The sequence below is a fragment of the Varroa destructor genome, unplaced genomic scaffold (genome assembly GCF_002443255.2).
Source record: "Varroa destructor unplaced genomic scaffold, Vdes_3.0 BEIS01000004.1, whole genome shotgun sequence".
In the NCBI taxonomy this organism is placed as follows: Eukaryota; Metazoa; Arthropoda; class Arachnida; order Mesostigmata; family Varroidae; genus Varroa; species Varroa destructor.
The window spans coordinates 798106-928921 of record NW_019211457.1 but is presented as its reverse complement, the minus strand read 5'-3'; the positions used below and the strand labels follow the sequence as shown (position 1 = coordinate 928921).

Sequence of the window (130816 nt, the reverse complement as noted above, 5' to 3'; positions counted from 1 at the left end):
TATTTACCGGCTTCAGCTTCCTGATGGTGAAAATTTATGCGACCGTAATCCCTAAATGTCTCATGGGGCGGCGCGAATTTTCAGCAAGTGTATAACTACGTATATGAATAGAATGTTTTCGTGACTGGGTGTACATAAGTGCTCTTTATGTCGGAGAGATTATGAAAGCGAGGAGGGTTCAAGGGAACAAAATCTGTGTTTTCCGAATAAAAACCGCGTGGTCTCTAAAAATGCTATTAGACGAAGGGTTAAACATTCAACACATGATTCTGAAGTTTTAAATTAAATTAAAAAATTAAACGTAGAAGCTGATTTATTTATGTGGCACCTGAAACAAAAATAGGTTCACACATAACACACGGTTTATACTGAAGGAGGATATATACATATATAGGGTGGGGCAAAGGACACATGATACTCGTAAGGGTTTTCATTTTACATCTGTTCAAGTAGCGGGTGAGTAATATGTAGTAGTAAACATAAGTGTTAAAAAACACGTAAAGTGTATTCTACTAAATGGTGGGCGCACGTTTTTTCGAACTGTCAGGGGATTTTTGTCCCATCACGTATGTATATCCAGCGGAGTAACTCCGAAACAGAAGACCAAAATACGGCTCTATTTATAAATCGTTCACCACCAATGCTTGCCTTTAAGTATGTCCATGCCTTAAATAACATGCGTAATGTGCGTATCCACAGATATTTCCTCAGGACTCTACACGGCTTCGTGGGCGTGCGTGTGTTTGTGTGTGTGTACGTAACTTAGCTGTTGTGTACCCTATATTCGATAAGTGGTCAGCTTTAGGACGGCATTGCAACTCTTAGTACAACACAGTTCTCTTATATACGTTATGCTTGTTGGACTTTTCATAACAACATGAGTATCTTGAAGAATATACCAGTCAAGGAAAAAAAGCGCTCAGAAACAAAATCAAAGGGCCACTACGGTTATAACAGAGTCCGTCCGAAATAGAGTACATAAAAGCCTTTTTTTCCATGTCGGGAAGCCTTTGTGTGGTTGCTTTTGCCTAAAGGACATGTGAGCGGCAGTGCGCGCACATGGATACGAATGAATGTAAGTGTCATCGATGAATGGCGCAAGTCTAGGCTGAAATAAGTGGCGCCTGTGCCAGTTGTGCATCTAGGAACCCACAATCACATTAAAAAAAAAACACAAATCAGATTTTTAATGGCCTGGAAAAATTACATCCAGTTGCAAGTATGCCATGTAAACAATGTTAGCCAAAATGATGATGGGATCCAGCGCAAAGCGTTCGCACAAAGGAACGCTTCTAACAGATAGAAGAAACGAGAACAATTCTGAGCCTTGTAAGGTTACAAGTGTTTGAATGTTCAATACGCAGTTATATGAGTTTCGTGATATCGCAGTTTATTCATGAAAAGCTTACAGTATGCTTCGAGGTATCGATATTCGATAGTTTAATTCAGCGTTTTTTGTCGAGCGTGTTTTTTACGAAATACCTTAAAATTTTCTTTTTCTTTTTCCTTGACTACTATGAAAAATAATAATGGAAACAACAAGCGGCTTATCATTTACAACCGCCCAGCTCATTACCTTCACCGTGCGATTCTATAAACAAACAATTACAGTACTATAAATAAATGAAACCAACGTGTCCATAAAATCCAATTGCATAACGACACCCGCCGCGTAACTGCCTTCTATGCAATCAGTTACAAGCCAGTCTTAAGCACGTTTGACCATCGTGCTACGGAAGCCGCTTCGAGATACGACATCTCACTAGATTTCTACTAAAACTTAAGCGTTACTATAATCCTTGCTAGCCCGATAACTGAAAAACAACAAACAAGTGTTATCATTGTCGCTGAACGAAACAAATGAAACAACTGTCTTTCTGACTCCCTGGTGAACGAAAAAGTTTTTAGGGCGTTCGCGCAGCGTCAGATCAAAGAGCAGCAGCTCGTAAGCTTTATAATCGTTGGCCGTAACATGCTCGAGGACCGACTCGGGATGGGTCTTGAGCTTTATACAATATTAAAAGACAACTAGCTAGAAATGCCGTGCTTTATATATTTACTAGACGATATTGCATATACCTGTATGTTATGATGCCATGATATGATGATGGCAATGAACGGAACATTTGTTTGTTTTGTCACCTGTGTACTCTGTCGTCGGGACAAAAATTACTCGCAGAATAAGAAAGAGATAGTAGAAGACATTTATTTAAAGCGAGTTTGACCAAATGTAACGATGAACTACGCTTCTATACACGCTGCTGTCAATACGAAGGTAAGATGTGGTGGAATGTACATAGATATATTATGGGAACGAAAAATTGGCCCATACGAAATCCAAATAATTAGTACGTTCTGTATAATATTATTGCCAGGTAGTAAGTTATTCTATTATAGTTGTATTTTTTTGCTATTTATTACAGCAGTCTCAGTATACAATCCTATATTAATTAATATTTTATTTCGATTTTTACTACTGAAGACGTAGTTAAGCTATTTTCGTTTTGCCAACATGGTATTATGTACAATATGATCATTAATTACCTTCATCGTCACTAAACAGGCAGTTTTTTAAGCATGCAAAATCACGACGTCATTTTTTGTAGAGACAAACAAATGGAAAAAACATGCAGAATTGTCACGATCATATGTCGTCGCCGAGGAATATAACTTGGATCATCATGGACTTCGATCACTGAATTATTCTTTGCATCTACGACGACAATAGTATATGATAAAGTTGACGAGCCATACAAATAATAACATGCTTTGTGGTAGTGACGTGTCACGTTTTTTAGACCATTTGGTATTGGTTCGTTGTTTTTGACGAGTGGGGAATGAGATACATTGTGAAGTTTCGCCCTCAATCATACGCTTTTGTGATTATATCGTACGTGTTTACAAATCTACATACGAGTCAAATGCGCGTCACAATAAAGAGATCCAATGGACAGAATGTGTACCGCTACAGGGTTCGTATACGATTATATATATATATATATATATATTTGAAACCGGAAGAGAAGTCGAAAAGTGACAAGATGGAAAAATCACTAGAGATGAAGGAAATCAAGAGAACCGAGGGATATGTAAAAGAGCGGTGAATGGTAACCACAAAGCGGATAAGTGGAACTGGCCTCGAAGAAATTGTTTGCTGAATATAATAAATGCGTATCTTTGCGTTATTATATTCAATATATATATATATATATATATATATATATATATATATATATATATGTATATATATTGGTCTTTATTGCAATCGTGTAGAGTAGAATATTGTTCCAAGGAAAATAGAACGTTTACAAAACTTTCTTTGGTGATTAATGATTAATAGTTTCTATTAAATTTGACCGATTTATTCCTATTTAATTTGGGCGCAAACTCAGCTGAGAAAAGGATACGGAGTCTTTAGTCATCTAAGGTGAGGTGGTACGTGCACAATGCGACATAGATGACTGCCCTGAAGTCTTTTTTTGAACACATACCATATCATCCTATGTATCATAATAAATTAGAAAATAATATATAATACATGCGAGAACGATATATGAAAAATATATTTTCAGTTTTCATCACCACTTTCCAAAGTGCAAATGAAACAAAAGTAGACATATCAGAATGTGATTTTTGTCTGTTTTTGAAGTTGCGCCGAACTTTCCCGACAATTCAGACCATGGCAGGCCATTGCTATAGGTAAGCGGATATGCACGTGGCCTATGTGCTGTGTTCCAGGGGTGCAGTCCATATAGTAGGCGATATCATCAATTTAGTTCGTTTGGTTGCAAATTTAGTTGTTGAATAATAATGGCAACTACTCTTATTGACGCGGTTTATTTTTTGAGCTATATTATGAATGCTTTGCTTTCTATTTCGTCTCCTAAAGAATTTTAGCTGATACCATTTCGATATTCTGAGCTATCGGTACCTGAGGGGGTGTAGCTCAGATGGTAGAGCGCTCGCTTAGCATGCGAGAGGTACGGGGATCGATACCCCGCACCTCCAATCACTTTTTCTACAACAATTTTCAATTGTTTATCAAAACTTTTTTTTTTTACATTCGTTGTACGAACATAAGCAGCAAACTGTGTATACTAACAGAGAAATTAATTGTATGCATAAACACGTTGCATAATAATGCCACAGGTTATATTAGAGGGTCGCATATGTATCGGGGTCAACAAAGAAGGCTTTGTGTGTAACGCCAAAAAAAACTCTGTATTTAAAATTAGATATGAATTTGGCCTGATTGTCTATAACGATCGTGCTGGGAATTCAAGTTGTGTCGCTTTTTATTAATATTAAATCGGTCATTATATATATATATATATATATATAAGGCTGTTACAAAATCATTGCCAGTATACTATGGAACATATGAAAGAACAAATAAACCCAACAGTTCTTATCAATTTGTCTGTCTTCAGTTTCTAATCAGCACACCTTAAATTTGCTACCTACGCAAATTCTTTGTCACAATCTTCATTCCTGCACCGATCTTCGCCCTATGTACTAGTTCTAATCTGGCTAGGGACATGCAAATTGTTATTACTTCACTGTTTTTGACAACGACGAGGAACTGTCGTGCTCTGATCACGTAGTGTGTAGCCGTGATCGTATAGTGGTTAGTACCTTGCGTTGTGGCCGCAATAACCCAGGTTCGAATCCTGGTCACGGCAGCTACTTTTTGATCCAGCCAATCTGGTTTCTATTTAAGGAATAGCATGCGTGCGCACAACGCCGGAACCCGTATTGATGTCTGCTATAACTGATCAGTGGTGAGTTGTCCTGCTGAAACGGCCTAGATAGATACTTACGCAGTTCGCTCGATTTTAACTGTTGCCACGCCATGATTCGACTGATGCAGACGCATAGCTAGCTCGAACAGTCACATGGCTTCATTGCGTTGCACAGGTGCACCGTGAATGCGGAATAGCATCAGCCGATGATACAGAGTAGGTGATAACAGGCACCTCACCATAAGAACGTTGTTGCGAACAGCATATTTGTTTAACGCACTTCGCGTTCTTTATTTTTCTCTCTACGTGACGGGTAAACAATTCACCATCGATACCATTCGTTAATATACCTGGTTAGGTAGTCGTTGTAACTATTAGGTACCATTAATTGGTAATACTAAAAGTACTATATATATACATGTATATAAAGACACAGGAACCAATCAACATCTTACTCTAAGCAGACCACAGAGGATCTACTATAAAATTGCTCTCATTAACTGTTTTTCCGTATGTGTCACGAGATAAATGCTACGTAAACAAACGCTTTTTTATGTGACATAACATTATGATTGTTGATCTGACTCCAACATCGGCAGCATTCGAGTCCAACTAACACATTTACGCATATTTAACTCTTGGCTATCAGTGAGCATCAGAGAGGCATTAATGGATATCTAAAGTTTATGGTAATAGTTACTTTATTTCATATAGAATATTTCATATAGAATACCCACCTGCCGGCTACTTTGCTAGATACCTACGTTAAGTCGGAGATATTGGAGCATCGGTTTTAACTAATTTAAGGTAAGGTTCTCTCTTAGAACAGAAAGCAAACTCTGAATTTCAAGGGAGAAATGCAAAAAAAAAAACAAAAAAAAAAAAAAAGAGTGATTTCTTTTCGTTAGCCGTTCGACTAAACACGCTAAGTAAGTGATAGTCCCGAGAGCGTTTATGTACAGGAAAAATCTTCATTAGCTACTTAGGAAATGACCATTTTGTAGTTTCAATGTTTATAACTTTAGAAACCAGCAATGCTCTTAATTTCTTCGTGTGATTGGGTTTGCCTACGAATGCTATTCTGGAGAGTAGTCATCTACTGTACGAACCTACTTATTCATAGAAATCTCACTGCAACGCGTTACAAAGGTCCATCTAAAGATTAATTAGCCATTTTGCCACATAGAACTAAATGTTTTGTGTCAAATCTATTCACACTTTGTCATTTCACTAAATGTAAGCTCCTACAGAGAAATCTATTACTAGATTATGTTCGAGCGTAAAAGCGAGAAGCTATACAATATTAACGAATAGACCTATGTTTTTCTTCTATTTCGATTATTAACAGTACGTTGTGGCGCTTACCAACGATGATTTTTTTAAGTACCTCTTGCGTTTTCGCAGCGATGCAAAATTACCAATTACTCATTATTCAGCTTTTGTCTGACACGCGTTTCACAATTGTAACACCGATGACTAGTCAGCGCACTAAATCTAGACCAAAGGCCAGGTTGTCGTAAGTTCTCCTAGGAACTGTTATGGATCGCCAGTTCAAACCCGCCATTCGACTATAGTAAACACAATATGTATAGCTCGTATCAGTTTATGCATCAGACCCTGACCGACAAGCGCACGTCTTCATTTGCCAATTTTAGAGGCCACTGCTGTTTGAGCATGTCAAGCAAGGATTATGCGTGTCATTTGCCGAGTCTTTCTACTGTGCTCAGTACAACAATTGAACAGTAAAGCCGCACCCTGTAATGGCCACTACGTTCAAATGAGACGATTTTAGCCGTCCTAATCTATCGTACTTGTAAGCTTATTAAGAACAAATGTTCGCTAAGTAATAAAACCGAACCTTGACTTTTTTCCTTATGCCGTTCTGGTATTGCGTCAGCGATCGCTGATTGATGCGTGTCAAATCTATATCCGTCCGATCTCGATTCAACAAAAAGCTTGCCTGCCAACTCAAACCAAACTTGAAGCGAAAATAGAAAGACTGATGGAATCAACGTGACTGGCACGGAGAATAATTTGCGAATTGCATGTCTTCATCACCATTTTCACTATCAGGAGGCGTGACCAATTCAAAAGGCTTTGCGGTCTTTCTTCATTTTTAAATAGCCACTTCCCGCACCAACCAGGCTAAACATGCTTCAATCTACGGACGAATTCTGCACAAATAGCGAACACTGGTAGTATACAAAGACAGCAGCATTAAAAGTCATATTCGTTACAAGAGAACTCAGAGGCCTCTGCATGTCGATCGGTGCTCCTGCTATTCACCAGATCCACAAACTCGGCTCGGGAAATATATCTTACTTGGCGGTATTTGTTCACTTGATTCTATCTAACGGAACCAGAACGAAAACTATCCAATGCTTTTTCCAGTACATTTTTATGTTCTACACAATTCTACAAAATGACACCTGAGAGAAAAAGGAAACGCAGTGCACAGTTCTGAGCAAACATCTGGCGGTCTACTTGCACCGTGTTCTTCCGATAGGGTTTTTTGTCCGTCACCCATATTTGGTCGTTCTGTTATTTTTGTGTGTAATTTAACAGTCCTGCTGCGGTTTATCATGCTGCCTGATTCCCGGATGGCCGTTTTTTGCCGCACGTTGTTTCAGAATCGCAGTAGCATGGCTAACTGCAGAACCAGAAGACATCGAGCAGTCTGATTCTTGAAGGCTCGTCTATTCTCGTCCGAATCGGTTCATCCCATCTCGGTAGCAGTCACAGAAACGGCGAGACCACTGCGCTAGCGATTGCCCCACGTCCAGTTAGAGTAGTAGTTGTAGTTATCACGGTAATTGCGGCTGAGCTCAGAAGTCTCTACCTTGCAGGTATGTATCGGTAAAGTTCCAGAGAAGAAAAGGCTTATGTTCATCTCTCCGTGCAACTATCGATCGAACCTTTCCGGCGTATCTCCTCCGTCCACAGGCCTTGTATAACGGCGTTTCTGTCCACCCTTTTTGGATCGTTTTTACCCGACTTCTGGAACTGGACGGTGACGATCAAACGACAACAAAAACAGCGTTAACGTGCCATAAAGGTGAGCTGGATCGTGAAGAGTTTAACTAGAAGAGCCTGGTACGCCTCTGGGTTTGTTCATTCCTTACCGGCAGCACGTTACATACAGCACTTGGAAGTTTCGAGTAAAATATACTGCAGCAACAAAAATATCAACTCTCGTCATGACAAACTCTCTTTGTCACCCGCCACCGCTGCGTTGGTGGCAGCCGATTTGGACATCGACGTTGGAATAGAATCACAAGTGCTGACGAGGTCAATGAGAGAATCCGCAACAACGCGATTCAATAGATCATTAGAATGAAAATGACAGCCAGCATAAGCAGTCAGAGGAGAATCGAAATTTAGTGATCGATGCGATACGAAAAGGGTTTGCACTTTGGAACCTGGAACACTACAGCTGAACAAGACTATGGGAATGGAGGTCGACTGACTGAGCTCTTTGGAGACGCTTGCGCGAATGAGACGGCGAACATCATCACCAGCGTCACCGGTGGCGGCATTCGAAGCAACGGCATTGCGGATCGCCTTGGCCGTCCCTTGTGTGCCTAATTGGCTAGGCTGTAATGTCCGAAACGTTGGTGCGGATCGTTACTGCGATGTCAACTGACCCCCTATCCGAGCAGAAACACTCGTGGATTGCCCCAAGGATTCCAATAGGGATTCATGGATATATGCATATCATGCCAGATCCAGATCAGCCAGTTTATAGATCGAGGGAAGCCTCTTTCAGATTGGTGTGATGGGCTTTATATACCGTTGCGAATAAGAACAAAAAGCTATGAAATACGTGTTAAAACAGCCAAAAGGAATGTATCTTGCAGGCCACAATTGTCGCTCCATTCCACTAGTGTTCTGTATAGTACTATTACGATGTGAATATTGCTTTTTATTTACTGCTGGGTGTCTATGGCAGAGAGTACGGAATCGGATCTTTGCGTTATATTATAGCATAAATTTGTTAGCTTGTATGATTAGTTATTATATATATTATATATTAGATAAATGCTTAGATATGTTAATAATTGTCTGGCATCAAGGAGAAAATTAATTAATCATTGAAGATGATACTATTACTACACTGGCTAGTGATTAATGACTGGCCCTCTAAGGGTTTACGATATCTACAGGCATCTGCATGTATCGTTTGCACGTATTGGCCGGGAGTTTATTAAAGGCAAATCTATAATACATTATTGGAATCTCTGTATGTTCTTTGTGGCTGTCATAGTATTCGAAAAAGGAGATTACGCTTGTCTAAGATATAATATAATAATCCCCATGGTGTGACGCCACAATCCTGTCGCAGCTTTTGTAGCCGTCTAAAGCAATGATTGACAATAGTGTCGTACGTAAAAGTCGAAACATTTATCCCTAGATGTGTTATTTTGCAACAGTTAGCCACCCTTGCATTATCCATATTTCAGGGGAAGAAAACTATTTCCACTGAGCTTAAAATCCACATGTGAGCTTTATTTCCTGCGTGCAATATACCATATTTAGGCACAAACAACTTAATACATGTCCTTATTGCACGTCTATATACGAACTCCTTGTTTCCTACGATCAAAGCCATCTCATTAGACTATGATATACGTAAAAATCAACACGTATCCAAAGCGCACATCTAATTTTGTCGTTTTAAAAGCAGCTGTAGCAACGTTCAACGATAGGTACACAAGCCCCTATTCGAAAACTTTTCTATTTTCCTGATCTATCTTGCTAAATATCTCGGTGTTGTCATTTTTTCCTATTAGCAGTTGTTTCAACTCCGTACTCCTGTCCTCCGTCCCAATAGGATCAAATAGCATTTGGTTATGATGCATTCCTGTTTTCCCTCTTATCTTTTATATCGTACATTTCGCCTGCTTCTAAACACCTAGTTCACCATTTCTCTGCGGTCAGTTCTGTGTCATTTTTCCAGTTGTGTTACATTATACATTATATTTCTGACCAAACATATTCGTATACGTACACAGCACAATGTTTTAGCCTGGCTATAGCAAACGGAAGGCCTTAACTCATCCATGAGTCATCTGCAAAGACATAAAAAGAAGGATAGATGGAGAGAAAAGCTTTGCGGGATGAAAAAGAGGTACCTTCACTCAGTCACTGCCCCTTACGTCTCGTATGATTGTAATCGTCGCGCGCGTTCGCCGTATCTTACCGGACGCGCAGCTCTGTTTCGGCACCAGCTAGCTAACCGATAATTTTTTACGGTGAACAATACCAGCTGCTGCCGATCTGACGGTGAGATAAGCGCTATGCCTTGATTTTCCGAAAAGATTATGGCAAAAGACTGATTCGAATTGGGCTACGGACGGCTAGAAAAGGGCCACTACGTGTTTTTCAGAGTTTGTCTATACCTGTGTTTTTCTTCTGGCTGCCGAGATGGTGCAGTGGTAACGTGGCAGTGAACCTCTATGTTGCCTATTAAACTTAAAGATATGTACGGTGGTTTAGGTTTGAAACCGGACGTAGACGCGCCTTGGTTCGTGTTGATAGGAGCTAAATCTGAAACAATACCTAATAGCATGAAATGTAAAACCCGAAAAATGCCTTTACCGTGATAGGCAGCTACAGTGCACAGCATGTCGTTGAGATAGAACGCAAGAGAGTACCAAGATATAGTCTATCATCCAGTTACGGATAAACTGTATAACAAACGAATTTCTATGTTAAGAATTTTACGTCTGGTACTGCCATTAAGCATTCCATCAGACCGACGGCTGGCTCCCAGCAAACGAACCTATACATTAGCAATATTAACCCCAACTGTCAATTTTTGAAAATTCATTGGCTATTTATCTCTGCCGTAAGCTTAAAAATAGATACAGCCAGTAACCTCATTGAGTCATTGATTTCCGCGTTGTTCTATATTAATTAACTGTGATGTCAGATCCTTACGGTGCAGTCTACTATAAGAAATGTTTGCGTGCGAAGGATTCTAGATTTGCTTATACTTAGCCGATTTTTCGTAGTGTACTAGTGCAGTGTAATATTGATATTTTTTACTATACGAGGATAATTAAGGTACAAACGCTAAGTGTTCTTCCAACCAATTATACAAAAAGTGGGCACAACATGACTTCCTCAAATACCGATTTTTTAATCGTACATAACACGTGCCCGTCTCCAGTTCGTACTACCTCTACGGGCGGAGTGTGCGAATGTGCCTTCAGGGGGTCGTGTTGTGGGTCATTAGGGTCTTATGTTATTATTTCCTGAGTTATTCATAGATATCAGTCTGTTGATTTATGGCACATAGACACGCATCCCCAAGATACATACGTAAAATCATGTGAGCTTGTTATTTGCTGCTAAGTTACGTTACAAATAACTTAGAATGAATCAACGAAGCGTGACGATAATGATGTGGGTAATGCCCTGGAAAATTCCGCAGAAAAATACCCGAGCTCATTGCGACGTTTACTTTTTACGCCTCTTTGACCACCTAAAGTTGAGTCCCTATGGATATCTGCGCGTCCAGTGAATATCCATATACAGTATAAATATTCATTGAACGGCGCACCGGCTAATGCCACCACACATTGATCCGATGCTCAGCTATTATTACTTTTGCGCATTTGTTTCCTACAGCCAATGACGAACAGACGACCCTAACCAATATATAGAAATGACTAGTCGCGTCAGCTTACACGAATCCTACCGCGGACCTACCGCGTAAGCGCTGTCGAACCTACGACGCGTGTGTTCTACCAACGGCGGTGGCGCCAGCTACTGTCGCTTTTACTTAAATCGATGCCGATTCTTCTGGTGGGTTCTATTGCTTTCTTCGTTTTGCGTTTCGGGTTCGAATTTGGTTCTGCGCGAAAGACCCTGACAAGTACCACTTGAGAAAGCTCCATATACCCGCAACAGATTGTTATTGGCTATTATTAAGCAGTGAGGCATTCCGGTCCAGAGTTATACACGCAGATACACATAAAGGTTATATATTTCTGCCTAGATGTCTTTGTCTATGTACATACAACATGCAATCACGTATGTTCACGAACCGCGCTGCTAGGCAAAGCCGCGTCTCAAACAGTTTTCCACATGCAGCGTGTCGGGGCGACCCCCTGGCGGCGGCGAACGACCACTGCAACAACAACAACAACAACGGCGACGACAAATAACCGAGAGCAAGCGCGGGACGCGCAACCCCCAATCTGCTACCCCATGTCCCGACGAACTCTAACGATTTAGTCCCCTCTTTCTTCGTGTTCAGGCTCTGCCATCGATATTCTAGCGCCCGCATGCTGCTGTTGGGATTATCGCTCCGTTGGCTGCTTTTCGTACATGGCCGCACTCCGCTGGCGGCGGGTTCGGCAGCATCGAGTAAGCGCGGCACCAACGAACCCTCTTCAAGCTGAAAATGTTCAACTGGGCGCTACCGGCAGCGATGGGGGTAGGGTTGACGGATGCCGCGTTTTTGAACTGGTAGCTCTTTTTGCTGATGCTCTTCAGGATTATTGCTTTAGGATTGCTGCCGACCGGCTACAGCATCAAGCCAGGTTTCCCGCGCCACAGGCCTGATAAACCGAAAAGGACCTCTAGCTGCTACGACGCGCTTCTGGCGTCCGCCGCCTGGTGCCTGTCGTCTCTAAGGCGGTGGTTAGTTGTGGCGTCGTCGGAAGAAGGACGCCGGCATCGTTCGACACGGCGGAAAACGGCCGATAATGGTGCTGCGCACGGTGTTCGTAGCGTCTGTGCTGCGCGTGGTGGTGTCCGTCGACCGATAACAGTAGCAGCAGCAGCAGCAGCAGCAGGCGAGTAGTCGACAAGCATCGAACCAACGCTGTGGTCGAATGCCGACAAGAAAATCATGTGATGACTGTATGATTGGACCCGTCATACTGTCGTCACCGCTAGCCTGCAATTCACTGGTTGGATCCATGAACGTTCGAAACCGCTAAACGGCAACCTCACCCTGACTCGGATCCGAGCAACCAAAAAGACCTAGCTGATTCACTAACTGGCTCACTTGAGCAAGGCCCGTGCGTGTCGGAGCCGCCTGCACAGTTCAAACCTCGGAAACCAGCCGGTTCGCAGGCTGTACACAGCGAATCTGCTTGTCGCTCCGCCGCACCGAGGCTTCGGCGGCCCGTGGCGCCGTAAACGCGACTAGCATTTTTAGGAACGGATCCAAAAACACAATTGCTAGATTCAAACGGAAAAGTTTCGGCGCGGCGGGACAACGACGCGAGGTGACGGAGAGGTTCGTTCAAGAACGCAACGAGGAAGGCAGGGGGTTTGGGGGGAGGGTATGGCTAACAACATCGACGAATATCTCTAACTCCGATCGGATCGGAGCTGCCGGAGCCTTGCTAGGTTGCGGCTGCTGCTGCCGCTGCTGGGGGTTCAGATCTTAGCCGTACTGGCGCCGGCTCGCAGTCGGTCGGTCGGTCGGTTACCACAGAAGCGAAGATATAGGAAGAAGAAAAAGAAAAGAGAAAGGACGATCCTTTGGTGCGGCCAGGTTTTCGGCCGAGAGTCGCGTCCACCGCCGTCCATCGGCGAACCCCGACCCAAAGAAATAAGTATAGAGAAACAGTGGTTGGAGCGGCGGCTGTAGCAATAGCAAAAGCGGCAGCAAAGATTCTGCCAGCAGCGGTAGACGAAGCTCCGACGAAACAGAACTCTCCCCCCAGCCAATGCTATGTTGCTGGTATAGCTGGTGGTGATCAGAGGGGTTCTCGCCAGCCCCTGGACCAGTCGCCCCGGGGGCAGAACCACCGCGGTCAGAAGAACAGCTAGAAAAAGTTTAGAGTGTAGTTGCTTCGGCATCAGTAGTAGACAACCAGCGCGCCGCGTCAAGTTTCCGAAATTTGTTTCGGCATGCCGACAAGAGTTAGCCATTTGAAGCGATGCTTAAACCGTTCGTAAAGTTCGAAGCTTGTAGCAGTGTGCCGTATTTACCGTGTAATTCCACCTGTGGCCGTTAAAGTACTAGCAGTCATCCTCTAGAAGTGACGCGGTTTTTCAGTGAAGTTGGTACACGTTAGCAGTAGCCACTACTTTCCGCGTCCGCCTGCAGTGGCCAGCTTATGAACTGATTGACAGTGCTACGGTTATTTTTCAACTGTGTTACGTGCATCGTTTGCGTGGCGTGCTTTTGTTCCACCATCGCGGCAATAGCCCGTTACCGAAGCGTCGAATGTTTACCTTCTCCTCTCTCGTCGTTACTGCCTGAATACCAGCGTGCTTCAATGACAAGCGCCTTTGATACAAAAAAGACAACCGTCATCGTTAACAAAAGGCAATCCCAGCCAGTAACATAACTTTTTAAGCTAGTTGTCAACAGTAAAAAGTGATGATTTCATAAACACATTCCCACCGAACGCGCTAAATGCCTTCTTAGCTCGTTGTACGCACAACGCTGCTCAGAGAAAATTCCGGTGGTAAACGCTGACGTATATATGTATGGCTTCGTTTTTGGGTGCCTCAAATTTGTGCATCTGTCCATCACCTCCATACTTGATGCTTACCTTTGACCGTCGCTTGTTAAGTAGAGCGAAGTTACTAAGTAAATCGGACTCACTAAGTGAGTCCGATTCAAGCGGCTGCTTAAACATCATCCGATCGCATCAAATGCCTCCTGTGAAAAACTAATGTTTACGCGAATGATTTTCTATTTTATAAATAAGCATAAGGATACAACCCATTTCGCAAAAATAAAGTATATTAATATGTAACTTAGTTATTTATGAAATACTTTCAAAATAATGTCTACGAAAGTCGAAATAGGGACATCAAAACAATATCTTGAAAGGACTTTCTGCAGGGTGGAATTGTTATAAGAAAAAAAAAATTACTATAATTCCTATTTCAAATAGGAGCAAATCATGTCTACCTGCTAATATGGCAAAGAATAATCTTGTTTGGGATAGATGTTAATGTCAATATAGATAGTGGCGTACGACGTTGCTGATTTTAGTAAACAGGATGCTGAACACAATGTAGACCACAGTCGTTGATTAGGGGAATCCACATAAATAAATGCCTAATCAGACATGTTTTTCCAGGCGACCGGTCCGCAAATCTGCTGAAGTTCAAAATGCGCCGACCATTTAATCAGCTCTGGAACTCAACAAGCTCTTCGAAACAGTTATTCACACAGATATTGTTCTAATAAACTTACAAAACAGTCTTGAATATATACCACTTAACTATTTTCATTTTGCATCATCGCTGCGTGATCCATATTACTGCCCACTATTACGTCACTATTTGAAATGAATTTTCCGGCACCCCAGTTTCCTAAACTAATCTCTTACCTTTCGTTCTCTTGCAGGTCGTTCTCGCAAATCAAAAAAATCAAAAATGTTGCTCAACACCGACGTCAACGACAATGATAACAACAACCAAATTACCCCGTGCGAAGCGGCTGGCCAGCAGCTTCACCGACCCCACGAATGCCCTCTGTGTCATAAAGGTTTTACCCGCTCCAATCATTTAGCAGATCACGTGCGCCGGCACACCGGCGAACGGCCCTATCCATGTTCTTACTGTCAGAAAAAGTTTGCTACGAAAAGTCACCGACGCGAACACGAACGAACTCACGTCGGGGGCAAACTTGAATGCCACCTGTGCCCTTCGAGATTCACCCGACGGCGCCAGGCTTTACAGCACCTGCGGGGCCATGGAATCGACACGGCCTTGCTTGAGACTAATATCAATATTTGGCCTATGCGGATGAATGGCACGATCCCGACCGATCAATTAAGCCCCGAATCTCCACCAACGCCGGAACCTGAACAGCCAAGCACGACAAGCTGCGTTTAGAGAAAGTTTACAATGGAACTTGTGAGATGAAGAACGTAGAAGTTTTGAAAAGTAACTGAAAGAAATCGACATTGGCCAAAGAGCGCACCATTGAAATGTTCGGAAAAATGTTGCTGTATGATGTATGTTTTTACGATATGATGTCTTGTTACCAAAAGGAGGAACTCAGGTTCATACGTTTTATTGCTACGGTTTACTGATAGTAACTTTACCATTAATCCATTTTCTGATGTTACAATCGTTTTATCACCGCAATACTCATTTTTTTTTTATGTCAAACATAACTTCCTACCTTTTACTATTTAAACTGAAAATAAGGGACAGATTTAGTAATTTTTAATTAATGTGCATGCCTTAGAAAATATTGCTCAAATGATGCCTTCAATGATGAATTTACACCATATTGCTCAAGCTTGGGTGTGATGAAGTAAGTGCCTTTTATCATGTGTGGCAAATGGCGTTAATCAAACGAAAAACTCATGCGGATGCCGGTGGGTGCTTACGCAACGAATCCGCCGTCGACATCTTGCTCACATAAAAGATAAGCCGTGCAAACTCTATATACATATATATATATATATATATATATATATATATATATATATATATATATATATATATATATCAACTATTTAGACGAAGCTAAGGAGGTATGATGACTTTTTGAGGCGGGTCATCTGTGTAGTTTCCCTTGTGCCGAATGCAGTGTCCGCGACCAAGGTTGCACATACCTAGAGTGAAACTGTTTTCCCTCCTCTGTTCGTACCCCTTTGAAGGAATCTGTTTGTATTGGCCTGATTTCCTTGTGTCTGTAAATATCGTTATCGCGATAGAGCTATCGTCAATACAAATGATGAGAAGCTATGCCGATTCATGAAAGCATGCAAGTGTGATACGTCCACGAAATCGTTATGAAATAACCCTATGACCTTATAATATCTCTATATGTTTGCTTTTATAGGTAAATTCCTAACGAAATCAGCTACTGGCTATCCATCAAAAGACAGGCTAACATATAGTTCCGTACTGTATATATATACACCCTACACACGTGATGGGAGAACAACGTAAGCCAAGTAGCCTTTTTGCTATATTACTATAGTATGTAACTGATAGATAACTTCATTCCACACCTTGTCTGCCACATGGCCTGAGGGATGCAAACTCAAATAGGCCTAAACGATCTCCTAGGTAGGTTCATGTTTGTTAGCTTGTCACCATTGCTAAATTGTCATTAATATTTTATTGTTTAGCTATGATATGCAAAAATACTACAAAGATGTACGATTATATTTAACATTATTATGAAAAAAGTATATAACGATTTTATTGTTGCTTTATCACACTCCGCGGGCCTATAGATCAGGCCTCTTCCTTATTACTGTTAAAGGTGCTAGTGACTATTCTATATATATATATATATATATATGGCAATACATGGCTCCGTCATATGGCACGCACGTCAATAATCACAACCTTATGTGAAATACGTCGTAATGTTAAATATAGTTACATTATAATATGACACACAATTGTGAAATTATAATCGAATTTACATACATTTGTAATTACTGAAAATGATTCATATTGTTGACAAGACGACAATATCGAAGTAATATTCCAGCTATGATAAGTTTCAACATCAAGATCCGCGTTAATTGAGCTTGCGAGAAGATAAAGGTTAGAATAGATCGCTACGTATCAGGGCTGCGTCCTGTAGTCAGTAGTTATCAGGGCTGAAATCTGATTATGTTCGATACGTCCATACTCACACACTGACCATTAGACATACGTAGGTCCGCTGCTGACGACACAGGTAGATATAATCATTTCATAACGATAACACTTCAAGTTACAACTGAGCGTCGTCCTCTTTAAACAAAGCGCGACGAACTTTAACGTGGGGATCGCTTAATTGCAATTGGCGTATACAAAACTTTTATTTTGACCAACAGTCCATCTAGCTTTTAAGGTTTAAAGGCTACTATAGACCTGACCCCAAAAAACAATGACAGCACAGTCATCATGACCGTTCTTCCCCATTTGCAATGTCAACGTGTTTGCTTCTCAACTAGAATTGAAACGAGCTGTGGGCGTACCTCATTTTAATTTTTCTCAAAGGACACATCGCGCCTCATCGAGTTCGATAGGCAGATGTTTGATTAGCTGCTTTTTTCTTAACCTAAACGGTTGATTTTGCCGGCCGCCAAGAGATGATTGTCTTTTTCTACCAGCACAAGCTATCTCGCGCTATGCTACTCAGACTGTACACTTCTCTGTAATAATTCCAGATACAACAATCTGTCAACGTTGCCCGACAACCGAAAACGATAGTATGAGTCGCCATTTACCTGTATTTATCTAGAAATATTAAACTGCAATACGGCAATCCTCTTACCGTCGGCAGAATCGCCCAACTACCATAGTCATTGAACCCGTTGCTAGCAGATTCAGATATGCTACACGATTAACGCGGTCAGCCTACGGTAATCACTACCTGTAGTGTTCTTATGGGGTTCACTTTGTGAATTCTTGTTTCCGCCCGGATGCCGCAGAACTGGGTAACCGTCCGACTACAGGTCCGAATTCGGATCGAAACTACGACTGGTTTAATAACTTTGTCTGCTAATAGATTTTTCTGTCGACAGCTGAGACTAATCTCCGGACACAATTTCATATGAATTTTTTTCCAAGCACGTCTTGTAGGCTTCAAATAGGCATCGAATACAGTGGAAAACTTATTTTCTTGGAACGAAATAAAGCTTCTCAAAGGGGGGTGGTTAAGGAAAAAGCGCATATATCAATATTAGTATACACTTGCCTGCGTCGATCGTTTTTTAGGCAACACTGATGCCGATGGTATTTAGTTTACTCCTGCAGCAGCATTGGGGTAAGGAAAGGTACGATTATACGGGCGTTCAGAATTTGTGTCCTTCCAGTGCAGGATGATTCGAGCTTGCGTCTGGATTCATTAAAATAGTTTGGACGCAGATCGGCTTCTAGGAGAAAGCCTATGCACGAGCTCTTGGCAATGCATCCTGTAAACATGTGCACTGTTGACCTACGCTACATTTCCCAACTAAATTTACAGACACAAAACAAAATCATTGGCACATCTTTGTGCTGGAAGTAAACAGCCATCAAAATCAATACTTAACTGCAGTAGAATTAAACGTAACACGCCAGAGATTAATTTCGCAGCCGTGTTCTTAACCATTTAGTAGATATTAAGTGCTTCGAGTTTCAGGTCCGGTTATCGTATGGTTAGGCACTGTTTCAAATGGCTAGCTTGTTTTAGCACGAAACGAATTTTTTTTTCTGGCGCTAGCTGTGTTTTTAGCCGCTCGGTACACAAACACGTACTACATAATCTAATCTGGCACAGTAGTGTCATCAGGATCAATGGTCTACAAGTTAGTTATCCAGGTTACACATTGCTGTTTCTCAACGTCCTTCATTAGCCAGTCGATGAGCGCAGAGCGCATGTGTAATGTGTAGAAATCCATATGGATTTACATTATGATAAACGTTATCTAGTCGGTCAGTTTTCATGTGACAGATTTCAGCATAGCAAAGAATTCCTTTCAGAGGATCGTCCATTTAAGTCACTACGGAACGCCAGATCGTTTATATGACCGTCCCTCCGTCAAGATTGACAGCTACACCCAATAGAATAATGTTACAACCGTTTTAAAATTGAAGGGCGTAGTTCGATTGACGTTCCACCAGCAGCACATCCACCCCTTCGGATTTTCTCATGAGAGTAACTCATGGGTGCAGGTCTGTCGACAAAGGTCAACTGTGAAGATCTCAGTTGTGAGTAAACAAAAAATGAATATGAGCCTATGAGTCAGACTTTCCCGTTGGAGTAATTGAGTTCATTCGATCGTTATTAAGACACCAACAAAGATGTGCGTTTAGATAATAAACTTAGTGAATAATTTCCAAATGAAACTTCTCTGTTCAAACATTTTCGCATCATTGCGTTCTGTTAATTGAAATACATCGTCTTAATCAGCGTCGTGCATTTACAATACAGTAATATCCGAAGCCTATGTTGCCCATTGGTGAAGCATGTATTCAAATGCAGAGATTGTGTTGTTGGCATAATTTCGAATCTCTAGAGAAAAGCGTTCGCAATATTTAACTGGTTTTTCGCGTGATAGTGGATCTAAGATCCGTCACGTGGGGCCAATGTCGCACTTAACCGAAATGGTGCTAGGCGTGTCTAGGTTTTTCATTACAATCTCGGTTTGGATAACTTTTCGCCAAAACGAATTATCATAAAACGGATCTCTATGTAAGATGGGAAACTTCGACGTGGATAGGTGATGGTCAAAAGTAAGAAATTAATTTCAAAAAACGTTCTTGAAAGCAACCGTTTGCTGCCCATCTCTAAAAATTTATTTATGCTCTATTATGAGTGTTTTTAAACGTAACATACTTCAATCAACACACAATATGTGCATAAGAAGACCAAGAATTGCACAAGAAAGCATAGTCTACCTTACCTAGGAATCAAAGGAGAGATCGTCAGTCGTTCTTATCCAAAAAATCCCTGTACCTTAGGAACGATTCAATTCAGCTTGCCAATTGTTCCCTACTTTATAGTTCAAGACATTCTAAGAAGTTTAATGTGAAGGATCGCTGCGGGCGCGGATTTAACATCGGAACATATACAATAGGGATGTTTCCGATCGTTAACTATGGGGGTCTAGTCGTTTTCCGTCTCTAAGACGGTTTATTTTAGCCAGTACGCAAACTGCTCCTTGTAGATAGTTGCATTGTCGCAGATAGTGCAAGCTGTTCATTCTTCTCGGGACCACGTACTAGCGTAGTGAGAGAACCTGGACATTTGTTAGACGCATTGCTTCTGTCACCTTGCCTATGGACCTGGTTGATGATGGCAGTCCGAAATAGACTAAAAACTACGCCGGCCTTAAGAAAGCATAGAAAAATCCTTATCCTAAAAGTACCTTAGAGGTTCCTTATCTCTTAGAGGTGAAAATGAGCAATTTCATCGGGCATTTCCTTCTCCCTTCTTCGATAAGTTTTCGTAAATGGCGCTCCACATTAGCAGGCAAAACGTTATGAAGAACGTATGCTTTTATCAACATTATTGATCATCGTTGTTTCGCTTGGTTTTCGCATATAATTAAGCCTTCGGGTGACGCTGAACGTGCCTTTAAATAGCAGATGAATTTCGGCGCTGAACGATGCAATTTTCTCTGGTTGTCCCAATACTAATCAACAAATTTCGAAGCTTGACAAACTGCCCGGTTGTCTATTCGGTTATCATTCACAGGAATAATATCGAGAACATTACGGCCTCTTGTCAGCTCGTTGACAGACAGCTGCAGTACCTTTTCATTAGCAAAGTTGAAGGACATCTCTTTTTTAAACGACTCATTTTTAGAAGTATTATTGCTGTTCTGGGTAGTGCACGCTGGCTCGTTCTAGATAACTTTATTTAAGAAAGTTTGGATTAAATAATCTGGGTTAAGATCCCGAGCCAGAACCACCGTTGAGTCAACTTGCACAAAAATTCGTAGGCCAGCAATGAACTTTAGCATTTTTCAGCGTCGAATTTTCTGCTTAGCCGTTAAGGCTGAAATAGAAGCAAATCACTTTCGCGTCGTTCTCCTGCTATTACTAGGTTCAGTGTTATCGTCTCAGGCTATGCGTTGATTCCAGCTTATGAAACAGGACCGACTTCTTTGTTGACCAAAATCAGAGCTCTTCAACCGATCTGTTAACTATGGTTCTTACGAAATTACCACTATTCAGTAATTTAGCAACTGATATACTACTTTTTTAGTCAAAGCTCGCTAAAACATGACACTAAAATCATCTCGATAGTCACGAACTTTGTGATGCAGTGAATGGCGTCAGGTTTTGCTAATGAATGGACATTTAATCAGTGGAACTTAAAATTGCATTTGTTGCCAAGTGTCGACTCGTTGTCAATAATGAAGTCATCCTCCATCGCTGCTGATAGACTCGTGGTTAACTAAACCTATATAGCGACTGTCAACAAGTATAGAGTATAATTCGTTTTGCACGTTCTCTGAAAGGAGAATCCTCACACTCACTCAGATCTGATGCAGGATTATGTTATTGCAGTAAACTTATATTCTAAATCTTCTTTTGTGAAGACCATTCACGGAATAGTATTACTCCGTATCCTCCTGAATTTTATTCAAATTAAACATGTTAGCCTCTTGTTGAAAGGCACCACGGATCGCCGCTGTAAATCCCTCCAACAATACATTAATGCTACATAATTAGTACAAATAAATTTACCTATTCTCTAGCCTATCCATCTTCTATATCGAATTCATACGTATTTAGTACGCACTTCCACACAGTAGCTTTTCTAAGTGGTTCCCTTTCAATCGAACGACTCAAGCTTTTTTGAACGCCTTTAATCAAAACGTTTATCCAGAACAACACTTTTAGTTTACCTCAAAGAACACAGCCATGTACTTGCGCTAGCTGTCACTTCCATTTGAAACTTGTTTACTTCTCTCTTTTCTCGTTTGGCTCCCTACATACATACCTTTTTGATACTGCCTAGACTAAAGGAATAACTCGAACCTATCTAGAATAAATACAATGTTTGCAGTAGCAGAACAGATCATCAATTAGTTATCTAAAAGTACGCATGCTGACACTTAGTCGACTTCGTACTCCGGGGCCTCCAGCTTACTCCTATGGCCTCTTCTTCCCAATTGGAGAGAGAATTCAATAAGGACATACACAGAGCTGCGAACACGCCGAAGATGACTAAGAGGTGCCTCTGAACAGCGCGTATACAAAGCAACTCCGAGTCCGTCACGGTGATGGTGCGCGACCCTGTGACGTTGTCCCGAGAGGCTACGTGCTCGTCCTTAACAAAGCCATCTAAAAACTGAACGTTCATCTGAAGGAGGACTGCTGCTAATCGCTCACTCTAGCGTTTCCTTCGGCTCAGGCGAAGAAGAGTGGAAAACGATAGGAGAGGTGCACCCGTATGCATTATCAGCTAAATAAAACGGCCCCGAAACGCCATGCAGTACAGAGAAATGGTGCTCGATCGGTTTGAGTACGTACGTATATATGTATGTGTGTATATAGTCATCTACCATGAAATACCGGTAAACGTGAGATTCTAAACTTTCGTAGAGGTCTAAGATGTAAAAGGTTTTCTCAAACCTGAAAACTGAATAAACCAATACTACTACAGTAGTACACGTATGTTTTTACGTTTTTCAAGAAATTTGTCCCAGTTATTTAGCTGCAATCGCCTTCTATCCCACTTTTGCCGACAGGCTAGCCCGGATCTCTGATATAGAAACCGTTCAACGTTTACAAATTAACCGTTGGTGACTAAAGGCCAGCTTTCTATTTGGCTTCGCCTTATTCGCTGCCGTCTCTATCTCTCTCTGAGGACTCAACTTCAGCATCATCGTAATCACCCTCATCAGGAGACCCGTCTGTTCTGAATCATCTTCGACATGCCTATTTTCGTCTCCTGTCCCGATCGTCATATGTTCACTTTTATCAAGCAGAGAAACCTCCCCTATACCGAAGGCACCGAATGCATTTATCTCAATCATCGACGATCGCCTCTCACAGACCAACAGTATCAACCGCCAAAGCCACAATCGAGCTTCCAGCCAGCACCGAAGCGTCATCTATTTATAACTTCAGTTAATGAAGATTCATTTATTTCACCACTACTTATGGCTATTATGGTCTTGCCAATGACAAGACGACTTCAAGATGAACTCCTCCTCCTCCCCCTCGCGCACGAGGTTCCTTGCAGTTACCCACACAACAATAACCGCCAAGCATAATTCTCCTCTATCCGCTCTTACCGCAGTTAGTATCTGCACGTAGATAGTGGTGGACGCCACGCGACTGGCTCACTGAGAAATTTACTGAACACATGAACTGATCTATAGTTGTTGTGTTAATAAGATACGACAGTCCGGCGGTTATGGTCGATCGACGTACTGCTGGTACTTTTACCAGCCATCAGGGTTCCATGGGCAAGAACGGAGCAGGCCTCGATCCAATGGCCGCTGCTGCTACTGCTGCCGCCACTGTTGAAACTGGCCGATAGAGCGGCCGAATCGCGCACACTTATGTCCTACAATGCGCGCTCATAGGCCGACGGACTCTGACAGACCAGCAAACGAACAATCAGCGAAGAGGATCAACATAGCCATCGGTAGCGGCGGCGGCAGCAGCAACAACATCCGCGCGTTCGTTGACGAGGGCCCCTCGGGGTCAACTCAACGAGTGAACATCGCTCCGTCTCTCCGTCGAAAAGAAAATCTCTACCTTGTTAAAACAGAACTAACCGGCTCGCTCACTTTGTGATTTCGATTCTCCATAGCTTTAGCACGGCGTCTTCTCCGTTTTTGTCATTTGTTGTTATTGTCACTGCTGCTGCAACTGCTCTCACGCTTCGTTTAGTCGAAGCGGCTTCGCCTCTACGACGAAACCGCGCGCGATTCAGAACAGCTCGCGGAACGTAGCATGCTCCACAAATCGAACAGAGAGACATACGGACTCAGGCTCACATATGTGTGTTTAGAGGTGTGGCCGAGGCAGACCCACACCGGCACCAGCCTGACCGATAGAATAGGGTCACAGAAATCAACCAGTCCCCAACGAACCCATGACGATTATATGTACTTCTACTACTGCGATGTCTAGGTACGACGCAGTGCTCGCACAAACAGCGGGCGTTACGTCAGCAACAACAACAGCAGAAGCCGGATGTCGCGCTCCTCATCATTCCGACTCTTCCCTGCTCTGCTTAATATTATTATTACCCTTGATGTACTCCACCCAGTAGAAGCATCGGCCACGGCCATTTACGGATGAGGCTTTTGTTGTTGATAATATTATTGATATCGATGGTGTTGTTTTTGTTGTCGTTGTTTCTGTAGCAGCAGCGGCTGTCACGGTTGACTCAATTGAGGCGCGTGACCGAAGTGTGGCGCTATTACGGGTTACTGGTTGATTTTTATTGAGGTCAGTTAAATGCTTCCTATTTTGCTGCACCACTAGTTACTGTATTTTGCCTACTCATACACCAATATACAAGTGGTCAAAGTCTGTGTACCGTAGAGCTCCTCTAGATTGCGACTAATGCGATAGTAAGTCATATCTTTAGCTAACCTTATGCCCCAGAAGAGGTCGACGAAAACGGGCTCGACAAGGCATAAGGGTACGATATGGCTGATGATCGCGCCGATAAGAGTACAGCAGCCGCCAATGACGAAAACATCCAGCCACCACGAAATGAGTAGATATGCTTATAGACTCCCAAGCAAATAGACATCGACCTTTTATTATAGATAAACTCTACATGAACCACCGCTACTGCTTTTTCCCTTTATCTCTAATTCGCTCTTTTTGTCTCGAGTGTTACCAGTAGCGAAGACCGGACAAATCAGCGATCCTGATTGCTGCCGCTTAGCCGGATGCAAACAGTGCTCTGAGTCGAGGCTGAATACGGGTGGCAGCGGCTGTGGTAGCGATTCACGGCCGAACCGAGTATCAACAACTCCCGCAAACGTAAAAAATATCAACCCTTGTGAATCGACGAACCCGATGGAAGTTACCAACCTCTCTCTGTGGCCTTCTCTCTGCCCCTCACCCCCCTGTACGCGCCCGTTTATGCTATTTATCTAAGTCGCTGATTCTTTCGTGGTGTTACTCGCTCTTATGGTGCTCACCGCGACCTCCACCGTGAGCAGCACTAGCGTCGGATGAATAGTCGAAGCTGCCCGGACAAGCAGTAACATCAGAATGGCCGAACAATATTGACCGTCATGCCATCGTCAGCGGCGTAACTGGCAATTGTGCTGGTAATGATGCTGACAGTTAGTTACTCAGCGGGAACCATGATCAGCATCGATTAGTGGCGGCTACACTGCCGAGCTTGTCCGTTGTTTCCCAGTGCTTTTATCAGTTTTTCGGTAAGAGATAAGCTGCAAGCATTGCGCGGTGCAGCAGGTGCAATATGTCGTTCTTATGGGAATAGACAGCCACTGGGTGCGGCCAGCGAAAACAGCCACAGCGTCGATTGGCAGTGACAACCATTTCGACTTTTTCCTACTGGTCTTCCTCGACACGCACGAAAAATGGAGTATAACAAAATGTTTCACCGTTAGTACCCACTCGTTACCGCTGGCTGTAGTAGCTTACTCCTCTTACTTATAGTTGCATTTGCCATTAATTTATATCTGTCACTAACCAGTATAGGAGGATACCCCAGACGGCGAATTCATCTCTCTCATATATGCGTTTTTTGGCCTGCACAAGCGGTAGAGTCGGTGCATCGACTCCATCCTCACGAGGCGTTCTTGCATTTCGTTTAGCCCCCTATTCTGTCGATAGATTTTCCGGGCCTCTTGACCAAGACTTGGCAACGTACAACATCCGTCGCTAGGCGAATTTGTATCCCGTCTGAGCGGCTATCGTCATTCTATCGACAAAATGTCGCTACGGACGTCGAAGAAGAATCTGACGCAACAAAATAAAAACCGAGTCGACTGAACACATAGCGTCGACACGTAACGCCCATGAACGGGAATTCGGTAGTGGCACGGTCCCGAGCTAGATCGAGAGCTGCTTTATACAGCGCAAAGCAATTCGCGCCCTGTTTCGGGATCATTCAACATTAACTTTGACGACGGCATCTCTTCGTCATCAAGTAAAAGACTCAAGAGTTCAGAAGCGTTTTATCGTGTCGATCATTATCGAGTCAGCTTCGAGCTTGTCTTCACCGAACCACCGCCCTCGTATTCATAGCGTTGTACGCTTGAGTATGAGCGATGTTAACCCTGCCGAATATGGTAATTCGTCTATGCGCAGAGTTGATCCTGTTGCCGAAACAACATCATACTAAAGAAAACGTTCAGCGTTCCAGTAGTACTAGTTATATACATGTACAATGAATGGTATAAGCTAACTTTACTCCTGTGCTCGACTCCAGTGGAACTGTTATTACAGACCTAATAGCAAAGACTAGTCTGCGATTGAGAGGGGTCGGTCTATCCAATATTGAATCGTCGGCCGGATATATGGCAGAGAGCGACCGCGCGACAGAGAGCTAGCAGAAACGCAGAAGGGGAAATGGGGACTCTTCTACAATTGCGACCTCTACGGCGACCGCCATTTCTACTATAACAGCAGCAGTAGCAGCAACAACAAGTACTAGACTTCTTTTTCCACTGCGTTCGATGTGTCTCCTATCTGTGTTTGTGTGCTTGGCTCGTGAGTAACTGTGGGTCCGTTCTGCGGCGGCGAGCGCCAGCCTGTCTGTGTATCTCTATGTGTGTATGTGTGTGTGTGTCTGTCACGCGTTCCCGAGTGCCTATACATAGACTGTATATGGTGAGCTTATTCAGTTTCGTCCCTCGATCGTTTCTGCTGTAGGGCGCTGTTCTGCTTCTACAACGTTGTTGCTACAGAGGAAAGAAGCTGCGGAGGTCGCGAAGCGCCGGCCACCACGATATCGCCAGTTGCCAACGCTCTTCTAGAGAAGGAAGAAGTCCCCCGTGAGCGCAAGCAAGCAGAGGAAGTCGACGAAAGAGACTCTATTGAACCCAGCCGAGGCCAGACCAGTTCAGTCCAGCCCAGCCCAAATCTAGAACCCGGGCTTCGAAACTAATCGACCTAGCTGTTCGGTCGAAGCGCAAGGCTGCTGCTCTGATGTTCTGCTGTTCAACGCTCTTTAGAGCAGCGGCGGTGGCGGCGCTTCGGCAGTGTTCAACCACAGCGCCAGCGGCAGAGTTCGGCCAGTTGCGCCGTGCCCGACGCACTCGGCATCGGCATTCGTTCGAAGCTTGTAGGTTTGGTTCGCCCAGTTACCCCGCAGTCTACCAAACAGCAACCAGATAGCGAAGCAGCTAAAGTTCGGTCCGCAGCGTTCTGCACTTTGTGCCGCTTCGTCATCATTGAGAAGCAAACTGCTCGCTATCTGTTACTGCGGACGCCGCCGCCGCCGCTGCTGTTGATGATCTGCGTCCGTCGACTCCTGATGTTAGTCGACGCTCAAGCTGTACTTCGTTCTCTTTTGCTTGCTTTGCTCTCGGTGGCTCGCCGCTAACGCCTCGCTATTCTCCTCGTTCTCTAGTTTCTCGTCTGTATTCGACATAGCTGGTTGGCGAGAAACTTCTCGGCCGCTTCGGTTCTGTGCGTTTGTCGGATAGGCGCGCAGGGGAGTTCTGTTTCGCGCAGAACGTTCACAGCAATAGCAGTGGCAGTATTAGCAGATGTCTGACGGCTAGCTGGCGACAGGCACACCCGATCCACCTCGACTCAGCTGCACATAGGAACTGTCGTTGGCGCCCTCTATCGTCCTCTCTCGCCTTCACTTTTACCCGATATGGCCTATCTGTCCCTTCGTAATGGTGTACATACATATATGTGCGCTGGTGCGTGCGTGCGTGCGTGCGTGCATGCGTGCGTGTGAGCGCCTTGCCAGTATCCCGATGTCTCTGTGTTTCTGCGCATCTCGAAGGATAATTTCAGCACTAAACCGTAGTGCTCGTACCAGTATTAGTGGTAGTAGTAACATTTGACCGTGGAACAATGCAGCAAGCAGTGCATGGGATCACGGGATAGCGGGCCGAGTCCCTCTGTCCAGTAGGGCCGTCAACCTAAGCTACCGCGACGAGACCAAAAGCAGCAGCAGAAGAGTGCCCTGCCGGCAAAACACGAATGGACCGCATTGCCGAACCCTCATCGTTCTTCACCATTGTGCGAGGTATAGCTATGATAGTCAAAAGGTTCTGCTATCTGTCCCTGTAGCTGGTCCCCCTCTCTCTCTCTGCGATTCAGTTCGACACTATACACACGATATGGCTGCTACCGTCTCCGATCGTATTCGAGAGAGCGCTTTTTGAATCGCGCGGTTCCCTTTCCCATCGCGGCAGCCGCCGACGCAGCCATGGCACGCTCTCTGTATTCGAACACGGCCGAAGCCGACAACGAGCCCGACACACCGCGACCATTACAAAAAGAGAGCGCGCTCGGCAAGACAACAACGAAGGCAGTAGCAGCAGCAGCAGCAGCAGCAGCAGCTGCCGCTGCCGCTGCCGCTGCTGCCGCCGCCGCCGTCGCCGCTACCGCCGCTGTCGCTGCCGCTGCGGCATCAGCGCCAGTACTACGCTGCATGGAAGCACGCAGTCACACAGAGGTTGGCCCTTTAGATCAGTCGTGCATCAGTGTAAGACGACTGGATCGAGGAAAGCAGTAACTCGCTTGTTCGTCTTTACTGCTGCTGATGTTCGAGCCGTCACAATTCTGCTTCGTCCCGTTGAGAAGGACACGGCCAAAACAAGACGACTAGTCGCAGCATGCCGCTTTCGCACGGCCAAATGGATGGACGGAGAGGCGGACGGACGAGATGGTCACACATCCAGATACATGCTGCTGCTGCTGCTGCCTTCGTTGTTTCTGTTATCGTCGCTTTTAGCGTAGCAGCAGCAGCATTAGGGGACCATAACTGTGCGCCCCTCGCCCGTTTCCTTCGTTTGAGAGACCGAAGCAGCAAAAATAACACCACTGCCACTACGCATTGCTGCTTCTGCTGCTGCTGCCGGTGTGATAGAGAAGGACTCAGCAAAGGCGTCTGGCACAAAGAGCGTTAAAGGTTTTTTTTGTCGCGGCGACAACGGCGCTACCACGATCGCCAGCAGAAACTGTGGCGCGCTCATTACAAACGTAAGAACAGCAGTAGCAGCAGCAGCAGCGACTTCGAATGAAAGCTGCTGTCGTAGCTTTTGCCGTCGCGCCATCGCCGCTGGCATTAACAGCGACGATGATAACGATAACGAGAGTCCGGTCCGGTCGAGTTGAAAGCGCCGCTGCTGTCGGCGCTACGTGCGGGAGAACGGAACATCGTCGTGATTCGTGGTGTCCGGCCATACCACTGCTCGACGCCAGATGAACCGAGAGACCGACGAATCGAGATTGACGGAGACGTCGCTATTTCTGCCGGCCTCTCCCGATACGCTGTGGCGACATTTGCGATTTATTACTACGAGGAAATGAACAATTCATTGCGCCGATGCTGCTGGAAAATCGTGTACATTGAACGAGGAAAAGGAAGAAGTGGACCATTGGATAAGGAGTCTATGGAGGGGCGTTCGGCACTCTAATACCAGGTGTAGTTTGACGACTCCGAGTGCGTGGGTGGCCGGCTGGTCTCCATAGGTCAGCGTGTGCAGATGGTCTTTCAGTATATGCGCGCCATTGTGTACTATGGTGTTGTTGTGCTGTTTTCGCTGCAGCCGTCGACATGTCGCCGTCGTCGTCGTCGTCGTCGTTGTTCTCTACAGTTTATGAGCAGTACCTGTGCTGTTATTAAGTCCGTTCTGCTGAGCGCAGTTTAGCGCGCACGGAGCCATTGATTCACCAGTTGTTATGTGTAAACAGTTGCTTGTACCATTATCGGCTGCAGAGTAGGTTCTGTGTGTGGCTGTGTGATAGCGTACGAATCTGTGTTTGGTATAGTTGGAGCACCGTCGTTGCCCCCCCCCCCCCCCCCCCCCCCCGCAGTGGACAACTCCACGAGGAACTCCACTGTTCACTCGTAATCCAGCTACGATTGGTGGACGCGAGTAGCAATCGTGAGTGCCGTCTATTTTTTTTTTTATTTTCGTCTCTGTTCTGAGTCTGTTGTAATGGTAACAGTTCGCCATGGCTCTTGCACGAGCTGTCGGCTGCTGATTGATCTGTTGCAATTCTAAGAAAAAATCGCCTTCAGGAACGAGCACATTTTTAACCATGGCGACTACTCTCGAAGGGGGAGCTGGATTCGAACGCGGCAAGGACAACGAATCACCGTAACAGCAGCAGCAGCAGCAGCAGCAACAGTATTGTCGACCCGCATGCACCATACCCGATTGACGTGGGATCAAGATAACTGCTAAAACGACTTTATCATTATTGTATAGTGGTTACCGGGCCATTGTTATTATCGCAATCGTGTAAAATAGTGCTCTCTTTCGTCTTCGGCAAATTTTGCCTAGCTCTTTTGTGTCAGCACTGCCATTGCTGCTATCGCCAACGTTCGCTTCGTTTGCGTCTTCGTGGTTCGATCGTTTACGCCCCATATAGTTTACCTGCTAACAGAGTTCGTTATTATCCTTGTTTTTACTATAGCTGTGCTTGAATATGTGCTAATTAGCGCTGATTCACGAATGAGGCCTCGGAACAAACGCCATGCGGCCTCGCCGGCGAAGGCGCCCTCCCCACAAAAAATTGTTTTGTGCAACATTATGTATAATATAAGAGTGATAGAACAAAGCCTAGGTGAACTGTAAACGCTTCCAGCAACAACAACGACGTGAACGCTAAAGGAGCAACCGTGAGTGGTGGTATATGTAATCATTGACGAACAGATAGACAAATGAAGCACGCGACAAATGAACCTGCGTCGAAAGGTTCCCCCCGTTGCTGTTGTAGTTCTTCCTTTGCTGCACCGACAGCATCAGGACGTTGATGACTCTCGTCCTTCGCTGGCGTAATTTTCTTATCGTGACGTCGACTCAGCGGCGTAGCGGCGATTTTGTCACTGACAACGCTCGAGCTGACTGCTAACGGTACCAATAGGAATTCCGCCCATGCCGCTGTTACTATGTCGCCATTTATACCGCTCTTTAAGCCAGTTGCTGCTGCTGCAGTTGATGCTACTCGGCAGAATCATGATTAGCAGCAGTTATAGCGCTGGCTAAAAATAACGGAACGGTACCCCCTCCATTACGTTGGAGCCGGTCCGCTGGGGTTGACGCTACAGTTGGTTCATGGGCTGATTAATTCCTGCATTTTTTTCGCCGGATTCTTAAAGTGATGGCCTTAGCTGAACAGTACAGCGGTGCCGCCAGCGAATAGGAAATGCCTACCAGTGCCGAACGTAAACTAATGAGAAGCAACGACAACGACAGGCAAGAGGAGAACGATTAACTCGGGAAAAAACGACAACGAACGGCGCCGTGAGAGGGCTGAAGGCGACGAACTCTTCACGAAGCCGCTGCGGCCGCCTCCTCCTCTTCCTTCTCCTCATCCTGATGGTTCTACCGGTCTCTTCCTTTGTGCCGCTGTCCGTCTCGGTGGCATTGCATTCGATAACTCTAGCTGACGTTGTTGTTGTTAGCCATCCTATGACCACAGTTACGTTACCGCTAGACGGAGCCGCTATGCCAGCGCTCCAGAGCGTAAAGCGCTCTCGGCGGATCGTACTGAGAGCGAAAAGAGACCAACTACTGCAGCAACAACCATCGGGACCATTCCAATAAACCGACGAAAGGAACGACAGCGAAGGCGGTAGAGGCTGCGGCGACACCGGACAGCCAACGCGCAAGCGGCGGCCACTGACCAAATACACAGACGATAGTGCGATCGCACACAGGAATCGAGTGGAGTGCCACGAACTATAATAGGTAGTAGCGCCAACGAGAGTCAACAATAAGCAATGGTAGATGGAAGGACAGACAGACAAATGGACGGACGGAGAGCGCGAATAGGCAGTAACGAACGTTGAGGCGAAACGCGACGGGAGGAAGAGAGGGCGTCGAGAGTGTGCTCAAAGTGGACGCTGCTCCGGGTTACGGCAGTACGGTCATATAAAACGAAGGAGAAAGAAGCGGTCGAAAGCAGTACTAACACCGTCAGTGGTTATAATAATAGATACAAAGTACGTGGCTTTGTGAGATTTCACGGGAACTTGTCGATTCTATCGGGCGATGATGAGGCTCTGCAGTGACAGTTATAACAGGAGATGCAGGCATACAAAGAGAGCCACAGCGGAATGTTTGAAAACAGCAAAGCGAACAAGCCAGGGCCGTACTATCACGCTACCGAAAAGCTACCCCGTCAAAGGCCTCACGAACTACTCTTTCTGGAATCTCGTTGATCGAGCATTGAGTCCACTTAGTCGGCTGATACTAATGAGAGTATTATAGCGACGGCTTCCGGTGAATTGGACCCAACAAAATGACGAAGTGTCAGTACGGTCGTGGTGCAGCTGCAATGTATCTACCCACCAAACCCAGAAATTGCGACGCCCAGGTTCCAGACCGCCCGCAGAGACACTGACTATCGTGTTAGTACGAGCCGGCCGTAAGGAAACGCTGAATGTCAAAAAAATATCTATTAGTAGTAGAAAAAAAAATCAACGAACTGCATCAGCATTGCTACGCGAAACAATGAATTAGCAGTTCCTTGTGTCTACAAGTCTGGAAAAACTATCTCGGAAGTAGGAAGAAGAATGCTCAAAAGAAGCAATCGGATTAATCGGACATCGTGCGATATTCTACAAACTTGGCCAACTCCCGCAATTTTAACATAATAGTAACTGCTCTCGTATTCGGAATAATTGCATCGGACGCATCTTCCGTTAATACTAAGAAAAAAACCGAACGAATTTAACAGTAAATATTTACAGAAAAGGTAATACATGTGCTAAGTTGGCTGTGTGTTGTGCTTTGTGTGTTTAAGCACTGTATATTGTTATCGGGCATATGCACCCCAGGACAATCGTCACACAGAGGGACACACGTTTTCGACGTGATAGCCAGCTGCTCCACGTTACGTATTTCTGCCAACTGAACCTCGAAACTTCGCACTTGTAGCGGTGTGATTACTGATATTGTGAGTGGAACTGAATGCGATTTGCTTTTTCTGTGCCTTTGATCGAAACAAAAAGTAAAAAAGACGATGAAGAACAAGTCGAGAAAAGGATACTAGTTAATGTGTTCAATTAGCGACTACTATATTATAATCACCATTTATTACTGACGGATCCCACCGAACCCACGATTTGGTAAATCAGCGAAAATTGACTGATTGACATGGCCGTTCTCGAAAGGCAGTGAGTATTGTCCCTAGATGCCTCATTATTATCTTTTAAGCCTTAGCGAGTCTCATTGAACGCTCGAACTGACGAGTGTTTAATAGAGGAGGAGTTTCCACGTAAGAAACTACAATGAGCAGAAGTGTGAAACAATGTTCTTAAGTGAACAGCGGCTGCATAGACAGTGACGGACGACACCGAAACATTCGAAAAAAAAAACGTTATCGAAACTGCCAATTATCAGCGGCATTTTCGTCGTTATGCATACTAGCTTGCGCTACTGGTGAAGTTAAATGAGAAAGAAACTAACGCGCGAGTGTTAAATACGACGCACTTTTCCCGTTCGTCTCAATGGCATTACGTTCGATAGCTCGATCCTAACTTTCAAGTGAACGAGTTAATGGTTGAAAGTTTTTTCTCCCGTGACTGTGTGTCAATACAAAAGTGTACAAAGCATAAGTGGACAAAGAACAGAGTGTTTTTCCTCTATAGGCACAAACAGTTGCCGGATTCTATGGCTTCTGCTCGTCACGAAGAAATGGATGTGTTCGTCAAAGCAGCTTTGGCTATATAAAGATATATAAAGCTAGCTAGCAATGGTGAGTGGGAAGAAGGAAGTCCGAGTCTACGAGACCTATTAATCTGACGGTCTCTTTTCGAACTGATTTCTCAACTGCTTTCACGAACAGAAAAGGTGAGACGTTTCGCTTGTGCTGCTGTGTGTCATTATTGTTTTTGTTTTTGTTTTTTACAGACCATGAGTACAAGGAAGTGCAACAATTACGTGATTCTGTGTGTCCAATACCGTATTAATTAAGCACCTTTGTAAACAACGTCGACGACATCGTTCCTGTGTGAGAACGCGCGTCATCAGGTGACTATAGCTGTTCAGTGCATCACAAACGCAACCCGAACTATGAACGCCCTCCTAGTATACGTGCCTCGTAAAATACTTGCCGCCGAAAAGATTCTGTCGTGCCGTTCCCGCCCAACATTTTCCACCTATAGTAGATTTGTGTAGCCTAGCCAAACGCGGGTAGGTGCTACCTATCCAGTACCGAAACTGGCTGGCTGTTGAGTAGCAGACTCGGGTTCAACCACTCGGTGCGAATTGTTCATTGTCTATTGGCTAACGGAGACCGGCTTTGCTGTCGCAGTCTCCCCTGTTTTAGCGGCACTAGAGAGTGAGGAATGGACAGAAAAGCAATTGGTGTTAGAGACCTGCCATATAGGGCCACCAAGCTCTTTTGCCGCATGTTCAGTGTCTTCCGACTGAAAACTCTGACTTTCCGCCTTCATGCTCTGCGGAGTTCGCCATTGTTTCGACCATCTGCTGTTTGTATATATATATATTAGTAGGCAGTGGTGGCTCTTATGATTTCAGTCGGTAATTTCGGGAGCGTTTTACATATCTGAAGATATAATTGTGTTTCAATATTTATGTCCGAAACTACTGCTACTGCTACTACTCGAGTTGCTATTACCACAGCTAAATAGAGACTAACCCTGGTGGGTCTCGACGTTAGACGGGCCGCCGTCAATCGTAAATGAACGGCGTGGCAGATATGTAGAGTTCTCTAAAGTAGCCGCTCGGTATTGAGTTGTGGACACTTCGATATATATATATATATTTATATACGCGTGTGTATTTGCGGGTGTTTGACGCGCTGTATGTATATTAAGCGCCTTGCAGAGTACTGGAACGGTCCATAGTTGGATCGTGGTTCGCCACTCAGTGTTCTCATAACGAGTCTACCCATGTACTATACACTGAAGTCATAACCATTTTTCGTTGTGTTTGGACCAAAAACAACTCGTAACACGAGCTGGGCTATTGAACATGAACCAATGGGTCTGGGCATTTGCGAGAAGGCGAAACTGAGGGAACTAGATTAAGGGAGTGTAAAATTCGCGTGTAGCAGGGTTCTGTTCTGTTATCGCTTGTTGGTGTGCAACGATATGTTGCGGTATTCACAACTGCTTTTATTTTTTTCATTCTACCTGCTGTAAAGTGCTTGTAATGTTGTGGAGTGCTTTTCGAAACGGCAGCGAATGTTACTAATAGCGCTGATTGGGCATGGCGTTTTTCTGGGATGCCAAATGTTTGTGATTAGTTGTTATAATTTTTGTTGTGCCAGTAATTTTGAGATGTACTTTATACTCTGCTGTCGATTAAGATGCACGCCGGGCAAGTCGACCCTTCTCAACAATCAATTGTTCTTCAAGGATCCTTACTTATTTATCAGTAATTCACTATAATATTTCCAGTAATATATAGTAGTAATATAATTCCAGTAATATACATAGCAGTAAGATAAATTGCCAGTAATACACCGCAATAGAATACACCGGGCATGAAAAACCTCATAGCCATTTGAAGTCGAATCTAGGCGTAAGCTTTTGTGATCCGGATAAAATGTGGATACCAGTATACCAACAAAAATAGAGCTTTACCATGGTGCACAACATTCGATCCCCAAGTAGCAAAAAAAAAAAAGAGAAATCAGAGGAGCAATAAACATGTCGGCAGTGTTGCTAGACAACTCTAGCACCAATCTGCTGCATAATGACGTTTCACTTATGAGACCTACCAGTATTGATGTTACTAAAAAAGATTCATACACCCCAAGACAGCCCCCAGAGTAAACTGCGTATCGACCTTCTGCCCTGGCTATGCTTTAGCGCCTCACGTGTAGTGAATATTAGCTGACCACTAAGTCGTTACATGATACTACTCGTTCAACTTTAACGTTCAGTTGATAGCGACGACATGATATTTGTTCGTCTAGCCGTACCTCCCGTCATCTTTTCAGACCAGCATTAGAGATCAGGAGGAAACACGCCTCGATCCCCGATCCATCCATCCATCCACGTCCCGTTGTGCATAGTGTTACGCCGCAACTGCCGCTCTTCGCGCCGAGTCACTCACGTTGAGCTGACGCTCAATCGCCTGCCTGGACTCCTAACGAGACTTTATCAACCACCGACTACTCTTGACGATTTCGTCATCTCGATGTAAAGAAAGAAGGAGAGGATGGATCTGGCCGAACAATCACACTAACACAAACGTCTTGAACTAAAACGCGCTCTTAGACTCTATAACTTCGTCTTTCTTTAGTTCGTCCCCTAAAAAGAACAATTGTTCTTTAGTCTCTAGTCGTTCCTGTCGCTCCCTTACGCATTCAGTAAAACCTATCGGCGCTGCTCGTCTCATTGTTGTTGTTGTTGCTGCTGCTGCTGCTGCTGCCGTTGTTGTTGTTGTTGTTGTTATTGTTATTATTATTATATTGCCGCTGTAGTTATAAAACAGTCGTGTCGTTCCGGACATCCGTATTTATCCCCCTAGTTTTCCGCACTCTTTATGTACTTGTAAGCAGTGGTCTAATATTCCGCGAGTGGTTTTCCGCGGACCAGATCCGTTTCTGCCGGCAGCGCCGGTCAGCTCTGCCTGCCATCGCAGCTTGGCTCGCCTGGCCCCCTCTATTAGTCCATCCACTGGCTGCCACTAACATCAGCAGCAGCATAAACCGCGGCGGCTGTTGCCGCCGCCAGCCAACGAAGAGTAACCGCGACCTCGAAACTCGACCATGAAATATTCGAACCAATTACGAAATATAGCGAGCGTCGAGACGCCGAGAACAGCGCGCCATGAGGGCTACTGCTCGAAACGGTATCGATCAACCGGCTTCGGTCTGCTACTCATCACCATCCGCAGCTGTTTCGTGCCCTTTGGCGTTTGCCATTGTGTTCAACTGCTGCGGCTGCCCCTACTGTGAGCTCGTGTTGTACGTGGCCGTACGCGACTGTGTTTCAGTTTTGTCCGCTAGAACAATCATTTGTCCGGGTCGCTCTTAAGAGATTTATCCTCGAGTCGAGCCGAACCGTCGCGGCTGCTGCAAGCGCACTTACTGCTGTAAACCGGCCAACAATATATATGTCACATGGACTGAGATCATTCACCGCTAGCTGTAGCTGGCTGGCTGGCTGGCTGGCTGGTTGGTTGGCTGGCTGGCTGACTGGGCGCATGCTCACCATTGCAGATACTGATACTCTGCAAAGGTAGCCTTCTCCCTTTCCTTTTTTTGTTCTTTTATGACGCTTGGATAATCCGTCGCGTTGCATAATATCGCCATTTTTTTCGTCGTTGAGCAGCAGCAGCAGCAGCAGCCGCCCCCTAACTAAAAGCGAACAATCGAGAGAACGGCCATCAGCCTGCAGTGGCGGAGCTAGGGAAACTGTGGTGGCAGCACCAGCAGCAGCCTTTGCCGCTGGTGCTGCTTCGTTGTTTCCTGGCGTGCCTGCGTGTGCCTCACTGGCTCCGCGGCTCGGTCGTGTGACCATGCGACAGCCTGTCGTCTTACCGCCGACAACGCTAGTTGCTGTCGATGCTGCTAGTGCTGAAGGCGTTTCGTCTCCTTTCTTCTCCTGGCCGCTTCTCTGCCTTGTTGCGGCCGCGACCACCGCTGCTGTGGGTCTTGGCTATCTTAACCTGACCTCGTTGTCTTCTTGATGTCACCGTAGTCCGTCACAGTGTCGAAAACATAACAGTATACAGTAGCATTGAGAACACGCACTAACTGTCGAGTGAACCAAAAGGGCCGAGCGGGCGGCTCGTTGACCAGCCAGTGGCCGCAGGAAGGGGGGATTGCTGTTGCCCGAATGGACAGCCGCCAAGCCGATGGATAGTCGAACATCGGCGAATACATATGCGGGACATAACTGAAAGGACGCGTGAAGTGAGCTTTGCTGTGGTTGGTATAAGACGGAAACGTGAACTCGGCAGCAGGGCTGGAAACGGTCGTCTCCTTCGGGTAGGTCGTTAACGAGATGAACGCAGCAGCGAATGGCTTTCGAGTGATCGGTAACCTGTCGTACTAAGATCGCTTGCTGTTAGTACTATGGACTGCGGTTTCATATGAGTTGGGTGTTGTTTTCGTGCTTGCTTCTGCTGCTGCTGCTGCTGTTGTTATTATTGTTGTTGTTGTTGTTGTGATAATTGGTATTGTAAGGGGGCGAAAAGCATAACAAAAGGGGGCAATTTATAGCTGGAACCACGACGAATATCAGGTTTGTTCCGAACGATGACAGTTGGAGGGTATTAAATTCGAAAACACTATCATCATAATCCGAGTATTTTGGTATTTGCTGGGTTTGGGCACGCTCGAATGTTGAGAGCATGTTTGCCAACATGGAGACATGAGCTGCGTCACTCTGGTCGAAGAAGGTTTCCGTAACGGTTCTCGCAGATTGTTGTATTTACCATGCATCGATTGGCGCGATTATGTTATCGTTCGGAATTCTGTTTTTCTGATGTTATGAATCATTTTACTCGGCGACGGTGTAATAACAAGCGATTGGACGAAAATGATTGTGAAACTCGACACAACCGGGTCAGACTGTGTGTTGTTCAGAGCTCGAGCCAGTTGATCAATGTTTTGGCTCTGAATAGAGAGTCGAGTGCATGCTTCGTGCAATTCGCAGAAGTGACGCTTATGGCTACGCTCTGATATATATATATATAAGGATAAGAATCCTGTCGATCAGACGACGCGACACATTTTCGACATAGACGACTATGAAACCGACCAACGAAAAGGAACGCGATTGTTTTAGTAATATCAGTTAAATGCAAATAGTTTCGCTATTAATATCACTGTGTAGATTTCTCCGCGTGATCATTATTTTGGAAACGGTGGGCGCTAGTCAGCTTTGGATTGATATCTATTAACCCCCCCCCCCCCCCGCTGCCCGTTCCGCGGATAAGCGTATTCAGAAATATTCATGAACTCATTCAGTCATTTATTGAGGCAACGAAAATACTAAGAGACTAAACGAGATTAATGTGACAAAGGGACAAACGAGATTCGAGGGGCTTTACCTAAACTCGGGAGGTAGATAAAAAAAAAAAAGAATATGCGGGAAACTCTTTCGAGTGTCCGTTCAAACAAAGATAAATTGATAATGGGCAAAAATCATATTTACTACAATCAGTAAATCGAGTGCCACATGTAGGCACGCTGATAGAAACAACGTCAACGGTAGATATACATATATGAGTAAAACAAGCTTTGTGAAGTATGGGGTCCTCGATGTAAATCACAAAAATTGCCTGATACAGTTAGCTCCACAGCTGATTCCGACTACATTCTTGAGCGTCGTTTGCATGCGTGGCTCGAATAGTATGTAGTGCTATAGGAAACGTGTTCGCCTGCTAAAGTTAAGAACACGTGGTGGTCTGGGTTCGAATCCGGCCGTAGGCACACAACTCGTCTAATGGTGAAACGAGCCAATCGTCTGATGTGATGCTTAATGGCTTAGGTGTCGGACACAAAACCCGGAGCACTCAAACCATATACGTTAAGTAGATTCTTTGACGGGTGGCTGATCGACGATAGCAGATAAACCGTATTACTGCCGTTTCATTAGAATGAAAAGGCAGCTTGGTAACTTTGAAACCGAAATTCGGTCGTATTGCCACTGATGGTCTCGCGTCGCATGGTCTCTTTCGATTACCGTTAATTTACCTTTTGCACCTTGCTCCGGTTTCGATTTGTCACCTGTAAGAACCCATAAAATCGCTGACACTAAGCATGCCATGAATAAAAGTGGGCATTATTCTGCTGCAAACGATTAATCGGCGGTTTGTGGCGTCATCGGCCCCTGGTGCTTTTTACCCTGCCACAATTATCTATAGTAATGGCTGTAACTGGCAAATTCTCCATTTCGTAGCAGCAACGCCCGAGTATTGAACTCGAGCATGTGGCACACGGACGGACGCGGTGAGAAAGAGAGAACGGACCGGCGCAAGGACTTAACGGAAAAATACAAAAACACAGCAAAAAAAAGAAAGAAGTTGACGCTATCTTCTTCCACCCTTTGCCACAAGCGAGAGAGTATAGTCAGCTAGTTGATGCGCGCCACTAGAGTTGAACGCTAAGCGCTCGGCGACCGCTGAAATGGCTGGACTGGCATTAATCATCGAAGTAGTGTCGTTTTGCCCAACATATTGCTGCAAACTCCACAAAGACATAAGAGCTGGCGGCATCGACGCCGACGACGGCAAACCATTGTGAAGAGTTAAGCACAAAGCTTTCCGAAACAGCTCCCGTCGAAGCAGCGGGCTTGTTCGGTAAAAGTAGCTCAGCCGGTGATACTCTAGTCCGCCTATTCTAAAAACCGGCTGTCTGGTCTCCATCGTCGCCACAAAATACTGCAACTATTCGAAATGGGCTATAAGCTCGCCGAGTGTCATCAATGGCTTTCTTACCTTTGCCAGTTGCTGTTGCTGCAACCAGAAGAGAAAAGGAACAAATACGAGGATTCAGCGTTTACAGATTTCTATCAGGTAGACGCTCGTGAGTGTGTGGTAAGCAAAGCAAATGGAGTGCAATGGAATGAGCTGCCATTTCGTGACTCCTTCCCCCGTCTGGTACTGATCAAACAGAAACGACAGCACAAATTCGATTGGTGTTGCCTTTCCCCAGGGGGCACCGAGGAAGCAACAAGGCATCGCTGCGGTACAATACCCCTATAATATAACGTCGAACGCATCCAGTGGGCAGATATTGCAGGCGACTAGCGGAAATTGGCGTGGCTTTTGTTGACAGGTCACTGCGTCAGCTACTATTGCCTCTGGTCCTACAGATTCAACTAGGACGACTGAAAACCGTTACAGGAGGGCACTCATTGGAGAGATGTGTCGTTTTCCGCGCTGGCTGCCACCACTAAATAAATGTGACGCCTGGTGGATCTATTGGTGTAGGAACCAGGAAAACGATGCAGGTTGGCGTTATTGAATGACGTCTCGACGAAGGCGAAATAGTTATAAAAATTTAAATAACATTGCGGTGTATAACCGTTGTAACAATTTAGTGTTTGATTACTATCATTTATATGGTCGGCAGCACTAATGGTTCAGCTTACGCGATAACGAAGGCAACCAGCTGAAAAAACGATAAATTTCTTGTTTACTTTTGCATTAGACGACATCTGAATAGTCATGCTGTTAATGTTTTAATGCCCAACACATGCATGCACATACTGAAATGCGACGTGCATAGCGGGTCGTGGGCAATATTCTTAATGGTTTTATTTTTCTACCTGAATTAGACTTCCGTACCAATGGAAAGTGTTTATAAACGATATGATGCCAGGAGTGCGTGCAGCACGAAGGACCGAATGATACAAACACGTGATTCAGTTGCTGTTGTTGTTGTCATCGCAGTTTTTGCATCTTTGTCTCATTTTTTTTCGCGACTATAAAATATAAACGTATTGTTATTATTATGCTCATCGTACGACGCGTTTGCATTAGCTTCAGTCTACCATCCTGTATTCACTACAGGGTAGAGCTCGGTGTCGTATAAGGAACAATTTTAACGCCAAAAAAAACTATAGCCCACACAAAACCATATGAGAAATAACACAAAAACAGGATTGAAGACGCCCGTGCAGAGCGTAAAAGTCTAAAATTACGCTACTAAATTTGGCTACGAATGAAACGGCTGCAGCAGAGGGCCCAACTATTAAAGGCGCTTACTGGATAAGCTGGCGCTAAGCAGATAAACAACAGCCGAATAGTAACCGAGTAAAGCTTACACGTGTATGTGCGCAGATTTATGATATTTTTCGTCACGATTTCTGCTTGCTCATATATATGCACTGTTGCTGCAACTGTTATTGCAGCATTGATCTTCTCCGTGACGCCAGCATATGGACGCCCGACGGTTGCTTTTCGATGTAACGCCCTGTACGAGACCAGGGGGAGTAAGGACACAAGACGGCGCGCGCGCGCAGGACGCAAAGCCCGGCTGCCTCCTACATTCTTCCACGATCTTCTTCGTTTTTCTTCTTCTTCTATTAATTTCCAGCTGCTACCAGCGGAGTGCGCTTAGGGTCAGTTGCATCAGCAGCAGGAGTAACACAAGCTTCCTCGGGTAGTTCGACTAGGCAGCGTCGTCATCGTCAGGACTGGTTTAACAGTTTCGACTGAACTGGCTGTAGCTGTAGAAAGTCGTCACTTTCGTTGTTCTGCCAAGTCTCTCCATTTCGCTGCGGTATCGGTTGTCTGCGGTGGCAGCGGCGGGCTGCGTCTCTGTTCGGCCTGCTTTCGGCCTGTTCGGCCCGCTTTCGTTTACTTTCTGGTTTCTTCTACATTTTCTTCTCCTGGCCTGTCTACGGTCTCTCTTGGCGGTCATCTCTTCGATGTACTGCTGCAGCCGATGCCGATTCTGACGGCCAGAAGGGGGCCTACACAGCGAACTGACGGACTCTAGAGGACTGTGGTGGTCAGGAGAGACCTAAGTCGTTTTTGCTAACAGCAGCCGTGGCAGAGCAGTAACATCAGTAGCAGCGGGCGTGTGTTCCTGTAGCATGCTGTAGAGATCGTGTACAGTCGCGGTGGTAACAGTACATCATAAGCCCGTTGATTGTTGCCAATCGTGTCGCTGCGGCCGGCTTTCTGCGCGACCCGTCAGCCTAACGCGAACCGCGTAGTTGCCGAAGAAAGGAAGCTTTTTGCTCTGCAGCAGCAGCAGCAGCAGAGTCTGTTTTATCTGTCTTTCTCGACAAGTTAAGCTGGAATGGCAGCAGTTCGGTCGGTGGCCATCAGCTATGTTCGGGTCAGCTTAGTTCGTCATCAACCGTCTTAGTCGCAATTTCCCTATCGGTCTGACTGCGTTCCTTCTTTGCTTTTCTCGCGCTTGGTTCCGTTACACTGAGGCGCTTTTGTCGGCCGCTCACTGGACGACCGAACCGAGTGCTGCGTCTCTGATTATCTCCGCATCGTCTCGGCCTTTGCCTGTGGCTGCGACGCCAGAAGTAGCCATAGACTTGTGTGTTGCGACTTGACTTCTACGAGCATAAGAGCGGCACCAGCTACAGTGGCAGGGTGTGTCGTTTGTCTTCATCTTCCGATCTTTCAGAGTATTAGAAACTGCGTACTGTCCGACTTGAATCGAGAACGAGCTTCGACTGGTCTTCTACCTTTCCATCTTCACACGCAGCCGGACGCAGCGTAGGGAAACTTCAGAGGAGTAGCAGGGTTTAACTGTCCTATCCGAACACACGTGTGTTGTATCTGAACCACGGTAGATAGTTCGGTGGTGCTGCAACGGTTGGCATTATGTTAGCCGGGCTAGGTGGTCTTCGTCTGAATACCTGACGCTATGAAATGAGCCCGTCAGCAATGCAGACGAAAGAACGTTTCAAGTGTTTCGAGTAACGGGCCGAGATGGCAGAATAACCCCACATATGAAATAACAATGAAGCGACGACGTGCACTTCGACTTGTTTCCTGTATATATATTCGATGGGATGCCGCTATTATTGCTAGTTAAGTAGCTGAAGGGAGGGTACTTCAAGCGTCGGAATGAGGGTCGTCGAAACCAATTCAGCTGACCGGTGAATGTACGATATTTTTCCGTAGCTAACTGTCTCTCCACAGCTCTGAACGTTTTGGCAATTCGATCAGCTCTCTATTAATTCATCATCGTCTCTATTACCAAACCTTCATTCGTAGTAGAAATCAAAATTGCCTGCATCGACCTTATTAATATAGCACGGCAAAAAAAAAAAAACTAGCCATATATCTATGATCGGCCACTTTGTTCTACTGGTTAGACTGGGGCGTTTGCATGACTACAAATCAAATGCTTTTTTATAGCGTGCGCATTTCAAAACAGAACCTCTTACGGAGTGGTGAAAGCTCTGTCCAGCCATAGATTCTATCATTCTGTCCGACGGTTTCGCCATTCCCTTTATAATAGTTTCCTCTTACACATCTATACGTACATTAGTGGCCATCGTAAATCGTGGCAATAGGGCGGTTTACATAGTCAGGAGCAAGTCATATCCGAAGCAGCGTATGCCTCTAGCCAACAGCGAAGCGCTATTTGAATTAGGTCAAATTTGGATACGGTTACTGAGACGGCGAAGATAACAACACCAACTACTGCTACAATGGAATCGGTTACAGTTTAACGCAGGAGGAACTCGAGCGACTTATGCTGCTGTGGTTACCGCGCTGTTATTAGAGGGAGCCCTGTTGCTCTGTCGACAGCCGTTGATAATGATGTGAAGTCAAAATGGCTGCTGTCGGAGGGGCAAAGCGTCGGGAAGCGAGCATGGGCGACACATTGACGTGATGCTAGATTGAGGGAGCGCGGGTAACACAACATATTTTGGCGAAATTGTGCATTTCGATCATAGTTGTGCGCTTGCCAGGTCTATAGAGCTCAGCTGAACGTTCTCGTTTAAATTGATCTCATCGGAGACTAGTGCATGTGCCGCAGCGTCTAGGGTACGATCGCATGAGGCGGTTCTAGTGAAATTAATCTAAAATTCACAAGTGAATTGAGCACAACCAGACAGGCCTTAACGCCGAGTACGCCTAGCGGACCTACTGGGAATATTACAGTTCAGTACGGAAAAAAAATATGTATATATTTATATAACGGTATCCATTTTGCTTTTTGACGGCAGCAGCACTAATTTGCGGGTACATTTGGACAAAATGTTAGTTTCGAAACCGATGGGTAGATGTTTGTCTCAGGACGCCCTGAGCAGGAAGAACAAAGTGATACCATGCTCGAACATATGTTCTTTAGGTTAAATGGAAGTCTATGGGGAACCGGGTCGACTGATAATTTTGGTCTGCGTACATTCTCAAATACTTTCCATTCGTAGCATTTCGCTCAAAGGCGAACTAACAAACAATCAAAAAGTGAGCGACATTTGAGAGCAGAAATTTCAGAAAGAAAGCTAACTTAAACTTCTCGCGCCCAATTCAGTATTGTCGACAGGCACTCAAATACAACAAAAAAATATTAAAACCTAAAAGCGTGAATAAATGATGCGAATGTGAAGACTTTAATTTAGAGAAAATTGATTTTTAATATTAGTGCCTTGGCTAACTCTTCCTTTTATTATAGAATTTTAAATAGTTAGGTGTGATACCCTTTTAGCAACGGCACTACATCGTGGCAGTGTCGACGCGGTGGCTTGGACGACTAAGCCTCTGGCTGGGAAAACGAAGGCTCGTGGGTTCAAGGCACGCCAGTATCCTACACTGAACATACTTTTGACAAAAATAACCGGAAAATTGGAAATCTCTAATTCTCAGAAACGGATCCACCCGTCGGTTCTTAGCATACTGCGGGTATTTACGGATATATGTTTTGGTAGCTCGCTGAAACCAGCGTTCTAGTTTGTCAATAGTACTTTTCTATTTTCTCCCGAATCTACATTATTAGATGCATCATCGAATTTGATTTTTGGGAAAAAGGGTCTGATATTCCTACCAACTAACTCTGTATTTACAATTCCTTGCTTTTTTTTTCTTGCATGTTTTTGTCTCTTCTCAGCAGCCCATCGCGTCAAACCTAGTTCCAGACTGACTGAACCCGCTATCTCTTGCTAGAGTCGCGTTGGCTCCTCTGCTAACAAACCCATCAACTGCCTGTGATCTTCACCCTCACCGGTATCTTTCCACACTCTTCGCTTGGTCGAATTTTCGTCTTCTTTAGGAACTTCTTGTTAACGATACAACACGCTCTTGACCACACCGGTACTGACGAAACTGATTATTCATTTGCAACGATGCGTTTGCCCTGCTGTTCGTACGTTTCTGCCAAACGATAAACACTTGCACCGTGAGCACCAACGAGCACGGCCATGGTCACTTTTCTCTGTTTGCTGGCAGGTTAGCAAGTACAAAAATAGGCAAGCGTCAACGAGTCCGCAGCCGGTGACTCTTGTTGTCACTGTTAATTCCGTCCGACCGATGCTGATGCAAAAGAGGCAGCAGCAGCAACTTGGGACAAAGTTGCTTTGCGTTGATGGTCATTAGCGGGAGACATGGTTTTCTCGAAAACCTTTTGCAAGGACAGCTTTTTCCGCGAGCTTTTTTTTCGCAACGCAACGCAAAATCGAGAGCGGCAGCAGCAGCAGCAGCAGTAGCAATTCTAGAACGTCGGATGAGTCCGTAACGCTCCGTCTGTATACGAAACACAACAACTACCCTCGTGATGATTCCTGATAACCTCAAGCGTTTGCTTGCTGCGATACCATTTGTCCTCGCTTCCCTGCCTCAGCGTCTGTCGGTTAGTACTGCTAAAGTACCGCTGTCTATGCTCTGTTGGTATGGCACTGCTGGTGTCGCAAGCGCAGGCTAACGTTGCTGCTGCCGCCGCGATTACTGCTGTTCGAGACCATCAACGTCGACGAGGCCGCTAAGGATTGTCCGGCGAATAGAGACGCTTCGCTGTTTCCTCCGTGTGTTCGTGTGCCGGTCGCGCACGTTTGTCCGCGCTGTGTGCACGTAGATGTGCCTTCGTTATTGTTGTTGATGATGATAGTGACTGCTGTTACCGTTATGCTACTGTTGTTGCATGTATGACTTCTATTATCAATCTGGTGTTTGGTCGCAGCGGATGGTGCTGTTTTTACTGCGACCATGGACAGCACCCGCTTGCTTTCAGCTCTTGTCGATTAAATCAGCAACAATCACACCGCAAGAACCACGCCGGCCCCGCTGCTTTGAGTTCGGCCGGGCTGCGTCGAGATCGTTCATTATCACTCGACAGGAGCAACAACGTCAGCAAGAGCCTCTCTGTACACACGTTATCTCCTAAAGAAAAGACGAGCTCGAGGGGCGACGCAATAGCGACGGAGACAGGACAACAGAAATGACTGGTAGACAATAAAACGACGAAGATATTTGATGTCGCACGGGCGACGCTAGGGTCACAATTTACCAGTAAACCCTAACTTTACGACAGCGACGTGACCATACACTGCTACAGTTACAGCATCGCCCGAAGTTTGTTGCTACTGTTATTGCCGCCGTCTCGGCATACAAAAACATCAATATGTTTTTCAATCAATTAACTTTTTTCGGCATCCGACAAACGTGAGATGCGCCAATGATCCAATGAAACAAAGCGTCAATCAGGCGAAGAAAAGGCGCTACCGTAATGTGGCAATCCTATTTAGTGCTGCCAATATCACACAACACCAACATCGTGCGGCATCCTCAAAACCTTGATCACATTTTCATTGTATTTTAGGGTCCTGATCTCCCGTGTTGCTCATCGATCACGGTTCGTGAATTCTCTGCAGCTCTTTTCAGCATGACTAGGAGATCTTTGTTTGCAAACAAGGTTACACTTCACTGTTAATAAGGGTATTTTTCTGGGACTCGCATCCGCTAAATTTTGAACTCCTGAACTTTGGACCCTGCTCCGGATTTGGTGTAAATAATACTCCATATTTTTTAATATTACTTTAGACCTGTGCTCACGGGGTGTGCTAGTAGTGCTGTGTACGCTTTTCCATATCCCCTACGCCCATCTGATTTGTTCCATTCTCTCGTGAATAGCATTATTCGAAGTTGAACATCTCCACGTGACAGATCCGCAATGCACAGTTATTTACCGGCCTCAGCTCCGTCTATCTTCATCATATAATCATATCTTTTTCGCTAGTATCTTGTAGAGAACGAAATAAGCGTACTTGCCGGTCATTGTCCCGTTCGCCTGTTGTCTTCGTTTATCGAAGGGGCCACAGAACACTGACACGGTGCCTCCGGCATGAGTGGCGCGAGTCGGTGGAGATCTCAACGAGACTGGCGATAAGGGCCGCTCATAGGAATGGCGAAAACAAACATGTATATGTTCGAGAGAGAGAGAGAGAGAGAGAGAGAGAGAGAGAGGAGAGCAGTTTTCGAAATAATACCGTGACAATTTAAATATCGCAGATAGCAATTATTTGAGCTCGGCATCGATGTCGGCAAGGCGGTGTCGAACAAACGTTTCTGCTACCCTTCCGCTAGATGGCCAATTATTGTAGTTGATGAAATAAGCCTACCTAGTAGCCTCTTAAGCTGTACTGAATTAGCGTCTATTTCCCTATTCGTTCGTTGACTCAATAATGAACACACCTTATATTTCGGTTACTTTGTAATTATCGCATTGTCAACACAGTAAATATTGAACATTTCTCGGCCATCGATCGTTGTATATCTTTTCGAAAAAATCTACGTCTTGACTCCCTTTTGCCCCTTTCGAAAACGGTTCTTCTTAGTTTCTCAACCTCTTGATTCGATGACGTCTCGCCACATCCACTTCACGAGGCTTCCCTGGACGATTTTAGTGTAAAGTATTCCAAATTGGTTGTCATTTTATTCATCGATTATCGTTGATCATGATAATCCTTGTCGATGATGGGCCAGCGACGGATGCAGCGGTCTCCGCGGTCGGAGGTACGCTGTCAAGTTACATGACTAAGTTAAATTCCTAGCGTGCGCTTTTTCTATCTAAGCCAACTAGAACGTCGGCGTCGTTGTGTCACATCGACTCTGCTATGCTTTAAATTTTTGCCCGGTATCCTGCGGTGAATGGGCGGTAACGAAAACTATACTGAGTAATTAGGTAAAGATACCTCTATGTAGGTCTGAAAATTTAGAGAATGTTTAGTCGGTCGTTAACCGTTCAGGGTATTAGCCAACGTGTTACCACCGTCTCCGAAGTGTTCGGCTATTTCAATTGGGCCCGACAAACAATGTAATGCACATAGCGGTTCGTGCGGTATTCTGCTAATTGATAGTTCTGATTAGGCAGTTGACTGTTTGGCGATCAGCTACCGTTATTCCACCGTTCGATATCTACAATCCTTTATGCCCGAGAGCCGGTAGAAGTCCGATAGATTTCGACGAACACATGCACTAACTAGCTCCACCTTAGCTAAAACTATAATCACGAAGATTAATTAGTTTCGATGACAATATTGTACTAATTGCTCATAGCTTCCTGTCGCTGCTTTACTCCGTTACAGGTATTACTCAGACCGTGTAGGGTTCTGCCGTCGGCTAAGCAGAATTACGCCCACAACTACATCGTTAAGTGGATACGAGGCTAACGACCGATTGGAACATTGAAATTGAATTCGGGAATAACGCTACCAGCACGGTGTCGTATTTGTCGAATATGTCGTTAGCATATACTATATTATGTTATATTTACTATAACAGAAAAAGAAACCCAACCAGTTCTAACAGGAGTTCTTTTTTCAGAAAAACAGCGATACAGCGGTAACCCCTCGGTGTCGACGGTACCAACGCGGTTCTTCCTCTAACATTCCCTATCGCTTTCGTTCCGTATCGCCGCGCTATTGCTGTGTCTAGTTAGTCATCGACGGGCGGCAAACGTCCGCCAGCCACATCGCCAGTTCGCGCTGGTCGTTTGGTCGGCCCAGCCCGAGCGTCGAGCGGTTGACTAGTCCTCTGATCATGGTTGAGATCATGGTTCGGATCATGGCTGACAACTGGCGATCAGAGTTGAATATCATCAGTAGCTACGATTGCGACGTGAGCGGTACTTCATGTTTTCGGGCTGACCAGTGAGCATATTGTGACACCGCCGAACGCGATACGGGAACTGATCGCCGCCACGACATAGATTGACTGACCGTGTGTGGTATCGAGTGCACTCCAGGCTGCTCCAGAAGCTCCGTTGCAACTCGAACGAACACGCTGAGTAGGGCTTGAAGGAATGCTTTTTCATCTATGGTAGTCTTCTCGCCGTTATAACCTGCTGCAGTCTCTGTTTAAGTACTTTATAATTAGGACAGGTACTTTTTGTTCGCCTGTCACGTCACCAATCACGCTGGAGAATTAGGCTAGCAATTTTTTGCTGGAAACTTCTAAAGGTCTCGCTCGAAGCTGCCCTATATCAATGTCACTGTGCGAGATCGGTATTTGTTCATCATCCGCTTGGATAATCCGAGGCAGGCTAGTCTTTCTCCACATGATACATCTCGTATTTTGGTGACCCCTGCCGATAAGTGTATATTTTTTGAGATGTCGTATTACGTACTGTCACTGTAAGCGTATGGAAACCAAGTGAAAACAGCTGGATGGCACGAGTCATCTTACTATTACTGCTCACAGCAATGGGGTGAACCTGGCTATGAGCTACGCTGATGTATTTGAGACACTGTCCCCTATTTAAAAAACCCTGCCCCTACTATAGGTTCTTGAGTGACCTCGGAGCGAAAGGGAGTTAATATCAATACGATTCATTTGAACGATCTGATCATTTTAAGTATCGGTAGAATTAAAACAAGAAGAACGCCGACAATCGAAATTGATCATGTAGCCATCTGCAGAACTCGCAATCTACTCAAAAGCTACGCAGAAACAAGAAGAAGACAAGAATGTTAAAGTGGAACGGCCAGAGGTGTCTGCTTGTGGCAAACAGCTGTGCCCCTGTAACTGAAGCTCATCGTGCTGATTTTTCTACGAAGCTCTGCGTATGTGCATTTACCATATAATGATACCATACTGCGTCGCATTGTTATAGTGTACCGCATCCACTGCTTCGAGCAAGCAATGTATAATCAATGGACGTGGTCACGATTGTTTATTTCGTCGTTTATCTATAAACTTCTATACGTATCTCCGTCCACTATCGCTTGTCTCGATGCCGATATGGAACGGGTCGAACAGGCGTGTGTACACGATACGACTCTTCATTTGGCCGCGCGCCTGTGCCTCAAGCCTATTAAAACTAGCAGTAGCTGGGCCATCACGCGCGAAAGCAAGCACAAGCCGTGTACGTAACAATTTCCTTTGATGCAAGCGGGAAGACGTAGCTTGAACAAAAGCGAACTAAACGGGTCAAGGCAGCGGAAAAAGAACCATCTAATTAACTGTTGATCTCCATGCCTGTTCACTGATATGGCACATTGTCCGATCTGGTAATGACGCGTCCTCCAGTCACCTTTAACAGCCTTCGCGGACAAGCGTCAAGAACCGCTAGCAGTGTGCTGATACACACGAAAGGGAGGCATTCGGTGCGGAAGCAAGGCCCCCACGGTAAAACAAAGCGGGCGATTTAGATAGAGGAAAAGAGAAAGTGCTTCGTTATGCGTGTATACTTTCAACCACCCATCTTAATAACTTATGCGTCGGTGTGCTCCGGAGTCTTTGAGTGTAGGAGATAGGCAGGACCTAACTCAGCGCAGTTATCATGCCGGGGCCATGTCGTATCGGATCAGATCGTTGCGTCACATGCTGTGATGCTGGTGGACTACGACGACGTCGATGCACTTAGTATCAATAAACGTAGAAGACCCGGGGGAACGCCGGTCGGCTGGAGGGACCACAAAGGCTTCGCCGCGCCCCTATGCGATTATATATATCTGTATTGAGATAACGGGAGAATCTCTCGTCACGGTCATCCAAGTTTCCATGTTATGCTGGCCGACTCTGTTGGTTTTGCGAGATCGGTCGCAGTCGCTGCCGTCCCACGCTGCCGCTGCTGCCGCCGGCGTCATATGACTCATCGACGTAAACTTCGTTCTCCTTTGCTTTCCAACGACCCACCTCTCCATCGGCTTTTTTAAGTGTATTTGTCAGATGTCTCCCTGCTGCTTTCTGGTCGTTGGCCGCCGCCGCCAATTCTGCCAGCAGTATTTAGTCTTTCACTGCTATGCATCAGCGAAAATTAACAACGTTATGTACTTTCGTGGTGAAAGGTCTAAGAAGAATTGTCAGAACAGATTCGTACATTAAGTCGCAGGAAAACGAAATGATGTGCGGCTCGATACGTCGCGCGCCAAGTGTACGTTGTAGGCTATATTATACGATAATTAGCGGTACTTGGTATTCAACCTTAATAGGTGCGAATATAGTTGCTACGAGAACTAGGGACAGAGCGGATAGCCACCTACTTTCGTAAACCGCGCGTTTGCCTGCCACACGAAGTGGAAGCTACGACTATCATGGCGCGACAAACAACAGAACCAGCTACCGCAGCCAGTTGACGCTGCTGCTGTAGCTGATTGTGGTAATGCAAGTAAGATGGGTGACGCACTGAAAGACTTGTGGACGACAGACCGCTCATCATCGCTAAGAGGTCTATGTGCTTTACTGTTGCTACTAAACGTAGTGGCGATACTGAGTGCCGAATACCGAGCGTGCGGAAAAGTGCAGCCCCAACCTCGACGTCGCTAGAGAGTAGACGTCCAGAACGCTTATATTGTTATTGTCGCGGGTGCTGCTGCGCCTGTCTTTTACGTCTTCTACTACTCCACTGCTGCTACTACAACTACAAAGAAGTACACAGGACGTCATCGTCATCGCTTCTTGGCGAGGCGTCGCTATAGTCAAACAGGCAACGAGTCAGTCAACGTTTGTTTAGTTGGACGCCTCGTCATTTGCTTGTTTGCGTTGCTGGTTGTTTGGACCGACAGATCTTTCGAATAGAGAGCATGCGCGATTCGGGCCGAATAAGAACTGTAATAATATTGTGTGGTCCAATCGAAGTCAATAAAGAAGTGCAGCTCAACGCACACATCGCCGTCTTGGCTGTTCGAGACCGGACGGGAAGGATCCGCTACGACTAGCGAACAAACGGCGCTTAAGCAGCAGCCGTCATCAGCAGCGTCACCAGTTCTGAGTTCTGCGTCTGAACAAGTGGACAGCTATTAAGCGGCATTCGGATGCACTTAGCAGCAACGGAGTCGAAAGTTCGTCGAGAGTCTGACATTGGATAGCGTAAGCATACGGCCGGGAAGAGACGACCCTCATTGGAGTTGTTGCCATTATTGTCTACTATGATCCGACGGATGGATCTGATGCGACGTCGTCTCATGCTTCTCGATTCTGTTTGCCCCGTTCCCCTAAATCTGGCCGTGCATCCGCCTGTCTGTCGGTGTAACTGTTCATACTGTCCAGTGGTAACGGCCCCTTCGCGGTTAATGGTTGGTCTTCGTTTGAATCAGCAGCAATCTCTGATTCGTTGTTGGTCAGTTATTGATTATCTGCCCGGAACGTCTTACTGTTCGGGGACGGATATTGAAACGTGTACGAAATACTCCAGCCGAGATTATGGCTGCCCTTCGCAGTAAAGATAGTTTGATACGGAACTATACGTTATTCATTTACGCGTAACAAAGTGAAAGAAAATTTGTTGCAAAGTCTTTACCAGAGATTTCGAAAGATCCTCCTTTGCATTTTGGCATTCTGGCTTTCAACCAGATAGACCGTTTCTAACATGTATTATTTCAATTTTGTATTCTTTCAATCAAAACCAATGTATCCCTATGGTAAATCGAGCGCTGTTCAACACTTTTCCTTCTACCGAATATCTGCATCCGTTCTCTTTCTACTACGGGAGCGAATAGCTAGTTACCAAACACTTTCTAACCTTGCCTTCTCAACAGTTGACCTCTCAATTGACAATCCACCTCAGCGCCGCTATATTAGGTGCATACATGCAGATGCCGTTTTCACTTTAGCAAGTAGCAACTTTTCGCTTTTGAATCTTTCTGTCCCAATTTCGCGCTCACTACCCGTAGAAGAACTTGGCCTCGCCGACAACAGCGCCATCTAGGAGCGTGCCAAATGTCATCCTTTGCCACAAGCGACAATGTGGCTTGCTCTTCGCAACAGCGGCAGTAGCGCCACCGCCGCCACTCCGCCCGTATCCACAGCCCGCAAAACCATTTCAGTTTGTTTGTCCCCCATTGCCGCCTGTCCGTGCTCTTGTCTGTCATTTTGACGGGACTCCGTCGTGGCAGTACGAAGAAGCTGTATACGGTTGTTCCAGCTGATAATGTCCATAATAGAAAGAAATGATTGGCTGTACCCGCGAGAAGTATTTGTTCAGCGCAGAGACAGGCTCTCACCAGCAACGGTAACGGTGGCAGTCAACGAAGATCGCTGTGGTAAAGCAGCCGTCCACACACGGACAGACAGCCAGAGGAGGGACCGTCGCTTTGGATACTAATGACTGATGCTCAACAAGAGATGCGCGAAAAATGTTTCTCCGTGCGCGAGCACACTTTCACCTCGTCGTCTTTGTGAGTGGAGTTCTTCCGTTACGCAGCCGGCGTGATTGCAGCGAGATGCCCTGTCTGGATTGAGTGGTTGAGCGTCTCCTTGCCCTTAACGCGTGGCGTCTTCGTCGTTCGAATCGTCTTGATGATGCTTATTCTCGCGCGACCATTCGTATATTCTGCCTATGTCGAACAACATGGTTTGCTTGCTTACGTCTAAGAGCTCATAGTGATATTATAAATACGACGTGTGACTTGGAGATGTTGAGGGTCACAGAATATTAGCCAGGCGCCACGGTAACGCCTTCGGCGCCTTCTGGCTTTTGCGACACACTCTCCAGTATAGGATTTTTGTCGGGTCACTTCGGGTCGACTACAATTATCATTATAGTGGATATAGCAAGCAAGAAGATTCCAGTGTGCCGTTAAGATCATCTTTAGCTGTTGTAATTTCCTTCTTCATGGCAAGGTGTCCTCTAAACCCTTCTATCCTAACGAACGTAAGCGGCCGAGGGGACGCAATGAGGGACGCGCCACGTCGAAGTATCTGCAGTTTTTTTTCTTGTAAACGGCAGTTGAAATTCACTTTGATACAGAATAAAAAAAATTAAATGGGTACTCGCTGCATCAGTTATACCGGTAATTGTAGTAGGTAATCGAGTTCTGTCTCAGTTGTGTTTTAGTACTATAAGCCAGATAACCACAATTTAAGTGCTGACAGAGTTGATTACACAGACTGGTCAGACATGATACCGGTACCGTTTACTAAAAGCAATCGTGTGAAGATAACACCTGAGTTTATACTTATTCTTCCCTGGACAGCTTCTATTAAGGCTAGCGCATGACAATATGGGCCTGCGACGATTCGATGACCGACGACGAATAACGATCTAATAAATGCGCCCAGTTTTAGATCAGATTCTACCGTCCTTCATTAACCAATACCTGTAGCACGAAATGAACCGCGTACTCTCGCTAGCCTCCAAACCTTGACCATTTCACCTCGTCTTCTTAGGTTCTAGCAGGGAAACACGTCACCACTACACCCGGGCATGCAAGGAACACCGATCTACGACCGATTTCTCTCACTGCGCAAGAAACTCCCTCTGTTTTTTGTACGAAGCTTAAATAAAGTTCAAACTGAACGTGTTCTTATTGCACTTATAATTACCCTTCTACTAGAAATCATACTAATAGCTTGCCTAGCCTGCATGTCTAATCCTTAACAATGTTACTACTCAGTTAATACCCACATTTCCTTACTAATGTCCTGCCATTCCTTTCAATAGACACTGCGCAATTTACTGTCTATTGACTCGGTTATGTATATGCATAACTATAGTAACAAGCACTAATATTGTTTATTATTTTCTTATTATTGTCGTCTACTTGATTTGTTTTTGTCGTTGTGTCGTGTGGTTGTTTGATTCAAAAATAGCAGATTTCGTCGGACCTTTGGACCTGATTATGCCCGACAACATCGTGTCAGACCTGCGGTACGGGATTGTGCCAGCTGGAAAGGTCCGGCCGGCCGCCGGCGCCGGAAAGCACCTCGAGTGTGAAGTGTGCCAGAAAAGTTTTTCGAGATCGGCGACCCTCAAGGACCACATGCGGCTACATACGGGTGAGAAGCCCTTCGTCTGCAAGCAATGCGGTAAAGGTTTCGCATCATCAAACGCTCTTAAGTACCATCGGCGCTCTGAAGCTCACCAGAACCACATGGCTCTCACAGAGTTCAGCGCCAAATAGCCACTAATTGGAAGAGAGTAGGAATACTTAGCCATGTGCCTATAGGCGTCGCACGCCTTCCATTTGAAGGATCGTGCGCGTCGTCGAATCACTACGTCACCACACAACAAAGCTACTGAGAAAGCTGAACAGGCTGTTGTCTTCCTTTCGCCTTTACGTCGTGGTCGACTGACGCGACAAACAACAACTACGATGTCAACGAAGCTGTCTCTAGTCTCCCATAAACCCCTGCTGTCTCAAATCCTGGCGTACATCCCTGTACGAAACCAGGCCAATCTAGTTAGTCCTGCTTCTATCGAACTTAGCTGCATGCGACGACCAACACCTCAATTCTAGCTGAGGTGTACCTATTCAACGAAACCTGAAACTACCTGGATACCGTGCACGGGACATGATACGTAAGCATCTACAAGCCATTGCTTAGTTTTGCCATCGGTCAATTTCGCTTCGTCTTTACACCGAGACATCTCCACGAATAGTAAGACATTAATCGCCGTCAACCTTTCGCGTCAACTGTTGTCCATGGAACAAACACGAAACACGATAGACGAAATGTGACGCCTCTATTCATGGTTCTCTAAAGTTGCTTTTGCAAACAGTCATATATATATATGATTGGTCGATATATATATGTACTGACATCAGCGTATTATGGGAACAAGAGGTAGCCAAACAAGCAGTTAGCATGGGAAACGTAGACGGTTTTCGGCCGCCACCGTAATCGAACACAGTACTCGTGTATATCTGCGGGTTAAATTGAGTGTGCGACGCAGTATTACATATTATACATGAATACAAATAATATTTAGATTAATATATATATATATATATATATATATATATATATATATATATATATGTATGTATATGTATATGTATGTATATATACCCACGTATTTATATAACAAACGAAAAAACAGAGCAAGTGGATGAACGATCGGACTCCTCTGCTAGATTCGATTCAGTCCAGTCTTGTCTTACCACAGCGCCACCATGACAACAAACCGCTTTGTTTAGTCATGGATCGTCGAAGACGTCGTTGTTGTTCAAACTATGATAAAAATACGGTGAAAATCGTGTTTTCCATCCGTTTAACGCTTTCGACCCGACACGTTGCGACTGAAAGCGCTGTGAGTCGGATCACAGATACACACCCACACGCACACACAAACACACACGAAAAACCTAGCGACCAATGCCACAACAACAGCATTCACACACAGCATTAGTTCGTCAGTCAGTGGTGGCTGATCGATTGTTGATCCAATTTCGTCGAGCTAGTCTACAATAGAAATGTAACTAAACCGAATAGTGTATTTCGAGTCATTAATATGATAGTGTTACCCGAACCAAAAAACAATAGAAACAAACCACATAACATCAACAAGTGCCATATATACATCGACGAACTTATACAGTTAGATGTGCAACGACCACAGCATCAAACTGAGTGAACGCCGAACCCAAAGTGGGAAAATGCTGCGAAGAAACTAGATAAAACGTTGAAGTAATTGAGTGGTTCGCACAAATGATCATCATTCGAATGATGTCATCCAACAATGGATGCAAAGTCTGCCGGGCATGACGAATCACTTAAACCCATAATAATAATAATAATCATCTAGTCTTATAATATGAATAGTAACAGGCTTTCAGTTGAAGCCTTTGTCATTCGTTGCGGCACCTTCAAGACTAGACTACCGCCTGCATCAAATTTTCGTCTCGTTCTCTCCCGGCCACATTTGTGCTCTAAGTCGGCAGAATAGTTAAAACTCAGAATCATGTTTTTACGTTAATGACTATACAAACATATATATATATATATATATATATACATATATATATATATATACATATATATATATATATATATATATATATATATAGACCAAAGATATTCCTAATGTTTCTATGCATAGACTCATGCACTCAACAAGTCTTGTTATATATATAACAGAATTTATTTGCACTTTTGCATCGTTACCACCGCTGATGATGCAGATCTAGATAATTTTCGGGGAACACGGTAAAGAGAAGGGAACCTAACGTTGGAGCGTGTATTTGTGTGTTAAATAGTGCTATATAAGCGGAACCTTTCTGAAGGACTGTATAAGGCTAAACATATAAATGCTATTTTTGGGGGAGAGAATTAGATTTCGAGAAGCTGTTCTACTATCGTGAGCGGAATCAGGCCATCGGCCACATGATTGGTTGCCAAAAAGCAAAGGATAGTTGAGGTACAATCAAGGTATAGACAATAAGGCATAGAGAGCAGCGACGGTCCTCAGTTTCTATAATTTCTTCGATGCAGATTGTATTTACGCAATTTTCTTTTTATCTTATACATATATTGTTCGACCAGCGAAGACTTTCGTGGTCGCACTTAATGATGGACATTAACAAATCGTTAACACACTTAGCCTGCAATTAATTGATTATTTCATTATTTAATCATATCTAAATTAACCTAATTATCACTAGTTTACTCGCCATTAAGTTCACATCTACACAATGATCTGTGTCATTTATAAGCCTCTCTGCCTGTCTCATATGGTCAGTTAATGCAATCGAAATCACATATAGAGACTCTCAGGTGGGGGATCGATAATAAACAACAATAACAGAAAAAAACGACGCGAAACGGAAGTCCAGATGGCGCTGAGAAGTACGGCTGGAAAAACTGGTGGCACATCCAGGAAGATTTGAATCGTCGTACACGTGCGTGTATGAAAGACAGTGGGGTTTTATTGAACGCGAACAGAGCGATGCAAAGATAATTATATCTACTACTAGAGAGAAGAGCATTTGTCTTGCTTCATTCATTTTGGGTGTCATGGTGATCACAACCGAATGTGCCATTGCCTAACACAGTTGCCTTCCGAGACCCTCCGAGACAATATTGTTCAGTATCGAGGGTTCTTGCTTACCGACCCCAGTCGATATATAAAGAATGATATATAAAAACCAATGCTGAAAATATATATACATTTAAAATATTATTACTATCACGTATACAAACAATGTTGTGCACTGGGGAAGGAACGCTGTACAGTTTTGTATTGGGCAATCTGGCCCGTTAGTAATGAGTATATATATATATATATGGTGTACATCGAAAGTGTGTTTGTGTGTGTATGTGTGTGTGTGTGTGTGTGTGTGGGTGTGTGTGTGTGTCCTAAACAAAAAAATTACCGTCGCAAATCTGAGATAAAAAAAAAGGCAACGCAGACACACAAGTACGAACACACAGGTAAACCTTTGTATTCACTGAGTTGAATATAAAAAAGGGAAATTTAATAAGCGAAAACTATAATAACTACTTACGACCCAAAACAAATGACAGAACGGAATATAAACAAGAGAACCTTTACAACGTTTACATGGCCACCAGTAGTAAGGTATATAGAAATCTAAGAGCGTCAAGCTACGGCATATCACCAATGTACTCTCACGCAGTATTTTTCCCATGTGTTTTCTTAACTGCAAATCCAGAAACAAATGGTAACGCCACTACATCAATGGGCATAAGTCTATATGAAGAACATAGCAATAGTGAGTCAAAGAATTTATGAAAAAGAAGCCTGTACCAAAAACATATTGCCTCTAAGAACCAAAGGTTTACACAGCACTTCACCCGCGAATCAGCCCCACCCCCCTCCTTACCTTAAAATATCTTCGCTCACTCAGGAAACAGCAGATGCTCACAAGGCCAAGGAAATGGAAAGGACATATGTCAAATAGCAAGCCTAATAGTCAAATTTCCCGGGAAAAATACGAAAGAAAAAAACGTTGCCAATAATGTAGTCATCTAATTGTATAAGCATCAGCGTGCTAAGAGATCACAGACAGATGAAACACACAAATTCGTATGGGGGATATAATTCGCGGGGTGAAAGTAGATCGACAGTTTGCAGCCGTGAAGGATACGTTGTTCCAAGTCCGATGCCAGTGTTTGCCTCCCTATACCGGTATAAATGGATATGCAGAAATTCATAATGTCCGGTGTTGTTTTCCTTTGCCATACCTTTGTTTCTCGTACCGCCATTACCACCGCCTTCAAACGGACCACATAGTACAGTAGCAAAAAACTGGGGGCATGAAACTAAACTGAAAAATACCACATAACTTCTTGTTAGATGCTATTGCGAGCATCATTATTTGTTCGAATATATTGCGCACGTGAAGTTGAAACGTATTTTGGCGATAATGCGCATCCGTTAACCACAAAGCGCATCGGACGTAACTGCTCCGATTCGATTTTTTTTTAGTTTTTAGTTTTTCGTGTCACAATACATTAAAGAAGTCTATGTTTGCAACGTTTACCAAGTTTCCTTTATGTATGCTTTTGTGTTGGCGTTAATTGCAAAATCGCTTGAAAGAGCGAGACAGAGCTATGAAATTCGCTCGGAATGGACGCGAAATAGTCAGAGCTACGAACGAAATAATAAACGATTAATTTTTCTAGTTTAATTGAGTAATATAAATATTATTTAATTAATATATTATTAAACAACACTCCTTATATACATACTTATATATTATATACATATTAATATAATGTAGAAAAAAATGAGGATAATAATATAAACCAGCAGTCCAAACAGGGAGAGGCAGAGGGAGAGAAACTGTCACGACAAAGGCCGTCACTCAGAGATGACATATTTACTTATGTAACCCGTTACTCTTCCTATCCATAATAACTACACGTATACAATATCGATATAGCAAACGAGCTAGCATGGGAAAGAAACTTGCTGCTTGCGACGGATCTATGCAGATCTTTCGTAGACGTGTCTTATAGTTCTTTAGTTGCTACATTACCGCCACCTGTCATTCGACATGCATATCTATTTGAATTAATGGACGAACCCCCTGAACACAAGAGTGCTGCACGTTGAGCACGCGAAAGACGGCTGATAATCAGTAGGCTATCCTTTACACATCACGTTAGCTTCGTAAGGACCGTAACGTGTTTACGTGTATGGTGAGATTAGCAAAACAGACTGAAAGCTGACAGACAACCGGGTCAACTAGGATTATGCTGGCTTGGGACACGCTTAGCTCAGTAGTCGCTCACCAGTCGCTAGGATATCTAGTCCTTAATTTATATACTCATATTTCTTACCAAGCCGAAAGCGGACAGCAGACAGCGAACAGTGGGCAAGCGAAATGGGCAAGAATTAACAGGCGTTCTTCATAAGAAGCCGAAAGGGGGGCAAAGGACGAAGAAAACACAGCGGCTTCGCCGACTAATGATAAGAACTAAAAGAAAAACAACAACAATTCAAGCAAAAATGATGTGACAGCCTGAGACGAAAGGGGCAGAATGGTGACCTCACAGTAATCTATTACGACGGCATCAACAATAACCATACCTACGACAGAACATCGGTGGCAAAGGAAACCGCGTAAACAACCAGAAAATTGCGAAGCTAATGATCAATAACATAAGTAAATAAGACAAATGATGATGATGATGATGATGATGATCGTGGTTATGATCGTGTCGACGTAGTGACGACCATCGCCGTCAACGACGACGATGAAAACAACTACCAAAACAACCAAATATGTGTACATAGTGTTATTACTTCATGAAAAAAGAATACAACAAAAATTATTTAAGATTAATAAACTAAGGTATCTAAATTAAACGTGTTGTCCATTCAGTTGGTTTGAAACATACATTTTATTTACGTTTTGCCAGCTTTCCTCTTAGTGCAATAAAAAGATTCTCATGTATTTGTAAACGAACTGAGGTAAGCTTAGGTTTTATCCATATGTATGACGAAACGTGCGAGTATTTTATGTTGCTATTTATTATAAAGTAAATGGTAACAAATGAATAAAGGATAATTTTTACATCCATTAGTGAATGTTCGCCGGCTATGGATACCAAGAGTGCTTGTGAGCTGTATAAGTAATGTAATCGACATGGGTAGAGCGATGAAGACAGAGCTAATTAATAGTTTTGCAAATACTAACTGCTGCAAAATTTCGTAGTTGTTTTCCTACGCACAGTACTATATACAAGTCGCAGTCGACAGGATTCGAACCTGTGCGGGGAGACCCCAACAGATTTCTAGTCTGTCGCCTTAACCGCTCGGCCACGACTGCACGTTTTGCTTTCATGATTTTATTTTACTTAATGTATTATAGAGTAAATAATAAGAAATTAACATTTATCATATTAATAAAGGACAATTTAACATATGTTAGTGAACAAACGCTGGCTACATACGCAACGACTGCTTGTAAGCTGCATAATTAATGCAATCGAAATGGGTAAAGGGATGAACACAGAGCTAGTGAATATACTTGCAAGTATTAATTGGTACAAAATTTCGTACTCGTTTTACATTACACGATAGTACCTATATATCTCTCGTAGTCAATAGGATCCGAACCTCTGTGGGGAGAGCCCAACAAATTTCTATTCCGTCGTCTTAACCACTCGCCCACGACTGCATGTTAAGGACATTGCATAAGTATAATAATGCTGACGAAAACTACTCATAACTATAATTAATGACATCATGTGGGGCACTGGAACTTCTATCTTTAGGATAGCATATTCATAACTTAAAATCTACCTTTTGTCTACGTCAAATGCTAATCAGATTATAAGGGTAAAAATACACCGCAGCCGAAATAGCTCAGTTGGGAGAGCGTTAGACTGAAGATCTAAAGGTCCCTGGTTCGATCCCGGGTTTCGGCAGTTAGTATTTTTACCATCCATTTAATTTGTTTGTGGAAAAAGTCAAAGGAGCGTAAGGATCTAAAATGTATTTTAAATAATAACGTAGCATTTTGTTAAAGACAATATCATTATGTTCAAATAAGTATCATTACGTTCAAATAAGTATTCATCAAATGATGTTGAAACCATGAAACAAAGGTCCCGTTTGTATCAGGAACAAAGACATTCTATTATACACATTATTTTCTATTTCTGGTTGAGATCGTAGAATTGGCCAGTATTTACTTACTAGATATAGTCGTTTGGTGAAACTGCGGAGACCACAAAGCGGACAACAATATTTGCAGAAGTATGACTCAAAAGTCGACTCTAAAAATAGACTAGCCTGGTAATAGGTTCCCTTTCTGTAATTTCCTATCCTAACCTGAAATTAATGTAGTCATCGCCATAGAAAAATATTACTAATAAAAACGCGCTCACCCAAAATAATGACAGTCAATCTAGTCGCCTAAGCATGCTTTGCTTCCTTTATTTACACAAATGACGTAAGGAGCTTGCACTCTTCAATGATTTCCTCGTCTTTATCTAAGAGAAAAAACACTTGAAGAGATGCAATAAATATCGAAACAACCATTTTCATTATAATTATGTATGTTCATTATTCATTATTAGTATTTGATCCTTACTGTTATTATTATATTTACCATTTTTACTGGTGTTTCTATTAAATATCATTAAATGAATTCCGCTTTAATTACCATGTCAATGAGAGTTTATCGCGTTGAGTGGTCATTAATACATATATGACTTCTCTCCTTTTTAGCTAAAGGGCTAAAGGGGGCAAAGGTTACTTATAAAATCGCACATATACATGTCCACATATGATAATATATTTTTTTTAGATGATTAAAATATGCACACAACTCCATACTATTACCCATAACAGTGTGTCAAACCTGCATCAAATGTCATCAAAAGATTGTGGCTTGTAGTTTGTGTTTTGTTGCTGGCTTTTTCGTTTATGTTAGACTTAAACCTTACTCGTTCCTAGTGGTTGCTCGCTGAGCACTTGACTAAGATCGAAAACTGTTATCATCAATGTCTGGGTAGATAGTAAGATAAACCCTTTCAATGACGACCTTACACGTGACAAATATCAAGGCTAGCATCAGCACCAATTTCATGCCGATCATATACGAAACTAGCAGTACCACAATCATCAAATACATAACTTTTCTTTTCGCCAGTGGCCTCAGGTAGAATCTAGCCGGGAGCTGAATTTCATTATGCTTTCTAGGACTGAGAAACGCGCGTTCTTTATGAATCTCGACATACGATGCTGGCGGTAGAATAATGTACCGTAGAATAGCCATAATTAAATAGGCTCCCCAGTCGGTGTTGCGCCGCCGATAGAGCTGTTTGATCTGTCGGCCAAACCTGGTATTCAGTTGAATTGACCATCGTTCCAACGGAGGCAATAAACATTCGATTTCGTTACTTCGAGGCGGCTGTTTTTCGGGCATGCCAAGATATCGTGAATCAAAAAGCTGCTTTCGGGGGCTTCTGCTCGTATTGCTGTCTAAGGAAACATCCATCATTTCGGCTTCAACGCTAACATTGATGTCGGGTATTTCAACGCGGAAAATTTGAGCTAGCTTATTTATGGACATCCGTAGCTTTTCCAAAGTTCGGAAATCTGAAACGGGGTTGGGCTAAAAAAAAATAGAAAAATATAGGTAATATATTAGGGTTACCTCTAAATGTTTTGTAAACAAGGCTTTGATCTAGCGCTTGGTTCTACGGACCCGGGAGTGCGATATATGCTTCATTTATATTGCTGCTATTAATTATCCTTTTGAATTAAGAAGCTCTGCACTGTATTCCTAACGCTTTTAGGAGACAATTAATCCAATAATTTGGATTAATTGTCTCCTATCCTTTGTCTCAATATTTTTTATCCACTAGAATGAAAGGCAAAATTACTGGCTAGAACCTTCTTGCTATATGAAATAACAGAGCCTCACAATATCAAAAAATGTCTTGGGTTAGTTTTGGAGCACCGTACGAAAATACAGAAAAGTTGTTTACGTAATTCGCTTTTTGGTCAATAGGCAGAAACAAACTTGATTAGCTGCGCTTGTAATATACAACTCAATAAAAGATATTAACTTTATTAAAACTATTAAAAGTTAACTTACCGTTGTGATTCCTTGCAAACTTTCCCAAAACTTAGGCCACCAACCTTTCTCCCTTAAGGATCTTTCGAGAACTTCTATTCGAGCTTCAACCCTTACTTGGCCATTGCGTAGGCTGCGGATAAGATCGCGTGCTTTAGCCCGCCAGTAGTCACTGTATACAGTCTCAAAGGTGAACCCCGGATGCTCGAATTCCACTTTTGAATGCTGAAGTAGGTCCCCTATCGCTTCTCGTCCTAAAAGCACGTCCATTAGACCTTCTTGACTAAATACCTATTAAAATCATAAAGATAAAATGAAAAAAGGCACTTGGTACTGCAATATTTATGTATTTACTTTAGTAAAATGCATATATTTATAATAAAAAATGAAAATTTACCAATGGTCGCGGGCGTTAGATTCTTCGTACAAAGAACGCCCGCGTATGAAAACTCGCACTATGGCTTATTATCAGAAATGTCGTATCTAAGGGTAATCGTGAAGCGTCAAGCTAGATATAACGATAGCCTAGCTGGATATAAAGAGGGAAGTCTAGGTATAAAGTAAGCGTTTTATTACGGTACATCATTTCAAAAAAATTCGAATAAACCACGTGCATAAAACCTTCTCGATTTAAATCGACAAATCAGGCTGATTTTGCCGATATCCGAATTAGTAGGCATCCTATGCTATCCCCGAGTGTAGGCGGACGAGCGCAAATCACAATTATAGTTATTTTTTTTATAGCGTATATTATGATAAGAATATTATCAAAACAATTAATATAAATAATAGGTTTGAAGCAATACTAAATGGCAGTACCGACAGAAAACTCGAAGCATTTACTCTGAGTATAAAGTAACGAGTCAGACACCTGTGCACCTTCACAATATCGAGTTAGCTTTTACCTTACTTATAACTTGTGTAATGACACACTTTTTGTAAGGCTCATTCCACAATTCAACATCTAAATCTACATTACCGCATCCAAAACATTGTATACAATTACCTTGCATATCCTGCTGATTAAAACGACGTTCGGCGCCAGGCTAAGGTCAAGTACGCTAATTCTTTCAAGTGCTATGAGTAAGAAATGCGTGTAGAAAAGAAGATGCTGATCAATGAACATTATATATCGGTCAGGATTGTGCAAGTCGCCGTACACACCCGAAGCCACCTCGCCACTGGCGTACCTCCATGGCTGGATAAATGCAAGCCAAACTTCAAGCGGCAACCGAAAACTCGAGTCCAATGGCCATGTCGTTAAAGCCAGTCGAATGAACTTGTATAGACGTCGTCGCAATAATGGGGGCGTGTTTGATTCGAAATAGCCGCACGAGTGAAGTTTTTTAACGAGCATGCACATGGCGCGTTGCAGCTGCTGATTTTCTCCTGGCTTCGGATTCGCGAACCATAGCTCAGACAGGACGTTCATCAGGGTCATTGTTCGGCTGCTTGAGTTTAATAAAAGCGACGAATTTGAATTCATGCTTAGATTGCTTCCGTTAAGGAGACTGTCCTTTTTCAAAAGGCAGTGGTGACCTTTGCCGACAGGCCGTCCACAGGGGTGAAATCGACTGCCGAGGCTCTGCAGGATGGTTGTCTGCACTGTGCTAGGCTCGTTGCAATCGAGGAAGTGAGCCAAATAACGATCGAATAGGGTGAAGTACACGACAGTTGGCCAGTTATTAATGTCCATCTTAATTTCGGCCACCCAAGGCTCGACGAGATGTCCTATCAGATGGAATAAAAAGTACTCAATGGGATTCAGCTGCAAATAGTTGTTGTCCAGGGAAAGCTTGTGCAAAAGGTAGTGTGAGGCATTCGATTGCACCAGCTGTTCGACCAAAGCAGTGGGTAGTTTTGTCAATGGAAGCAGGACTCGAGGTACAGTCATCTGGTGTGTAAACAGAACATTAAAGATGGGAGATTAGTCAATTTTTTTTAGGTACTACGTGCTTTTCGTACAGACCAAATGGCCGCATGAAATTAACTTTGTTAATGGTGCTAAAATATTAGTTGAGCCAATATGTGTGAACGCAGAACAACAATAATCCAAATTCACTTGATTATCACACACAGCTAAATCCATAGGTTCAAACATGCTGCTAGTCTTACAGGAGGCTACTCTATTATAAAGCCTTTATTCCCGTAGAGCATTCCCATGTGATTAGAATCCGTATGGTGTGTACGTAAAGGAATCTATGTTATGACAAAAAAAATACATGTTCCTAAGCAGGTTACCACTATTCACGTCTTCATATCCAACAAATGCCCAGTAAACAAGCGACTTGGCATACCAACGAACCTGGGTAGTAAGTTTTTCAACGAGTTGAAATACAGGACCCTTTGGCGAGAGGAGATTCACGAGGCCCATGTACTCGCCAACAGCAAGACGATCATTGATGGCGCAGAGATTGATCTCAAATAGATTACCGATCATATGCGAATAATATGCCTGAAGCTCTTTCGCGCTGTGAGTGTTCAGATGTCTGAAAAGAATTGAGTTCAGAATAGAGCATAGAGCAGCATCGCATGTCAAAGAAAAGTTTTGTTAGAGTAAACGAAAGAGTACTATCAATTTTCAGATATCAATGTGCATAGATTGTCGGTTCTATATAACTACTGTGACACTTCACGAGGTCAATGCAAATGTGCAATGCAGATCTCACTTTATAAAGCGTGAAGGTGAGTAAAATAACAGCCGTTGGTTCTAGAAGAAAATCTCAAGTAATACTTGACGTATTAGATATAAAATTCGAGACATTTATTTTTAAAAAATCCATTGTTTGGTTTTGGGTTTCACTACGCCGAAGTATACTGGTCAGTCAGACGATGCTCTTCATAAATCTCATAGTTCATTTGTCGTTTATTTTCTAAATGATTGTTAGACAGTATCATGAAGCACCTGTAAAGTGAAGCGGTTTTTTCATTACAACAATGCATACAAAAGTCGGAATCCAGCCCATATCTGTCCCAATTCGTACATGTTATAATGCTATCTAATACACATCAGTTATAAAATTCAGTCAGCCCATTTATGCTAGTTTTTCATTATACATTCACATATTCGACAAATTTCAAGCTAAGTATTCTGTTTCAGGAATACACTCTTCAGATAATAATTTTATCTATGGTTATATCATTATTGGAATTTCGCAGGTAATTGTATTGCAATAAACGGTGTACACATTCCCACTTACCACTCCAACAATATACCCAACTACTTTGCTTTCATAATAATGTACTTGATTCAGAGCCAATTTAACCTACAAAATATATGTATATTTGTTCTATTCGTCGCCACATTTTCCTTGATGCAAGTTTTCAAGCGTTTATTCCTCATCATGTAAAATGCGAGACATTTCCGAGAGGCCTTCCGACGACCCGATCTCTCTCCCCCGTGGAAAACAGCCTTAGCGGCGGGCGAGATTACTTCGCAGCGCTTGGCCCCATGCTGAAAACGGTTCTTCTTAGAAATCGTCAGCGACTAGAGCGGCGCCGAAAATGGACATTGACAGTCTCGTGCATGAAACAGGGAAGTATATTAATAGCATATGTAAGCTAATTACGGTGTTTTTTTACACCCTTTTACAGTCTTGTTTTTATCAATGCATACAATTTGAAAAGGATGGATACATCGGCAAGGTGGTGAATTTTCTTGGGGACGTTAATCACCTTGGGTCCTGAATCAGAAGTTCATGAGCTCTCCGTTTCTTTGGCTAGGACTGCAAAAGGGCAAACAATATTATTACGAAAAAACACGAACTTTTCAGTTCTCTCGTCCTTTATATCACAGCACCCACCCGTCAAAAGTAGAGGTACAGTTATAAAAGTGAGATAACCGGAAACATTGCCTACAATATTACTAGGTGGAGAGGTGAATAGAAGCACTTTTTAGGCGTAAGAATGAAATAACTGGGAGCCAGTGAATGTTCATCCAAGGGCCATCGATTACAACAACACCAGGGGGTCTGAACAACAAACCTAGCTAGCCCATCTAAACTCCCAGAGCCGAACGTTCCAGTAACCGGGCCAGCTTCAAGAGGACGAGTTACCGCCAGTCGGAAGGAAAGACCACCAAGCCGAGCAGGTGGACTACAGCCACACTCATTCAACGTTCGAGGACTTTATATAACAGGCTCTTGCAGCAATGAAGACTGAAGAGCTAGCCCTTGCACGCGACGACTGAATCACCGCAGCCGTTCCCCCCCAAAACTGGACCTTAAGGAACTGATAAAAATAACATTGCAGAACTGCGAGAAAGCTGCAACCCTGGCGCTCCTTTCCCCAGAAGCCCTAGACAGTATAAATATTCTCGCGCTAACAGAGGCTTAGGCAACTAGCTCTTTTTAATATAACACGTTTCATTCTGCGCATTGCCCGACAATAAACAGACCTGGCCGCCCTAGTGGATGTATCTCCGTTTTCTAAAAATATAAAATAAGCGATCTCGCGCCGTGCCTAATGGAAAGAATGACTTGTGTGACCAGCGATTAAACCTTGTAGCAGCCTCTGTTCGGCCGGCTAATTCAGAGTCAACGCACGTACCGGTAAGGAAACTCGTCAATGGGCTGAAAGAACTTTTCCTAGAACATGCAGAACGTTCGGTCATCGATATTTGTTATTATCGGGGATAGGGTAAAGTTCAAAGGTTAAAGTAATTTCCTGTCAGAGAGCGCAAGCATTTGTGCTCATGTATCAGTAGCGATAGATCTCATTGTCCAAGTTACACCCGCGCAAAGTGTCAAACACCAAGCTCAGTCGAGATGCTTTGATGTAAGCAAACTTCTGAAATGCACCCACAAAGTTCTTTCTGTCGCCGAGGCGGTAAATGCCGAAACCTATGCAAAACATTGGTTGAAATTATCGAGTCTACAGTACAGCTTCTCCACCTTCGCCGAAGTACAGGCCGTTTAACTATATTTAGAGCCTTGTCCCAAAGCTCCAAATGGCCTTTAGGCATACATCCGAGGTACAGCATAAATGCTACCCCTTAGCCTTCATCTTTAAAACCTGTCAAAAAACGTATGCAGCACGGAAACAACGGTATCTTGAGCAGCTGGAGACATGTTTGATCGCCGCTATAGAACGTTAATTGTACAAGTAGCTAACGCACCATGGCAATCCGACGACTTGCTTTATTCGGTCTTCGTCCTTGAAATATCGTTTCTCGGAGATGTTTCCGCCAATAGATACGATACCACGCACAGTGCCCCTTTTCGCCGCAACGTGGCAAGAGGAGATTTTAATACAACGTGATATCCTTCAATAAAATTCCGTCATAAGGTGCCTACGCAACAGCAAAGCCGTTGGTTCAGGTAAAATCTACAACGAGCATCTCAAATGCACCATCGTTCTGGCCTCGTCTTGGACAGCGCTGTTTAATAAATGTTTGCGTACTAATACATTCCCAGCACAGCAGTGAGGTGCTAACCTATTAATGATTTCCAAAGGAGAGAGCGACCTTATCTCGTTATCGTCATGGCCGGAAATAGCGAAGAAATGTTTGCTATCGGTTGCTCTCCAGCTTGCTGACTAAGGTACTAAATAGCTACTTACGAAGCATACACGTCATCTCAATGCTGAACCGGAAAGAACGTTGCATGAAAACGGCGCGCAGGATCATGATGGCTGACCTCAAAAAAGCACTGGCAACACAATCCGCTACACGCGGTGCTTATCGACTTAGAGGCAGCCTTCGGCTCGGCGCCCAAAAACAAGGTTCTGTTCACACTAGCCGAGGTAAATGGCCCTATGAATGTACTCAACTTTTCTGGTGTGATTATACAGGAAAACAGAAAAACCATTTATGGCGGAGTAGCCAAACTCCCGCTCTTCAAGCGGACAACGCCCTGGTTTAGGGAAGTAACGTACGCCTACTCTTATCCTCCATCTTGTTGAAAGTCCTTTCTAATCGCCTCATTACTTATGCCTAGCAGCTGCGCTTAACTTATTCGATCCCAAAGCAGCTTCGATCGCAACATATGAAATACGCATCGTGTGGGTCAATATTACAGTACAGAACTTCGAACTCCTTCCCAAAAAAGCGTTGGAACTATACAAAGAGCTCCAAAATCGTTTCGCGTGTCTCCTAGCAGACTCGCCACTGCTGTTCGAGGATTTACGGTGTCGTTTTGAGCCCCCAGAAACGAAAGCACTCATAACGAACTTTGGGAAACAGGAGCAAAAGTCCGCGCAGATTGACAGGGATCTCTTTGCTTCATGTGCAGTTAGGAATTATGAGTGGAAAGGGATGAACCAGCTAAATAGACACGTCGTCATTCGCTTTGCCGCGCCTGAGTTTTACCATAGACTCTGCAAGGAACTAGGTTTCCACGAATTCGATCATACATGTAAATGCTGCGAATGCAAGTAAAACTGTGATGGATAACGTGTCGCTCAATACATTCTGATATCAGCTCCAGGACGTCTGGCAAATCTCTCAAACTAGTTTTATAAGTCAAAGAGACGTATATAACTCACACGACGCAAATCGTTTTTAAATCGTTCTATTGATATTGGGATACTGTGTTGTTAATCTGTATTTATGAAATTTTGTATGCAGCTTTTGATTACTACTAGCGAAGATGAATAAATATAATTTGATTAATTTATCCTTTATCACGAAACGGCAGAACTCACTTAGTTAAAAGTTCGCATTTTCGGAAGATGTTTGGTTCCCGGAGAATAAGGAAAGGGTCGTTCTGCAAGTTGTATGTTGGTCCGGGTGGCAAGGACCCATAAATAATGCTTCCGATTGGATTGTGCATCTTGTTCAATGGGTTTTCCGTCACCTACGTTAGTTAGTTCCTTGCTGGTGCGTCAGGTTTGAAGTTCTTATGCACTAATGCGGCAAGTAGAATTTTACTAAATACATATTGACGCCCTCGAATAGACACCACTTTTGCACATACACAAAAAACCTAACATAATATATAAAAATCAGATTCGAACTTTGCCAATTTCACGAACGAATTTTACAATAAGCCTCGGCAATTCGCCGCGTTCAGGCGCCGAAATGTTTGCATGCAACAAATGGAACACGATAACAAAATTCAACCAGAAAGGGTAATGCAAAGGCGGGAAAATTCAAGCTTCATCAGGATCAACAAAATGCCTCATATACCGTGTGCAATTTGTGTGAATAAAGAAATTTATATAATATATTTGAATATAGCAGACGGATATATAGATATATTTTTTTTGCTTTAAAGGCTATATATGTGTCATATTGAGAACGAGAAAGCATATCTTATCTCCGAGGTTGAGAGGTTTTTATAATAATATGTGCTTTGAAGCCATAAAACTCGGCACAATATCGAATTCACCCTTCGATCTTAGTTAAATAAAAGACGTAATGGCGAGCATCCAAATAGAGAATAGTGTGCATATTAAATGACAGGTTATTTATTCGGTATTATACAGCTGATACTTTGAGCTCCCTATCGGAAGTAATGTAGAATTATTATGTTCCAGGTGCACAATAATAGAGATGCTTTTGTTAATCATCATTATTATTATTGTTGTTGATGTGAAATAAATGTATAGTGTGTGACAATATTGTATTTCCGTTGGAATCGATTTTTTTTAAAAGCAAAAAAAAAAAATGAGCACAAGAAAGACGGAAGTTCATTTCATAAATACAAAAATTCTCATTACTGTACATTAAATTTAATCCAAGTGACTCGAAAAATTTAAGTATAAGCTAAGTTCGAAGAAGTTTTATATGCAGCATTTTTTTTTTAATGAGATGCAAAAATCAGAAGAGGAGCATGGAAGTGTTACATTCAGAATGAAAGGTGGTCTTACATATATAGTCACTTTTCCATCTGTATATTTATGCCTGTTTATAGACGTCTTTATATAATGCATGGTTTCGGCGAATTTCGCTTTTTAATTTTTATTTAAGTTTTGAGTAATATAAGTATTACAATTGAATAGTATTTATTCAATTGCAAAACTAAGATAGTTAGGATATTTTTTTATAATACTATCAGTAGGTTAATCTTTTTCTAGTGTTTAGTCACATACAAAGTTGTATCGACTTCATAAAAGAGGTTGTAACATTTGAACGAAATGCTTACACAAATCTAGAACGAAGAATCCGTGAATCGTGAAATTAAACAAGGTAGCATGTTTAGACAACCTTGGTAGTCCTAAATAAAGTCCATCCTATTTGAGATTCACATTTGAATGAGCTAGATCGACTGTTCTGCATTTAGTTCGCAATTTACTGAAGGCTTCGAAGAACATCACCAATTGTATTACATCACGCCAACTTCAGAAACGAAACCAACAAACCCGTCAATGAGACCCACAAAGCCATCACCTAACTGACCTTAGACAAATGTTACATACTACTTATACTTTGCAATTCCTGCAGACGCGCCGTTCCGAAGCACCAAACGGCTTTTTGGTTTGGTTATTATACAAGAATAGCATTAGGGTCACAGTAAGCTTCCAGAGAAAGCTTCGCATGGTGTCATAAAGTTTTTTTTATTTTTCTTTATTTTTGTCATTTTATTCAAATGACACGTTGAATCCTAACGCAATTATGCTTTTTTCGTAACAAAAAAGTGATCCGTATAAGAAGCATTAATATTTATTACTGTTATCCTCTTCAAATTTCAGTTTCCTTTCAGTTTCATTTGTCACAATATTTTCTCAAACATGAATACAAAGTAATCCTTATTCCGACACGCAGTTATAGAGGATAATATAGCATTCTAATATAATAAAACGTCACTTGGTGTTAATAGAAGTGAAGAATAGACATTAAGAACCAGGCACCTGCTTGACAATTCGTTTTCGTTGTTGACCTTGGGGCTTTTTATTATTTTACATTATAATGCTGGCAACATGATAGAATTTCTAAATTGTCTATTTTATCAATCGATCAATGTTATGCTGCTTAGCTGGACTAGGTAAAAGCGACACGAATAGCTATGCTAGTGATGATGATGACGAGTATGATTCCACTGCATAGTAAACAAATACATTGACGCTTGGCTATATAAAATAGTTGTAGCGTACGGTCCTCTATTGTTCCGCGTAACTATCAAGTTTTCTTGCTAAAATTCCTCAGTTCTTTTTCGACGTAAATCGCTCAACCGTACTCCGGCCATCGACAAACTTGGTCCGGAATAACACGTTAGCGTTGCTAAAGAGTCCGTCCTTTAGCGAAACAATGATAAACTGCGAGCTCTTAAAGTGATTCTTGATCATTAGGCCAATATTTTGCGTGTGCGAGAGATCCAACGCGGCGTCCACTTCATCCAGGATATAAATTGGTGCCGGCTTGAATAGCAACATCGCAAGAATCAGTGATAAGGCTACGAGAGAACGCTGGCCTCCGCTAAGTTCCGTAAGCGACTCCTTCCAGACTCCACCGAACGACACCTGAATGGTGCAATGAAGTACGTCAATTCGAAATCTGTATATAGACGGAATAGACATTTCATGTCTATGTACTTATTTCATAAGCGATCACTGCTATACCGAGCTTTATCGTATGAGAATTGCCTCTTACCTCATCGTATCATTCCTTCATACTTATATAAAACAGTAAAAAACAGGTATTTTTGAGCAATTTTACATGCACTGTATAGCGAGTCAATGCAAAAAGATAGTTCTTGTCCAAAGAAAAAGAATATTGCAGAAGTGAGACTAGGCACTTGTACCTTAACCTCAAGACCATCCAGGAGGCTCTTGCCATCTGGTGGTTGCAATTTGGCATTGGCGCCTGTAAGCAAATTGCTGAAGATGTCCCCAAAATCCTTGTTCACTCGCTGATACGCTGCTCTAATCGTCGCCTCTTTCTTGATGTCGAGTTCTTTCATCGTCTGAAGTATGCTATCCTTATCCTTCATCACTTGGGTCCGCTTCTTCATTAGATCTTTGTACTGGGCTTCGATCTAAACACCACAGAGCCAACAGGGTTCTTATAATTACCAAAAAAAGATCGCTATGCACAAACAATTGAAGATTGTCAAACTATCAATAAACCCGGCCCCGTCGCTACGTGTCAACAAACACTGGTAGTCAACCTACAAGAATATGACTCATAGACACAGCGACTTAACGGCAAAGTTTCTGATTGACAGAAGTTCAAGGTTGCTCTTTCGCGTTATGACTCATAAATATTGTACGCTTCGAATGAATAAGGAACTATTTTATAGCTCCTTTTTTTTTTAATATATATTTTATAATACTAAGCAAGCGCTAACTAATAAACATAAAAAAAGCCGTCATTAGAGAAACACTGCCTACAGTTCGTTTCCTTCAAACGCACCTAACACTTTAAAACATTATCCGTACTTTTCGATGTACATCAGGCGCTACGGTAAGAACCACAACGACAAAACTTCGCGATAGATATGTACTAATATTCGCCCTCAGTCAGAATTCGTGGACTGCTAGAGCCATAAATAGGGTTTGACAAATCTATAAAATGTTGCCGAAAAATGCAAGTATAAGCAATACCGGAAAACGGTCAGGTCTAATTATCTTTAAGTATTTGAACGACAATTACCTGACTCGCTTGTGTATGCGCCCGAGCATTGACAGTCTTCGATAATTTCTCTTTCTGACTAGCTAACTCCTTCACTTTGCGACCAACCTCACGTGGTTCGTTTCGACCGAAGTCGTAGTCCGTATTTGGTTTTCCGAAATGCTCACGATCCTTGCGGATCCACGGATACTGGTCAAGCATCGCTTGGACGCCCTCCGCCGCATCAACTGCTTCTCTGCGCTTCTTTTTAACATCGTGCTCGGCCTGCTGATTGGAGAGTTTCATCTCGTCAGACTGTTTTTGCTTACGTTCCACATCTTTGTAGCGACTTGCGATCTCGGCAGATTGAGCCTGGACTAGTTGCCTGTGCTCCTTTAGCTTCAGCGCCGCGTTTTTCTTCGCTTCGATCCGAACTGCTAGAGCATCTTCTTGAGCTTTCAACTGCGTGGTTAACTCATTAAGTGCTTCATTACAAATATTCGACTTTTGCTGAGCCTCTGTAAATAGGCAGTACATAAACCGAATTGATAGGTTAGAATTGTCTAGCTAACGTACATGTGACCGCATTGAATATGAGCATACAAAATAAGCATGCCAAATTTACAAACGGAGTTTCCATTCTTGTAACACTGCAAGAGACGCAACGCTATAGGCCAAAAAAGAGGCTCACTTTCGCTATAACAAATTCCAAACATTTTTTTAAGAAATTTTTTGGAATTTATGTGACTGATAGGCTACTCGTATAAATGGTTGAATATGTACATACTGAAAACTTCATACCTTCATACACATACCTTCAATTTCTTTCGCAAGTAAGTCAATATCTCCGTGTAATTCCTTCAGTTTGAATTCCTTGTTTCCACATTTTTCTGCGGCCTCTTTCGCTATTTTCGCGCACCGCTCGATTTTCGCCTTGGCCTCTTTAATTTCCTTCTCTTGCTGGCCTTTGGCATTTATCATCTGATCTTTCAGCTTTTTAATTTTTGCATCGGCTTTCGTTTTTCGAACAGTCATTTCTTCAACAGTTTTTCGACGCTGCTCAAGCTCAGTGACCATCGCTTCGACTTCTTCTCGAAGCTGGGCGTGTGTGGTGTTTGCCAAACGGGTTTTCCACTGCTCCCATTCAACGCGTCGCTGCATTAAATCCCGATTAAGAGCGTTGAAGCGATCAGCTTGCGTTTCCGACAAGCGAAGCTCTTCTGAGATCCTCTCATAGTGTTCCTAAAGTCGAAAATAGTGTGTAGCATAGAGATATTTATGAGTCTTATTTTTATGAACAATAGTAACAGTATACTAATATGTAGACAAAAGTGGCAAAAGAATCTTAAGTAAGAAGAAATTAGTTACAGTAGTTGTTGTGTTGTTGAGTACTTTCTCCTGGTCAACTCTCGACCTGGATTTTTCCACTGAATCCGGCTTTGGTGTTTCTTCGGACCGCACCTCTACGAAGGCCATGGGCTGAACATGCTTGACCTTGTGGCTATGCTATATGTGTTCTCACAGTTTCGTTTTATGCTCTCCTCACTGTAGTAATATTTAAAAGTGATCTCGATTTTGCGCAAATGTCCGTGTCAAACACTGAAACAGTGCAGACGCACACAATAATAAATGGCTACGTTCAATAACTACATCAATGATTTCCTATTTCGGATTTAACTTACCTCAATTTGCTTTAGCTCAAGCTGAGTGGCCCGCCTTTGTTCAAGTTTCTCAAGTGCACTAGGTCCTTGAGCGGACGAACCTCCGCTCAGCATCCCGCTGGGATCACACGTTGAACCGCACGCCGATACTGTCTTAGTGTTCACTGACCTGTCGTAAGCGACCCGTTCAGCGATATCGAGTGATGCTGCAATCAATGTACGGCCAAAAACGTATTTCATCGTTTCCTCGAGTCGATGATCAAATGTGATTAGATCGAGCGCCCGGAACACGTTATTGTGTCCACCAACATTTTGGGCAGCTTGGAGTCGACTCTGATCAACTTCAGAACCCCGAATTTTGTTCAGTGGAATGATTGTGACTCGTCGCTGAAGTTGGCCATTCTTTAAGAGCTGTTTTGCTGTTTTGTCATTGTCAACGATCACCTGAAACAGTTTGCCACCGGCTGCTGCTTCGACGGCACGAGCCCATTTTCGGTCTTTCAGCTGGAATAACTGGCAGACTGGACCTATCACCTTAGAACGATCAAACCCGTGGTATGGGTCACGATAATTGAAAACCAGATGCTGATTAACTGCATCGAAGTTGTCTACCTCAGCTTTGAGCTTTCGAAGCTTAGGGACCAGTTCTTGTTTCTTACAGTCAAGTTCCTCAACAAGTTCCGCATCGTACCCAAGTAATGCCAGCTGCTCCTGCAGTTGTTTTACGGCCAATTCTCTGTTCTGTAAAATGTGGCGAAAATAAAACAATGCAAGAACTCGTTAGATAATGTTTTTATTTAACAACATTAAAAACAGTTTCGTTAAATTTGAAGCTAAATTAAACAGTATTTTTGCTGAATCGCATGCCAACCTTCACATTGAGTTGATACGTCACAACCTTACTGTCTGACTGCACTAGTAATAATAATAATAATAACAATAGGACATTTTTAAGCATAAGCATAAATTTTGTGCTTCATTTATAATCTCTGTACGACATGATTTCTTTTTTAATCAAAATTAGATACCTGCATTTCGGCATTTTCCTTCTGGAAGAAATTTTCAGTCTCGGCTAGTTGTTTGGCCTTTATCTTGTAGGCTGGCTCTATGTGTCGGATTGCGTTTTTTGCCTGCTGCATTTCATCAGTGCAAATAGCAGATTCGACTTCCGCCTGTCGAAGTTGTTCCGTAACAGTTGTCGCTACTCCATCCTCGTTGGTTGTCATACCTCAAAACAAACAAGCCACGCATAAGGATATTTATATAAAGGCAACATGAATTATACTTTCAGTTTCATTATAAAGGGCGGCATCGAACGACTAGAAAATTACCGTAATGTTTGAAATGTAAAAAAAACAAAAGAAAGCCTATTTTACCCAACGATAGCCCTTTCACCTAATGAAAGCGTCCGTAGTTGTCTTGAAAGATGCAAAAACAAGTTGAGAGATAAACTCAAATAGTTGTAGTCGTATTGCTGAACTTGCTTTTTGGGGACGAGCGATTTCATGTAGTTGAAAGCTTAATCATCTAGACTAAGAGGTAGAATAATGTAGGTTAAGTATCATTTGGAGAAAACTAGTAGGTTATTTAACACTTAATATAGCAAGTTCTAAATATAGTAATTCAATAGATCACACTTAAGTCAATAAGCTTGAATGGGACACACAAACTTGAACTGTATATAGCGGCGTACCCATAGCAAGCGCTTCTAGGTTTTTCTTTGCTAAATCCAGTTCCTTTTCGGCTTGATTCTTGTCCTCAAGCAGGGTCCCCGAAGCTGCTTTAAGTCCTTCAATATCAGCATGTTTTTTCGCAATCTGGGATTCAGCCTCCAGGATGTTCTTGCTTGCCTCCTTCAGTGACTTTCGTTCACGATTTACCTGCTCGTTTAAATGTTTAACATCCGATTCGCCTTTGGCTTGCTCCAACTCACGTTTCTTTAACTCTTCTTCTAGACCCTAAGAAAAATTATACAATACACAAACACGTACATGACGTATCGTTAAACCACCTATTAATTTAATTATACTCATCAACTCGAAACGAAGTGTACCTATGCTTTGTTTCGCACCCAGGCCAACTCACAGTTCCCTACGCAAAGAAAATGCGTTACCACTATTATACTGCTATATTAGAGCAGGCTACCACCATTATACTGCTATATTACAGCGGCAGTATCGTTGAATCAATTAAGATCCGACTCATTTGTCTTCATTACGTTCCAGTTTTGAATTAGCCTTTCCGTGGAAGTGATTCAGTTGCGTTAGTTCTTCTTGCACTGATTGATTAGAGTTTTGACTTTAACAGACATTTTTTAGCACGCAGAATCTGCTCTCACCTGAAGCTTATTGCCACTTTGTTGATCTTTATCCTTCTCAAGCTCTTTAAGTTCCTCCTTCGCTTGTAGAATTTGTTCTTTAAGTTCCTCAATTTTGGCTAAATTTTCTTCTACAGTCTTTACCAACTGCTCAACTTCGTTAGCCAAACGCCGCTCGCCTTCCTCGGCACAGAGAAATTGCCATGCCGTGTGCACTTTTTGTAGCTGTTCTAGCTGGCGACAAATCGTGTTGTAACGAGCAAATGCTTGGCGGTCCTCTGCAAGCTAAGAGCGAACGAACCAAAACTAAGCACGTTAGTAGTTTATAACTTTTTTTTACTATTACACAAATTATGTGGTATCTTATAAGGTAAGATAATGGATAATAGAACCAGACGTAAAACTCATAAGGTGAGTTTTACGTCTGGTTCTATTGCCTTAGTTAAGCACTGCCTCAAATGGCTAGAAGTCCCTCCCGACATGAAATGTGTCTAAACGCGGTTTTGAACCTAGACAACCTCACGTGCACCTCCGACTTCCTTACTAGTGGGTTAGTATTTTTCTGTATGGACTGATTTTGCTGTCCTGCAGTTACAGCTCATCACATAAATCGCTACTTAAACGTCTCTTAAAAAAAGGCCTGCAGTTAAAACAGCTCATCTGCATCGAAAATCGGTAATTATTATAGGTCTCACTTTTTAACTTCCTAAATTTCAGAATTATAGCACATTGCTCCAAATAAGCACTGGTGATCATTGATTTACCTTAGGCACCCGGCTCAGGCCTGAATCCTAAAATCTGGTCAAACATTCGCAAACATCCATTCGTTTACGTTTTATCTAAAAAAAAGTGATAGGTATACTACTTCTAATACCTAATTGGACATCTACCTTCGTCATCTGTGGCTCAAGATCTTCCTGCAACACCTGCTGTGTCTGCATGAGTTTACTATCCTTTTTTTCTATCGTTCGCCGCGTTTCTCGTTTTTTGTCCTCATACATGCGGGTTCCGGTAGCCTCTTCCAACATGGCCAGGATTTCTGGCGGTTTCATGTTTAACACTTTTGTCACTCGGCCTATAACATTCAACCATCACAAATACAGTGCATTTACGTAAGTATACTAATTTCAGGTAAAAAAAAATACACAGAACTATTGAGGCTACCTTAACTTCCTATACATAAAATTAACATTTTGAAATGCTATAGAATAGATAATAGTAAAGAAGTCAACAATTTCAGAATACTACACATTTTACATAGAATAATGATAATAATAATAATAGACTGACTCATATCGAGCAATCTATAAACTGCATATCTTTTTGTTTCTGGACACGCTTGTGTATCTTAATTACTGTGCTTAATGTTCCGCTACTTTGCTCTTTAAATACAAAACGCTAGGTTAATCTAGGTTGAGCTCAAACTCACCTTGCATTATGAGAAAATGCGGATTATTAACGTTCAGCGACACTGATCCAAAAAGATCCTTAACTTTATTAGCTGGCACCACGGTTCCATTAATCAAGTACCTATTGATATATTAAAAAATAACACGATCTGTCAGCAATAGAAATTATTTCTATATTTAGATTTTCTTTCAAAACTGCTAAGTACGGTCATGGAACTAAGGTTGTATCTAGTCAAAGTAACATATATCCGCATACTCCTGTCAGTTTACTAGAAACAATACTAAGAAAAATTTCGTATGACGGAAAATATCTGATAACAGTCCACAAAAGTAGTTCGGTACATCTCGATGATCGCACCTGTTCTTGCCCTGCTGCTTATAGACCTGCCGAGTGATCGTAATCTCGTTGCACGTATCATAGCCGACGGGACTCTGGGACTTATCGCTATTGTCGAAGACGATGGATACGGTTGCCTTCTCGATTCCCGCCTGACCATTTTTGTAGATCAGCTCTTGAAGGTTATTGGCGCGTACATGTGACAAATTCGTGATGCCTGGGTCATGATACACAATCGTTAAGAAAGCGAAGAACAATTAGATCCAGCAAAAGACAGGCAAGACAACGCAAAAATGGAATAAATACGAATGTCTGTTATAGAGACGGCATAAATATTGTGCAACTTGAAGTATGATATTTTCATGTTGCCCTGTCCAAATAGTCCATAACAGTCCGCAATGCTTTGCCAGCGGCTGTAGGGCTCTCATTTGGCAGATAGAGCTGTAATATTAATCTGACAGAGGAGAACATAGGAACCTATGTTTTCCTCTGTTATATTGGCAATACAGTGAATCATCGAAACCTTTATGCGATGACGAAATCATGCCAAGCAATGAGAGTCGTGGAAATACAACTAAACAGCTAAAATAGTGCACAGTTACTTCACCAAGTCTTTTACTCATGATTATCGATTTCTAATACCTCTTGACCTCCATTGCATACAGCATACATAAAAAAAAGCTTTTCATTTACCTAGCAGTACAATAGTATCGTCTATATATATATGCAGTTATACAATGGAACATCCTATTTTTTTTCGACGAACTGGTTTGGATTTCGTCGTTGGCTGAGAAAGATAGGTAAACTTAAGGTCACTCTATCTACATTTATATAAGACTTAAGATGGTTCTATTATATTATTATTTGCTTAATTACAGCAAGCAATGCAATATTTGTTAGTTGAATCAACAGCGTACAAACTACATAATTTATTTAGGTGGGCAACGACCGTTTCAACCAGTGCCTAAATCTGTTTTCCTTACCTAAAACGAAGCAGATCGAATCCAGGATATTAGATTTTCCCGAGCCATTCAGTCCTGTAATGGCGTTGAACGACGAATCAAAGTCCGTGATCTCCGTCTTCGTCGCGTACGACTTAAAACCATCGAGTATAATCTTTGTTATGTGCATCTCGTTTTTGGAACCATCCGGATGGCTGTTAACCTTCTAACACCACCTTCCAGCGGACTCTGCTAGCGACGCAGACCAACAACACAAAATAATGCAGCGTCGATTTACTGACAAGAAATAAGAAAACGCCGGACAGGGACACGCACCACGCAAAACTTGCACCGAAACACAAAACGAGAAAATTCGAACACTAAATTTTCATTTAAATCCAGTATTCGACCAGGGCGCCAGTAACCGTTCGATTTTCGAACCGCCAAGACGAACATTTGTTTACGTTGCTTCGCCTACGTCTGTTTACAAGTTAGAACGGTCTGCTTTTTTCGTCTGCAGTACATTGCGAACCCGCTCAGGAATGCTAAATATAACCCGCTAAATATACTAATAGCGCAGAGTGTCATGGTGAAACTCCAGACATTTTTCCTTTCGGGAATATATAAATAGTAAATCTGCAGCTATTCAAAGAGTGTATATCGACCCAGGATGCTAAAGGTGAACGTCTTGAATATCATGAACGGATACTGACAGAGAAGTACAATACGATTTGAGAAAGTCGAACCTCAAGCGGCATTATCTGGCTGAGAACACCTGCTACACATTCGTTATCTGCTGTGTCTATGATTTTTTTGGGTTTTAGTGATTTGACATAAAGTGAAATTACGGTTTGATACTTCAATTCTGAATCACGTGAATGTTCGTCTTTCGATCGTTTATATCGATTATTGGCTAATGTAATAAAACATTAGAAACATTTCTGCGGCAACACTAATAATACAGTAACGAACCCAGTAAAATCAGAGCTCAGTGTAGCACTCCATGTGATAGAGACAACTTTATTTAAAAAGTGATAACTTCGCGAGACTTGCTTGCATATAATGGCGCGCAACAACCCAGATTAACTTAGTCATTAACACATTGACGTTAATATAATTCCACCAGTCAATGAAAATATTTTGGAATACACACACATTATGGATAATAAAATACCGAATAATATCTTGAAAAACATTAAGGTGCGAGTTGAAGTTAGCCATAAAAGCCATAAAGAGCCATAAAAAGCGTAAGCTATATCTTTGTAATGTATAAAAAAAAGTCAGTTCCTAGAGTTGCGGCGGTACAACGCATCTCTACATATATGCTACCGCATATAAATCCCTGATCCATCGAAATACACGTACATTTAATAATCAAAATTTTTCAACACCTTCACCACGTAAATATGACACGATACATGATATGACTAACACTAATGATAGAATTCAACTTGTGTAAAAGGCGAATCGAAAGACGGTAGCACAGAAATAATATTTGGCTGGATCTGTTGTTATTCCTCCTCAGTAGTTTACAAAGTTTATAAGGAAACTTCGCTATAGTTCTCTGTAGATAACCCAGTTAGTCCCAAGTATTCCTTTGTCGAGCGAATTCGTACGCAGAGTATCATAAAAATTATCATGGAAGTATCTTATTATATATAGACAACCTATTTAGAAAACTTCCGTAAGAATCTCGCATGAACCTCTTTATAACCTTCTTTATATCGCAGTAATAAAAAATCTCCATCCTTAATCATGACAGTGATTTATATCGAATTACTTTAGCAGTCTTTTTCTTTGTGACTGGTGTATTTTTGGAGTATTCAACTCGATTATTAACAAATTATTGCTTAGTTAGCTTGTGTGTTTTGGGCAGTAAGGCCCAGCAAACTACAAAAACTAAATGACCGACTAGACTACGAACTAATGCTACTTAGTTGCATAAATTAATCGACAAAGGACTTTATCGTGCCCTTGACTGGCCATTCAATATTGATAAATCGTTTTTCCGATTTAACTTTGTACTGCAGGGTCTTCTAAACGATTCTGGGCATCGTGCAACAATGGATTCTTGGACCTCAAACCCGAAGGTTCAAACAAAACGTGCCGACTTGGTTAAAAAGAAAATTCAAAAATTAATTTCTGACGGTCAGTATATGTAGGTATGCATCTCTTTTTGGCATTGGATTATTTGGACATGACAAAGTTTCTGTACAATTTTGTTCATGCATCTAAATTTATTACTCACTTATGCGACGTTTTCCGCATGGTTAGGCCCATCGCTTCTTCAAGTGGTCAGCGACTTTGACGGTACTTTGTCACGATCACACTTTGAAGGCCGGACAATCAAAAGTTCGTTTTGTGTCGTCGAAAATGATCCTCGGGTAATTTCGGTAAGGCTTATTATGTAACTGTTCAGTTGCAGCTTGGAAGTTGTACAGCATTCGTGTGCGTTTCGACATACACCGCAAAGGTAACCAGTAGAACTAAATACAAAAAATATCGATATTCTGAGCGGAATCATAAACGAAAATGTAATGTATTTTTTATAATATTTTTGTTCATTTGAAGAAACAAATAACATCTCACACCCTTCTATGTTTGCTTTGTCTCTTCATAACCCTTCATGAAAGATCTTGTCAGCGGAAGCACTTGAGGCTTACCGCCTAATGAACGAAAAATATGTCGCGATCGAGGTGGATCCGAGTCTGACTCGCGAGGAGAAGTTTCCGCACATGGTCAAATGGTAAATATTCGCTGACAGTTGTTGACATAGCGTCAAACCATATACTCTTTGAAATATGGAGTTACTTCGATGATGAATTTAGGTAAAACAACACTTTGAATGGATGGAAAAAATGTTTCTCAGACAGCTATCCCGCAAGAATAAAAGTGACACCCATTGGTTGGCTATTGTCATTCTATTAAATGCATCTCGCTTATCTCCCTTAACTAACTTGTACCATTCATTATAGTTCATTTTATACGGCATAAATAAAGTTAACTCTAGGACTCCTTGCAACGAACTCTTACTCATGGTGCATTTTCTTTATAGGTGGACCGACAGCTATGCCACCCTCGTGAAGGCAGGAATCCAGGATGAACACTTGCGGGATATTGCTCGACGGGGTGAGATCTTGCTGCGGTGTCGAACGCCTGATATGCTGAAACTATTAGAGGCAAACGATATACCGTGTCTGGTGTTTAGCGCCGGCATAGGCGAGATTGTCTCGTATACACTGACACATAATCAAGTTCTGTTATCAAATGTGAAAGTTATTTCCAACTATTTCAAGTTCACCGACACGGCGAACGGAACGAAAGCACAAGCGCCGGAGCAATTAGTACATACGTACAACAAAAACGCGGAACACCCTATTGCAAAGGAGTATTTTTCTAGGAAGGAGGTAAAGTATTAAATTTACTTGTTTCCAGTTTCAGTGGGTGACGATCGTGCGAAAATATACATGGATTACTAAACGTATTGCTATAAAGACACGTCTGAAGTTTTTTGGTTTAAAAGAAATTTTTCGATGTCAAGCATTTCGAAGACTAGTAAGAGGACCAAATCCGTTCTGATCAATCTTATTTGAAATAGACAAAATCGCTGCTGTATCGAGAGAACTGCATTGAGTAAACTCGATGCAAATAACATGTTCCTGGGCCAGTTATTCGGTTATCTCAAGTGAAATGGCTTTAGAGTAGGAGCAGGTAATTTTCATTAATAAAGTAGTTTTAATTCGTATTGTCCTACATTTCAGAGCAGTCCGTAAGGCCTGCATGTATAGTTCGGTTACTATGCATGCTCGTGACCACTAATATATACAGTGAAAATGTCTGTAAATGATTCAAATGCAGGTACAATTACGGAGAAACGTCATTTTGCTTGGAGACAACCTGGGCGACGCTCATATGATCGACCGAGCACCATTCATTGTTCAGGGGCCGTCAAATGGATGCCCCAACGAAGTTCAATTCAACGATATTCACGGGGGTTCCAGCAGTTATAGCACAGTGCTAAGAATTGGTTTTTTGAACAGCAAAATCGAGGATCGATTATCCAGTTTCCTAGAGCATTTTGACATAGTTCTTCTTGACGATCAGACGATGAACGTACCCTTTGAGATCTTCAAGGCCATTACTGCCGTATAAACAGCGATCTTCTGAACTTTGAGCGTTATCTGGAGTGCATGCATTTGATTTAAGGTTTGAAAATATCTTGAAGAATCTATTTTTTGAAGTCATTGTCCGATGCAAAAATTATTGATTATGCAGTATTTTAGATTATCTTACGGTGTGCAAATTAACATTGTAAATATGACTGAAGATAAAGAGGCCAAACAAAGGTTTTTGTATTTTAAAAGTAATACAAGTGTTATAATTGACCTCTGTAATAACTCCTACCTCGAAATGGAACTAGACGTTGATTATCAAAATAAAGTCCACGATAGACTGGTTTCCGGTTCATTTACGCGAAGTCATACATCCGGCTCGTTAATAATTTGTTAATTGAGGATCTTTTTTAGGTTGGGGTCGGAGATCAGCCAAAACGGTCGTCATAAGATGGTTATGAGTTTATTAATCTAGAGTAATCACCTTGCTTTGTATATCTTGTCTGCATTGACTGAATTGATCAAGATATATCGATCATTTCATAAATAGAAAAGAAAAGTATCCCGTTAAGGTTTAGTTCAGCTGCTAATTGTTGTAAAAAGTCGAAGGTATGCATGTATTGTCTTAGAGTCATGGCGTCTCTCGAGCATAAAATGCTGGCGCTAACATCATAGATATAACTATTGCTCAAGCCTGTTTTATTTAGTATTAATTTTTTTTTGTTTTTTGCATACGTCTGAATACGAGACGTGATAAGTCTCTAACTTAGCTATTCAGTTTTTTTTTCTTATAATTACTGTCGTACGGTATGTTGCATTACAAAATAAAAAAAAACTGTGAAGTGTTTAGTGTCAAGTTGACAATAATCAGTTTTTATTCATATCTCTCGGCCAGTTCAGTTTACCTACGTTAAAATATCTTGACGTTCTCTATTTTGAGATAGAATTCAGGGCGAACGGGAGGTAACTTTTTTACTTTTCAATCCTTTACTTTCAGTCCCTCATTTTGATCAGGTAACAGCCTCGATACTGTCACGTCTTCTTGGTATTGTCGTAGTTCTTTTGGCGGAACCGATCGTTGATATTCTTGCTAGAACTTCTTGCCACAGGGGAGGAGTTGGAATTATATGACGGCTAGTGCCATCTATACCAGAGTATCAATTTGAATTTACTGCTCTGCTTGATCAAGCAAGAACTGATATCAGTGTTCATCATTCGTGGTCAGTTATTATACAAACTAGCATACCGACTTGCATTTGCCTATTGAATGAACATTAAATGTTAACGATATAGTCCTTTAAAACGAATACTTGACATGAATTCCTTGAATTTGACTTGTTCGAGACAGTTTTAAAAATACTAAAGAAATTAAAATAGAAACCTCATAAGATAAATCAGACCAAAGCAAACCACTAATCTTACTTCATAGTAACTTAGCCTATATATAAAATTATAGAGTTAGGAAGCAGTATTGTTTTGGAATCATTGATATCATTTTTACGTTTATTAATCATTTATGATCCACTACAAAGAAATAATCCGCACAATTTACCAGTCTACTCAATTTTTCGCCAAACACCACTTGCCATTGAAAAAAAAATGGCGCTATTTTCTCAAATAATTTGAAAACTTAAAAAGGCGCTTCCGCAGCGTTCCTAAAAGTGCGGGGTAGGTAGCTTTAGGGAGAGAGCCGTGTTACACGCGATTACGAAGCCATGATAGTCAGACGAACCATGTACATCATCATGAAACAACAGAATGAGAAAGAGCTTTGGCTTACTGGGCCCGAATAAACCCAATAAGTGAGCACAGGCGATCACAACAGCTGTGAACATTTACGTGGTGTGGCTGCTGCCTGGGGTAAACAACAGCAGGTCTCGTCGTCTACTGCGCAGTTGTTTGCACGATTGTTTTGCGGACATGATAGGGCATCAGGCAGAATAAAAATAAAGCAGGAGCGTTTTCCACAGAAAATACGCAACAGTGGTGCATCGGAGTTTCTCGATTTGTGTTGTGCAATCGTAAGAATGCTGAGGGCATCATACGATGAAATGATTTGCTACTAGTCGATATTGTGTCGTCAACAAGCTTGCGGTTGTTCCATCTGTGTAAGCTTAGTGCGGGTAGAAAGACAAGTGTGATTGAATCAGCGCGAAGACTTTTGCGTCTTTGTGAGGCGACATGATGGAGATCCAATCGAAAGAAGATTTGTTTGTCACGCTCGATGACTATGCCATGCAGGTTAGACTTCTTGACAAGGCCCGATCAAAACAATTAGCGTTGAGGCTGATCTTGTTGGCGGGGTCTGGGAGTTCTTATTCTGAGCAGCTTATTCATCGATGGCAGTTACTGGTGGATGCAATATTAGCTTTTGGGCGTGGGTCGTGAATGTCACGAGGGTTAAAGAACGAACACCAATTCTAGATCACCACTAATGCATTTGTAGGTTGTCATACATAGCGTTCACCCGAGCTGACAGTAGCAGAATTGGCTCACAATCGCACTTTATGCGGGTGTACCTAGTTCAGCTAGTGATAACTAGCTTTGAGTCAACCATGAAAATTGAACTCACAGCAAAAGGAGCCCAAATAATACATTTCTACATAAGTCACATAAGGTGAGCATGCTAGTATGTCCAAATGTCATCATAACATGCTGTACCGTTCAGCGTGCGGAATGGTATAGACTTTCGGTGCGAAGAATGCACACGCGCTATTATAGGTGGTCTTTACTTCTTAGTTTCTTTATCTGTGTGCTATGAAGACTACCCTTTCAAACGGCACGGAAAAAACGTTTGCCCTCATTTTTCTTTTTCCTTTTTCTATTGCGGCGTGTATCATATAAAAACTAAAGAAAGTAAAATTTTGACGCAATGCGGCAATAGTAATTATTGGTAAGCGCAACCAAAACCCCAGTTGCAGAGCTTCCGTTAATGGCAGTTAAGATTCTGTCACATTTATGAAAGAAAGCGTCAGACAATATGGGTACATTATATTCAGGATATATAATATATATATAAATATATATATTAGATACCAAAAAGCGCGACTTTTCTTGACACTTGCAACGAAATTTCAGGAAATCTTTCGTCTAGATAGTCCATAAAAATTTAAACATAGCTTGAAAACATTCAGTTTTCTCTTCATATCATTCATATTTAGATTACGATATTTAAATTATATTACGAAGTAATATTTATTAAATGTATAACTTTTCCTCGTACTGCGAAGGCCTTATCGTTTTGGTCAATATGCTGCTGATAACGGCGGGCTATTCGTTTATAATCTTCAACAAAAATTTAATTTGATGTAGTGACGCATTCTTGCTAAACTCCAGCTTTTAAATCTCTCAGTGTCCCCGGTTTTATGGTGCAGAGTTTGTTATATCTACAAAAAAGGTCCATTGGCATCAGGTCTAAGACACAAGCAGGGCAACCTATGAAATATTTACGTCAAAACCATGGGTTCAGAAGAGAATTTTCAAGAAAAATGTATAAGCTATCGCGTTGTTGGAAATAAGATTTGCAGTTTTTAATAATAGTTTCCTGAAGAATGCGTGATAAAAGAAATTTTTGCAATAAACATAAGTAAATGGCATTAGTTACAGTACCGTCAACAAAGGACGATCGAAATGAATAAAAGTGTACACGTTTTTTCAGACACCTTGGATGTATAGACATATTTACGTTTGTCCAGGTAGTCTCGGAAACTGCAAGATTTCGATCAATTTTAATTAGTAAGTTTCGCCTTGCAGAAAAACTCAGTCCTAAGAACCCCATGTTCGGAAAAACTTTTTTTGTTTTTACAATGGGGATGTGGATGTCCGGTTTACACCTTATGAGAGTGTGGCAAGCAAAGCTGCAGCATTTCATTATTAATATCAAATAGGCGTAATGGTTGAGGCTATTTGATTTCGGTACTACCCGAATGTTTGGTTGTGTCATTGTTAAAAAAAGATGGTACTGTAGTTTTATTAAGTAACGAAACGTGCAACAATTTTTAACTTATTTTTTACCAATCGTATTATTCGTGTTTTTCTATGCCTTTCGCTTTTCTGCATTGTCCTTCTCACTTTCAGGATGATGAACGTGATCTGGACTTCAGTCCTGGTGCTCAGAAGCGTACACGGCGTAACACTCGAAAAGGGAGCGCTGGATCGGTTGTACCGCTATCGACGTCCCTGCCAGCATCATGGATGCACTGCTCAGCGCCCGGCAAGGGTGCCGAAATGAAGGTACGCCTCGGGGGCCGTTTAGAAGACACCACACTGACCCACATGGCCAATCCAGACATGGCCAGTTCACTGGGTTCTCCGGACAGCACAGCAAGCACAGAATCACCCCAACAGCAGGCAGGCATCGCGCCAGCTCCCTACGTAAGTGGAGTCCATGGTAGCCCCCAGTCATGGATCAAGATCTCGAGAGTTGAACGTCGTGTATCAACAGTCGAAGAACGAACAACTTGAAATTTACTCTCTGACTGATGAAACTTGATTGAAGAGGAATAAAAACCCAATCGATGAAACGATGAAACTCAATTCAACCCACGTCTATTGGAACAATCATATCGTGAATAATATTGAGATAACAGTGACGACAGAAGCATCTCGTAAGGGACTAAACTGCTTGCTGAATAATCCCGTTACTCAATGGCAAATTAAAAGGGGAAAAATCGATACTGCCTGCTATTTATTTTGTTGATGGTGATGATGATAGTCGCGACAGAAAACCCCGGAGACATCATTGATTCAACCTCTTAGCCTACAATTAGTGTCAAAGATTTTTTTTTTACTATTCTTTCAAGGCACTTACGGCTGAGCAGTTTGAATGAGGAAAAGTATCAGCGGACGTTTAGAGTACCCGCTGAAGCGTCTCATTCGTGCTTTGCTTTGTTGCTTTTCATTCCTACTGCTTTGATGGAAACAATTTAATCACCGCACGTGTGCTCGGGACTACCTAAACGTCTTTGGTTACTGGCTTATGACGATAGGAAATCGTATATAACGTTAGCTAGTTCATGTTGAGTTCGTTCCTCTCCATGCTATCGATGCTGACGGAAGTAGAGGTCGCCTCTAATTCTACTGAAGTATTTTTGGAAAAAACCTGTCTCCGCATACATACTTCATGTATATAAACCTGGCATATATCAAAAAGGACGCAGTTGACGTGTTGAGCTCCATCGCATCGAAAGAATACGGAATAGATTTCGATTTCGTAATTAAGCAAAAGTACAACCGACAACGTATATTCTTGTCTAATTAGAAGATTCTTTGTGTGCGGTTTTTCCATCAAGCGGTTCTCGTGGCCGTCAAGTCAAGCCAGGTCCTCGTGATTCACTCAGCTCGTCTTGTCCAGCCGCCTGCTCTCAGGAAGCCCTCGCTGTATTCAGTCTTACTGTTTAAATGTCATTGCTTCAACTCTTAGAAGCTTTCACAAGTCCATATCAAATTCAATACAAGTGGAATTTGTCGAAGTATGATAGTAATGTTCGAATAAAAGGGATACTTAGCGTACACAGATGCATATATGGCAATAGGAGAAACGTTTAATGTCGTATAGTATCGACTGCTTTCTGCTTGGTTTCATGCTTCATGCACTCAATGCGCAGATGAGTGAAACCATGTTGGTCTTATTTATGCAAGGCACTATATTTGGTATGGTTGATGTAAAAAACAAACAAGATGCAAATTATACAGCTATCCAAGATTCTATTCAAAACCTTGATTCCTGGTAACAAGTAAAGCTGGGATTGTGCATTTCAAATACTGAACTAAATAATTTTGTTAGTTAGTTGTTGTTAAACGAACTTCAGGTTTTTTTTCGCGAGCCTCACTCTGAATTAGCTTTTAATATGACCGTAGTATAGAAACGGGCATCTTTAAAATATACATATTTATCCCGTAGATGTGGCTGTGCTTTTCGCAGTGATGATTTTGCTCTTGAGGACTACCCAAAGTTATACAAATATGTATAAACAAAAGAAATTTACGATCAGATTGACTAGATATATCTATTCAAATATGTTAATACCTTATCAGTCATAATAAATTTATAAATGGGTAGAGTCTTCGTATGAGCTGTATGTTCGGCAAAATTAATTACAAAAATAATTACGCGGTCGTAGTTGATGGATTTTGTAGTAGTTGGATTTTCGGTTTTGTGTTGGTATATACCATCCCTAGTTAAAAACTATAGCGACTCGTGTGGTTTGGACACAATTTTCTCATCAACTTCCTTTCGAAACAAATCCAGCCTTCTAGCTGCTATGTAAATAGCACAAAACCAATTTTTGATAAAAATTTTGATGTTTTAGAGCCGCTAACCCTAAACTATTAAATGTTTTAGTTTACATTGATCAACGCCTCGCTTGCTTGGACGAGTATAACGAGCATAGAGTATTTTTCGTGCGGTTCTATTTCGTTAGTTTTTGACCGATTTTTTCTACCCTTTGATAGTGTTCTCATGATTTTATCATTTTTCATATGAATTTCGAAAGGAAACTCGGTGTTTGTTGAGAATCTCTTTGAAATAGATAGAATGTTCGTTATTATAGACTTGAGCGTGCAATATCTTATGATGTCCTTTTATGTTGTGTTTAAGCGACTGTGTCACATTAGTGTTTCTAAAGGTTGCCTTTCTGCGATTGGGTGGTCGTATATCTACAGGTTCGTCTTGAAAGAAGTCGACAGAGTGCACGAGAATGCCGGGCCCGTAAAAAATTACGGTATCAATACCTCGAGGAACTCGTTAGTCATCGGGAAAAGGCAGTCCTTGCACTTCGAGAAGAGTTTAGTCGGGTTAGTTCAAGCATAGAACATTCAGATACTGCATTCGTTCAAAATTGTAATTTCATTGCTGCTTACATAGCTTGTATTGTAATTCAGAAGGGCACATTTTATTCCTTTATTCCAAAGGATTTTCAGTTTGATAGAGGGATAATGCTTATATTATGATAGCATAAGATATCGGTTCGTTTTTAGCGAGTATAAGACTAATCCATAATTGTAACATACATCTTTAAATGACCACATCAAATACAAGATCAGAAAAGTTAAGCGATTTATAGAATATTCAATCAAAAGGGTGTATTGTACAAGGCATAATTCTAGACCTAAATGACTCTATAAATCACATGAATTATAACGCTAGTAATTGAGTTACTTGCATAAAAGCCTAGGGAAATTCTTAGGACAATTTTTATGCAGCCAGGATAATTCAGCTTTTTTGTCGGTATTCCTTTGTAGAACATAAAACCTTCTAGCTGCCATGTAAATAATACATAACCAGAGTATAAGAAGATTCTAATACTTCATGACGTGTTTTCATAGAGTACGTTTAATTAGCACTGTACCTGTTTTTATAGGTGAAGTTTTTTCAGTTTAAAATGTTATTGTGCGGCTACAACAAAGTAAATTTGTTAGTTTTTTAACCTACCTAATACAGATTAGCATAGTTTGTTTCTGTACGCTGCTGCGTCTTCCCAGCGCGTGCCAAGAAAAACCTAGGCAGATTCCTAAAAAAGCCTCGCACAATCATTATAAAACGCGTAAATCAGAAAAAACCGTATCAATTTGAAATATGAGTTTTTGTTTTAGCTAGAAGTAGCATTGATAAAAGTGTTTTTTGTTTCAACAGTGACGTAAACATTTTTTTTAAATGGGACTTCTCTTTTGTTCCAGTATGTGTCGTTGTTCCAGGAGATCGATAATGGCAAAATGCCACCCGACCTTGAGCTGATGCTCAAAGACCCATTAGATTATGCGTGGCGAGAATACGCTCGAAAGGGTCCGTCTTGTGACTCAAAAAAGGCCATACAACAGTTGGGTGGGGGTGGAGGTCCAAGCCACACCTAACTGAATTCAGCTGCTAATTCCTTTCGTCGCCCTAGCATCGGCTGCCTGTTCAAGCGACATGTACACAGAAATTATGTCTTCATTAACACGAGTTTTTACATTCACGATCATTTTGTGCGGACAAAAATGTCTAAATTTATTTTAAACACACATTTCTCAAACATGTCTATAAGATAAGCGTTGATTTTTCGTAGTTTTTTTTTTTCGTGTCGAATCTAAAACACACGATGTTTCATTTTGAAATGGCATTAAGGTGCAGGCAGATCTTGCCTTTGTTTATTTGCTCTGAAGGCAGCGCATATTCAAGTTCAACGACAATGAAGAAGAAATGGAATGCGCGCGCGGCTATATTGTGGGCCCTTATTTTTTGTTATTTTATATGATCATTAATTGTAAGGAAAAGACAGTTGTGACTTGTCGCGTCCTATGCGGTTGTTGGTGTTGGGTACGCGTGTTTCAGGCATTATAGGTAAAGGGTAAGTAGGTTTTGCAAAGAACGGAGCATACGAAAGAGTTAATACCAATGTTGATGCCCTTGTAGATTTCGATGCAGAACGGACAACTCGTTGCCACGTTGACCAAATCTGTGGTAATGCACAGAGAATCGTAGGTCTCAAGAAATGTTTGAGATTGATTTTATTCCTTTTTGTTTGCTGGTAATCTATTCTATGTTAAGCTGTATATCTAATGTCCCGATAAAAATACAGTATTGTATTCATTCTGCACTACTTATCATTTTCTAAGCTGCAGAAGATTCTCTAAAACAAATGCTAGTGAAAATAAAAATGGTACCTCGAACAATACGCCCAAAAGCTACGGTTCTGTTGATGCGATCATGTGATCTACATTACACAGTTTAGGGAAATACTGTTAAACGAAGCATAACGAATAAACGACGTTAAGGTCCGCTGATGCTTCTGACAGTTGAGTGGCAAATTGTTTCTTGAATATATAGGACAAGGCCAAGGTTCCGGTAGTGAACCGATTGTACATAGGGAAAATAAAAATTGATGTCCTTGTTAAACGCAACTAAAATTTGCGTTGTTATTAAAGACAAAGTTAAAATAAATGCTTTTACATTTAAAAACATTTTCAAATACGCGCTATTTTTATCGATGACCTTCTGCTATCTTTCTGGTAACACCATAATACGATCACTGTGGAAATTCTGCGGTTTCTGGGTGAAAAATTATGACAAGTGATTCTGCCATGCTTTCATCAACATTATTATGAATTTCTTCAAAGAGCGAAACAAATGTCGAATGGTGAAGACCCGTGGTATAACAACGAATTGCAATTTTGCTTTCAATTCTTCTCTGTTGAGCGGTTAAAGATGTAAGTCGTCTAGCGTTCTCACGATGAAAGGCCACGCGTTATTTGTCAACTAGTTCTAGTCGTTTTATTTCTAACAACTTGTTGTAGTCTTGTGAACTGTTAAGAGAAAGTTAAATCGATTGCTTTGGCAGGCGACAGCAACTCGTAATGCACGACTTCTTTCGAATCCCATTAAACACGCAGCATGATCTTTTTTTGAGTCAATCTGGGCTTCGCCACAGATTAGAGAGTACATTTTTTTCAGTTGTATGTAATTGTCGAATATGATCCGCTTTCTATCCCTTGTAATCAGGAAGGATTCGATTTCGTTACGTTTCCGTAGAGCTTCGTTGCTGGGAACAAAATCGAGTAAATTATTTAGCGTGAATTCGTATAGTATTTCAAGATGGAGCTTTTTTTTGTGGCCTGATTGCCTTCTACGGTTGGATGTTAAATTCTTTGGCGACACTATGGCTACCTACGTGTGGATTTTGCTTGACTTTCACAGCAATAATTTCATCAGCTTCCTGGTCAACTACCGCGAGAAACATCTTTTTTAAAAAAATTTCACACGGCTTAAATAACCTGAGATGTATATGATTTGAAAGCCATCTAGCTAGAAAAACTATCAACATTTTTCCTGTACCTTGTACTTCTGTATTTAAGATAAAGTGTTGTTCTTGACAAACTCGTGTGCCTCAAGTGTTTTGAACTTTGTACTCTGCAATTTCATTTGACTTCAATGAGAAGCCGAGAGGCGCGCTCTGCCTCTACAGTCTGATACTTGTATGACGGCTTAAATTGACTGTTTGTCATCTGACGTGGTCTTTGACTTGTATTGCTTTTCGTATCATTTAAAATTGCTCCATAACCTCGCTTTCAGATTCACATAAGTTCGTGGGCGTGTCACTAGAAAAAGAAAAGGGCAAATCGATTACAATGTTTATTAATCTCCGACTAAAGCCCAAATTCGCAGGGCTTCTGCTACTTTTCAAAAGCTGAACAAACGCAAAGTCGCTAGTGACATACATAGAAAAGCATGTCTTTCAAACCACATGCAGGACGTACATGAGAAATCCTGAAGCTCAAGTGGAGATTGCTAAAAGAGCCCAGTATGAAGCGGAGTAAAAGCACCGGGCTCTGTTGGAGCAGTACGCATCAATTGAATAGGATATTTCTTTAACGGACAATAACGCACACTTCAGGAAACTGCTCAATAGCGTTCAGGTATACTTCAATAGAAAAAGTATAAGGAGGGTTCATAAAATATCTAGTTGCAGAGATAGACCAGCGAAAAAGTTGACGTCTATGGGCCAGGACCTCTTATGATGGTTTATTTTGACCTCAGGGTCATTAGAACATTCCAAAATATGTCAACGCTATTAGTAGTGTCCCGACGTAGCTACTCTGCTGCGCCTATTAATCAGTCTCTAGCAATTAGTGTGTCTTTGTCTCGGGAAAGCGCAGACATGAGCCCCCCAATCCGGACATGGATAATAAGAAACCTGGAATTAAAGCCTATTTCACTCATTTATCAATACAACGAATCTGAGGTGATGCATGTTTTAAATACAACATTAGTAAACTAAGTAGAATTTCGAGTCATCGTTGGCTGCCAAGCAATTAATAGTGGGGCACGTTTTATTTATATATATATATATATATATAACGTTACTGTATTGTTATACAGCTTATATTTGTGCGCAATAGCACCAGCAACACATATATATAACATTTGGGTGAATAAACAAATTATATGTAAATGTGTGTGATGAGGTTGGGATATGAGATCAAGCTACGAAAATGAATACAGACATTATTATTATTACAGTAATCGAAAGAGAGCACGAACTACTACATTCATGTTTACCTCTGAGCTAAGGCTTTTAATAGATTATCAACTCTTAGCAACATCGTGGGAAATACTCGCACAGTGAATTCTGAGGAAGTTGATTTTTGGGATGTCTACTCTGACGGCATACCGCTTTGCCAGGTTCAGCACGTATATGGACTGGAGGGCTCTCATTTTGTCAATCTTCATTCGCAAAAGACTGTCTACAATGCTCGTTCGGTTTTTAACCTTTAACCAGAATTATTTCCATTAATCCGGTAGGTGTTTGTTAAATAATGCCCTAGCAGTTTCTTTTGCGTAAAAAGTAGAATACACTCACATATTTTACAGTTCCAGCGAAGCTGTTATTTTCGATAGAACAATGGAGCTTTATGATAATAGGATCTGTTGTCAAGGCGGCGTCGCCAATTCGAATAGAATGTCCAGGAAAATCCTATGACGTTCTAAAGCGTGCGCAAGGGACGAAAAACATATAAAAACTGGACCCGGTTAAAAAAGGAAAATTAAATTGGAACTTGACCGAAGGCTAAAGTGCTGTTGTGGTGAAGAGTGTCTCTAGATAATTTAAAAAATATATATATATTTTTTTTTCGTACCCAGCTACTAATTTTGATGCGAACAGGTTTTTATCGAAAAAAAATCTACACTTTATTTAGTCTTTTAGTTATCCTCTCTACCTAAACAAAGAAACATACGGGATCTATCTACCATGGCGTTGTCAATCACTCAACTCGTGACTAGTTCTCCCTTCTTTTCGCTCGTGCTGTAGATATATTCGTTCCCTTTCTTAAGGGAAAGGTAAGCGTCCCTGTGGCGTTTTGGCAACCTCTCTACTTCTTCAAACATGGTCTTTGTCAATGAACTTTGCAAGCTCCTCCCTAACGAACAGCGGAACTGTGCCAATTCACTTCGCCAGTATTGGACCCGGCCCGTGTGTAGAATTAAAACGGAGACGACAGAGGATAGTAACCCCTCATGACGTGGCTTATTTTGCTACATTTTTGCTACTAATCTATTTCTACTATTTATACATGAAGTGTCTATCGTAGTTTTTAACTGACCGTCTATGTTGGAGGACAAAGTAACAATAAAACAAAAACTACGAAGCCGCATGTTATTTTACTGACGAATTTCTATAGTATGTGATCGTGCAAAAATATCTTCCTTATGATATATAACCTGCATGAATGAAAAACGTAATTTTTACATTTTGCTTCGTGAGCCGGAAATCCATTTTCGTCTGTGCGTGGAAGTTATAAAAGTTCGACGCAACGTTATAAAACCAATGAATTGCTTTTGTGAAAATTAACGAACGTTAAAGTGACTCGTGAAGTTTGCGGAGAACTGGACGAGATCAGCATATCATTCAATTCCTCGTTTGGCTGTCCGAATCAAAGAGGCCAAAACAAGACGTCAAGCCAAGTGAGATAGGTAAACATCGTCGGCGCAAGTGGCGCGTGTTTCAAACACCGAAAGAGCAATGTCAGCGCAACAGTCGCCTGTTTACAACCGGCTGAAGATGGCTGCTGTGGATTCAGCTTTTTTCCTCATTCAGGTAAAACAGAAGAAGAATGAAGTTAATTCAAGTGAGTTTGCTCGACCAAACTTGTAGGTTTCGAATTTAAGTGAACTTGTGTTCTGTCCTCGAAGCTAATAATAGTAACGCGACTGAAAAGAAATCACAACATCTTTGGACTATAAATCTAAAAATGTTCCAAAGAATAATGAAATTCCTGTGAACTCAAGTCGTGTAAACGCGCGATGTTTATAGTATCGCAAAAGCAAGCGGCGGTATCTAGATATAGTGTACAAAGGGCACAAGTGATATAGTGTATTGGCTTGATTTACCTATGAGGTAACAGTTGTACTTGTTTCTGTGATTGTATATTCACTCGAGCAATGTAGGCCAAAGAGGGTCTACATGCAGGATATATCCTGTCACTTTCACTGTTCAATACATAGATTCGTTGTAACTTGCTATTAACAACATGATACAACCTGTTTTCCCATGAAACTTAGGGAACAGGCGGTGAGGTTTAAAACCGGCCTCAGACACACAGTTCGTTTCGTGGTAATCGAAGGAATCGACACTTGGGAGCAATGCTTACCTAAGACAAACACTCAATTCAAAACATTTATCCTCACTGCTAGCTAATCTTCACATATTCAGTGTGGAAGATGGAAAGCAGATTAGTATTCTTCAGTTGCTAATCGCTAACGAGATGATTATAGTAGCGGTACTAACTCAAAATTGTTGTTTTAAGGTACCTACAAATTTGTAAATAATAAAATATTTTTGAATGTTCATAATGATCGTTTCAAAGCGATGCTGTTTGCGCAACTACGTCGTATATTGTTGTGTCATTGTATTTATTCGTTGTGCATTATGGCAAAAGGCGCGATTTACGTTTAATAAAGATAAACAAACGCCTAGTTCTAGAACTCTGTTCGCTAACATTTTACATAAATTGAAAGTTGGCGTCTTGCTTCAAAACGGACCACTGCTTTTTGAAAATATTTACCATCATTATGCACACGACCTGAACTTATGTAGTAATTTCCTTTTATTTTGATGCGAAATGAACTGATACAATTGATTATGTGAGTCGGGCGTAAAGGACTACAATTTATGTTTATATACATTTAAACAATGTGAATTCAAGTTGGACATGTTGAAGTCACTGTTTTAATGCAATCCTAGTGGTGTTTTATTGTTTATTGGTCATCGCTTTAGTGACAAATTACGTATACACTTGAACCTAAATTATTTTTTTCAACAACTAACTTTTTGTTAACCAGCTACTAAGCCACGTTTGGGAAATAATATCAATAGCTCTATTTAATATTTTGACTAAATTTTAGGATAACGGTTACTAACTATATAATATCGTTCATAAAGGGTGAACGCTAAAAAATAGTGTTTCAACTCGGCAGCTGTTATTAAGTTTAACTGCCTTTAAAGGACACCAGAATGATCAATTATTAAGGAGGGCATATCAGTTTTGCAAGCTGGCGATAAGTGCAAAAAGTCGTTACATTGTAACTGAAAAGGATGGAAAAAATTGATAATTATACGTCTTCCATGAGCGAATCAGTGCCCCGGATCCATAGACCCGGTCCTTTAAACATCACTAATCGGTTGCAGTACGTCCTTTGCCTTCCTGTGTATTGGCATTTAATGTCTATCTTCGAGGTGTCGTATGCTTATTTCTAATATAACTCGCATTAAAAATATGCCGTTTGCGCATCTTATCTTTATTAAAAAATAAGGCTTCATAATTGGCATTCGAAGACATGCCCTAGGCTATTGTGAAAGCGTTACCTTTGCCTTTTATTGCTGAATATTTGGCAAAGTAACGGCTCACGTATTTCGTTGAAATGCTGTACAAGGATTTTTGATCCTAGTTTTATACTAGACCATAGTACGCTCATTGAAGCTATTTAAACTTGGGTAGAGAAATGAGGTAAAAAAAAGGAGCATTTCTAGTTTCCTAAGTAGCGAAAAGTACCGTGTTTTTGTCAATGTGCTATTTGTGTCTAGAAATTCAAAATAAAAGTTCAAAAAAAAGAAAAACATTCAAAAATACTTTAGTGCTCCAAAGACCAAAGTAGACTAAGAATATTTTTTAAGTTTATAATACTGGGTTACCCGTAAAAGCACTACCTGAAACAAAAAATAGCTAAATCGAATGTAAAGATAATCAAGAAAGGAAAGCCATGTTACATATAGAAACAACGACGCGATGAAACACGGTAAATTGGAAACGGTTGCTTTACGTACGTTGTTTAAGCTGTTAGGTTTTTACAGCAGACGGCTAACTCATTCATGCACAAAATGGAATGTATTCGCGGTAGAGTTTAGACCCAGATTAGGATGTGTCTTCAAGTTTAGTTCGAAACACGTTATCCTCTGCGCTATTACGGATACAAATTGATAAGAGTTAAAGGTAATCTACTGGTGGTACGGTTCCGGGAGTCCCGTAATAGAGAGTACTAAAAGTTGCAGGAGGCGCATACAATGCAAGGATGAGCGAGATACGCGATCGTGAAGAGTTACGTTGCTTATGGATGTCATTGAAGAACTGTGCAAGCCAGGCCAGATGCAAATTTAGAGGAAACTTCGCATTTTCACCTTATTCGCTTGCTCCGACTATAATGAAGTAATCACGAAAATCTGTGAAGAAACTCATACTGATGACATGTAGTTCACCGCTTATTTTTATCGCAAAATATTATACCTATAACACACCTATATAGGACTGACTGAATCATATACTTATTATATACTATTATTTATTATTGTACATATATTATTGTAATACACACATATATGTATTTCAATTCGAGTGTGGAGCGGGACTGACAGGTTAAAAATAATTGCAAAAAAATGTCTCCCACTAATGAAATCAGCTAAGTAGACTTATTGATAGGTATGGCTACTGCTTTTTGATTTCACCCGGGAATAACTACTGAATGCAGATGTAGCAAAGGTTCCACAAGTACGCTGCGACGAAAGACCGGCAAGAATATCAGGGTATTTCACAATAGCAAAAACTACCGTCTTTAAAAAAAATCCATCAGCATCCTTTGCTGACTAGATCTATAGGATGGAATAAACGTCAAACTTTCTTTGATAAGAAAAAAATGTATCGAGATTTTAAAAATGGAAGTACCTAGACGAATCTAATAGTGTCTTGAGTTTCCTACAAAACATGTTTGCACATCTTGTCCCAATTAGCGAGGTAAATCCCAAAAGCTAGTGTTGGTGTTTATTGTAGTTTATTATAACCAACAATTTATACCTAATAATACCTAACACCTTCTTGACGTACTTTTTTAACAAATGTTTCGAGTTTTACTAAGCATCACTTGAGATAACTGGATAACACGATCGATATGTATCGTCAGGTCGACAACATTAATTCGGCTGTTAGTCTAAATGAAGGCAGCTCATAGCCTATATTGTTGGATTTGTAGATCTTACTAAGTTTTACATTGTATAAATAAAACATATCAATTTCCCAAGTTAACAAGATTCTACACAAATTTCTACATTTATAAAGCTGTTTTTCTGCAAACTGCTGTCACGGCCTCTGTTCGAGTTCGTAGCGAAACGCTTTTCGCTGTTGGCTGAAATGCAACATGCGTCGCAGCTTTAATGACACTTTCGAATGGACGACATAATCGCGCAGTGTCCGCCAACAGTATGCTAAATGTTGGCGGAAACCAGAACAATGCGCCTTGTATCATCTAACCGTACGATACTTTCCTCGTCGGTCCGATCTTCACCAACTCCTTTTTTTGATGATGATTAATGATATATGACTGCAAGTAGAGAGAGTAAAGAAACATTGTTAGTACTGACTACTCGACTTTGCGACGACGATTGCGAAGATTATCTAAAGCGCTAATCATTATTAGGCTACTTCAACTTCATCCTTATAATAGTGCAGTGCTGAAACATTTATTTACTTAAAGACACGGAAAGTAGCTCAACCTCTCAGACTACATGGAATATGCGTCAAATTGCACACATGTCACTAAATATACATTGAAGTAAAATCGATAAAATAATCAATAACTTGTGAAAATAATCAATGACCTTCACGCATCTTTATCTATAACAAAAGTAAAGGGTTTTATTTTTCTACTAATTACTATGAAACCACAGCTGTCAAGCATTTACGAGCTAATCAACCAGTATTCTATTAAGGGTTGACCGTTTGTCACTTCCTTTAAGTTTGCACCTTCACGATAGACACTAGTAAGGGCAATTCAAAGTAGTTTTTTTTTAAATAACTTCTCCTCTAAGAACTAAAACAAAATTAACGTGCAGCTTTTCGATGTATTTTGCAAGCAGTTTTATTTTCTTGTTTTTCTGTTTGCCTATCTACTTATAGTGTATTAGAAGTCGTTATTAAAACGTTATTAAAAAAAAAGTTATTAAAACGTACGTTTTATATTTCGAAACAGACTGCATATGAGGCCGTAGGCGACGTGTTTGATAGACGCCTTTTATTTGAGGTGGACACAATGTAATTATATAGCGCTTCGGATCGTATGAACTCGCCGTCTGCTATACGAATGCATGACAGTATAGCGTTGCTCTAATTCATGAAATTTTCTAGCCATATATTAATCTTTAAGCAAATCCTGCAAACGGAGCTTCAAGCGGCAATCTTGTAGGATTGTTCATTGTCATGTTGGCTAGACTCATTGATTGTAATAGGATATAAAATCCATCGTTCTTCGACATGCGGAAGGTCTCTATAAGCTTCGAAAATAGTATTCTATTAGCATCAGTCACTCCAACGACATATCCTACACAATTTATGTGTAAATAACTCTATTATTACTATTAGTCATTAATACCTTTTGTGACAAGTGCCAAATCTACATATGGGTTTTGTGATTACCATACCGCTATCGTTTTACTAAATACAGCGCTTGTCAACAAATTTGAAATCATCCACGTTTTTAAACTTAGCTGAGAAATCTGATATTAGCTTTACTCGCCCAGGTATGTTTTAAATTTTTGTCAAGAACTTTACTTCCCATGCATCTAAAGAATTTCTTCCATTACATCTTAATAAGCATTTATGCCGTGTTTTTTAGGAAATGGGAATCACATTCTCGCGTTATCGTAATTACTTGGCTTTGATTGGCCTAATCTACTGTAGCAAACTTGGATGCGCAGTCACTTCTCGTTTGTATGAGGCTCTTAAGGTTCACGTAGTAGCGCGGCTATGGAAAGCCGATCTGAAGAAATACGGCCAGTGGGCACGTGAGTATCCAACACTATCGACGGTTTCACCTAGCTCAGTTGTAGCAATTGTGCTTTATTACTTTGTGGATTTACGTTGTGTTATATTGTATGTCTGTCAACATATGCGGTTTGTCTGTAGGAGCGCAGTAGCAACGTGTTTGTCTGTTATGTTAAGTGGTTCAGCTTCGAAACCGGACCAAGACATTTCTTTCATGCTAGGTATAGCTAGCCATATAAAGCAATTCTCGACGGCAGCTCTGGATGTAGAACTCTAAACCTTGACTTAGGATTTTTTTTCTATCACGAAACTAATTGTTAATGTGGCCTATCCGATAAATAAAAAGTTTATTGCAATTGGGTTTTTCCCTTTGTTAATGATCCGTTTTAGTGGTGACGGGATGCACCGATGGCATAGGTCGCGAATACGCTCGCCAACTCGCCTCTCGGGGCCTGAATATTATTCTGCTTAGCAGAAACCAGGCCAAGCTTCAGGCCACGGCCAGTGAACTCGGTAAGGTATAGCTTGAAATTTAGTGTACAGTCTGATGCTCCTTTATCGTTATTGCTTGTACTTTAGCTTTAGTTGCAGTTTCTTGATTAAACTAAGGTTTGTACTGTATTATTACGATAATAATAATATATTCAATTTTTCACCCAAGTCAAGGAGACTGAACTGATACTTCATTACCTGTTCATAATTGCTTGTATTCCCTAAACTAGATTAAGCAGAAAAATAATACGTCTAAAAAGATCCCTAATATTCGTGTACCTTTTCCAGAACGTGACTATCAAGTACAAACCCACATTATCGTCGTGGACCTGTCCCAAGGTCGAGAGGTCTACGCCTCGATTGCAGAACAGCTCGGTAACAAGGAGGTTAGTAACCTAGTAGAATTATAATCAACTCAATTGCCACTACGTACTCTCTGGTAAACAGTACACATGTTCGAGGAGTCGACATCATTGAGTATTGCCAAAATGAACTAAAAGCTTCCTGTGCCAATGTGTCATTGCGGTATCGGTAAGAGCGAACAGGTTTGCTAATTTCCCGTTATGCAAGATTGGAGATTACTTCTGTATGCTCTCGTTTCATTCATAAAATGAGTCGCTCTTAAATACTATCAAACGACATTTTAAGCAATGAGAATAGCTGATGTTTTTTCACAAACAGCTGTTTCCATATTTATTGAACAAATGCATGTAAACGAATATGCATTACTGTGCATAAAGTCCTTCATGAGTGTTTATATAAAGGTTTTGTGTGAAAAAGAAGCGATCGCTGTTACCCAGACCTAGTCGTTTTAAATTTCAATTGAAAAGGTAAACAGCATTCTATGACTAATTTACTTTTGCCATCTTTTTTTAATTCTCATAGATCGGTATCCTAGTGAACAACGCCGGCGTCATGTACGATCAGCCGTCGCGATTCTGTAACGTGCCGGAGAAGAAACTCATCGAATCGGTGAATATCAACATGATGGCTGTTGTGATGTTAACCTATATCGTCTTACCTCAGATGCTCCAGAGAAAACGCGGCATCGTTATTAATCTCTCATCAATTTCGGGCTTCTACCCACTGCCATTGATGGCTGTGTACTCTGCATCAAAAGTGTTCGTGGATTGGTTCTCGATGGCGCTCGACGTTGAATACCGCTCGCAAGGTATCATTGTCCAATCCCTTATTCCGTCCTATGTCTCGACGAACCTTGTACGTTTCTCGAACTTCCTATCAAAGCCCTCGTTTATTGTGCCTGATGCAAAACGTTTCGTGAGTTCGGCGCTTGACACGATCACCTATTCGAAGAGAACGACCGGCTTCTGGTCTCATGGATTGCAGGTAATGATACGGCTCTGAAGTTTGTGTTTCCTCGTTGTTATTAATCGACTGAAAAACTGTCCGTACAATTACTTGTGAATTTTGAATGCAATTATGCGTTCAGTTTATCACTGAAATATTTGTGTTTTTTTGTTCCAGTATTGGGCTATGGAACACACTCCGCAGTGGGTATGGAATATAAATTCAAACCTGATGTTTCGCGCCATCGACTCTTCAAAGGAGAAAAAGTTTTAACTTACTTCCACAAAAAATCTTATTATTCATTTGTTATGATGTCCATAATTGCCAGTCTTAGAAAGATTCCCATTTACTCTATGCATCTAAAATGGCCCAACAAACGGCAAGATGTAGTTCTACAACATCAATAAAGACGACATCTTGGGCGTCAGCTCAATATACTATACGAAAACATCGCTTTATATCGACGAATGTGGTGATTGTCACTTTTCATGATCTAGGAGCGATCTTTTATAGATGACATTGGATTGTCATTATATTTCCATATACTCCATTTTATTTTGTGATAGATGCGGAAATCACTTTCATTCCAATTTAACGCGTTGCAAACACAATCAGCACGCCAAAAATTCATGAGCGACATATGAAGCAAAGAGTGGTGATATACTGAAAAGATGTTTGTTTTCGGAATAAACGGTGTCGTATTTAAAACCATGTAAAATATTGTGTCCTTCAGTCAATTAAACGAACGCAATATTGCAAGCAAGAGAAAACACGCTTAGCACATATTCATTGTTAAGATTATCTGGGGTGCTGTAAAAGTGACTTAAGTCCCAACAATGAATGCTATTAAAATTTTAGCATTTGTAAAAAGCGCGTGAGTCAAAGGCTTGGTGTTATTGAAGTTAGCTAGTTAGTGAATTTTATTTGACCAAATTTTAAACTCGCTTTAACAGACTCATTCACTAGCAAAATGTTGAATGCTACAAGATAGGCCTTCATTTAAGCAAACGCTGGAATCGTTTTAAGTTAGAGCGACGGGCAAAATTATAGGATGAGGTAATAGATCTCAATAAATTCAAGTAATCGGTGAGCCTTTGTTTGAAAAACACAAGAAGGACAAACTCCACACACTAAATCACCTACTGTTTTGAGTAAAACAAATTGCTGGAGAAAGTACAGTTGTATGCTTATTTAGTGCTTTAACTAAAAAAGTACCATTAACTTTCCAGCCATTTCGATAGGGTCGCTAGGGAAGTCTCATAGGCTTAGCTATACAAAAAATTTGTTCCTGCTATCTTATGGATACCTGTTGATATCTCAAAAGACTTCAAAGTCGAAGGTTGTGAGGCACTCCACGCCGCGCGGTCGACCTAGAAATTACTAGGTTCCTGCTTATTTCAGGCAAACAGTGTAATCAGACTGCTATGATGCATTTACAAAGAAATTTGGAACTAGCAAGCCCGTGGTCCACGAAAGAAATGACCGGGAGAGACACCGATGACAACATCTTTTTTTCTGTTCGATAGAAACAGCTTGTACGATTCTCCTTATCCGCGACTTTGATGAAGATAGTATATATTTCTACTATGTTACTACATTCTTTGAAACGATTTACGTTAAAGGTTGCTGTGTAATTGTATGATGAAATCCCGCATGTCCAGCTGGTATATAACCGTCGCTCATGATAAGACTCTCTACTTTTTCGTAAATACGCAAGACAGATTTTAGCTCGTCCACTCGATACAAAAGACGGCAAATGGGATAGTGAAACCTAACTGGATGACTACCAGCTACGTCGTACCGCATCGTATGCCAAGAAAATGTCAATATCAGTTATCTAGCCTTAGAAGGGCTAGGTGCCACACTCATATTCTTTTAACAGATTATTTACGCCGATACAACGTAGACAGACCAATCAAGTAGGTCCTTATACAGAATAACAGATTACTTAAGGTGGAAAAAGAATTATCTTGTCAAGCAGGGGTTGCGAGGAAGAGTACGCGCACTCCACAGTTTCTTAGGTTGTAATGAAGTACAACATATTCCAAAGCTAAAAGATACGAAGCACTCTAGGTCAAGAGTCAGTCAACGACTGAAAGATTTAATTATATAACAACAGTATATCGGGAAAATCTACAATTCCGTATAGACTTGCTTATTGTAGTTCTTTTCTGAAAAGGCGGAAATGCATTTCCTTAATATGGATTTTCAACCAAGTCGTGGTTACTCGTTAGCATGGAATGTGTTAAAATTCGACCTATAATTGCATAGTTAAATTTTGAAAGAAATAATGAAAATATCCATTTCAAAATAGTATATTTCAATATAGTGTCTTTTTTTATTCAGTAAAGAACGGCTATAACCATATGAATAATTTCTGGTAAATTTCAAAAGCATAGTTCAAAGATGGTACATTACTGCCGTTGCAGAGATCTGAATGACTTATTAGACCGCTAAGACATTGATAACGTTTGAACATGAGAACGATAAACATGGAAACCCATATTTTTTGTTAGAACAAAACGGGATCGTTTTTCGTGTACCGGACGAAACAGACCGCTTCGCTCTGTGTCTAGGAGAGACGTGAAACTGATCGAACGGGTGCTTTATGAACACGTCAAGTATTACCAATTAAATCGTCACCGCACATTAGCGTATAGTCAACTTGTAAAAAAAAAAAAAGGATTTTTTTCGTACACCATGTCCGTAGACCCGAAGTAAGTACTTCATAAAAAAAAGGCAAATGTCATTAGCATTGTTCTCCAAACAGCTGTGTAGTATTGGCTTTCCCTTTGAGAAAATTCCAGGTCCGGTGCATTGGGAATATTGCTATATATTTGCTTATTACCTCCGTGTGGTAAAGTGATCTTCGCAGCCAAGAACTGTGTAAAATTTGTTAAAAGATATTAACTCCAACACTATCGACATAGCGTTTTCAAAAAAATAGATGTTTTATTTCTCTAAAAGAAATACCGGGCTTGGACGAGATCACACGAAATTACTCACACGTGTCAAACGACGATGTCCAGGTAACTTCGCCTTCCGCGCTCAGTCTGATGTCCATACCAATTCGTGTTCCTAATGTTCATCTTTAAAATAGGTCGAATATATCCCAATACTATTAACCCAAAGATCACTCAGATCAAGATGTCAGTAGGATGTTTACACTGTCAGCGACCGTTTTTTAATGACAGCACCCCGATAACGAATACATTTATTAAATATCTTCTAAGGCTTGCTTTGTGCAATGGCGAACGCTTCCTTAAGGTGCATTCGCTCTACATCGTATTGCCGGTGTAACTCTGTAATCATAAATGTCCTGCGCTCCACCTCATTTACGAGAGTTTCCGATAACTTGAAAAATTCGTAGTAATTCACATGCATGAGCGTTTTCCGGTGAGGTTCCAGGAGCGCACTTTGTTCGAGTACTAACCTCTGATATTTGTTAATTAGCCTATTTAACTCAGCCTTCCGATTGACCTTGTTCTGGTAGGCTTTGTGCATCGCTTTCCAAGCATTTTTAGTTATTTCTCCGCTCAGTGCTTTAGGCGAGCCGGGGATTGCGCTGTTCAACACAGCATCGACCTCTGCTTCACTAATGATAGTACTTAATTTACGACACTCAAGATCGGCCTCATCTAAGGCTATCTTCGCGGGACCAATTTGGGTTCTTACTTCCTGAGCTTCTTTTTTCTTCGCATAGTACGGTTGTATAGCAATGACCTTGTCTATGTCTAATAATTTCAATAGTCTGCGGAGCCGATTATTGGTCATTCTAATTTTTTGCTGCAAGTTGCGTTTACGCTTTCGGATTTCTCCACGTAGCCTAAGCATGTTAATGCATGCCATATCAATAACATCAGTCGGATTCCTGAGCGGGTCAGCCGGGCCCGTGGGAGATATCACGTCATTCTGGGACATCAGAAGGATTCCTTCAAGGAAACACCTTCTTAAGGTTGAACTAATTTTGCTTCACCGGTGTATAGATATTATACGACACAAGCTAGTCTCGTCGTTACAACGCTTTGGTGAATTGTCATATCTATGTGGATATATATATTTAAATATATACGCTGCTTTGACAGTGGGTATGAAAATGGCAGGTAACGCATAAAGTGGAGAAGCTATCTTGTGTACTCCGTGTTTCTAAGCCACAAAGAAGTACCAAACCTCGTAGCAGTTCTGCTAATTATTTTGATTAAATAAAGACAACAACAATATTTTGACAGCTATCCAAAGAAACTAATGAGTTAATCGTCGGTTATACCAGAGATGGTCATTCCGCTTTATCCTCGGTATTTTTATATACATTTTATAACGTGGGTTTTTCTGATATTCAAAAAATAGCTAAACGGATTGTTTTTATACCAGTAAATTGTTTTTTTGTAATGCAATAAATTACTAGTGACACATACTGATTAGCTACACGCTTTCACTTATTTTTTATATGCTTCTGGAATAATAACTCATATGTTTGTTAATGGTATTTTATCGATAACGCCTTCATCTCATTGATGGCCATCCCATGTCGTGCTCTGCGATGCTTAAGGATTTGGCCTGCACAGTGTACCAAAAATGTTAATTTTTGGGCAATATGTCTTCTTCAAACTCCAATGTCATTTAAAAAAAACAACAGATCATCGCATGATGACAATATCACTGTTAATGATGTTAGTTATAAATATTTGATTATTGTAGATGAACAGGTCATGTTATATAATCCTTGCGAAAGAAAGCTGGTAACGCATTTGCCTACTAAAGGCAAGTAAAAGTTTAGGTTCGACACCAAACGTATACACAGTTCGCTATGTACTGGATAGATGTTATGTACCAGTTACTTATTGTCAAGAACATTTGACTAACAAATCCTGGCAAGATCCGCCAACCTGTATTACTGAAAATAATTTCTTTAATATTTCCCTTATGCAGTACATACCAAAGCTAAAATGGGTCGAACAGAATCTTCATTATGCCACTTCCTTCGCTATCTTCAGTCTAAAAGATCTCGGTTCCGTGCATTATCTCGTTTCCCTAAAAGCTACATCCGCCATATTATACCGCGTTTTTTGTGGATTTAATCGGTGTTCAAATCATCGAGTCTGTTCCCATAAGTGCCAATTTCTCTCTTCAAATAATTTATCTTCGATAATAAATTTATTTTCCCATTGCTTATTTTGCCTGCGCAGGGTTTCAAGGCTAATTAATCTTGATTATTCGACTGTTCTGTAATAATCTAATCTATCTGTAATAATCTGTCTAATAGCAATTGAGCTTCACTTCGCGTTATTTCCTAATTCTACCACCCTGTCTATTTCCAACTTATCAGTGAAAAGTTTATAGAACGTGTGAATCGGTTCGGTGGCAATGCCCATTCTGTTTAGCTCTAATAAACAGAAAGAATTACACTGTCACAAAGAAGAACTGCCTACTCTCTAAAAACAAACCAAAAATCCGACGACCTGAATGACCTAACGAAAAGAAGTCATTTAAATTCAAGATCCTAACAAAAGCAGATTGTTCTGATGTTGCTATGAGGGCTATTGCTGCTGTTGCATTAGCAGCGTTGTTATTTTTTCCAGGGGCATTTTTAGCCTCGCCGCTCAAGCCATAGAACCTTGTGGCAATTAGTGTAGGTTAAGCGTAGGAAATTTGAAATACATTCTAGTTGCGTAAGCGGAAACACCATGTTTCTTACCACCGCCATTGCCAATGCTTATATCTGGTCTGGAGCGATCTGTGAAAAGCCGCTACCTGCAGGTTTAACCGCCGACTTTCTTCTGTACCGATCTGCTGCACATGCATGAAAACAAAATAAGAGGCTTGCGATAAATAGATAGTTAGGTTTTAACCGCCTTTTGACTGTTGGGCTGTCCTGTAAGCTGGCATGGTGCAATCATCGGAAGAAAATGTTTTTTACTCATAGAATGTTAGGTATTCTTTTCTTAGGTACTATTCCCGTCTATGAGCTCTTTCTAATTCATCCTCTTGTACCTATCCTATGGTACCCCAGCTCAATGCTATCTTTCAACATACATGACCCTGTTAAACTTCAACAGTTTATGTACAAATTAAATTGCTTTGCAAAGTTTCCCTTGGCTAGCGCTTTTAAGGCTCCTTTCCTTTTTCCCTGCTTCTATTAAACATTAAATACCTACAAATAGTTATCAGAAACGCACCTCCAAATCACTTTTGTCATCAATCGAGGCCGGTGACCTGTCTAGACATCGCTTGCTCCCTAATCGCAAAGAAAACCCTTTCAATGCTGGGGCATCCACAGTGAGCGGTGCAGTTTGCATAGGAACTACTCCAGTGAGCGTTTGCCGTCAAAATCACGCCCGTTTGTTAAGCTGCATCTGTGTGAGCGTGAGTTATTTCTGGATTAATAGGAATACTACGGGTTGTTCGGGATTATATTGTTGTATATAGCAAAATTAGATAGGATCCGTGCTACCGTTGTTCTAACTCTCGAACCATAATATTCGTCAACGAAGAATCTATTAGATGCATTCTTACCTGAATGGAAAAAAATATTGATTTACCACTAGGAACAAGAATTATGTACGTTACTTTTGTACGTGTGGTATAAGTCTAGATACAATTGATTTATACCTGAATTTCTAGATTTCATAGAGGTAACTAACCCCTATAAGCGGCAGAAACGCTTGAAGAGCCAAACTTCTATGATTTTGAAATCTATGAAAGTGTGTATATTATCTTGTGAGTTTGCGTACGTTAATACGATCACGAATTTTTTTTTTTATTAATTTTTAAATGTGCATACCGTTGAAAGCAAATTCATTTTCGATTTGCAGGTCTTGCATTCGTCTGATAGAAGGAAGCAGTGTTCTGACATGGTAAAGTTTGCGACCTAAGTATTGTAGCAGCGCGGCTTGAAGAAAGAAATGCATGTCTATTTTAGCTGGCCTTTATTTCTGGGACTTGTCTGAAGCAATGCTTAAAAGTAGTACCAGAGGTAAGATGTGAAATATATTTCAATTTCCATTATTTAGAATAGCTATAATAAGCTGAAAAAGTTTTCCCGAACCACACACTAGACCTAGTACCTCCAAGCTTGCAAATCGATTTTCGAAACCTGCTAATAATCTCCGAGTGATATCAAAATTTCACAAAACGTATTTTGTTACAATAATGTACAATATCGTAATGCGAATAAATGAAGCCATTTCGAAACACTTCCTCGACTACCTCGACCGACTATATTAATCAGACTAATTGAGCCTACGTCTTGAACATTATTCTCATCCTCCCTTCGGTGATACAGTCGTCTTTAAGAACTATTCGACGGGTCAATTACGAGTGGGGTAAAGCATATGGGGTTTCAAGTATCTCGAAACTTTGAAGTCCGATACGCCTTGCACTTACAGAGTACGTACGAGCTTCCGAATGTGTTCAAAGTTCCAATATCAAGCTTATATTTACTATAAGCGCCCACAAATTCCTTGCCTCTCCATCTCACACTAATTTGCACTTTACTCTTTACATCTCTCAGATTTATAAATGAGACATGTCCAAAGGTTACTCTTCAGATCGCTCAATTGCGACAACTCATCATTTTTAGGGTAATATTAGCATCTGGCTTTGGAAAACAACGCGATTCGGGCTAACCAGTTGTATAGTTTAACAAAATCTTCACTGTTGCTTTGAATCATATACGAAAACATGGTGCGTGACTTCTACTTCGATGAATGGGTAACGACTGCAAACGTTACTTGTGAGCAGTTGATACGGGCAGTCAATAATGTTTGGAATATCCGGAGATACTTAAAAGGACGCGCTGTTGCTAGGCATGGAAAGCCTCAGGTCGTCTCTGTTATACGCATAGCACGAAAATAGGTATTCAAGGGCGAAGGTGCGTTGAGATATTTATCTCAGTAGCTCTCAAGAGTATTACTTGAACGATCTGCCAAGGTAGGGGGCCCCAATAAAAGCAGTCAATAAGTATAGAGTAGGAGAGAGTTTCTTGCATTAACCATGTCTCTTCTTGCTTACACTCTAAGTGAACGATTAAAGAGAAGACTAAGTGCGTACTCGGTCTGTGCTTAGTTATGACCAATGCCTTTGAGCAAACGTTGTAACACCGAGTCATTGCTAATAACAATTTGCCTCCTTTGCCGAAATGAAAGTGCGTTTACATTGACGAGCTCCCTATGGCTGAGCGAGTCTACCTAGAAGCACCACGCACGCCATAGTCAAGAGACTTTTCACAGACTTCGATCTTGCGTTTCGAACAGAAGGAATACCTGTCGTATATCTGCATTCGAGGGGGTAGCACTTCTCAAATTCGAACGGCATGGCAAAACAACTAAGCTTAACGGGTAACAACTAAGTTCATTACCGCTTTTGATAATGTCTGTGCGTGTGAGGTTTGAGCGAATAGATTTGGCAAGAGATTTGCCGGCCTATACCGGTCCCACACGACGACTGTCTGCCATTGGTAGCCAACCTCAAAGTCAACCTGAGGCACTAAAATATAGGCTAAATATGATAGGGAATCCATCAGAGCTAAAATGGCCATACAGGATACGTTAACGATATTTATTTCACAGGACAAAAATGCTGAATTTTTCTTACTTCTTTGGATGGTATTCAAATGTCTGTTATGGTTCCACGTGGTTGAACAATGATTGTGATAACATTTATATAGTAACGAATTGAAAATGATAATAATAATTTTTGGTTTTTATCTGGCCTACATTTTGTTATTAATTAAAGAAGTAATGTTTTCTAATATGCTGAATATTATCACATATCTATTATATAATTAAAGGCACGACTACGATTACGGTATCCATGTGGCTTTCGAGTAGCCCTTCGACAATGCTTGCAAAAAACAATCTAGTTAGTGACAGCGTGAACAAAGAAGATCAGATCTCCCAAAAACACAAATTGGCTTGAGCTTGAACCACCGTAGCCACGTTTCTTGTTGAAGCGAACGACTAATTTCTTTTTTGCCAGGTACGAAAGACTTGAAATTTGCCGTTTAACGTGATAATAGACCGTTTTGCTGAAACTGCATACTAAATATTTTTTTTTATAGCATTTTTAGCATTTTTTTTTATCGCAGCCACGCTATTGGCACTTGTTACCCTCTATACTTCCTGCTAATGCTAATGAAAATCTCAGGGGTTACTGTTATATGGGCATATATATCAACATATCATAATCAGGGCATTGTTTGTCAGAAGCAAGAGAAATGTGGTCTTACTATGAAATCACTCGTTCAACAGAGGGAACCATTACATGGTCAGGAAAGGATATTTTTGATAATACACTACTAGCAAAACCTCATCTTCTTACGGACTTTTAACTCACTGGAACCAAATAATACCAAAACGTTCACATACATACAAAGCAATTTTTTTTTGAGAACGTACCTAGTGCTGTTCTTAGCATAATCAAATTCGCCCATTCTAGAGTAGACGCAGATGTCAATACTAGTCAGAAAAGCCAGGCCAGGCAACCTTATATACATGGTAGAGGCTACTTTAATCGGATTAAATCTGGGTTTTGGCTACTTATTACTATTAGACCAGCCGTAGACAGAGAGATGCGAACACGAATGCAACCTGTATGGTTGACCAGAAGCTACCGAAACAGGACAGCTGTGACAATAGTAAGAGAGAACACTTCTAACACATATTCGAAATCATCATTCTAGCTCGACTAGTTTAAGATTATCCAACTCTAAGATCTGCCAGATTGACTTGTAAGAACCCAATAGTTATTATATCCATACGAAAGTGACCTAATTGGCTGTTATATATATATATATATATATATATATATATATTTATACGATGTGATTTCAACGATCTAGTCTAGTTGAAGACAGGAAGCAGGAATAGCTTTTCCAAAATCTGCCGAAGACAAAACTGGACAAAATGTGTAAATAAAGTTCTATGCTATTCAGTATAGGAATCCGCCGGATTTGCTCGTAACAGCTTAACATAATCTATACATTTCTTCGTCCACATAATTCATAGTAATATATAATAAAACTAAATTTATTAAACCGACAGCTTTAAGAAAACGCTAACACGTAATGTCTACAGGTACTTTCCATTGGGTTTCTCAATGCGGGCCACCCACAAGAGCACGCTGAAAGCAATGTAGGATATCGGTGAGGGAAATTGATTACGATTTATTTGCTAATTATGCGGCGATACCTATAATAGAAACTGTCGCTTGTCCCCATCTTTGTTATTACTCATCTAAGATCTATCGATTCTATAACTATACTATAACACAGATTAGAGGATTCCAGGTAAACAAGATGCATCTTAGTCATTTAAGCACGAACACAAGCTTTTCATTTTATGTGCGCACATATTTCAGACTAACCTTCAATACATTAGCATCTGTCAAGGTCGAAATAAGCTATCTTTACGACAGGTCAAGTCTAAGGGCCCTGTCTGTTATCATGACTGGTCAGTAGAGGTACCGTACGTGCCTAGAATAACCAAATGGATTAAAACTCATAGTTGAGCGCTCTATAAAACGTCCTGTTGAACTAATCGGTCTCATTCCGCTAAGGATCCTTCAAAGGGAATAGGATGTATCCTGAAACCAGTTTTTAGCAGTAGATCGTTGTGTGAAAGTAAGTTTGTACTAAGGCCCTACCGAGAAACCGGCAGGAAATTTTTTTATACGCAATTTTTTTGGAAGTTGCCGCTTTGTTAGATTTGGATAGATATGAGCGCTAGCGCAAATAAATATTTGAGAGGTACGAAGTCATCGATTGTATGAGTGGTTGTGTATCGTTTGTTAGGGCTGCTAGTTTCTCACTGCAGGTCTCAACTGACCATCATAGATATGTCTTTCGTGTTTGGCCTGCTTCTATATACATAATATAAGCGGTTAAACGGGCAACAACGACAATCACAGGAACTATTTCACTTCTCTAAAAGGACCCCGCGCATTCCAACACGTAACGTTAAGGTGTCCTTGAAGAGCTATAGTGAACTGCGCCCGTGACGCGGTAAGTGTTAACAATTGTTTGTCGTTCGCCAGATAAAGTGTCTGCGGACACAGTAGATTCAAATGTCTCTATATTTCAAATAATCAAACAACTCCGCAATTATTTTATTTCAGGGCTTCAAACAAGGTCGTCATCTGCTGTCACGATTCGACGCATCAATTGACAAAACTGTCAGAAGAAAGTTGACCACCAAAGTCGTTAGTTGGAAAGACGTTGTTTTCCTCGGATGAAACGGCTTTCTTTTTTATTAATAAACATGATCTACTACGCACAGCTTTGTCTTCTCCCGATAGTGCTTGCTTCTGTAGGAGCTGCTTCAAGAAGTTCCGGGGATCTTCGGGAAGAGAACTCTTCTTGCTCGCAACCAGTATACTATACAGAGGGCGGGAACGATACCATTTTTGTTGGATGTCCACGAGGCAAGTTAACTGTCTCGCCTTGGGACCCCCCGAAGATTGATGCCAAGTATCTATTTTTCAACGAGGCAAGTCGGAGCTAATTATTAATAATAATGATAACTTTTGTTCTAATCAAAGCTTGTAATCCGCTGCTGTAGACAGGCTTTGCTTAATTCGTTAACTTGCAATAATAACACCTCTGTCCTGTTTCTATTTGTCTTTACTCTGTAATACGACATGAATGAACATCTTAGTATCAAATCGAAATCAAAAACATTGCAAACTTCGCATGTGACGTTATATTACAGCTCTGTTAACCTCCCAAAAGTGGAACAGACAACAATGTGGGTCATTCTGTATAAATACTGACACAAGTGAGAGCGCTTCAAAGTAAAAATCAATAGGAAACGCTCATATTCTTACTCTCAGCTTCGGCTCAGCATGAAGGCGCTAACTCAAAAAGGCATACCATGTATTCGGCGTAATTTAGTAAATCGTTCAACTGGGATAAATTGTATTGTGTCCATCGCAGCCATAAGCAGTACATATATTCCGCGAATGGTTGATTATAGGCAAACCAGATGAATGCCAGCTACATTTTGCCATGGAATCATTCGTTTGAACTTGATGAGATGCCCCGATGCAGGGAAAACGAGACGATCATAGCCATCATCCATGGTTATACGGAAACAAGCGATGAACCATGGATTTCGTCACTGCGCCGTAGCTTCCTCCGCCGGTCGCTGCCCAATCAGGTACCCCGAGAGAGAAAGAGAGAGAGAGAGAATTCCATATTGACTTTTGGCTATCCGGCGGATTTTCACGGATGCGATCCCGAGAAGCGAGCTGTAATTTTTCTTTAACAATTTTTTGTTAGTTACACGACATTAGCAAGTTCTGTGTTTTTTCGTGTCCGTCTCAATTTGCACCGAAAGCGATAACATAAGGTACAGTATATATAAAAGGTGTTTAAAGATCTTAGTGCGTGAACATATTTATTTTGTGATAGAATAATACTAACAATAATGGCAGTAACTAAAAGCAGGGGACGTGTAAAACATTATTATCCGACGCACATCGCCGGGTATTTGACCTTCGAGAAGACAACGATGTGTGTCGTTACTTAAGTTCTGCCCTACAGAATACAATTTTTCTTACGACTTTACAGGTATCATATATATATATATATATATATACGGGCACCTAATCTAAATAAGCCAGTTCATTTATTTGTGCCCTGAAGCAGTGTTTGGTGGCAATACCAAACATGAAGCTTGAAACGCCTTTTAGTTCATGTTGTCGTGAAGGCCTTTTAATGAACGGTTGTAACGCATCAACGTATAACAAAACTATGGATTTCAGGTAACCGTTGTCGCGGTTGACTGGCGCTTTGCTGCACGAGGAGATACAAGGAGCCAGCTATTCAATTATGTCCAGGCCGCTAGTAACGTGGCAATGATGGGTAGAGTGTCTGCCGAATTCTTCGCTCGTCTATTAAAAAGGTGTCAATTTTTGTAGTAATCGGTCAAAACAACCATTTTGTTATAATTGTGGAGGAAAACATTTCAGGTTTTTGATTACTGCCTAATTTTTCTGCGACCCTTCCGCGTACTAAGCTTATTATTACATAATATTAATAATAATAGTAATTATTACAAGTATATCTTCATCAATCTGAGGCTACTTTGCCAGTACGCAATTGGATGCACATAACTTAAATAGATTCTGCCACTATGATTTTTCAGTTGTAGTTTAAATGAAAGGTCACTGCACTTGGTCGGTCATTCATTGGGTGCACAGGTTGTAGGCAAACTTGCATCTTGGATACACAAAGTGCACGGAATAATACCCGAAAAAGTCACAGGTAGATATAACGCATTTCTACAGTATCTGATTGTACATATTTATCACATCGTGACTGTTTTGACATCGTTAACTGGAATGCTATCGTCGTCGAACTGGTGAGTCTCTCTGCCGAGCATGCTGAATTAGTTGAATCAAACCTCGAGTAAGTACTATCGGCCTATTCAGTTCAATAGAACACCCTTAAACCGTACATACGTGTATATACCGCGGATCCTCATTTTTAGTCTGTGGTTATTATTGTCGTCTAATTTCTTTGGTCCTCTTCTAAAGTGACACGCGCTCCATTTCGCATTTTCAATGCAGGCTAGAGATTTTTTTTTAATCCTGAATCTATTATAATTCAACCAACGCCGTGGCTATATAATAACAGTTCGTTTTGTTTATGTTTAGCATTGGATCCAGCCGTTGTCCTCTTTCCAAGAACCCATCCAAATCGGCAGGACACGCACTTCCTCTTAGCGTTGCATACTTCGGCACGTCCATCAGTTCTCGCGACGGCCGCCGGAGCTGTTGGAGTTTTTGAAGCTTTCGGAGATGTCGACCTTTATCCTAATGGTGGTGTAATACTTCAACCGGCATGTAGAGGTAGAAGGAAGAACCTCCATTAACTTTTTCTCGCCTTTATTTTATAATAATACAGCGCATTTTATTACAATAATTCCGGTAGTAAAAATCATGTCGGATATCGTAGGTTAAATTTTACTTTATTGTTTGTTTCTAAATCACACGTGACTTATGTAGCTGCTAAAGTCTGCTTGCCGTGATAGGCTTGAAAAACATGATATTTATGAGCTTAATTTTGAAACGGATAAATAATCATCATATCTGTGATACTTGCTATTATATTTAGACGAGAAAAAATATGCCTGTAAAATTATTTTTGATAGTCGTGTTTCTAAAGTGTAGAATTTAAGCAATTCGGTTCTTACGGCATCTTCTGGATCGAATCAGAGATAATACAAATTAAATTTTTTCTTTCACTATTTCAGGAAACAACACCTTTTTCTGTTCACATAGGCGAGCATATATTTATTACACTGATATGGTGGCTCACTGTAATGACCAGTGTGATTTCAGTGGAGAGTTGTGCGAAACGCCAACGCAAGCTCAACGGGGGACATGTAATCAGGGAAGAATTAACGGAGTGTGTACATTTATTAACAGACAAGCTGACAATCTTCTGAACGAGAACCAGCATGCAGATGTCCAAAGAAGCTCGAGTATCATTTACTTCACTACCAATATGGATAACTTAAAGATTAGATGCAATCGACGATCGAACGAACAAGGGCGCGGCTAATCTCCGTCGCATATTAGGAAGGAAGCACTTAATAGGAGTCATTAAAATAGCTGTTGCCTGTTAAACGTCAATGCTTTTAAAAGGGAAATCCTCGCAAATTCATATGATTCGTTCATTACCGAAATGCTACTTAACAAACTACGTAGCTCCATTTGTTTAAATTTCTTCTCTCATTTTTGAACATTTCGTCATGTTTTTATGCCATCAATTATTTTCGTCGTAGGATACGATTAGATAATCGTTTAACTTTTTTTTTTTTTATTTAAAACAGACATTTAATCAATAAGCTTAGTGGTATTGCATGCAGGCAAAACTATCACGTCTACAAATATTTCTTTTTGGTACAAATCTTTGTGGTTTGCGACAATAATGAGTAATACCGCTAATTAAAAGAAGAACACAAAACAGAGAACTTTAAAGTTTAAAAAATAAAATTTAAGGAAAATGACTAATTCAATTTATTTAGGTAAAAAGTAGTAATTAAATAGTTAAGGGGTAAAGGTAGTTAGTTTATTGGGGGCTATTTTACCTCAAAAAAGGAGAACTTCGCTGAAATTACTACTGTAAATAATGTAAATGTAAAATAAGAGTAGTCGGAACGACGACACTTTTTGAAACGTTCAGAAAAAAGTTCCAGGTTATGATAAGTTTATTCGAGCTGTACTGTAATGAGTGGTAATGATGATCGAAAGTTAGGAAAAAGGAAAAATATTGTACCACGAATAAAGTGGGGCGACGCAGCATGTTCCGTAAAAGCACAGCGTAAAAGCAACTTATAGTTGGTAAATAGCTTTTAACAACAAAGGTAGTTTACTACCTGTAAACCTTAACAACGTATATTATTATTTTCATTTCATGTGAAATAAATGTAGATTGAGATTTGCCGTCAACACATAAATAGCGATTAAAGATTACCTTCACGCTTTGAGTCATTGTGATACTATAGTAATCATAGACTACCTAATGTACATTGAACTATGCCGGGCCCACCTGCTACGAGCTATATATATATATACATAGAAAACATATATATATCAACATAGAAAACTCTCTAATCTCGTTTTCTAATCCACATTATGCAGTCAAATCGCTTCTGTGAAGCCTGAAACACTGGTAAATTTATTTCGGCTCTTTTGTAGCAGAGGCAAAGATTTTGTAGTGTAGCCTATTTTTTACATTTTCCCTTGTCAATGCTCTATAACCTTTATAATGATTAAAATAATTCTTGTTAAATTTTTATCCCGATTGTCATGGCTCATTCTTATATGTACTAGCCTTTTCCCTTACCTCAGTTTATCTCCTCTCGGATGTAGATTATTCTTACTAATAGAAACTGTACAGTAATAATTAACATTTACAGAGTATATTTTTATTTCTAATTAAGCAGTACAAGCGCATCCTTTTTTCAACTAAGCCATTCTTCACTACTTCAATTGCTTACAGCAAAAAAAAACTAATGATTACTATTCATGTAGCTTGTGTAAGTTAAAAACAGATGAGGCATTTCGCAACTGAGTTCCGCGCGCCCATCGGTAAAGGCCAGCCGGTGAACAGTCTCTGCCGTTCGCTCGCGCTTAACTTCAAGAGAAAGAGTCGGAGCAATTCTGCCCATAGTAAAGAAGCGAATCCTGTCAGTAACGTCTGTCTAATGATCTAAACTTTGTACGTATCGTAGACGATCTTTTAACGTGTGCCAGTGAAGTGTTGTGTCTCTGCCAACGTTACAAACTACTCCCTGCATCGATTTACAAGTTTTATGTGGTCAGCTGTTCTATACGGAATAGATAGGATAGGTGATCAGGGTAGATTCTCTGTCTTTACTGGATTAATATAGGTTTATGTACGATGGTTACTTAAGAGATTTATTGAAGCTTTCAGAAGATTAGGTGTATTTCAAATTTTCTACGAGACAAACTTTTATGTTCTATTATATGCTTGTCAAATGCAACCAGTTGTTTTTGGGTGCGACTATTTTTTTTTCTACTATTCTAAGTATAAGTAAAAATGAGTATTCTACGTGAAAACATGTAATATAATTAGGCGAATAGTCGCTTATTTTTTTTATTATGTAACTTAATTTGGCATAAGTGAATTGAGAACGATATAGGATCCAAGTGATCTTGCGCATTCATATTTACATCTGGAAGCTATATACATATATGCTCGCCTGATATTCATTAATAATAATGAAAGAGATTTTGAATTCAATTATTGTTGCAGTGATGCAGGTTTCGCTCTCATCAAGCTCAAGTTCAATTCTATAATCCACTTGAATGCACCTAGTCCCTTCTTGTATACAATAAACCACAGCAGTAAACAGTAATACATCTATCATTTTCTTCTATCTATCTATTCAACTATCATTCTGACATCCCTATGGTAAACGTGCGACTCTCTAGTCGTGGCAGGAATATAGATATGAAATCAAAAGTGTCCTCTCTGAATTCGTCTTATTACTGCCAAGTGTTCCTTCCCGCTATCACTGAAACGTTTGCCTTCCGGAGATACTTAATATCACTACTATTTTGATGTGTTAATTAAGTTTGTTGGTCTGAAAAGAAAGACTCACGTGACAGATACGACTACGTTTCTAACATTTTCTGGACCAGCGTAGCCTTATAGGAATGGGTAGCTACGTATATCTCTGGCGGAAGTAAAACAGAAGATTTCCTTCTTAGAAAGAAAGGGCAAAAGATGGAAACGAACGTTTAATAAAAAGATGTTGCCGTGTCAATTTGTATTGATTAGATCGTATTAAAAAAAGAGGGCGCTGATGGTGGATAGTTACGCGTGCAGAGAACAGGTTTGTTTTTTATCTAGTGGCTTGGTTACTAATTGTTACAAAAACGGTTATGACGATAACGGCTATTCGAAACAGCTGGAAACCATAAAGAAAAAAACTGTTTAGACATCTATCCATGCGACTGGTTTCTATAAAGCAGTCGACATCACTTCGGCTTTGTACCTGATAAAATCCAATTTTGGTTTTATCCGTATGGTTCGTGGTCATATTCTACAGATATTCAACAACAACGTATTCTACAAATATGTAAGCACTAATAAAGTGCAATCAGATTTATGGCGTTACCTAATGGCACGTAACTATCGAAGGGTCATATTGCCTTTTATATTATGAATCTGAAAATTAGTTTAGAATGTAACGATTAAATTTATACACAAGTTAGAATGAAAAGTTGCTTAATTTGAAGCTCCGTGGAAAGACTGGATCTGAAACAAAAGCGCCTTCTCGTAATTGTCACAGTCTTCTACAGTTCGCTTCTGAATCCATTCATTTGCGTCTACATGCGAATTTGAATGCGCACGTCAAGTTAAGCCTTGGCTTGATATAATACACTGGTCTGGTCGTTATTTCAGAAAACTTAACGACTAAAATTAATCACCTTGTGCAAAAGAATGTTAAACTATCCACATAACTGCCCTACACCATATGTGTATGTTTTGTGGTTGGATTTAGACCACTTTGTAAAACACCATTGCTGTGATGGAATGTTCATTTATGTTATCCTTATTCCTAAGTAGAACTTGCCAGTTTTTAATTTTGCATGAGCATTTCAAAGTAATATATCCTATTATAGACGTTGGGCTAATAGAATGCTTTAACAAAAAACGATTGTGATATCTGCAAGTGCCATAAGCAGTGTGCTAATGAAGCCTCGTGGTAGATTATTAAGACTCGCTTGTACCCAAAAAAAATTGTAAGAATGTCGTTAGCTGGAATAGCCTCTATGTTTCGAATGTAACAATCGATCTGTTGGCTGACTTCCAGCACGGAACTTGAGTAGCCTAGAAAATTCCACTTTGCGAACTTCATCTACGTGCATTCCTATGCCAAGAATATTGCAGATCAATTACAAAGAACGCAATAGCTGGCTGTTATTCTCTGATCTATGTTACATACGTATTAATATTGTAATCATGCCGACTAACAAAGTATCTCTCTGGGTTGGAAAAGAGAAACTGAAGTAATAAAAGGATTAGCCTTAATTAGCACATTTACTTAACATGAAATATTTATAACTTGGCTGTTTATTAGTTTAAACAGAAAATGACATCAATGAGTCGAATAATTTTTTTCTGGTCTTAAGGTATGTAATGTCATCAAGTAATACTTTGATGTAAAATCCTTTGAGAGGTTTGCTTCAACCCGTAATCACTCAATATATTTTCTCCGTGTGAACATATGTACGCGTGGACAAAACGTATATAAATATGCGTGTGAAGTTTGACTTAAGCCTTAGAAGTCGTAAACAAATCCAAAACCGCCTGTAAAATTCTTCATTTAATTCAGGAGACAGAACTTACGAATCAAAGGGTTCCCATAATCGTGTAATAATGTCAACTCTCCTGAAAGCCGTTGCAAGTGCCGTGGTTACGGTTGATAGTGCGGGGCGTATTATTAAGGTAAGAGAACTTATATGATAGTAAAAATACGGATCTTATTATATGTGACCGTAGCCGTGACGCTTATTGGCGTGTCTCGTATTGTAAATGTGCTTCACGTACGTCTATTAGCAACAAAAGTCGAATATTTGTATCAGTTACAATTATGGATAAGTCGTGGAGAATAGAAATATTTCGTTTATCTTCCAACTAACCAGATTGAAGCAAACACAAAATAGGTGCAACTTACTTAGTTTATGTACAAAAGTGGTTGTATGTATCATATATTTACCTCTATTTAATTACTATTATAATCCGCATGAATGGTCTTAAACAATTAAGTTGGAAATTGCCTTATGCAAAAGCCATTTTATTATTCTTACCTTTATTTGTTCTATGAAATATGAAATTTTTTCTGCGTACAGGAAGTGTTGCATTCTGGCTCTCTGGGTATTGTTGACAAGGCTACCGATGACCTTCAAACTGAAGCGGATCGAAGTGCCCAAAAATGTATTGTTGCTTCGCTTGGCAAACGCTTCCCTAAGATGAAAATAATTGGTGAAGAAGGGTAAGTCCCAGAGCAGATTTTTAATACAGGTATCTGCAACACGCATTTTCAAATATAAAAGTAATAGTAACTAAAAAAACATTATGTAATGTAACCAATGGTATTAAAAGGCGGTCTGTTTATTACCTGCTAGTTAGGGCAGATGCCAAGCTTATCTCGAAAATAAAAAAATTAATTAACAACATAAGCTTTTTTTGTGGAGTGAAATCAATGAAACTCAGAATTGTGATATAATCTGTAATCGAAAAAATCAGGGTGATTTGTTAATTTTTAGGTAATCAAATTATTTCAGACAAGTTCAGTAAATGTCAAAGCATTGTTTTAGTGTATATACTAAATCCGATGGTTGTAAACGACATTTTTTGTGTTATGTTGCAGTTTTGCAAAGTATTTAAACTGTAAACGAAATATGGGTTGATTTGGCGCGATGGTTTCGAATGGAGTTGAAGAGTAAGCTACAGGTTTAGAAATGCCAAGTGATTCATTTACAAGCGTCTTCATGCTATATATAAAGCAAATAAATATTACTTTGTAAAGTACGCATCACTTTTAGAGTCGTGACTACTTTGATCGGTTTCGCGCATTACGAGCCCTATACTGTGTTTCTACTTTTCAACATATATGCTTCTAATTTTTATTAGAAAGGAACTTGGAAAAAATATTTACTTCGCCAATCCCTTATATGGTGTTATTCTGTTCATGACACAGGTTTGCGCAGTCTTGTTTTTACATATTTCGCTCTAGGTTGAATATTCCCACGTGTGTTTTTCGCGTTTTGCGTTCGGTACTTAAGCTTTTAGGCATTACTTCAAACGGTTGGCTCCCGTCTATAGGAAACTGGGTTGACAAGAGGAGTCAAACCCAGATTTTACTGTGTGTGTCTTCAAGTGTAGTAGGCGAACACGTTATCTTTTTTAAAATGTCTTCTAAAAATACTAACTTGAGTGAATTTTTATGAAAACATTCAAGTTAGCTTTTGTAGCTGTAATTATTATATCGATTATTATTAGATTACTTATTCATATTGCATATTTTTAGAAGAAGAAAGCATTTTGATTTTCAAGAATAATGCATATAAACTTGAATTATTAGGTTCTATTTGCTTACCTCGGAAAAAATGAGTATTATAGGAATGAGAATAATTTTGAACAAATATATAAGGAAAAACAGTATTGAAAAATCTTCAAGTCCAGATGATAAGTACGTATTTTTAAATGCCTCCTTTTATTTATCTTACATAAAAATATGTTCACGTTTCTATTTTTTTTTTTAATATTAAGAACTTTTTGATAAAAATAAAAATTACAAAACACGTTTCTTTATTATGAAGAATCATAAAATTTAGTTGAAAAATTCGTTAAGTCTAAACCAGCATCTCCCGTCAAACAACTTCTACATACTTTATCAAAATATATAAAATTTTGACTTTTTCTTGTAAATTGGTTCCATCTATTAGACATATCTCTCTAGCAGCACATAGTTCAAGTTCGTGGCCTCACCAGCTTTTACTAGTCCTCTTCGTATGTTTTTTTATTGAGCCGTTTACACATAATACTAACTTTTTAAAGCTACTCGAGAAGCTCGACAAAGATAAACAAATCTAGTCTAGAATCACAACCTAATCCTTCTTCTTTTGTTTCCTTCCTCCTATTGATTCCTTTCAAAGGCAGTTAGTCCTTGCTATGTTCTTGGTATTGGTTCCTTTGCTTGCAGCCCTCAAGAGAATCTCTCAGCTAAACCTGAGTGGGTCGTCGACGGTCTAGACGAGACTGTTCTCGAGGAGACCATCCCAACTCAACTCACCGGTAAAACGTTTTAGCAAGTCAAGAAATTAGTAATCAAAGCAAACCTACGAGTAAGATGTAAGTCGGTTATATTGGATATACGCGTCAGAGAAGAACTAAGCTAATTCTAGCTGTGCTGTAAACCCCTAATAATAATTCCTATTCCCCCTGCAATGAAGGCATTACGCAGAATCCAGCACAAATCCTGTGATTTCAATATTTCAAAATCGGAAGCCTGAAATATGGGTAATCCCCTTCACATCGTCCATTTGTTATAGATCTCCTTGTTTGTCCCGACGTCTGTCATTTACATACACACGAATATGACGATATGACGACGGTGTTTATCTCTTTTTTTTGCTTCTTATGTCGTAGATGTTCGAGAGGAGGACATCGTCTGCTGGGTTGATCCGTTGGACGGCACGAAAGAGTACACCCAAGGTCTTCTTGATCATGTCACAGTTCTTGTAGGATTTGCCGTGGAAGGTCGTGCTGTAGCGGGCGTGGTTCATCAACCCTTTTATAACTACCAGAAAGAGAAGGATATATTCCAACAGGGTCGCACAATGTGGGGTAGGCTTTATTTTTGACTTGCATGCACACACATTGTACACATGCACACTATAGCTTGACATTGCATCTGTAATAGTAGTGTTGTACTTGGAATATTTATGCGTCAAACAGTAGATACAGAAGCCAAAGAACTATGCTGCTGGACACTTAAGTTGTATTTTTCGTGTATTAGCAACATCCAGTCATTTAGGTAAGAGCTACAAATTCGCAATTCGGACTATAAAAACATTTCAGTAATTTAGAACAAATCCTTAACGAAAATCAAGGAACTCGAAAATAAAAAGAAATTGTGAATATTCGTAATGAACTTAGTTCAGAAAAGCACTTGGTTACTACCACTTTTTTTTTATTCAGTATAACTTAAAGTGCTGCAACGGGCAGAAAAATATAGCATCGAGAAAAACCAAAGTCTTTGCTTGAACACTCTGACGGGCTAACCACCTAAGTTCTGTAGGATAATAGAACCGCTTGGGTCTACAATTTGTGTACACTTCAGTCTGCTACGTTTTCGATGAATAGAAGTGTACATTTCAGATTTTATTATCAACTGTAAAACAGGTAACGTTTATATACACCTTCTGTATCACCAGGAATCGTGGGTCTCGGTGTGCGCGGGATTAATGTCCGAGTTCCCCCCGCAAATGGTTTCGTTGTTACTACTACTCGTTCACATTCCTCGCCAACGATCAATGCTTGTATCGATTCCATGAAACCTACTGAGATAATTCGAGTTGGTGGAGCTGGCCATAAGGTAAAGTCAAAGTTTTGAATACTATACATTGTGTGAAATCACTCTGCTAAAATTCAGACGTGACATTTTCAGTTAAATGATACAATAAGAAGATGTTAACCAGTAAAATGCTAAACGTGAAGTTTGCCACTGACGCTTCAAAATGAGAAGTGGATTATATCCCATCGCCTTAAATCTTGCTTAAATGAGTAATCAATACACTTTACACTCAAGTCACATTTTTAGAACTAGACGAAATTTGTTTCAGTTAAAATATTGACTGAAATGAAAATTCAGAAATTAAATTCAAAGATTTTATGAATACTTTCATTAGTAGAATTATGGATACCTTGCCGATTTGCACGCTACTTTGGACATGAATATTTATACAAAAGTTTGTGCTTTTGCTTGAAAAGCTGAACATATTTTGAAATACCCAATAGCGCAATTATTTAATTATCTTAATTTTCTAGATTGAAGTTCTGGTGGCTGAAGTAGCTTCTTATTTAGGTCTAGAAATGTCAAACTAAGTTTGATTTGAAATCAAATGCATGTATATAGCTTGGCTAATACTTTCGCGAAGAACGCTTTTTTAAACGAAAATCTACTATGACCGATGTAAACTACGATGTGTTTCTTTTACATAAAGGTTTGCGGGCAGATTCCGTAGCGTTTAATTCGCTCTAATATGAAAACGCTCATTGCACGTTACAAACGAAGGCGACCATTTTCTCGTACATTTGTTTTATTACTGATATGGATGGTAAATGTTACATTATTATGTTACATGAAATTACTCCTGTTAGCAAATTTGTTAAGACTTCACAGTTATCACGAGCAAATATTGGCGTGATGATTATCAAAACGAGATAGCTGATTTAACAAGTTGTCTATTTCTAAAGATCAAATTTCAAAACGTTAGCCTTCCGATGCTATTTCCGCCTCTGCTGTTTTGCAGGTTCTGCTCCTTATGGAGGGCGAAGCTCATGCTTACGTTTTTCCGTCACCAGGCTGCAAAAAATGGGACACTTGTGCCCCCGAAGCGCTGCTTGTTGCTGCTGGCGGCGCCCTAACGGATATTCACGGCAACGCGATTCAATACCATGCACACGTGGACCACCCCAACTGGGGAGGAGTATTGGCAGCTGCAAAAAAAGATGACATTGCCAGCTATCTAAGACAAGTGCCGAAAAAAGTGCGAGACGTGTTGCCGGTTCTAGGAAACAAGTCGAGCGGAAAGCTATAGGAAATAATGGATACTCAAATATCTTTCTGTCGCGTTTACTTCCATTGGCATAGATAAGCAACACACATAACATTTATATTTAAACAACCTGTGTGAGAACTGTTTTTTTTTATTCATACTGTTCATAATTTCATATTTATATATATTTTAAATCCCTAATTTGTAATGTTTTTTATTCGATGAGCTTAGGAGGTATTATCTTCTACTGTTGGACGCGACACTAGAGGTTTCCGTCCTGTACACTTAACCTAGAACCCTTCAAAGACACGTTTATCTGCTGTTTTAGTTGGATTATTTTACGTCCGCTAAATAAGCCATTAAGCACTACTTTCAGCGGGTCTTGCTCGACCTATCTGGGCTTACCTCTAACAGACTTATGAAGCAGTATGGCATATTTGGCAACATACCATTACTGAGTGTAACAAGAGCACAGTAACCAACGTTTGAATGGTGACGGCCGCATGTTTACCCTACAATAACAGTTACGAACTTTTGTGGGAAGAATATCGTCCCAACAATGAAAGCAGCTTCGCAAGGTCGAATTTTACAAATGCTAGAGAAAACGGAGATGAGAAAATAAATGAAACTGTTTTAACCAGTACTATTCTATTACTGTTCTGTCTATTAACTATGTGTATGCCTTTATTTAACAGAACGATATATACATGTATAGGGTTTTTGGTCAATAATTGTATTGTCGTACATAGAAATAGTGAACTAATAACATTATTACATGGTTGATTCTTTACAAAAATGACCAGGACACAGGAGAACATCGCGTTTACATAGACAATTACAGCAGAGATATTTTTGATCGACGAACTATAAATATTTGATGTTGTTGGAATAATATCTTTTGAATAATCTAATATTCCGTCCAAAGTTTTGTCTAGTCTGCCATACATTAGCTTCACTTAAATCGGAAAAACTTCAATTAAGATATTAATTTGCCATTTATTAAGAAGCCATTCGACAATATAGTTTAAAATAAGCTAGTTACATTCTGAATCATAAATGAACTCTACTTATTGAAAAACGTTAGTTCTATCTACCCCGAAAGGTACATATGGTATGTTTCCTACTGCGTTTCACCCAGTTTTGTACTGCAGCTTTTATTTGCAGGTTGTAACCGTTATTCTGACGGATTGTTATTTCACTTAGTGTCTCAACTCAAAGCAATGGCTTTCACGTCTAATTCAACCAGTTACGCATAT

At 41.2% G+C, this 130816-nt stretch overlaps 9 protein-coding genes, 1 long non-coding RNA gene and 4 other non-coding genes across 43 annotated transcripts; 10 read left to right on the top strand and 4 right to left on the bottom strand.

Annotated features, from left to right (window-relative positions):
* The first annotated feature begins 3935 nt into the window (after positions 1–3935).
* On the top strand, positions 3936–4008 carry TRNAA-AGC (transfer RNA alanine (anticodon AGC)). The gene has a single exon. It is a non-coding gene; the product is annotated as a tRNA-Ala (tRNA).
* Positions 4009–4610: 602 nt separating this feature from the next.
* On the top strand, positions 4611–4682 carry TRNAH-GUG (transfer RNA histidin (anticodon GUG)). Its single transcript has one exon. It is a non-coding gene; the product is annotated as a tRNA-His (tRNA).
* An 8355-nt stretch (positions 4683–13037) lies between these two features.
* On the top strand, positions 13038–17118 carry LOC111249411 (uncharacterized). Its single transcript, XM_086987533.1, has 2 exons — positions 13038–14885; positions 15073–17118. The coding sequence occupies exon 2, from the start codon at positions 15102–15104 to the stop codon at positions 15561–15563; it is 462 nt and encodes a 153-aa protein (XP_086843659.1). The 5' UTR covers positions 13038–14885; positions 15073–15101; the 3' UTR covers positions 15564–17118.
* Positions 17119–30124: 13006 nt separating this feature from the next.
* Positions 30125–61667, top strand: LOC147755718 (uncharacterized). Of its 9 annotated transcripts, none has more exons than XM_086988099.1 (4): positions 30125–34025; positions 34181–34300; positions 49258–54288; positions 55706–61667. In XM_086988099.1, the coding sequence occupies exons 3-4, from the start codon at positions 54222–54224 to the stop codon at positions 56011–56013; spliced, it is 375 nt and encodes a 124-aa protein (XP_086844225.1). In that variant the 5' UTR covers positions 30125–34025; positions 34181–34300; positions 49258–54221; the 3' UTR covers positions 56014–61667. The 9 variants fall into 9 exon arrangements, with proteins under 9 accessions (XP_086844225.1, XP_086844220.1, XP_086844219.1 ...); XM_086988094.1 differs by having other exon boundaries at positions 45792–54288; XM_086988093.1 differs by having other exon boundaries at positions 45789–54288.
* A 381-nt stretch (positions 61668–62048) lies between these two features.
* Positions 62049–62130, bottom strand: TRNAS-AGA (transfer RNA serine (anticodon AGA)). Its single transcript has one exon. It is a non-coding gene; the product is annotated as a tRNA-Ser (tRNA).
* A 528-nt stretch (positions 62131–62658) lies between these two features.
* On the top strand, positions 62659–62731 carry TRNAF-GAA (transfer RNA phenylalanine (anticodon GAA)). The gene has a single exon. It is a non-coding gene; the product is annotated as a tRNA-Phe (tRNA).
* A 483-nt stretch (positions 62732–63214) lies between these two features.
* On the bottom strand, positions 63215–71929 carry LOC111249883 (sphingomyelin phosphodiesterase 4). 2 transcript variants are annotated; one of them, XM_022804333.2, is made up of 5 exons: positions 71533–71929; positions 67196–67379; positions 65897–66784; positions 64912–65181; positions 63215–64425 (listed from the first exon to the last, which is right to left on the bottom strand). In XM_022804333.2, the coding sequence occupies exons 1-5, from the start codon at positions 71658–71660 to the stop codon at positions 63787–63789; spliced, it is 2109 nt and encodes a 702-aa protein (XP_022660068.1). In that variant the 5' UTR covers positions 71661–71929; the 3' UTR covers positions 63215–63786. The 2 variants fall into 2 exon arrangements, with proteins under 2 accessions (XP_022660068.1, XP_022660069.1); XM_022804334.2 differs by lacking the exon at positions 71533–71929 and adding an exon at positions 70450–71293.
* Positions 71930–73476: 1547 nt separating this feature from the next.
* Positions 73477–82454, bottom strand: LOC111249009 (structural maintenance of chromosomes protein 2-like). 2 transcript variants are annotated; one of them, XM_022802246.2, is made up of 12 exons: positions 82087–82454; positions 81125–81320; positions 80787–80887; positions 80248–80432; positions 79379–79642; positions 78734–78998; positions 78069–78268; positions 77062–77781; positions 76195–76621; positions 75422–75897; positions 74571–74804; positions 73477–74289 (listed from the first exon to the last, which is right to left on the bottom strand). In XM_022802246.2, exons 1-12 carry the CDS (start codon positions 82232–82234, stop codon positions 73972–73974), a joined length of 3534 nt encoding a protein of 1177 aa, XP_022657981.1. In that variant the 5' UTR covers positions 82235–82454; the 3' UTR covers positions 73477–73971. The 2 variants fall into 2 exon arrangements, with proteins under 2 accessions (XP_022657981.1, XP_086844213.1); XM_086988087.1 differs by lacking the exon at positions 80787–80887 and having other exon boundaries at positions 82087–82227.
* A 117-nt stretch (positions 82455–82571) lies between these two features.
* On the top strand, positions 82572–86527 carry LOC111249010 (7-methylguanosine phosphate-specific 5'-nucleotidase A-like). Its single transcript, XM_022802247.2, has 6 exons — positions 82572–82723; positions 84075–84192; positions 84319–84437; positions 84678–84790; positions 85100–85451; positions 85903–86527. Exons 1-6 carry the CDS (start codon positions 82715–82717, stop codon positions 86194–86196), a joined length of 1005 nt encoding a protein of 334 aa, XP_022657982.1. The 5' UTR covers positions 82572–82714; the 3' UTR covers positions 86197–86527.
* A 1288-nt stretch (positions 86528–87815) lies between these two features.
* REPTOR-BP (REPTOR-binding partner) lies at positions 87816–95104 on the top strand. 2 transcript variants are annotated; one of them, XM_022802250.2, is made up of 4 exons: positions 87816–88397; positions 90234–90530; positions 92820–92951; positions 93834–95104. In XM_022802250.2, the coding sequence occupies exons 1-4, from the start codon at positions 88338–88340 to the stop codon at positions 94005–94007; spliced, it is 663 nt and encodes a 220-aa protein (XP_022657985.1). In that variant the 5' UTR covers positions 87816–88337; the 3' UTR covers positions 94008–95104. The 2 variants fall into 2 exon arrangements, with proteins under 2 accessions (XP_022657985.1, XP_022657987.1); XM_022802252.2 differs by having other exon boundaries at positions 87847–88397; positions 90234–90389.
* A 2912-nt stretch (positions 95105–98016) lies between these two features.
* LOC111248833 (inactive hydroxysteroid dehydrogenase-like protein 1) lies at positions 98017–106455 on the top strand. Of its 2 annotated transcripts, none has more exons than XM_086988090.1 (6): positions 98017–98759; positions 103789–103957; positions 104328–104450; positions 104718–104815; positions 105315–105776; positions 105915–106455. In XM_086988090.1, exons 1-6 carry the CDS (start codon positions 98745–98747, stop codon positions 106008–106010), a joined length of 963 nt encoding a protein of 320 aa, XP_086844216.1. In that variant the 5' UTR covers positions 98017–98744; the 3' UTR covers positions 106011–106455. The 2 variants fall into 2 exon arrangements, with proteins under 2 accessions (XP_086844216.1, XP_022657567.1); XM_022801832.2 differs by having other exon boundaries at positions 98018–98728.
* On the bottom strand, positions 101447–113673 carry LOC111248834 (uncharacterized). 11 transcript variants are annotated; one of them, XR_015327120.1, is made up of 5 exons: positions 113121–113673; positions 111914–112090; positions 111433–111527; positions 107044–110775; positions 105697–105832 (listed from the first exon to the last, which is right to left on the bottom strand). It is a non-coding gene; the product is annotated as an uncharacterized LOC111248834 (long non-coding RNA). The 11 variants fall into 11 exon arrangements; XR_015327121.1 differs by having other exon boundaries at positions 111433–111524; XR_002672697.2 differs by lacking the exons at positions 105697–105832; positions 107044–110775 and adding an exon at positions 101447–102498 and having other exon boundaries at positions 113121–113647.
* On the top strand, positions 112571–120748 carry LOC111248832 (pancreatic triacylglycerol lipase-like). Of its 4 annotated transcripts, none has more exons than XM_022801830.2 (8): positions 116278–116355; positions 116666–116736; positions 116850–117220; positions 117707–117889; positions 118497–118636; positions 118880–118998; positions 119391–119585; positions 119990–120748. In XM_022801830.2, exons 3-8 carry the CDS (start codon positions 116963–116965, stop codon positions 120298–120300), a joined length of 1206 nt encoding a protein of 401 aa, XP_022657565.1. In that variant the 5' UTR covers positions 116278–116355; positions 116666–116736; positions 116850–116962; the 3' UTR covers positions 120301–120748. The 4 variants fall into 4 exon arrangements, with proteins under 4 accessions (XP_022657566.1, XP_022657564.1, XP_022657565.1 ...); XM_086988088.1 differs by having other exon boundaries at positions 116283–116355; positions 116613–116736; XM_022801831.2 differs by lacking the exons at positions 116278–116355; positions 116666–116736 and adding an exon at positions 112571–112710.
* Positions 120749–121814: 1066 nt separating this feature from the next.
* LOC111249802 (3'(2'),5'-bisphosphate nucleotidase 1) lies at positions 121815–130215 on the top strand. 5 transcript variants are annotated; one of them, XM_022804142.2, is made up of 7 exons: positions 121815–121962; positions 124610–124722; positions 125127–125269; positions 126983–127074; positions 127429–127626; positions 128217–128377; positions 129315–130215. In XM_022804142.2, exons 2-7 carry the CDS (start codon positions 124654–124656, stop codon positions 129600–129602), a joined length of 951 nt encoding a protein of 316 aa, XP_022659877.1. In that variant the 5' UTR covers positions 121815–121962; positions 124610–124653; the 3' UTR covers positions 129603–130215. The 5 variants fall into 5 exon arrangements, with proteins under 5 accessions (XP_022659877.1, XP_022659876.1, XP_022659874.1 ...); XM_022804141.2 differs by having other exon boundaries at positions 121905–122061; XM_022804139.2 differs by lacking the exon at positions 121815–121962 and adding an exon at positions 121973–122102.
* The last annotated feature ends 601 nt before the right edge of the window (positions 130216–130816 follow it).

What these genes read in the sequence shown, in the direction of transcription:
- LOC111249411 (XM_086987533.1), top strand. Translation starts at nt 15,102, where the DNA reads ATGTTGCTCAACACCGACGTCAACGACAATGATAACAACAACCAAATT.
- LOC111248833 (XM_022801832.2), top strand. Translation starts at nt 98,654, where the DNA reads ATGTCAGCGCAACAGTCGCCTGTTTACAACCGGCTGAAGATGGCTGCT. An exon ending in AACAGCTCGGTAACAAGGAG is followed by an intron (nt 104,816 to 105,314) that starts GTTAGTAACCTA and finishes TAATTCTCATAG; the next exon opens with ATCGGTATCCTAGTGAACAA. An exon ending in TCTGGTCTCATGGATTGCAG is followed by an intron (nt 105,777 to 105,914) that starts GTAATGATACGG and finishes TTTTTGTTCCAG; the next exon opens with TATTGGGCTATGGAACACAC.
- REPTOR-BP (XM_022802250.2), top strand. Translation starts at nt 88,338, where the DNA reads ATGATGGAGATCCAATCGAAAGAAGATTTGTTTGTCACGCTCGATGAC. An exon ending in GCATCGCGCCAGCTCCCTAC is followed by an intron (nt 90,531 to 92,819) that starts GTAAGTGGAGTC and finishes GTATATCTACAG; the next exon opens with GTTCGTCTTGAAAGAAGTCG. An exon ending in TTCGAGAAGAGTTTAGTCGG is followed by an intron (nt 92,952 to 93,833) that starts GTTAGTTCAAGC and finishes CTTTTGTTCCAG; the next exon opens with TATGTGTCGTTGTTCCAGGA.
- LOC111249802 (XM_022804139.2), top strand. Translation starts at nt 122,057, where the DNA reads ATGTGGTCAGCTGTTCTATACGGAATAGATAGGATAGGTGATCAGG. An exon ending in AAAATAATTGGTGAAGAAGG is followed by an intron (nt 125,270 to 126,982) that starts GTAAGTCCCAGA and finishes CTTTGCTTGCAG; the next exon opens with CCCTCAAGAGAATCTCTCAG. An exon ending in ACAGGGTCGCACAATGTGGG is followed by an intron (nt 127,627 to 128,216) that starts GTAGGCTTTATT and finishes CTGTATCACCAG; the next exon opens with GAATCGTGGGTCTCGGTGTG.
- LOC111249883 (XM_022804333.2), bottom strand. Translation starts at nt 71,660, where the DNA reads ATGCACAATCCAATCGGAAGCATTATTTATGGGTCCTTGCCACCCGGA. An exon ending in AAATGCGAACTTTTAACTAA is followed by an intron (nt 67,380 to 71,532) that starts GTGAGTTCTGCC and finishes AATTCTTTTCAG; the next exon opens with ACATCTGAACACTCACAGCG. An exon ending in GTTTGCAAGGAATCACAACG is followed by an intron (nt 64,426 to 64,911) that starts GTAAGTTAACTT and finishes ATTTTTTTTTAG; the next exon opens with CCCAACCCCGTTTCAGATTT.
- LOC111249009 (XM_022802246.2), bottom strand. Translation starts at nt 82,234, where the DNA reads ATGCACATAACAAAGATTATACTCGATGGTTTTAAGTCGTACGCGACG. An exon ending in AAAGTGGCAATAAGCTTCAG is followed by an intron (nt 78,999 to 79,378) that starts GTGAGAGCAGAT and finishes AATTTTTCTTAG; the next exon opens with GGTCTAGAAGAAGAGTTAAA. An exon ending in AGGAAAATGCCGAAATGCAG is followed by an intron (nt 77,782 to 78,068) that starts GTATCTAATTTT and finishes CACATTTTACAG; the next exon opens with AACAGAGAATTGGCCGTAAA.
- LOC111249010 (XM_022802247.2), top strand. An exon ending in ATGATCCTCGGGTAATTTCG is followed by an intron (nt 84,438 to 84,677) that starts GTAAGGCTTATT and finishes CCTTCATGAAAG; the next exon opens with ATCTTGTCAGCGGAAGCACT. An exon ending in AGTATTTTTCTAGGAAGGAG is followed by an intron (nt 85,452 to 85,902) that starts GTAAAGTATTAA and finishes ATTCAAATGCAG; the next exon opens with GTACAATTACGGAGAAACGT.
- LOC111248832 (XM_022801831.2), top strand. Translation starts at nt 116,963, where the DNA reads ATGAAACGGCTTTCTTTTTTATTAATAAACATGATCTACTACGCACAG. An exon ending in GCCGGTCGCTGCCCAATCAG is followed by an intron (nt 117,890 to 118,496) that starts GTACCCCGAGAG and finishes TATGGATTTCAG; the next exon opens with GTAACCGTTGTCGCGGTTGA. An exon ending in AATACCCGAAAAAGTCACAG is followed by an intron (nt 118,999 to 119,390) that starts GTAGATATAACG and finishes GTTTATGTTTAG; the next exon opens with CATTGGATCCAGCCGTTGTC.
- LOC147755718 (XM_086988099.1), top strand. Translation starts at nt 54,222, where the DNA reads ATGCTCAACAAGAGATGCGCGAAAAATGTTTCTCCGTGCGCGAGCACA. An exon ending in ACTTTCACCTCGTCGTCTTT is followed by an intron (nt 54,289 to 55,705) that starts GTGAGTGGAGTT and finishes CAAAAATAGCAG; the next exon opens with ATTTCGTCGGACCTTTGGAC.